This window comes from Anabrus simplex, chromosome X, assembly GCF_040414725.1.
Source record: "Anabrus simplex isolate iqAnaSimp1 chromosome X, ASM4041472v1, whole genome shotgun sequence".
NCBI lineage: Eukaryota > Metazoa > Arthropoda > Insecta > Orthoptera > Tettigoniidae > Anabrus > Anabrus simplex.
This window is the reverse complement of record NC_090279.1, coordinates 160,297,408-160,408,160: the sequence shown is the minus strand read 5'-3', so window position 1 is coordinate 160,408,160 and position 110,753 is coordinate 160,297,408. Positions and strand designations below refer to the sequence as shown.

General features: G+C 39.2%; 1 protein-coding gene across 3 annotated transcripts; it reads left to right on the top strand.

Moving 5' to 3' along the window:
* The first annotated feature begins 33,290 nt into the window (after positions 1-33,290).
* On the top strand, positions 33,291-106,733 carry LOC136886484 (ATP-dependent RNA helicase DDX55). 3 transcript variants are annotated; one of them, XM_068230996.1, is made up of 12 exons: positions 33,291-33,309; positions 36,004-36,116; positions 36,202-36,309; positions 36,494-36,769; positions 47,285-47,487; positions 50,787-50,969; positions 62,936-63,027; positions 74,075-74,280; positions 74,818-74,986; positions 86,102-86,228; positions 90,824-91,121; positions 105,243-106,733. In XM_068230996.1, the coding sequence occupies exons 2-12, from the start codon at positions 36,021-36,023 to the stop codon at positions 105,288-105,290; spliced, it is 1,806 nt and encodes a 601-aa protein (XP_068087097.1). In that variant the 5' UTR covers positions 33,291-33,309; positions 36,004-36,020; the 3' UTR covers positions 105,291-106,733. The 3 variants fall into 3 exon arrangements, with proteins under 3 accessions (XP_068087097.1, XP_067015395.2, XP_067015394.2); XM_067159294.2 differs by lacking the exon at positions 33,291-33,309 and adding an exon at positions 35,668-35,794; XM_067159293.2 differs by lacking the exon at positions 33,291-33,309 and having other exon boundaries at positions 35,710-36,116.
* Positions 106,734-110,753: the final 4,020 nt, after the last annotated feature.

Genomic DNA, 110,753 nt, shown 5'->3' with positions numbered 1-110,753 from the left:
TATTACTTATGTGACCTCTACGAATAATTATGTCAAAACGGATGACCCAATGATATCTAGACGATCAACAGATCTCATTATCGTGGAACTAAATATAGTGGTCATTTCATCCACAACATGGACGAACATGGACGGCTCTTTCAAAACCCAGCGAATTCGGACTGACGTAAACGCTTTAACGTCATTTGTAATGAGGAGTATCCACTACCAACAATCCCCACAGCCAATCAAGTGCAGGGTGGAGGTCCAATCATCGCGCATGCCGACACTGCAGTTGTCATCCGCACAACGAAGAATTGCAACGCATCTTGATCTGGTGACACCTCTGTTGAAATTTGGAAGTAGATGGGGCAATGTGGAACTGAATTTCTAGAAAGTGTCTTCAACAAATTCATTGAAGACAATGAGATGTCAACCATCTAGAACTCAGTATCAACGTTTCAGTCTGGAAAGGCAAGAGTGGTATTACTATCTGCGGCATATACAGCCCAGTTCGTCACCTCTGCCTCACCACGAAAATCTCTGAGCCGGTGAATGACGCACGCCTAGAAATATCGTTAATGTTCCATCAACTATATGTAGCTTTGCTAAAAATATCAGAAAAACAAATGCAATCGATGCTGCCTGGTTGCTGGTAGAAAGGCGCAGAGAGAAGGGAAGAATGGTCCATATGGACTTTTTGATTTAGACCAGGCATTTTGACGGGGTCCCAATGAAATCAACTGGTAATCGCTCCGTACACATATAGTCAGAGAGAAATATGTCCGATTGGTTCAGGTCCTCTACCACAACACTGCAAGCTCTGTTCACCGTGCAGCTGGCGTCATATTTGAGTGGGATTTCAAGGACCCGCCCTGTCACCACTTCTCTTCATCCTGTGCTTGGAGACAGTAACCGCGAACCTGCAAACACCTCATCAACTCACCAAATATGCTGAATGAATTGGTTACCCAGTGGAAAAAACAAGCTTGAACACATTTGGAAAACACCCGAATCTTGCCAAAACAGCATATTTGAGTGCGCCGCCCAGACAAATGGGAAAATATTGGTCGACGTCCGCCCAGACAAATGGGAAAATATTGGTCGACGACATTCCAGTACCCGAGATATCGACGTTCTGTTACCTTGGCTCCCGAGCGACAGCTGACGGTGACACGCTTTTAGACGTTCGAGCGCGAGTTTACGCCTCCTAAATGAAGAGACTTCAGATCATGGACTCCGTCATTTGTTACTACAAGATTTTTCTGTGTCGCAAATCAAATATATACTGCATAACCATTCGCCAAGTGATACATTTTGGTTGGACAAAGAGACAGTAGCAGATACTGCGCGTAACGGATATGTGCATTATTAAATGGACTCTGGGACTAGACCATGCTAAGAACTAGGAGATCAGGAACAACTTTACTGTTACCCAAATTCCCAACAACATGGCAGAGCCAAAATTGAGATGGTATGTTCATATGAACAGAAATCACGTAGAATAAGTCACGAAGTGGCACTTATGCTTAACCCAGATGGAGAATGGCGTTGAGGCCGAACTGAAACGCAGTGGATGGAGCGTCTGAGGGAGAAACGAGAGCTGCAGGTGTTCATCCTGCGTACGATGAAGAGCGAGCAAAATGGAGGCCGAAATGTAAGAAGGTGGACTCCACATGAGATAGGAGGAATTCCAAGAATGATAAAGAAGAAGAGAAATCAATTACCTTAATCGGTTTTGCACCCGCGATCTTAAGATCCAATGGCGCACACTCTGCCACTCATCTAGTGAAGTTCCGTGTTGGGAGAGCAAGCCTCAACTAACTTCGAGAAAAAGGAACGTGGAGACTGGGGAGCTTTGTCATGCATCTCCGAGCAATCGATTTGTGAGTAAATGGGACATCATCAGAATGAAAGGGGCGTAGAGAAACCGGAGATAGCGGTGAACGCCTGTCCGACTTCCGTTTTATTTAGCACATATTTTACATGCAGTGACAAGGTTTGAAGCAACGACCATCGTTCAAGGTCGACGTCTAACCGTTTTAGACAGCAACGGGCCACCCGAGTGTAATGAAAATAGTGCAATTTGAAAATCAAACACTTATAATTAAATCAGTTAAAACCTTATTTACGCGATAAATAATATGCCTATTTTGATCTTCTTCAGTACTATTAATCCAAATAGCCGGAATAGTAATATTTAAATCTATAAAACAATAATAATATTCGAAGGTTAATGAGAATTTCTTTATATGAAAACTTACGAAAATATTTCGGATTCTGTAACAGGTATTGAGCGCATTAACTTAAAGTTATAAAGGAAGCAAATCTGCAACTTGAAAACTAAATCAGAATCGTTAAAATCGTCTAATAAACACAAAATTTAATAGGGTAATATACCTGGAAACTAGAGGCAGTGGAATGTAGATATTTGTGACTGAAACTTCAAATAAAGCATAATTTATTTAATACCTCTACATTAAATAAAAAAAGGAAATAAAGTACACTAACTTAAACGCTAACACAAAAAACGACCCATGGTATAATTATGTTGTAGCCTTTCAGTACCATTCCCGGTACTAAAGTAATTCAAATTACTATGGATACAAAATAAATCAGAAGTTAGAATGAGAAAGCTAATTGGCCCACTGCACAGAGTGGGTAGATTTACAAAGGAAAGATACGTAGTCGAGTACAAGGTGAGAAACGTGAAGCAACCACCTTCACCAAAGAAAATTGCTGATCATAGGGAAACGATTTGAAATTAAAGCAGAATTATTGAGGTAAACCTTAGTGAACAATTTAATTAAATTACGTCGTCGGTTGTAACTCGAACCGACTTTACGGATGTGTTTACGATGACTAAACAGACGAATCCTGGCATAAAACATACGCCCACACAAATCGCAATGAATGGATGGAGGAGGGCGGGGTTGTAATTGACGGAGGTTTCTTGCTTGTCGCTTGGCATTCTTGTTGTATGCGGCGTTCTCTTTCAAACAGACTGACAGCGGTGTGTTTAGTGTTCCGCCACAGTGAGCGGTCCACAACCCATTCTTCCCATGACTGTATAGCTATACCAGTTGTCTTCATGATGTGTTTCAGCTGGTCGTTAAGACGCTTAAGAGGGGCTCCAGTAGGTCTACTGCTGGAGCAAAGTTCTCCATAACGAATTTGGCGGGTAAGCCTGGTATCACTCATGCGGTAAACATGGCCTAACCATCTCAGATGATGAGCGAGGATTGTTGTCTCGATGCTATTTAGCTGCGCTTTGTCGAGAACTGCCTTGTTGGTCATATAGTACTCCCACTTAATATTCAAGATGAATCTCATTTACTGTTGGTGGAAGCGCACAAGGTTTTTTATATCATGGCGACAGAGGGTCCAAATTTCACAGCCATACAGGAGCGTGGAAATTATAACAGCTTTGTACATCATGCGTTTGGTAGGTCGTTATTCATGAAGATTCTGTGCATTGACCGTCCGAATGCTGCATGAGCAGCCCCATTACTTTTATCAACGTCTTGGTCACAGGGACACCGTTTAGACACGATGCTTCCAAGTTATGAAAAGTGATCAACCTGTTCCAATGTTGTGTCAAAGATGGAGACACTGAACTCAGGAAGAGTTAATCCTGGGGCACGTTATGCAAGTACCTTCATTTTTTCGCATTAATGGCAAGACCAAAGCGATCACATGAAGTTTTAAGGCAGGTGACTGGCTGTTGTAGTTCTGCAGGTGTTAGAGCAGGAGATGCGGTGTCATCGGCATACTGCAGTTCTGTCACCAGGGTAACCAGAGTACGTCTTTGTGAGCGAAGTCTTGCCAGATTGAAAAGGCCTCATCAAAACGAAATTTAATCTCCATGCGTAAGTTGTTTGCAGATGATTCATGCAGTATGGCAGCCATGTACAGTGCAAAGTTTTTAGGACCAAGCACACAGCGTTATTTCGATCCATGAGTGATTGGGAACGAATCTGATACTGAATTACCGTGAAGAACCTGTCCAGACATTCCAATTCCACATAACGTTCAGGACATCCAGAATGTCTCAATACTTCCCACATAGCAGATTTTGGTCCTGAATCAAAGGCTTTTCCAGATCATAGAAAACTAAATACAGAAGCTGCTGTTGTTCTCTGCATTTTTCCTGGAGTTGTCTAGCACAGAATATCATATCTGTTGTGCCTCTGGAAGTTCGGAAACCACACTGAGACTCAGGAGGCAAAATCCTCTCTGAGATAACTCGGAGACGGTTTAATAGAAGTCTTGTGAGAATTTTACCTGCAATTAACAAAAGCGATATTCCACGGTAGTTCCCACATACACTACGATCGCCTTTCTTGAAGATAGTGATAATGGTAGCATTCTTTAAGTCGTAAGGTACTTCTCGAGTTTCCCAAATCAAGAGGATGAGTGTTGAAAGTCTAGTTTTCAAGTGTATACCACAATTTTGTATCAGTTCCAGGGGGGTGTTATCAGGACCAGAAGACGTTCTTCGTTTTAGTTGATTGAGTGCTTTGGTGAAGTCTCTGTATGTGGGGGGAACTGCTGTGGGACATTGCGAAGTAGGTCCTCAGCAACATTGAAGACACGATTTAGAAGTGAAGAGAAATGTTCCTTCCAATGCTCTAAAATTTCTCCATTATCAGTTAAAAAGATGGAGTTGTCAGCAGTCTTTAATGACCCCGATGAAGGTCGAATTGACCATATATCTCCAATGCCAACATAGAAGTTTTGCAGGTCACGGGCATCAGATAGTCTTTGCAGTTCTTCAGCATTTGTTGCCACCAGTTATTCTTCATTTCCCTCATTTGTGCCTGACATTTTCCTTTAAGTTCCAGGAAACGTGATTTCTTCACATTGGAAGACGGATCTTGAAGATAGGATAGGTGGTCTTCCCGTTTGGCATTGATCATATCATTTCTTCGTTATTTTCATCAAACCAGTTCTGTCTTTTTCTCCTCAAAAAACCAATTGTTTCCTCCGCTGAAACAGTGATTGCCTTCTGAAGCCTGGCCCATGCCTGATTTGTACTATCATTGTTGACTGGATGCCTAGCCAGTTTGTTTGAGATTCCATTTCTGTAATCTGTAGCAATGGATTCAATTTGAAGTTTAGAAGTATCGAATTTCTTTCTGGGCACGCTGTGGATGAATCTTTTTGCTTTGCGACAGATTGAGATTCACAACAGTGTAATAAGGAGCTTATGATCTGTCCAGTAGTCATCTATGTTTCTTGCGGTCCTTGTAACAAGGACATCTTTTTTATAACATTGGATGATGATGATGATATAATCAAGGTTGTGCCAGTGCTTTGAGCGAGGATGCATCCAAGTGGTCTTGTAGTGATCAGGCAGGCGGAACTGAGTACCTATTAGTCAAAGACTTTATTATTACTTATCTAGACTCACAGAGCGCGGTGATACTAAGCGGAATATTGAACACTTTCGCGCATCGCCAAATTGCGGGCGCTTCAGCTTCGAACGCATGGCTATTCTCCGGACCACCTTTTGAGCAGACTAAAGCGGAAGTGCGTGTATAGACCAGGGGACGGCGCGGGCGACTGGGGCAGCGCCTACGGTGTTGTCACACGGTAGGTGAGGGGGCAAGGGGGTGCTTTACTCAGAGCGAGTTTTGGCAATGGTGCAGTCAATGCGGAGCTGCCATACTTACTCACTCAGTCCTGAACACGTGGGTGCAGTTCCAATCCTAGTTTGTTTAAAACAGCAGTGAGAGAATTTTATCAGTGTGCTTCGCTTTTACAAAAACAGTGTATGTGCGTATTGTGTGCTAATTCATAATTCTTGTAGTCTCTTGTACGTTTGTAGGTTTCTTCTTACTCGTTATTGGATATTATTGTGCAATGGATCCGAACAAAAAGTCACCAGACTGTTATAAGTTGAAGAAGAAACGCAAGATTTTTACGTTCGGCGAGAGAAATATGATTCTGCCTGTTTATAAGCATTTCCGAGCGAATAGTATTGACGGCGGGATTAGTTTACCTCGTGTGCTGACCCCGGCTCTGATTCCGACTTGGATGTGCAGCCACTCGATAGTGACATATATTAATTACTGCGGCACAAGGTAAGCTGACGCTGAAACCTCCTGCATGATGATAATGATGATGATAATAATAATAATATATATAATATTTTTATAAAATATATTTGTAATAATTAATTTATTGAAATTGTGCTGGGCAAAGCGGAGGCGGGACAGGATTTCGCCTGGATCCCCAACTTCATCTGTCAGTTTCAAGTTAATTCCAGTACGAGTACATAATCCTCACTTCTCTCGCTTATTCAAAAATCGCCCGTGAGGAATCAGGCCATATATTTAGATAATAATAGTGGATAATAAATAATAAAATAAAATAATAAAATAAAAATAGTGATAATTTAATGAATGTAATGCTTACTGTTTATGTCAAAAGTATTCGTTCGCAATACTTTAATCGTGAAATTGTAGTTAGTACATTCAAACTGTGAAAGCCTCCGTGGCTCAGGTGACAGCGCGTCGGCCTCTCAACGCTGGGTTCCGTGGTTCAAATCCCGGTCAATCCGTCTGAGATTTGTGCTGGACAAAGCGGAAGCGGGACAGGTTTTCTCCGGGTACTCCGGTTTTCTCTCTCATCTTTCATTCCAGCATCACTCTCCAGTATAATTTAATTTCATTTGTCAGTAATTAATCATTGCCCCAAAGGAGTGAGACAGGCTTCGGCAGCCGGCTCAATTCCTATCCTCTCCGCAAGATGGGGCTTCATTTATTCCATCCCTGACCCGGTCATTGGCTGGAAAACAGATTGTAGGTTTACACATTTAAAATTTAATTCAGTAAATTAATTGCTTAAAGATGTAAGCCTTTAAAAATATGGGATTCTAGCACGCAGACGTTAGTGTATTAATTATTTTAAATTCATTCGAGGTTCAATCCGTGAGCTGTGCTGTATTATAGTGGTGGAGTACAACTTTGAATGGCGCGCCGGCTCGTTTGGCAACCACGGCGAGTGTGACGAGACAATGATGTCACATCCGCTTTAGTCTGCTCAAAAGGTGGTCCGGAGAATAGCATGTGGTAATGTCTACAGACCTTTGCATGTTTTCGATTTGAAACATGCCTGTTAGTGGATCCTGTTTGGTATTATATGTGACGGAGTGATAATATATTGTCAAATATTTTCAAGGAATGTGGGAGCTGAAACATTACGTTAGTTAAATTGATCTTCAATATTAGGCCTCAAATTAGGGATTACCTGTGGAATGGAAAGACATTCACGAGGGTGAATTTCTGTGCAGCCTTCATTTGTACAGACTGCTATCAGAAGGGATCTGGTATTTCTTTTCACATGTGAGTAGAAATTTGATATACCTGAGCCTAGAATCCGTAAGATAGACTATGATTGATTCAACTTGATAAAACCTTCTAATATTAGGGTAAGGTATCGCTTCAAATTATCAATTATCTGGAAAATGATTTATTAGTATCGTATGTCTTAATTAATCATATTTTTCCATTTGCTTTATAATTGTTAATACGCTATTACAGAAAAATCGGACAATATAAAGTCTAAACAAAGCTCGTTACAGTCTGCATTAGAAAACGCTAATCAAATTAACTTTTCACTATGAAAATATTTTTGTTTGCAAGTAGGCGAATCCTCCCGTCCGTTATGTCACCGTCAGATAGCTCCGCAATTGTAATCATGTATGCTGAATGGACCTCGAACCAGCACTCAGATCCAGGTACAAATCTCTGACCTGGCCGGGGATTGAACACAGAGCCTCCGGGTAAGAAGTAGACACGCTACCCCTACACCGCAGAGCCGGCACTTCATATTCAGAAAATGATAAAGCATGCATCTGATTGTTTTAGAAAAATTTCTGCAGTCATGTACTCTTTAAAAAACCTATTCAGTTAATTGAGTAAAATTTGCTGTAATGACTTATCTGAGAGGAATCATAAGCTATGTACCTTTCATAGAAAGATTTTGTTTCACAGGTTTCCTTTTTTGTTGATATTGAAGATTATTGTTTTCGGTACAGGAGTTTGTAAATGTTTAATTTATGTGTTCTCCAGTCTGCCGAGAGACAGGTAATTTTTATCTCACGATATGTAATCATACTTAAGTTGTAGACCGCTTTTTGAACATGTCTTCACATTTTCAATAAAGCTAAATAATTGTTGATAGCACATAGAATTTTTCAAATTGCCGCCACCACATTTCAAAGGTATCTAGCTAAAGAAGGCAGCACTGTGCTCTGCTGATTAAAGATGGCGGATGACGGCTGTCAAAAAGCGCGTGAGCTTGTTTCCAAACAAGAGCATGTAGAATTTTTCAAATTGCCGCCACCACATAGAGGGCAGCACGGTGCTCTCCTGATTAAAGATGGCTGCTGTCATGTGGAATTGCCTGCCACCACATTTCAAAGGTAACTAGCTAAAGAGGGCAGCACGGTGCTCTCTAGATTAAAGATGGCTGCTGTCAAAAAGCATTTTTCAAATTATCCGCCACCACATTTCAAAGGTAAGTAGCTAAAGAGAGCACCACTGTGCTCTATAGATTAAAGATGGCGGATGACAACTGTCAAAAAAGCACGTGGATTTGTTTACCGATTCAAATCTCGCGCTAGTGAGGTTAAGTTGGTAGCACTAAGGTTTAGGCCCGTTAAGATGGCAGCACTGCGGATGACAGGTGATGAATTTGCAGCTACTGCGATAAAGAGGGCAGCACAGTGCTCTGTGGTTTAAAGATGGCGGATGACAGCTGTTTAAAAAGCACGTGAATTTGTTTATCTCACGCTAGTGAGGTTAAGTTGGTAGCACTAAGGTTTAGGCCCGCCCGCCAAGATGGCAGCACTGCGGATGACAGGTGATGAATTTACATCTACTACGATAAAGAGGGCAGCACAGTGCTCTGTGGTTTAAAGATGGCGGATGACAGCTGTCAAAAAAGCACGTGGCTGTCAAAAAGCACGTGGCTTTTTTTACCACACGCTAGTTAGGTTAAGTTGGTACTACTGAGGTTTAGGCCCGTCAAGATGGCAGTACTGAGGTTAGCGATGCGTTGTTGTCTGTCAAAAAGCACGTGGCTGTCAAAAAACACGTGGCTTTGTTTACCTCGCGCTAGTTTGGTTAAGTTGGTACTACTGAGGTTTAGGCCTTTCAAGATGGCAGTACTGAGGTTAGCGATGCGTTGTTGTCTGTCAAAAAGCACGTGGCTGTCAAAAAACACGTGGCTTTGTTTACCTCGCGCTAGTTAGGTTAAGGTGGAACTACTGAGGTTTAGGCCCGTCAAGATGGCAGCAGTGAGGTTGGCGATGCGTTGTTGTCGATGACAGCTGTCAAAAAGCACGTGGCTTTGTTTACAAATTCAAATCTCGCCCCAAAATTCAAATTTCCCACCAAAAATTCAAATTTCCCGCCAGAATTCAAATTTCCCGCGGGAGGAGGCGGCCGAACTGTCTCATTTACACTACTATCACCAATGAAAGTTACACGGACATAATCTGTTTGGATATTGTTGTGGTTTTATTTATAATAACCGACGATTTGAAAACTCTATAACTATTCGCTTGTGTACCGTACTTTTTTTTGCATTTCCGAACTGATACAGTTATATATACTGGCGGATGATGTACGGCTAGAGTGAATATACCTATATCCAGTCAATTGGTTACCTGTAAATCTATTAATTCAGGGTAATTTTTATATGAAATACAATTTTCTGCAACGCTGTATGCAGAAAAAGAAACGTAATGCTATTTGCAATCTTCTTACTAAGTTGTTGACATAGTAGATGTCGCGTTTGTTGCTTCTCTGCAAGTTTATTGTATCTGAAATTGTCCTTTGGCCGATACCTTCTTTTTCCGAAGTATCGGATCCCATCCATTTTTTCTCTCTGATTACTGTTATATAGAAAACTAGCTGTTGCACCCGTGCTTTGCTACGGGATTCTCAGAAAGACTGTCTTTGTGGTTTTCTAACTGAAGTCAACATAGGTCATTATGAAAAAGTCAGTAGGAATGTAACGATTAAAAGCAATATTGTCATATATAGTACTCGATGAAATGAAAAACCGCACATTTTCTCACCTTTAACGAGCAGTACTACGGTGCCGATCTGACAGTCCAAAGTCCAGTGCTGGAATAACCAGGTCGCAAATGGCCGTGAACACTCCTGTGCCATAATTTATGTAAGTGTGCACACTGCTAATTCTAATCAGTGCCACAGAGTAGGGGTTGAATAGCTCGAATGCTATGATGAACCAGTGTGTTACGTACCAATTGTATCCAAAAATTTATGAGCCAGAGGAATGGCATGCTAAAGAAGAAAGTTATCTAATTCCCCAGCTATTTCCCGCCAATATTCAGGCAGGCTGTTCTACACGGTACGACTGGGCGAGTTGGCCGTGCAGTTAGAGGAACGCAGCTGTGAGCTTGTATCCGGGAGATAGTGGGTTTGAACCCTACTGTCGGCTGTCCTAAACAAGGATTTCCTTAGTTTCTCATTTTCACACCAGGAAAATGCAGGGGCTGTACCTTAATTAAGGCAAAGGCCACTTCCTTCCCACTCTTAGCTTTTTTCCTTTTCCATCGTCGCCATAAGACGTGCGACGTAAAACAAATTTTATAAAAATACTCGTTACGCAACAGTAATCCCATCTATCGGAGGTGAGTGGCAACAGAAGACACAAATCACATCACAACAAACAATGCTGAATGTAATATTATTGTTGATCAATTTTATGAGCTTTCTATATTGTGGGCCTTCACATTTTTTTCGACTCTGTGATATTAGGGCGTCTTATAAAAATATTTATAGCGTAAACTATAGTTTTTATTCCCCGATTTCGCATACTGATTTTCAATTAATTCTGTTTGCCCATTTTCTCGTAACTCGGCGCTGATATGGACTTAAGCAACGAAAATCCAAATTCATGAATATCTCTGTTATCATGGCCGGTACGGCAAAAATGTATAAGACACAACTGATCGAAAATTAAATACTATATGTCTTCAGTTATATAGTATTCGATGACACTATTGAAGCCTACTCGTTCGTGTGCAAAGAGCGACTGGTGACCGAACTGTCTGTTTTATATCAAAGACAGGGCCACTAATAACATAAATATTTAATATTTATTTATTTATGTATTTATTTATTTATTTAATAAATATTTAATTATCTTTAGCCGTTTTCTAGTTATGCGTGTACATACAGACAGACAGACAGACAGACAGACAGACAGACAGACAGACAGACAGACAGACAGACAGACAGACAGAAATTGCGAAAAATTAGAAAGTGAATTTCCTTGTTACTATGGACCCGACTGATACAAAAATATCATTCTTTTTCAATTCTGAGCAATGTACAGACAAAACTCTTATTTTATACATATAGATGGTTGGTTAGTTGCACTGCCTTTTAAAACAGAAATCATCACCAGCACCACATATCCTTGTGACTTTGAATTTTTACATCAAACATTTTATTCCCCTGTGATGTTTGCTGTTCTGCCTTAATGCTTCTCTGATCGGTAAAACACTGAGGGACAGAGTCCGTAATGTGGAAATCCGCAAGCAGGCTCAATTTGTAAGACTGCAGGACAGAATAACAGCGCAGCGACTGAGATGGTATGGACGTATGCGACGCATGGGAGATAACAGATTACCGGAAAAAATATATGATCTAAACTTGAAGACAAACGACCAAGAGGGCAACCAAGACTCAGGTACAAGAACATGGTGAAGACTGACATTCAACAGCGAGGACATACTTTGGAAACCATCCAAGAAGGAGGGAAGTTCAGAGACCGCAACTGGTGGAGAAGCCTCGTTCGCCGAGCCATACCTTAAGATGGAACGACGTGGTGTACGTACGTATGTATGTATGTATGTATGTATGTATGTATGTATGTATGTATGTATGTATGTATGTATGTATGTATGTATGTATGTACGTATGTGTGTATGTGCGCGCGCGCGCGTGTGTATGTATGTGCGCGCGCGTGTGTATGTATGTATGTATGTGTATGTATGTATGTATGTATGAATGTATGTATGTGCGCGCGCGCGCGCGCGCGCGTGTGTGTGTATGTATGTGCGCGCGCGCGTGTGTGTGTATGTATATATATGTGTATGTATGTATGTATGTATGTATGTATGTATGTATGTATGTATGTATGTATGTATGTATGTATGTATGTATGTATGTATGTATGTATGTATGTATGTATGTATGTATGTATGTATGTATGTATGTATGTATGTATGTATGTATGTATGTATGTATGTATGTATGTATGTATGTATGTATGTATGTATGTATGTATGTATGTATGTATGTATGTATGTATGTATGTATGTATGTATGTATGTATGTATGTATGTATGTATGTATGTATGTATGTATGTATGTATGTATGTATGTATGTATGTATGTATGTATGTATGTATGTATGTATGTATGTATGTATGTATGTATGTATGTATGTATGTATGTATGTATGTATGTATGTATGTATGTATGTATGTATGTATGTATGTATGTATGTATGTATGTATGTATGTATGTATGTATGTATGTATGTATGTATGTATGTATGTATGTATGTATGTATGTATGTATGTATGTATGTATGTATGTATGTATGTATGTATGTATGTATGTATGTATGTATGTATGTATGTATGTATGTATGTATGTATGTATGTATGTATGTATGTATGTATGTATGTATGTATGTATGTATGTATGTATGTATGTATGTATGTATGTATGTATGTATGTATGTATGTATGTATGTATGTATGTATGTATGTATGTATGTATGTATGTATGTATGTATGTATGTATGTATGTATGTATGTATGTATGTATGTATGTATGTATGTATGTATGTATGTATGTATGTATGTATGTATGTATGTATGTATGTATGTATGTATGTATGTATGAAACGCTCACACGCCTATGTCTGAAATCGTGACTCCTTACTGCTACGTACAAGCATTACTTTGCTTCCAAGGTGTGCAGCGAGGAATCCAGCTGGCCGAGTGTTGGAGTCGTATACGCTATGGTTCTTATATTCTATCGTCTTTGATTCTTGTTTGTAAGGGTGTATTACTTTATCGGCATACAATACGCTCGCATTTAAATTATAGATCCTTTTATTTTGATATTGCTTCCTCCACTCTTATTCACAATCTCAACGTAATTCAGCATGGAGCACACCGATTATGTATTGGCGCTTTACCTTCTTCGCCAAGTAATGCGTTACTTGTTGAAACATGTGACATGCCTCTCCACTATCGCCGTTTGTATTTAGCTTCTAATTTTTATTGCCCCGAATGGCGCTAGGTAGACATCCTATTCTACCCAAACTACAATTGCCGGTACTGAAGATATATCAGCAACTTTCTCAACAGCAATCACGAACTCCTGCTTTGTTAGACGCATTCAACTTGACGCGACAATATCATACTAGCATTCAACAAAGTATTTCGATTCCATACAATACAATGCCATACAATATTATACACTACAAACCTAATATTGTAGTGTCTCAGCATATTTCCTTTAATAACAGCACAATGCAACTTTCTGAAATACCTAAACTAACACTTAAAATGGCGATAAATGATTTCAATCCTACTCTCATAATATATACAAATGGATCCAAACAAAATGTAGGCACGGGGGCCGCCTATTACATTCCGCCATTACACGTTTGTGAGCAATACACACTTCCAAACTATGCCTCAATATTTACTGCTGAGGCGTTCTCTATACGACAAGCTTTGCTATACCTAAAAAATAACCACGTTTCCAAAGCGATCATTTTTACAGATTCCTTAAGTGTGCTTCAAAGTTTAATGCCACATAAGTCCTATACAAATTGGTACATCTGCAATATTCGACGCCTTTTATTTGAACTCGATGAAAATGGTGCTGATATAACTTTAACTTGGATGAAAGGTCATTCGAACAACGCAGGTAATGATCAGGCTGATAAAATGGCAAAACAAGCTGCATCCGGAACCGGAATAAATGCTTCGATAGCCCTTCCCTACACAGATTTCACGACGATTATTAAACTTGCTATTCAACAAAAATGGCAGCACAACTGGACACAATCACCGAAACTCAAAGGAAAATATTACTATCAGCTGCAACCAAGTATTACTAGTCACCCATGGTTTTCAACAACAAAATATTCACGCAGACATATTATAACAATTATCAGATTACGCTTTAATCACGCTCTGACTCCGGCTTATAAATTCTAATTAAAGTTAGCGGATACACCCATGTGTTCATGTAATAATAGTATGGCCGACATTAATCACATATTCTTTCAATGTTCCCATTTCGCCCCACATAGAAAACGTTTTTTCCACACTTTACGCTCACAAAAAATACAAGTATCCACAATAGTCGCACGCCTCGTTCACCAGCCTACATCTTCACGTGTTCTTGCCATTCAAGAATTTTTGGATAATTGTAACATTAAACTCTAAAGGCTCGCTCCCACCTAGTGGAATCGAATCGAACCGAACAGCCGAAATTTCCACTCGACCGCTCACATCTAGCGGAACAGAATCGAAAGGGATTCTACGGGAAATTTCACAGGCTTGCAATGGACGGTCTGATAGAAGGTGTGAGGAGGTAGAAAATTACGAGAGATCGGAGAAGTTTCTGGGTACATGAAATTAACAAGACAGCCAAAAGGAGAGTATTCAAACTTATTTGAATGTTGAATGCGCGATGAAGCTAAATTTCGACGGTAGGCCTACTTCAGAGTTACTGTACTGCAGTTTCAACAACTATTTCAGATAGTAGAATTTAACAGAAAAGTTCAATTTTACAAGAGGAAATGCAACATCAGATGCAATGGGAGGCCGTAATCATTTTTACTACTTTAATGCATTAGATTGCTTCCCGTGGGAGGATGAAATAATTAATCGAGGTAGCCTCAACATTCCTTTTTATTATTTTTTACAATTTGCTTTACGTCGCACCGACACAGATAGGTCTTATGGCGACGATGGGATAGGAAACGGCTAGGACCGTGGCCTTAATTAAGGTACAGACCCAGCATTTTTCTGGTGTGAAAATGGGGAAACCACGGAAAACCATCTTCAGGGCTGCCGACAGTGGGTTGCGAACTCACTATTTCCCGAATGAAAACTCACACCTACGCAACCCTGGCCGCACAGCACAAATACGACAGTTTGAAACCTAGGGAATGCCACTTACGGAATCGTTCACTGAAAATATAATACACACTGAAAAATGCATCCTATGTGAGATGTGATGTCAATTATCGTACTGATATACTGTATGTGGACTCCAACATAACATGATTTGGTGATGAAGTCAACAAAAAATATGAATTAAATTGTATATAGACTACAGAAACCTACCACAAAATTGAATATTATAATAAGTTTGGTTTTCCATAGCCTTGCTTATATCCTCACAGGCATTATTTTTTACGTTGTTGCAGTAATGCTCGTGGGTCTTGTAGTAGAGGAAATTATATTTTTCAACAAAACTAATAAGTTTCTCTGTGTCTAGTATCAATAAGTTAAATAAACGATCACAAAACAAAATTTTCCCGACCGTATTCAAGAAACAGCTGACTCTCCAGCTGAAGCTGATACACATTTGCCGCCAAATGGTCGTCTTGAAGATCTCGACTTGACCCGACCGTCTACGAAGTTGCACGAATCTCGATAATTCTGTTCGATTCCGCTCCACTAGTCGAAAAATGTTCTTGGCAGAGAATCCTGTTCCGTTCGGTTCGATTCGATTCGATTCGACTCGTGGCGATCGCTATCTCTATCTCCCATTTAAACGCACGTTAAGAATAAATTCTGTTCGGTTCGATTCGATTCCATTCCACTAGGTGGGAGCGGGCCTTAAGTTCTTTTGACTATAGTGAGTCTCATGAGCTTCTTAACTCGCATCCTCCTCTACATAACTGTAACTCAATCTCTTTGCTGTACCCTATGATGACGTCACGTTCTCGACCTGTAACCCTGGTGTTTCTACAAGTGTTCAACTACCCTATCCATCATAAGTAAAATGTGACACGATGCATCAGATGGTGTTAAGTTGTATGTATATGCAGATGACATGGTTCTCGCTGCAGAACGGCTGGAGGACGTGAAAGAGTCTTTTGATTTTCTGGCAGCATGGGCACATGAAATTGATCTCAGCATAAATGACCGGGCCGATGACCTTCGATGTTAGGCCCCTTAAAACAACAAGCAAGCAAGCATAAATGACCAAAAGACTGTCTACATGATTTTCAGAAAATGGGGAAGGCCAGCAGTGACTGACAGAGTCCGTTACCATGGTATAGAACTAACAAGGGTTAGTCACTTCAAATATCTGGGAGTCATATTCTAAACCAGAGGCGATGTTTTCACAAAACATATAAAGAAAACAGGACAATATTGGCATTTAAAGCAATGAAATCAAAGATTTGCGTAAGATGTCAGTTAAAGCAGCGATACAGCTCTTCAATATTAAAGTTGTGCATATAATCACCTATGGTCTACAATTCGTCTGGGAATACTTAAACATTAATAATCTACAACGAATAGAGAAAGTCAAAGCCGCACACTTAAAGAGAGCTCTGGGGCTTTCGAAGTATACACTATCACGACTTGTGTATGTTCTGACCGTTGCCTACGTTATAATACAAGGCCTGGAAATAGAGCCCGTGAAACGCTATGCAAGTGGTTACACTGAAGTTCAATGCCGTGCGCCTAGGATCGCTTTCTTACCCCCTGTCTACCAGATTCGCGCCTTTTAACGTGTTCATTAACTGAGTTGGTTGTGAATGTATTATGTATTGGTCTGATGTTAAGAATTCGCAGTTCCAGTCATGGTTTATTCACGAGAAATTAAAGGTAGTGGAATCGTTTCACAAGTTTCCAGTGACTGTTCAATGTTCGAAACATTATACAGAGAAAGTATTGCGCATGGGATATGAATCCAAGCTGATCGCAGTAGGCCTCTATTCCTAAGTTTTGACCCGAGTTACGTCATAAGAATCGGGCGATCCCAAAATTTGTCGCTGGACTTTTCTGTAAACAATGCTACCGTGACCGGCGATCATTTGAGAGGCATCTTCAAACTCAGAAATTTTAAATTAGGAAACCAACGAGGAAAATAATTTGGCGAAAATTAATGTAGCAAGAGCTAAAAAATTGTATTTTTCCCCGAAACAACCTCTGGTTTGAAAAGTATGGAGGTGGTTTGTCCCGAGATTATTAAATGCAGTTTAAAATAAGCCATTTGCTTCATGGAGAATTTTATTAAATTGTTCAATGCGCATGACGTCTGCAACACCCCACATGGGACATATTCCAGGAACGAGAACAAACGAGCATCTTTTAATCGGGCGAGTTGGTCGTACGGTTAGGGGCGCGCTGCTGTGAGCTTGCACCCGGAAGATAGTGGGTTCGAATCCCACTGTCGGCAGCCCTGAAGATGGTTTCCGTGGTTTCCCATTTTGACACTAGGCAAATGCTGGGGCTGTGCCTTAATGAAGGCTACGGTCGCTTCCTTCCTACTCCTGGGCCTTTCCTATCCCATGGTCGCCATAATACATATCTGTGTCGGTGCAACGTAAAGCCACTAGCAAAAAACCACCTTTTAGTACCGAAGACGAACTCCTCAGTTGGTTAATAAATGATTTCCTGCCATGTATTAAGAAACTTCAAATGCATCCAGAGAAAGTATAAAAGATTCATGAGAGAAATGTATCAAGCATAGAACTCGACTACCCAATCCACTGTGGCCTGCGTAAAATAACTCATAAGTATACATTTGCATTATGCATTGACGAGGAACCTAACGAGCTATGACAATGAGCTCTTCTTCAGCTACGGTACCTAAGACGCCAAGCGGAAAAAAATGACATTATGGTTCGTGTGGCAAAAGAAAAACAGACTGTGAAGGCTGTTTAGAACATATCTCTTCTCCAGCTATTTAAAGTCCAACATTGTGTCTCATTCGTTTTCAAATCGAGGAGTCCTCAGTTACCGAAAATCATCGTCTGGGGCACTTCTGCCGTGAACGACGGAATTTGTCACCTCCATTACGCTGTACTTGCTCCGAAGAGAGTTACTAAAAGGTGTACGTTTATTTTTTCGAAAGACATGTTCAACAGTGAAATTAAGTGTGGAAAGTGTAAAGGCGCCAAACCAACTCTTTTTCTAATATGAAAATTTCTGAGACCTCTTTTAGCAACATTGCTTTGAGCGAGTCAAGTAGAAGAGTTGGAATTCAAGAGGACAAACTGGGGCAAATATTCATTTATAGGAAGGGGAGTTAGGGATTGGAATAACTTACCAAGGGAGATGTTCAATAAATTTCCAATTTCTTTGAAATCATTTAGGAAAAGGCTAGGAAAGCAACAGATAGGGAATCTGCCACCTGGGCGATTGACCTAAATGCAGATCGGTATTGATTGATTGATTGAAGAGAGGAAGTTTTGAAACTTGATAAGAAGCCGCTTAAAAGGAAAGTTTTAAAACTTCAATGACATATCCAAGCCAATGCAGCACCGCTCGATAAATAAAGTACTGTCAATACGCGCAAAAACATTCAGTTCTTTTTATTTAGGATATAATTTACTTATTGACATATACGGTCATGCGAATACATGGGGGCAAGAACGCGATCCTAGCGGCTGAATGGTAAACTAGGAAGCAACCCGTTTCCACGAGTGCATTTCAAGGCCTTGTATTATAGCGTAAGCAACGGTTCTAACGAGCGAATCTTTCCTGATCGACGAGTTACGCTTCAAGATGTCACTACCATCCACGACAAATTACGATCGACTACTTACGGAACTGAAGCAGAAAAGAGAAGACGTTTGTTTAGATTTCTATGCAACGGATGCTATGTCAACGCGGGGATGGATTCAAGCGAACTACGAATTAAGACATATTGTAATTAGATTGGCTGTTCATCACTTTAAGCTTTGAAAAACCAAAACATTTCATGAACCTGAATTCGTATGCATGTGTAAATTGTGCGATCGTGAATGTGATGGATACCACGTCTTAACATGTCCTAATAGAGGGAAATTGTTGATTAAGTTCTGTTCAGAAGAATGAGACCTATGTGGCTTGGACATTTTAAAATTAGTGTACTTACTTACATGACCATTTGGCTGTAATAAAACTATTATTATTTATAAGTAAAACTTAGTCTGTTTCTCTTGAAGATTTGTGACAGTAAGTGTTGTGACTGGGTAATGGCTTTTCAGCAGCGCCCAAGAAAATCCTAAGGAGAAGAAGAAGGAGATGAAGAAGAAGAATTATTGTCCATTATCTTAACCGTTGCTTACGCTATAACACAAGGCCTTGAAATGTACTCCTGGAAACGGGTTGCTTCCTAGTTCACCATTCAGCCGCTAGGATCGCGGGCTTACCCCCTTGTATTTGCATGGCCGTATATGACAATAAGTAAAGTATATCCTAAATAAAAAGAACTGAATGTTTTTGCGAGTATTGACAGTACTTTATTTATAGAGCGGTGTTGCATCAACACCTCCTAGATAATAAGGCCTAACAACAGCGTAGTGACGTCACGCTACGGAGGCGATGGCAATGCAGAGAAACGCGGAACATAGTTAAACACAGACATGAATTTAATATTTTTTGGCAATGGAATAATTTATTTACTAACAAATAGCGTTTCAAATTTGAAGGATATTGAATTATACTGTCGTTATTACCGTATTTTAGATAAACAGCAGACAGTTGTAAAAAACGACAGCATTTTGCAATGTTAACTTACTTAGGCCGAATTGCTAACATCACAACAGAATGTTACAAACATATTTCAATTTAAATAGGTATTACGTGATCTTAAAAGAAAACTAGCACGTATAATATTAGCATAGGCCTAACATCTAGCTGATGTAGCATCACTGGCAGTATTTGCACATGAGCCTACAATGTTTCCTCTCTTGAAGTTCATGTATGGTTTAATGAGAATTTCACCTACCATCTATGTTACTAATTTGTAATTCTGTTCGAAACCTTTATGTATTCCAGAAAGTATGTAAGTTTCTAACCTAATATTGGACTACCATTCGGACTGGAGCCTACTCTTTTAAAAGTATTGACATATTGTGGCAACATTCAATTGCTACTGTCTCATAAATTTGTAAAAATCGCACGGCGCAACAGCCCTGAAGGGCTTGGCCTTGATCCTGCTCAGCCCGAAGGCCTGCAGATTGCGAGGTGTTATGTGTTCGGCAGGACGAATCCTCTCGGCCGTTATTCTTGGCTTTCTAGACCTGGGCCGCTATCTCACCGTCAGATAGCTCGCAAATGTAAACACGCAGGCTGAGTGGACCTCAAACCAGCCCTCAGATCTAGGTAAAAATCCCTGACTTGGCCTGGAATCGAACCGGGGCCTCCGGGTAAGAGGCAGGCATTATATCCCCTCACCACAGGGTCGGCCATAAATTTGTAAACATGAGGAGATATCAGACAGAAGGTTGAACAAATAACAAGAAAATCATGCACATACTCCTTTATGAACTAAGAAATGTTTTAAATATGGCTATTAAATTAACTGTGGGGACATCATCCTCGGTGTCCAATTCACCAACTAGGACTAGAATTAACTTATTTATTGAATCTTTCTACACATTGTTACACTCATTCCTTGTGATGCAGCTATGGTGTTTTGTAACTAAAGAATATACCGCATTTATATTAGTAATTTTGTCCACATATACATTAGAAATATTTTTACTTTAATAAAACCCGTTTAGAATAAAGGCCATGTCTTATAAGATGATTACATATGCCATGCAGTATGGTTGCCTTGATGTATCGACGTACAGAAAAATTACTTACGTTCCCTTCATCACAGTACAACAACCATCAGGTAACAACGTGTTTATTGTACTTTTCAGCTGTGTTGAAATTCTGTGTATGAGATATGTACTATCTTCAATGGCTCTGTTTATTGCTCCTTTCTATTCTACATTTTTGCCTGGTTCTTTTAACTACTCCTCTTCCAAGACCATGATTGTCAGAGACAGCAGTGGCTTATATCTTTTCCAACTGCCCATCATATTTATAGTCACATTCTGGCAGGATCAGTACCAGTTACTTCCCATAAAATATCACCGACTTTGAAATGTCTGTGGCATACCTGTAAAATAATGTATCACCGTGAGCGAAATTCGTGCATTTACAGAGTGAATCGGCCTACACCAGCAGCTCCTGTAGGTGGTATGTTTTAATGCGTATAATAATAATAATAATAATAATAATAATAATAATAATAATAATAATAATAATAATAATAATAATAATAATAATAATAATAATAATAATAATAATAATAATAATAATAATAATAATAATACCGTTGAAATAATGTATCCCATGATTGTGATCTAACATAACCTTATATCATTAAAGAGTAAATATGCCTACATATCACCAGCTGTTGCGTGTAGTTAAATACGTCAAAGGTCTATACTCATTATGATTGTGTGAGAATGTAATAATAATAGTTACTCACCATTGAGTTATTAGTAAATCTGTAGTCTTGTCTTGGAATTGCACGTAAACATATCTGCTGCATAACCTCGTCTTTCGTAAACTTAATGCATGCACTTCGTTATCACTGCCGGAATTCTCCTTAAAGTTGAGTACGCAACACATCAGTACCATTACGTACAACGGTATTAACAATTGGCACCATTAAACGAATTAAAACTCTTCTAATTTCAGTGTTACATGGCCAAACTCATTGCTGTGTTATTACTGAAAAGGTTCAAGCTTGCCTCCCGATTTTGACGTCACAGTATATTCCCAGAACAGTTGTGAGGCCTTATATATCTAGGAGGTGTTGGTTGCATTGGCTTGGATATGTCATTGAAGTTTCAAAACTTTCCTTTTGAGGAGCTTCTTATCAAGTTTCAAAACTTTCTCTCTTCTACTTCAGTGGCTCAAAGCAATGTTGTCTAACAGAGGTCTCAGACATTTTCATATTAGAAAAAGAGTTGGTTTGTCGCCTTTACACTTTCTACACTTAATTTCACTGTTGAACATGTCTTTCGAAAAAATAAACGTACACCGTTTAGTAACTCTCTTCGGGACAAGTACTGCGTAGCGGAAGTGAAAAATTCCGTCGTTCACTGCAGAAGTGCCACAGACGATGATTTTCGTTATCTGAGGGCTCCTCGATCTTGAAAACGAATAAGACAAAATGTTGGACTTTGAGTAGCTGGAGAACAGATATGTTCTAAACAGCCTTTACAGTCTGTTTTTTCTTTTGCCACACTAACCATTCCGCTTGGCGTCTTAGGTAACTAAAGAAGACCTCGATGTCATAACTCGTTAGGTTCCTCGTCAATGCATAATACAAATGTATACTTATGAGGTATTTTATGCAGGCCACAGTGGACTGGGTAGTCAAGATCTATGCCTGATACATTTCTCTCATGATTCTTTCTTACTTTCTCTGAATGCATTTTAAGTTTCTTAATATATGACAGGAAATCATTAATTAACCAACTGAGGAGTACATCTCCAGTACCAAAAGATGTTTTTTTTGCTAGCGGATTTACATCGATCGGACACAGATAGGTATTATCGCGACGATGGGATAGGAAAGGCCTAGGAGTTGGAAGGAAGCGGCCGTGGCCTTAATTAATGTACAGCCCCAGCATTTGCCTGGTGTCAAAATGGGAAACCACGGAAAACCATCTTCAGGGCTGCCGACAGTGGGATTCGAACCCACTATCTCCCGGATGCAAGCTCACAGCCACGCACCCCTAACCGTACGACCAACTCGCCCGGTTAAAAGCTGCTCGTTTGTTCTCATTCCTGAATATGTCCCATGTGAGGTGTTGCAGACGTTATGCACATTGAACAATTTAATAGAATGCACCATAAAACAGATGGTTTCTTTTAAACTGTATTTAATGTTCTCGGGACAAAACCACCTCCATACTTTTCAAACCAGAGATTGTTTCGGGGGGAAATACAATATTTTTAGCTCTTGCTACATTCATTTTCGTGAAATTTGTTGGGCAAATTATTTTCCTCGTTGGTTTCCTAATTTAAGATTTCTGAGTTTGAAGATGCCTCTCAAATGATTGCCGGTCACGGTAGCAGAGTTTAAAAAAAGTCCAGTGATAAATTTTGGGATCGCCCGATTCTTATGACGTAACTCGGATCAAAACTTAGGAACAGAGGCCCACTTCGATCAGCTTGAATTTGTATCTCATGCGTAATACTTCCTCTGTATAATGTTTCGATCATTGAATATTCACTGGAAATTGTGAAACGAAATTCCACTACCTTTAATTTCTCGTGAATAAACTATGACTGGAACTGCGAATGCTTAATATCATACAAATATTTACACAACCAACTCAGATAATGAACACGTTTAAAGGCGCGAGCCTTGTAGACAGGGGGCAAGACAGCGATCCTAGCGGCCCGGCGTTGAACTTCAGTGTAACCATATCTCCATATCTCCAGGCCATAGGGAGCGTCCGAAGCAGTTCTGAGATGGGCCAATCGATCTCCGCCAACTAATGAAAACTAAAATTCTCTTTTAGAGGGTTAATTTAGAGGCAGAGGTTGGCATTACACATTCAGTTGCGTGGTACAGCAAATTCAAAACACAACACCGTTATCGTTGCGCGCGCAGTCACGCAGTGATAGTGGTACGGTACACTACTCTACTTGTGCGAGTTAGAGGTGCGCGGTAGTGGTAACCACTTGTGTTTTCGTTCACGTGTGGTGCGGGAGTGACAAGCTATGGAGACCGACAGTGGAGGAACGTCGGCGGTAACCGGAAATTCCTTACGAGTGGAGCGTGAAATTGTAGTACCTATGGAAGAGCAACCCATAAACAATTCATCCAGTAATACGACACGACAGCAAGGTCCTCAGTCCACTGAGTCTGAAGTACAGAGGCGTAATGCCGAAGTGGTAGACCGTTCTAATTCTGAACAATCTAACAATCAATCCGAGGCGTCCCAAGTGGCTTCTACCCCGGAATATTATAATCGTTTTCATCATGGACCTTTCTTTGTATTTGTTGAATCCATAAACGAGCAAAACATCGCTAATTTACACCCTATGGCACTTGGTCGCCGATTTTATGAAACCAAACTCAATGTCAAATCGATCCAACGTAAAGGACGTAATCGACTACAAGTTACCTTTCATACGGCTTCTCAAGCAAACGCCTTTCTGAGTAATCCTATGCTTGAAACCCTCAAAATTAAAGCGTACATTCCATCATCACAAGTGTTAAGAGTAGGCATTATTCGTGGAGTTGAATAAGGTTTATCGAATGAGGACATACTACAGTACCTGGAATCCGAGGCACCAGTTAAAAGCGTGCAACGACTTAATCGCCGTGCAATTCAAGATGGGGAAACCCAATACCTGCCTACGGGTTCAGTAAAAATTGTTTTCAGATCACAAACATTACCCTCCCATGTCGCCTTATATAAGGTGTACATGGAAGTTGAACCTTATATCTTTTCACCCATTCGCTGCCGCAAATGCCAGCGATATGGCCATACAATTCGACAATGTCAAGCGAAAAACGCTCGTTGTGGGAAATGTGCGCAACAACATGAAACCCAGGCATGCACGGAGCAATTTACGCAATGTGCGTACTGTAAAAAAAACCATGTCACAGGTTCATCAATTTGTCCAGAACATAAATATCAGGTCACCATTAAAAAATTAATGAGCACTGAACACATATCTTTTCCCGAAGCTAAAGCCCGCATCGCCCTTCCCATTTATCATTCCGAGCAACAAGACCTTCAATTCCCTCCTCTATCGTCAAATCCCCCATCCCCTTCGACTCCCAACCCGCGTAAGCGTAAGTTCACCCAAGTAATCATGCAATCTCCCCCTCCTACACCCGAACCCGGTTTCGACCGTCAAGGATACATGGCCATTCTGCGAAACGAACCTTCAGTTCCAGTACAGTCGATTCCGTCAACGAGTGACATGCAACAACCTCTGCCACTAGCATATCCCTCAAGTGCACCCACATCTGCTAGGCAGCAACCCTCTACAACCCTTCAAGATATACATTATCCTCCTTCCAAGGAACACCTTCAACAAGAAATCCAGCAGTTGCTGGTAATGTTAATTCAAAGTATGGGTCATGAGCCTCAACTTCACCATGTATTATATAAGCTACGAGACTCTATCATGAACATACTAGCATGATTACTTTACTCCAATGGAATTGTCGAAGTGCCGCCTCTAAAAGACATGAGTTACAATTTTTGCTGAATGAAACACGAGCTCATTTTATCTGTTTACAAGAAACGTGGTTTCAACCACATTTCATTTTTCGATTACGAGGTTATCAAGTTTTCCGACATGATGGTAACGGCTTTGATGGAGTTGCCACATGTGTTCATACTTCCTTATCAGTTACACATTTCTCTTTACAATATATCATCCCGCACACTTATGCTGTAGGAATAGTACACCATAATACCTGTTTCATCAACATCTACTGCCCTCCCCACATTTACGTTACTCAGAATCAATGGACGCATTTTATCCAACAATTTGACACATTTCCACATCTTTTTCTTTTCGGTGATTTTAATTGCCACCACACTGAATGGGGATGAATGGTGGATACAATCAAAGGTTCCAATTTACTTACTACTTCAACTCATCAGAATTTGTTTCTTTTAAATAACGGCTCCCCGACCCGTTTAACTCCGCCTGGATCTCCACCCAGCGCAGTAGACCTTACTTTCTGCCGCACCACTATGGCCCCTGTCACCACCTGGCATACATTATCTGATACTCACACTAGTGACCATTTCCCAATTCTCATTACATATGGTATTCACCCACCACATTCCCAGTTTCAGTAACTTCAATGTTTCTAACTATCAATCATACCTCAACTATATCTTACAGCAGAAACATAAATCCCCTCTTTCCTTTTCCCTCTTACTCCCTTATTTAACCCAATATTTAAACATGTTTCATCCGTGCCGACCATTAAAAGTGACGACCCATCCACAGGAATACGAACTAAAATGGTGGGACAAATAATGTCACGATCTTATTCATAAGCGCAAACAATTATTCAAACAATATCGCCAATCGATGACGCAGCAGCATTATTTTCAATTGCGAAACCATATCGCGAAAACAAAACTCGTCTTTAATGCAAAAAAGCGAGAAGCTTGGCAATCTTTTATTTCTCAATTAACTCCACAGCTTCCAGCAACGAAATTTTGGAACGCGATCCGCATGATCACGAGAACTTTCCAATACCAAACTTCTTCTGCTTATCCGCGACAAGTTCTAGAAGATTTTTTATACACCCTTGCCCCTGTTACCGTAAATCCATTCTTTCTACCCACCTCACAGAATAATTCTTGTTCTTTTATTTCCCTTTTGAATCCAATTACATATAATGAATTACACTCTGTATTATGTACCGTCAATAGCTCATCACCAGGACCTGATGCAATTACTTATCAAATGCTCAAGGCCTTACCCCCCCCCCCATGTCCAAATTTATTTACTCAAATATTATAATAGTATTTTAGAGACATTACATGTACCAGCATCATGGAACGAGTTTTTCATTACACCCATCCTGAAACCAACAAAACTACCTACTGAACCTGACAATTTCCGAGGCATAATTCTGGGATCGTGTATACGCAAAGTTTTTTGTAAAATCCTTATGAAACGAATGGCGTGGGTATTGGAATATCACTCGCTATTACCCAAGTATCAGTTTGCCTGTCGACGGGGTAATAGTACACAAGAACCTATCATTATTTTCTTACTCGACATCTTATTAGCAAAATGGCGGAAACAATCTATCGTAGCAGTCTTTTTGGATATTAAAGGTGCCTATGATGCTGTGTTATTGCATATTCTCTGGGAGAAATTATTTAGTGCTGGATTCCCCATCCAATTCATTTCTATTTTAAATCAACTATTTACTAACCGCCGGCTAACTATTAAATCTCCCCAACACACAATTGATAGCCGTTACACATCACAAGGTTTACCACAGGGATCGATACTCAGTGGAATTTTGTTTGCCCTTTACATGAAAGAGCTCGAATCTCTTGTGCTACCACACGCCCGTATTCTAGCTTACGCGGATGATTATGTTATTTATTGTGCTGACTCCCACATTGACCTCTGTAGAGACACAACATCTCGGGTTTTAAGTTTAGGCTTTCAGTGGCTAACGTCCCATGGACTTTCCCTTTCTATACCTAAATGTGCAGCGATGATATTTACACATAAACGAACCTTTGATAAAAGCCCTATTAACTTTGACACCTATAGCATTCCCTTGGTTTCACAACACTTATATTTAGGGATATATATCGATCAAAAACTCACATGGCAAACTCATATACGACACCTTATTAGGAAATCTGATCGTTATATCACCATTTTACGAACGGTAACGAAACGTGCATGGGGTGCTATATCATGCAACCATTCGGTCCATACTTGATTATAGCGCCCATATTATTGATTTAACCTCTAAACATAGTTTATTAGCGTTGGATCGTCTCCAATTTTCAGCACTACGTATCAGTGTGGGTGCCCTTCGCACAACACCAACTAATGCTTTATTAGTAGAAACTACGGAAGAACCACTGTACATTCGCAGGATAAAACTTTCCCAAAAATTCCTACTTAAACATATTAGTAGAACGAACTCCCTTATTGTCCCTAAATTACAATTATTATATGAATATTATCAACAGCGTCCTCCTCCCAATCATCGGTATCCCGCCATATATATGGCTTATGCTGAAATCCACCATCTTACTGAGACTATATTTCGTACACCACGTGTTAATACGTATTCATACCACTATGATATTCAAACATTCCGTCCTTCTATTATCATTGCCCCTTCTGATGCATCAACCCAATCAATGTCTGCACCTTATCCCACATTATATGCTCATAAGTAATTTAAAAGTCCCATAAGTACACCAGATTACCACCTATTTACCGATGGGTCAAAATCAAATACTGGAGTCGGAGCAGCATTTTACGATCCACAACTACTCATTAGCTTTAAATATCCGTTACCTAATAATTTAACTATTTTTACAGCAGAATTATATGCCATATACCAAGCCCTCGTATATGTTCAACAGTTGCAATCCAAAAAAATAAATATATTCAGCGATTCTCAAAGTGTTTTACAAGCTCTGCATTCACTCGCCCCTCATACAAATACATATGTCTACGAAGTCAAGTCTCTTCTATTTCGACTTGAAACATCCGGTTTTGTTATAACGCTAATATGGATTAAAGGGCATAATCGGCACGTAGGCAACGATATGGCCGATATAGCAGCGAAAGACGCCAGTGCAGATACCGCGAATATATTACAAATCAAAATTCCGATTCCCGACTTCTTTCCACATATCAAAACTGCAGCTCAACACACATGGTGCACACAATGGCGATTATCTGCTCGTACGAAAGGCCAACATTACTATCAAATTCAACCGAGTATTCCCACACTGCCGTGGTTTGCAAATGGTACGTATACACGACGTCACATTACTAATATCATCCGACTACGTTTTAATCATGCCTTAACCCCAGTATATTTAACTCGATTTCACATTACGAACGACCCCACTTGTTCCTGCGGAGAATCTGAAGGCGATAGTGACCACCTGTTTTTTCATTGCCCCCAATATGCACATCACCAGACTATTTTAATGCAGAAACTACGCAAAGTTCAAGTATCTTTTCCCACACGACTTTCAGTTTTGTTGCACCAACCTTCGCCCACGATCATTACTATTTTAAACGAGTACCTTGATAACACTCACATCAAATTGTAATTATGATTTAGTTTTTCCATTGTTTTGTTCCGACATGTTTGTGAGGTGGCACTTCTAAATGTCCAGGGTGAGTAGATACTGTCTCAAGGTTTTTATTACTTTCCGATCTTGTACAGTGTAACACGTTACTCCTATTCCAGCTTACTAAGTTCTTTGTGTCCCTGCTCAGTATCGAATGTAATACCTCCATGAACCTCCTCATACCCGATATAATTTTTCTTCTTTAAGTGCATCCATCTAAGTGTGATCATGCTAAAATAGGGCATTAGTGATATAATCGTGTGCTTTTGTGATATAAGTGTAATATATTAATGATCTTGTGACTGGGAAAGAATTTTTTGAATCCCAAATAAATATCCGCAAGACAAGACAAGATCGTTGCGCGCGAAGGGACTTTGGTCGTACGGTATGTAATAGTGCTTGTTAGACGAAAATTTGTTGAGAATCTTTCGCATTGAACGAGATTTTTGATCCAGTTTTTTGAGAGTATGGTGTGAAATTATAATTATGCGCGTCCTTAGTGTGAAGAAATAGTATTATGATCATGAACGTACTTCACACTGAACTACCTAGCTGTTGCGAGTAAACGTCTGTGTGATTGTTCTTCTTACCTGCTGTTTGGAATAAATAAATTCAAAATATAAACTGTGTGCATTATGCTATGTTTTACTTTCATCCTTCTCGTATTTTCCATTCCCATACATAAAAGTCGTGGGAAGTGTTCAACGAAAGAATGAGGTTATGTTAGATCGTGATTTAGGCAAGTATGGGCGTTTTGGGGTTTTATATGAATTGCATTAACATTTTCAGTAATCAATGTTGTATTTATCACTTAATAGATATAAATTTACATTAAAATGCGAACGGTGAAACAACGATACAAACTAGAATTATAACAGTATTGCCAACATACAAATACGGTAATTGCAATTTACTTTTCAAGTGAAAGACACGAGAGAAGCTTTAGATACAACTTCCCTACCGAAATACAATCATTATCTCTATCACAATTAAAATTTTAACAAAGTAACAACTATCATCATCGTGTTTACTACGAGGTACTATCGCGGGATTTATTTCCTTATGTTCCTTACGTGGCCACTGTAGCTTCCATGACCTGTTTTCTCAGCCAACTTTATTATACAGGAGTGACGGATCTATTTCTCTTATATGATCCTTGATTATAACGTATGCAACGATCATCTTAACACGTGCATTATAATTATATAAGGAGCACTCGAATGAGTATTAAGTTTGTTGTCCCAATTTACATTGTGCTGTATTCTGTTAGAGTCTTTATTCTGTTCTTGCACTTTAGCAGATGGTAGCGGTCGCACTTTTCCTTACACAGTGTACAAACACAGTCATCTGTTGGATTGTGGAATTTTGTCTTTGCGCATATTTTGTGGTGGAAGCCATGTATTGCATATCTTGTTATGACATGTCTTTGCTCTTGAAGTTGCTTGGTCCAGTTTCGATCGATCATGGCGTCATTTCCGTAGAATTCGGGTCTATTTCTGCGCGTTTCTTGAGAAGTTTTTTCTGAAGCTCTTGCAATGGGCCGGTAGATGGCAGTGGTAGATTGAGTCGTAGATCCTCAATGAAGTAAGTTTCCCGTGCCAGTACATAAACAAGTCTGGAGGGTGCCAGTTTGCCTACTCCTAGGGCCTTCTTCAGGAACCTTGCTTTGACCCTTTCTATCCTCTCCAAGTCACCGATTGTCAGGTTATCCCATATTATTTCGATTCCGTACGAGACAATTGGGGTTATTGCGGTCTTGAATAGAGTCATCGCTGTGTTAAGGGATAGCATAGAAATATTCTTGATATTGTGGATGGCTCTGATTGCTGCTGTCGTTCTGTCTATGACGTGGCTGTTGAAGGATGCCATGCTCGTTTGGAACGTGATGCCCACGTATTTGAATTTCTTGACTATTTCTAGTGGTTTATTATTTAATGATATAGCGTCGTCCTTGGCCGCCTTGCCACCTTTTCTGAAGACCATCTGTACTGTCTTTTCCTGGTTAATTTCAAATTTGTTATCTGAAGCCCAAGCTTCTAACTTCATCACTGTCGACTGTAGTTCTGCTTTTGAGCTCGATCCCAGAGCCATGTCATCAGCGTACATTATTAGAGTGGTCTCAGGGGAGTCCGTCATTATCTGTGTGATATCTGCCGTTGCTACGTTGAATAGTAGCGGGCTTAGCGGGTCTCCTTGGGGTACCCCGTTTGTTTGAATTACTTTCCCGGATGAGGATGCTCCATCTTCAATTTTGATTAGGTTGTAGTCTAGTATGGTCTCAACGATTCTCACGAGCGTGTTGTCACCAATCATTTGTTTCAATTTTCCTATCAGAATATCTCTGTCGATAATATCAAAAGCCTTCTTATAGTCAACAAAGACGACGTAGTACTTCCCTTTTGGATGCCTCATTGCCTCTTCAATTTTTTTCTTTCAGGTATGCTGCGGCTTGTAACGTGCTTTTTCCTTTGCGGAAGCCTAGTTGGCATTCTGGTATGAATGGGTCTATTTCGTTGTTCAGGCGATTCGCTACAATAGTTGCAAATGCTTTGTATAAGTTGCTTTCTAGAGCTATACCTCTATATGAGTCGGGGTTTTCAGTTTCTCCTTTCCCTTTGTACAAAATCTTCAGCGTTGCCGTTCTCCAAACTTTCGGTATTTTGCCTAAATTTAGACATTTGTTGAATAGTTCTGTCCAAAGCTGTAGTAAATGGTCTTGAGTACTTTTTAAGTGTTCTGTATATATGTTGTCCGGTCCTGCTGACTTCCCTTTTTTTCCTTTGCTGATTACCATCTGTACTTCCCCTGTGGTTAGTCTAATTTCGTGTTCTGGATCGATAGGGTGGTTTGCGGTGTCACCTTTTGCTCTGCTGTCCCTGTTTAGAAGCGCTGAGAAGTGTTTTTCCCATGTTTCCATTGGTATTTCCCTCGCTCTACACTCTTGCTTTTTCTTGAGGGCCCGAAATGGGTCTGTTTCTGCTTCGACTGCAATCTTCTTGGCTTCTGCTTCCAGGTATTTAGCTCGCTTCTCTTTTAGAAGTTTTCTGTAATTTCTTCTTTTGATGGCATATGCTTCCAAGTAATCAGCGGTCTCCATTTTTCTGGCTGAGTATAACGCGCGTAAGGTGTCTTTTCGTGCTATGTAGCATTGCCTGTCAAACCACTTTTGCGCTCTCCTTTCTTTCACAGGCAAAGCGGTTTCCTGTATCAGATTTGTAGCAACTTCTACTGCTTCATCTAGGTGTCCTCGAGCTACAAGTGCTCTTGCTTTTTGTATATTCGGGTGGTTTTGCAGTTTCGTTCCATCAATATTTCTTGAAATTGTGATGCCTTTATCATCGGGGATTAGTGTTTTCCGTGACTCTTTGTGTTCAATTTCTGTGCAGATGGGTATATGTTTTCTGATTGGTGTTGACCCTGAGGACCATAGACCTTCCTGTTTCCTTATCATAAATTTTTCACCTGTGTAGAATAAAAGATCAATTGCACTAGAGCCATTTGGTGCAAAGTATGTTTTAAGGTCTTTTCTGTTTATCATTGTGTAACCTTCATCCCTCAGCATTTGAATAACTAACTCCGATTTTGCGTTCGGCTTGTCTATCCTGCAGTTGAGGTCATGCGCGATTATCACTTCTTCCGCAGTATTTACTTTCCCTGTTGCATTAAGTACTGATTCTACTACATCTTCTATTGAATTATCTGGTGCGATATATATTCCTATTAATGTTAGGTCAGTGGTCTTAACTATGATTGTATTTTCACTTCTCCGGATTTCATGTACTCTTCCAACAGTTGGTTTGAGGAAGCATGAGACTCCTCCAGCCGGTCGACCTCCTGTTGGCGTTGCAAATGTGTGGTATCCATAGAATTTTGGTAGGTCTGTTGGTTCTAAAAGAAAAGTTTCCGTAGCTATGATGACATCGAAATGTTCCATTGTCTTTGGGGGTATTAATGGTAAGACGTTTTTTAGTCCTTCGATGTTCCAGAGAAGAGTCTTGATTGTTTTATTATTCGAGGGACACTCCAATGTTGCGTCTTTGGCCTCGAAAAGAAAATCTTCTAACTACAATACCTTTAGGCCAGAAATCTGGTTTTTCTGTTGTTTGTAGAAACTCAAAAGGAATTCCCAATTTGCAGGCTTTCATGGGCCCAACTGTATTAAGCATCTCACAGGCTTTTATCTCTGTAATGCCATTTCTTAATAAATAGTTTTTGATGTTATCTTCTGTGGTTCCTTCTTTTATCTTTCCCACATATAACCATGCTGTTTTGGCTGCCGGTTGTAGTTCTTCGTTGCTTTGTTTCGTCCCGATGATGGTCCTACGATGCTGTTTCGATTTCTTCACCACTGTGTTCCAGGGTGTTTTTTCATCGGGTCCTGCTTCTTCGGTCAGTGTTGGTAGGGTGGATTCATTAAGATCACTCGTTTTCTCCTTGTCTCCGAAGTCAGTATACGAGCAAGTTAGAGGCAGGGGGGTGAAACTCTAATAGGGCTTTTGGTTCCAATCTGTAGCTAGCTTCAGGTAGTTTCAGTCTCTTTTTCTAGATGGCGCTGGAGGTCATTCATAACGTGTAAATAGTTATATACACGTTCTGTAGATGGCACGCTAGTAAGCATGAAATGAGCGTTGTTAATAATTAAAGGCAGTTTGTCTCGAAGTGAAGTATTTAAAGTATTTCAAGTCTAACCTCAATCAGTGGGCACTTCTCACAAATTAATTAGCCATAAAACGTCAAGCATTGTGGAGATAATATTGCTGAATTGCATCGAATTCGACTTTACCCAATCGATTAACCTTGTTCGAACTTATATCGATTTTAATCGATAGTTCCCATGATGCTACAGTATTTGTGTTGTTTGAATCAGGGGGGTGAAACTCTAATAGGGCTTTTGGTTCCAATCTGTAGCTAGCTTCAGGTAGTTTCAGTCTCTTTTTCTAGATGGCGCTGGAGGTCATTCATAACGTGTAAATAGTTATATACACGTTCTGTAGATGGCACGCTAGTAAGCATGAAATGAGCGTTGTTAATAATTAAAGGCAGTTTGTCTCGAAGTGAAGTATTTAAAGTATTTCAAGTCTAACCTCAATCAGTGGGCACTTCTCACAAATTAATTAGCCATAAAACGTCAAGCATTGTGGAGATAATATTGCTGAATTGCATCGAATTCGACTTTACCCAATCGATTAACCTTGTTCGAACTTATATCGATTTTAATCGATAGTTCCCATGATGCTACAGTATTTGTGTTGTTTGAATTCCAAGTGCTCATGTGCTTGTGATGTAAATCTTAGTTCCTTGTGCTTGTTTATTTGAAATATATCTTCGCCAGTCCTCCTGAAATCCTGTATTTCCTGTTTGAGTACACGTCAGGGGCTGAAAGCTGAATGGTTCTATTAATGTAGTTCTATATATTTCCTGTCTCAGTGCATTTAATTCTGTTATTTTTATTTTCATGTGGTACTTGGATATTGATGTGATACCCCATTGTCTTGCATATGGTGTGCTCTGTTGTCTTGCTTTCGAAGGGATTTCTTATTTGTTATAATATCAGCTTTGTGTTAATGTGTCAATCATTCATTTGAAGTTAAAGCTGCTTTGAGGTGTGTGGTTATGTTCTCAGTAACATAGTATGCCATACGAACTAGGGGTATCAGATCATTATTTACAACGTAGTAAGTACTTGGAAATAAAAATATATGAATTACAATGTATTGGGCATGGAAGTAGTAGAATTGCATTATTATCGCCGTTTGTCGGGGGGTGGGGGGCGAAGAGCAGGGAAAGGAGGGGGGAGGAGCCGTAAGCATACCCGGATGTGCGTCACTGCGCCGGATGTTAAAACTGCGCGCTATCTGTTGATAGTAATACTAAGGTATTGCACCAGAATGCACACTGTGGCGCTATCTCGGAAAAGAGACTAAAACTACTAGTGCCAAGTGGCTTGGAACCGAAATTTATCATTGAGTTTCATCTCTATTCTATTCTATCCTCTTTGGTTTGAATTCCAAGTGCTCATGTGCTTGTGATGTAAATCTTAGTTCCTTGTGCTTGTTTATTTGAAATATATCTTCGCCAGTCCTCCTGAAATCCTGTATTTCCTGTTTGAGTACACGTCAGGGGCTGAAAGCTGAATGGTTCTATTAATGTAGTTCTATATATTTCCTGTCTCAGTGCATTTAATTCTGTTATTTTTATTTTCATGTGGTACTTGGATATTGATGTGATACCCCATTGTCTTGCATATGGTGTGCTCTGTTGTCTTGCTTTCGAAGGGATTTCTTATTTGTTATAATATCAGCTTTGTGTTAATGTGTCAATCATTCATTTGAAGTTAAAGCTGCTTTGAGGTGTGTGGTTATGTTCTCAGTAACATAGTATGCCATACGAACTAGGGGTATCAGATCATTATTTACAACGTAGTAAGTACTTGGAAATAAAAATATATGAATTACAATGTATTGGGCATGGAAGTAGTAGAATTGCATTATTATCGCCGTTTGTCGGGGGGTGGGGGGCGAAGAGCAGGGAAAGGAGGGGGGAGGAGCCGTAAGCATACCCGGATGTGCGTCACTGCGCCGGATGTTAAAACTGCGCGCTATCTGTTGATAGTAATACTAAGGTATTGCACCAGAATGCACACTGTGGCGCTATCTCGGAAAAGAGACTAAAACTACTAGTGCCAAGTGGCTTGGAACCGAAATTTATCATTGAGTTTCATCTCTATTCTATTCTATCCTCTTTGGTTAGAGGTCTATAGTTCCGGACTTGTGCTGTTCCATCCACGCACACGCACGCACACGTGCATTGCGATTGCGTTCTGGCTCTTTGGCAGCACTCATTCTCTTTGTTTGGCAGTTATGTCTTTGGTTAGGTGTGTTATGTGAAGCATTATAAATCAAGAACTACTAACAGTCAAGACTTTTCTTCTTAATGAATTGTCACTAAATTTTTGAATTAGCATAATTTTCGAACAGGGCTAAAGTTTTCTTTGTTATTGATTTCGAAGTGTGTGTTTAATTGTAGTCTAATAGCCAGTTTTTAATACTTTTTGGATATTGAAATTGATTTGTACCAATACAGGCTAATTGGTGGTGAATATGGACACAAACTGGAAGAATTTAGGTGTTAAGCTTTGCTTGCCTATAAAGGAGACGATTGAAGAGCTTGGCTTTCGGAATTCAACACCTGTGCAGGTACATTATTTCCTGTAAAGTATTGTATATAATTATTTTTCATAATCACCATTGATAGTCTTTGTAACTGAATGTTGTTCTGTAGGCTGCTTGTATTCCGCTGCTGCTTAAAAACAAAGATGTTGCTGCCGAAGCGGTGACTGGTAGTGGGAAAACTTTGGCTTTTCTAATCCCACTTCTAGAGTTGTTACTGGTAAGTTTCACTCGTTAATTCAAAATTGTGTGATTTGTGAAGTTGTTCTGTAAACTTATCATCAATAACTGCATACTTACTGTAGTGCATGAACCTGAGTAAGACTGTTATTTATATTTTGAGGTAGGCCTACAGCCTGTCAGCACTTTGGTTTATTGGCAAAATATTTATTTCTTTAATCTAGAAACGTGAAGAACCTCTTAAATCTCATGAAGTTGGTGGCATCATAATTTCTCCTACTCGAGAGCTTGCTACTCAGACGAGTCAAGTACTTGCACAGTTTCTCAAGAACATTGGTAGTATCAGCCAGTTGCTTCTGGTGGGTGGCAGCAGTGTGGCATCAGATGTTAACAGATGGAACAACAACGGTGGAAATATCCTTATAGCTACACCAGGCAGACTTGAAGATCTACTGACTAGGAAGTATGACATAAACCTACCAGCTGCTGTAAAATCATTGGTAAGTAGTGAACAGACTGTCTTTTATTTTGTTGTTGGTAACACCAGTACTTGAGGTGGGGCAGAAATGAATCCAATTACCATACTTCATTGGGTAAAACTTCAGCATTGATTCACCGCATAATGTGCTGCACTCTAGTGCTATTAAAACAATGTGTGTGTTCTGACAGCTCCAGCATGGTAGTATGGGATGGGCAGTTACTGTGGCAACCAGTACACGCCTCCCGTTTAAACAAATTCCAGCTAGATGAGCTCTCTCCCTTTTCCTACCCCCTCTGTCTTAAAGTGCCATGAGGAAGCCAGTCCAAGTTTCACAACATTGTGAATTGGTATACCGTATCTTGATTTATCAGTTTCATTTTCCGTATTGACCGTTATCGTAAGTTATAGACGAGAAAGGTTCCACCTTATCAATACAAATTTATTTATACAAATATCTACAGTACCGGTTTCGACTCTTTACATGTAGTCATCCTCAGCTGTACACCGTTACCTTTACATATATCAAATTAGTTGATTTGCCTTGTCCATAATAATAGTCATAATCAGGGAACGGATTTATATGCACTAATAATGAGCTTATTTTATCAGCCCAGACGTTGACAGGCGTGATAATGACCTGCACACCAGTTAAAATATTAATTTTTCGAATATAGATTTTTAATTTATTTCTCCATTATTGAGAGGACTACTTTTTAGTCGAAATATGGACTATATTGATTTTAATGACGAAGGATATGGAACATATGTGTTAAACTCCAAAATATGGAAAAATATGGAAAATGAATACTCCATTTTTCAACTCCACACGTCATGATTCATAAAGATAATGCAAAATATAATTAATTTTAGCTTCCTAAAGAGAGATCTATTTACATATAAATCCGTTCCCTGGTCATAACGATAGAATATATCTTACTTCTAATTGAGCATACTTCAGGGTAAATTCGACTATGTACAATCTAAAATGTGTAGGTGAATCTTTTAGGCCTAAAATCATATAAATGGGCTGTTATTAAAAGTACAATTATGTAAACATGTGAAATGATGTCTTAACTGTACTGTATATTAACTTGAACTGTATATTTTAAGAAAACATTTTACATGTATCACACATATTTTAAAAAAAGTGTTTATGTAATTGTACTTAGAATAACAGCCCATTTACATGATTTTAGGCCTAAAAGATTCACCTACACATTTTAGATTGTACATAGTCGAATTTACCCTGAAGTTTGCTCAATTAGAAGTAAGATATATCCTATCATTATGACTATTATGGACAAGGCAAATCAACTAATTTGATTTATGTGAAGGTAATGGTGTACAGCTGAGGATGGCTACATGTAGAGAGTCCAAACCGGTACTGTAGATATTTGTATAAATAAATTTGTATTGATAAGGTGGAACCTTTCTCGTCTATAACTTGGTATACCGTAGCCAATGTGGCCAGACTATATAACAGTGTCTGCTTTAAGTGATATCATTATCTGTATAGTGTGTTTTTGAAATCAGCCAAATATTTATGGTGCTATTGGGTTTGTGTTAATAAGTGCTAATAATAAGTGTATCGTTACCAAGACTGACATAGTATAGTATTCATAAGATGCAATTTCAGATTTTTCTTGAAAACTGGTAATGCAATTTTTCCAGTTCTAGCATTAAGTCAGCAAAATTAGATAATGCCTTCAAAATAAATATTTGAATTGAAGTATAACAGGTGTTACCAGCACCCTTTGAAATTATGATAATATTTATTATTTTTGGTTTCTTAAAATAATAATTATACATTTCTTCTTATTCTTTGCTTCCTTCTCATTAAGGTGGATGGTTTTCGATTTTTGGAATTTTGGACAAAGAATGTGAGATTTTAGAACTTAAGAATCACAACCTGTGGTTAGAATACCTAAGGTTTTGTTTTTGCTTCGGATTTCAATAAAAAGAGGTCCCAAACTTAATGATCGCAAGTTTAAAGGCATTACATAAAATCAGCTTCATGGTAAGTATCGCACTTACACAACTAAGTATTTTTATTTTCCACCTTGTCAGTACACTAAATTGCTTAAGGCAACTTATTGGTTAAAAGTGGTACTTGTTTCGTATATTATCAACATCTTCAGCCACATAACACTGTTTAGATTACCAGTTTTAACCAATAAGTTGCCTTAAGCAATTGAGTGTATCGACAAGGTGGAAAATAAAAAATAATTGTGAATCAGTTTAAAAGTACTCGAAATGACAAGGTGAAAGATGGGATTTTACCTATCACAACTCACGTTTCGCATCTTAAATTGTGTCACGCCTATGGCAGGGTCTGAACGATTTCCCTTTTTTATGTGTACAAAAATATTTCTCCCATCCTCACCCGGATTTGAACCCAGAATGTTGAGCAAGCCAGTCAGAGTGCCATTCTCCTACTGAAATGTACCTAAAAATGAAATCAATCGTCCGGAGATACTGTGAGGGAGGGGAATTATGAGTAGGCCTATGTCTTACGATATTATTGAGCTGATAAAATTACTGCTGAGCCACCTTGAAGTAATAGCAATGATATTTGATGTTATTCTAACACTTTCATGATCCCCGTACATGGATGTTATTTTGCGCAGTGCCTAGCACAGAGCGAGAGGCTTTGATTTTAGTTGTAGTAACTCCAGCCGGATCATGTGGCAACACAGCGCTCCCGCGCCACGTGCTGTAAGCTGTCAGAACACACACGTTGTTTTAATAGGACTAAAAAACGAGGTGATGCTTCGTTTTCGTTAGTGGCTGTGTCACTTGTGTGGTCTCTGGAAGAGATTGGTCATTGTATGTCCTCACTAGTGACAAAAAGCCATTGGTTTAACACGTTAGGGGGTGCTTAACAAAGAGCTTGAAGGGAGTGAGCTGCGCCTCTGTTTTGTGACAGAGCATTGCTGTAATTAAGAATACCGAGCAAATTGGCCGTGTAGTTAGGGGCTCGCAGCTGTGAACAGCTTGCATTCCGGGGATAGTGGGTTCAAACCCCATTGTCGGAAGTTCTGAAGATAGTCTTCTGTGGTTTCCCATTTTCACACCAGGCAAATGCTGGGACTGAACCTTAATTAAGGCCATGGCCGCTTCCTTTCAACCCCTATTCATTTCCTATCCTATCGTCGCCTTAAGCCCTATGTGTATCCAGTGATTTCCCCAGAAATTTTCATCAGCCGGTCAGCAGGAATGAGTAGCCAGGTGGGGAATTCTACTTAAAAAAGTGAATATGATAAAATCTCAATTTTGATTTCACTGCTGAGTCTACAGGAACATCTACCACCAACAAGATAAACAGTGCGAGTGCAACTTTATCTATGGGATGAAATTCATGGTGTTTATTGTCACAGCGGAGCCGGTGACCTTAGGCCCCTTTAAACAGCAAGCATCATCTTCATCAATTCATTGGATACATTATAGCTGAAATTAATGTTGTGTATTTGTTAAGTCTTAGTGGTTGGCAGTATTCTACATAATGTACAGGCAGCTGTAAATGTGTAATAGCCTGGCTGAGTGACTCAGACGGTTGAGGCCCTGGCTTTTTGACCCCAACTTGGCAGGTTCAATCCTGGGTCAGTCTGGTGGTATTTGATGGTGCTCAAATACGTCATTCTCGTGTCGGTAGGTTATCGGCATGTTAATGAACTCCTGTTGGAAAAATTCCAGCACCTTGGCATCTCCAAGAACAGTAAAAGTAGCTGGTAAGACATAAGATAATAATTATTATTACACATTAAATAAATAATTATATTTATTTTACGTTCCAGTATGAAGCTAATGTTTGGGCACCTTTAAATTCCACTTGACTGAGACTGGAACAAACCTGGCTACATGCAGTCAGTTCAGCGGTCTACGTCTGAGCTACTACACCCAGCGTGTGAATGTGTGATGGTCTGTGACAGGTCAGTGGTATCAGTACTGGCTTCTCATCAACGTGGCTGCGGTTCTTATTCTAGTGAGAAGGATTTTTCAGATGAAATGCCTTGTCCTGTTGTTTACATTCAATATGATATAGGGGGTCCCGTGCTCATGATTGAGATATCAGCTGTCTCGTAAAGCTACACCTTTGTTTTGTTATTGTATTCAGGTGTGTCAACTCTCAAGTATCCTACTTCTAAGTGTGGCATTTACCCCAGGACTGCCAGTAGTTGAAATATTCTATAGCCTATGCTGTGCTATATTGCAAGCGTTGAAATTTTCAGCCTTCGCAAAATGCGCTCATTTGTGAAATTCAGTGCCACCTGTAGACTATTTTTGGGTAGAAATTCAGTATGTGCAGAATAAGTCTTACAGCATCATAAGGGATATGAAATGTTACAAATTTTATGTGGAATACCTTGTAGAAGAGAGATGTGTTCATTACATGTTATAATTCTCATATTTTGTTCCATATTGAAATGTGTTCATCGCGACAGCCAAGGACCCACCCGCCATCCCCTAGAAGTAGATTTACTTTTATAACCTAATATAATTTATCACACACCATTATTCATTGATCAAGCGTGCTGTAGCATTTCCATTGGCTGAGATACAATCAGATATGACGTCATTCTCAGCAATGAAGTGAAATGCATTCTGTCAACCAACCCGCGCGCAATAAAAACACAACTAAATGCAGTCTGTAAGGAAACAATGTATAGGGCAGACCAATAGCTAGCAGGCATTATAAATTACTTCAGCTTTTTGAATGCACTGCTCTCACCGCACGGAATGCTGAGAGGTCTTGCACCGATTCACGGCCCTAACCTGGGGGCTTACGACCCCAGATCCCCTTTGCTTGATCCCAGTCCAATGTTTTTGTCAATAACGTAACCTAACCAATCCATACCGATGGTTTTGTCACTAGCTGGATCTAACCAATCCAAACCAATGGTTTTGTCACTAGCTGGACCTAACCATTCCAGACCAATGGTTTTGTCACTAGCTGGACCTAAGCAATCCAGACCAATGGTTTTGTCACTAGCTGGACCTAAGCAATCCAGACCAATGGTTTTGTCACTAGCTGGACCTAAGCAATCCAGACCAATGGTTTTGTCACTAGCTGGACCTAAGCAATCCAGACCAATGATTTTGTCACTAGCCGGACCTAACCATTCCAGACCAATGGTTTTGTCACTAGCTGGACCTAACCAGTCCAGACTGTCACCAGCTGGATCTAACCAGTCCAGACCAATGGTTTTGTCACCAGCTGGACCTAACCAATCCAGACCAACAGCTTTGTCACTAGCTGGCTTGATAATTCACCTCAGCTTTTTGAATGGGCTTCTATAACAGTACGAAATGCTAGAGGCCTAACAGCTGCTTCATGGCCCTAACCTGGTGGCTTATGCCCCCCAGACCCACTTTGCTCGGTCACAGTCCAAACCAATCCGTACCAAGCTCAATAGCTTAAGTGCGGCCAGTATCCAGTATTCGGGAGATAGTAGTTTCGAACCTCACTGTCGGCAGCCCTGAAAATGGTTTTCGCCGCTTCCTTCCCACTCCTAGCCCTTTCCTGTCCCATTGTCGCCATAAGACCTATCTGTGTCTGTGCGACGTAAGGCAAGTAGAAAAAAAAAAACAATCCGCTAGTTCGTAAGTTGAAAACTAGCGTCGCCACACATAACAATGTACTAGTTCATAAGGTCAAGAGTTGGCAGCCCTGTGCACCGCACAATCACGACCATCGCGAGAAGTCTGCAAGAAAGAAGCAATTTACATTGCTATGGTGCCTAGATGTCTGCGCTGAAAAAGTGTTGCATAACTGATCTTTTGTAAACTAAGTCTGGTTAAAACACTATAGGAGATATTAGTTGACTATTTGGGGTCAGTCATGATATTGTAGTTTGTTAAGTTTGTACTTCCCATCTCAGCAGTCATTGCTGATTTGATGTGAGGTCACTAGTGATGTATTTACATTTACATTGATCTGCAATTGTTTAGTGCAGGCTGAGGTATTGACAAGCAGTGATGCATAATTCTTATATAAATGGAATAAATATTCCAGCTAATTCATTCTTGGTTGCCAGCATTTCATCCCAGTGTGCCAGTTTGGGTTCCTCAGTTGGTAACTAGCACAACTACCCAGACACGTGCCTAGTGAGTGCGGTTTTCCTGATACTGGGTTGGGGATGAGGTGAGAAGAAATGATGTGGCCGGATGCCTTTCCTGCTGCCAACCTAGTCAAGGAGCTAATGAAGATGAAATGAATGATGGTGAATGAAGCTGGGTAAGAAGGTGTAAGGAATCATCTGTGGCCTATGCAGAGGAACTGTCCCAGCATTTACCTAGAAGTGAAAATGGGAAACCACAGTAAACCATTCTCAGGACACCTTACGGTGGAGTTCAAACCCACTCGTCTCCCAAATGCAGAACTTGGATCCTTAACCGTAGCACGTTAACAAGTGGGAAGTTACTCCAGAGAATTAAGTACCAAAAAAGAGCAGGTACCAAGTGGACGGAAGAAAGGACGAGGATAACAGAGAGAGAGAGAAAGATGAAAAAGTGTGTTGTATATTCAGATCTAGGAGGAGTGGTTTTATTCGTAATCAAGGATGTGTGTGCAGGACAAAATGAGTCAGTTCTCTTCATTTACTTAGAAATTGTTGAAAATTCTGTTGGTCCACTTCCAGGCCTAAATTAATTAGTAACTTCTGTGTTTAAAAAGGTGGTTTTTTTCTATTTATTTATTTTTTTATTTTTTATTTTTGCTCCTTTTTGAAAGACATAAAACACCATTTTGCATGTTTTGAATTTTTGTTTGCCTTTCAGAGTCCTGGTAAATGTACATTTTATTTTTTCTCTTGTGTCTAAATATTCACAAATTATAATTGCTTACTCTCTTAAATGTATTAATTTTCTTTAAACATTCAGCCTTAAATGCTGTATAAATAGTTTTGTTAGTTAATAATTTTGCAACTGGGAGCAATGGGAAAATGATTCATTTCAAGGACTCAGCACGAAAACTTACGTATTTCATTTTTACGAAAAGTGAGTTGTAGATGGAATATCATTGGTTACCCATTGCTGCACCAGGTTGCAGAGGATAATTGTGAATGTTGTGTCTCTAGTCTCAGCAATCAAGACTTAATAATCAAGCTTTGCTGCAAAAAAAACATTTGTTATCCATTTAGGACGGTGGACAAACACAACAGTTCTACTTTTGAGGGTAAAACATCTGAGCACCAAGCTCAATAGCTGCAGTCGCTTAAGTGCGGCCAGTATCCAGTAAAAAACAGATCAGATGTAAGGCTTTTCAGGCGTTTGCTCTATTAACCAGCATTTCGTCTTAGGTCTGACACTAGGCTCATCAGAGTGTGATGTGTCAGACCCTACCCACTGACGCTGGGGTGTATGCAGGTGAACTATCTAATTAATTGGGAGATAGTGGGTTCGAGCCCCATGGCCGGCAGCCCTGAAGATGGTTTTCCGTAGTTTCCCATTTTCACGCCAGGCAAATGCCGGGGCTGTACCTTAATTAAGGCCACAGCTGCTTCCTTCCACTTCCTAGGCCTTTTCTCTCCCATCATCGCCATAAGACCTATCTGTGTCGGTGTGACGTATAGCAAATGGCAAAAAAATAAATATATACTGTATATCTGAGCAAGACCAGAAGAAAGGAATAATAATGTAGCGAATTGGAAAAAAATGTGAGGAAAAGGAATAGTGGGGAGACCATGTATTGTGAAGAATAGAGATGATACCTGGAAAAAACTGCGTCTGTGCAGGTGGGGGCAGAAATATGAAACCACCGAAAACCATTGTCAGGACAGCAGACAGTGCGGTCACTAAGTGACTGGAAGGTAGTGCATCCATAGAATACATACAGTATCACTAAGTGACAGCATGTGTGATCCAAGCCTCACTCCAGTGTTCACAAAACCCTCATAAATAAAAATGACATTTTCAACATGTTAGAATATCTAGAACCATACCATCAATTTTGTCAAACTCTGCCTTATGGATGCTTTTGTTGACATCTGTGAGTTGTTCGTTCTGTAAATTGTAAGAAATACATCCTGTGTTATCTGAGGAAAATTGATCGATGGATATGAGAATGATTTTTGTTGAGTGGATTTGGCCCTGTTTTATGGACGGATGCCCTTCCTGGCACTAATCCTATGTGAAGGGATTTAATTACTATCGCGTGTTTCTGTGGTGGTTGGTAGTGTGATGTGTTGTCTGAATATGAAGAGGAGAGTGTTGGAACAAACACACACCCAGTCCCCGAGCCAGAACAATTAATCGGACAAAATCAAAATCCCCGACCTAGCCAGGAATCGAACCAGGAACCCTCTGAACCGAAGGCCTCAATCCTGACCATTAAGCCAGGGAGTCGTACATGTTCAATTGATTAAAAATTAATTTTCTCAATTGCAAAATTGGCAATTGTAAAAAGCCTAAAGAGCTTCAATATTTTAATACAGTTGGATTGCCACGCCATTCCAGAACACTGGCAGCTAGTGTGTTGTTGTTTACTTTCAATTTTTGTTAATGTAAACAATATTCCTAACATTATTTCAGAAGGAGATGAATAGTGAGCTGCTTTTGAAATTTGCATATATGAATTTTCTGGGTACGCAATGTTGTTTCCTTCTTTAACTAACCACCCTTCTACTACGCTGGTGTAGCAGGGGGAGAGGTGATACTCCCACATGGCGTGTTCCAGGTGGCAGACAGGGGGGTCCTGACCGGCTTGCCGGTGGACTTGAGGGAAATAAAATACCTGTCATGGACGAAACACATAACCCCTGTGGATGGGGGACGCAGACGAAGAATACACCCACGGTATCCCCTGTCTGTCGTAAAAGGGGCGACCAAGGGATGATTATATTAGAACCATGAAACTCCTTGTGATTAGTATCACCATGCAGGGAACACCATGGGTCGCTTATACTTGCACGTAGTACCACTATGTTAGGTGTCAAATAGGTTTGTGATTAGTAGCAAACGAGTGCGCGACGGCTTTTACAGTACCTGTGATTAGTAACACTATATGAGTGACACCATGGGATGACGGAACCCAAGGTTCTGGCTTGCCTATGATTAGTACCCACTATATACGGGATAGTACGAGTCCCTGTGGTTAGTACACTTAGGTGATGAACACCATAGGTTTGCGTTGCCTGTCAAAGGTGCCGCAATGTGTGAAACGCAGTAGGTCTGTAATACATGTGCGAATTTCATTACCTGTGAGTAGTACCATAATGTGTGGAATATCGCGAGTCTACGCAACTCTTGATTAGTACTGCAACAAGACAAATATCATGGTTCTACTTTTCTAGTTATAAGTACCATTACGAGGGGCCGATGACTTGGATTTTGGACTCCTTTCGGCTACAGGCATCATCAATTCAGTATCGTGCTATAGAAGTAGTCCCTTGGTTAGTAATAATATTGTTTAACGCCAACTTCTGTGCATGTGAGGCACTGTGGGATGGTTCCACTGATTGTTTGAAATTTATATCCATCCATTCATTCTTCGTCCTCATGTTTTGAATTGTGGTCAGTGGAGGATTTGGGGTTTTTAATTTGTCATTTCATTTCGTACCATTAGGGGCTGATGACCTAGATGGTAGGCCCCTTTAAACAATCATCATCATTGTTTAACACTGACAAGAAAAGAAAAATATTGATGTTTATTATGCTCACGTACTTTGCTTGTTAGGCAGTAATGCAATAAATCAAATAAGAGAACAGAACCTAATATTAACTGAGTTATTAGGTATTTATTTCTCCTGTAAAGTTAGTATAAGGCGTGATCAAAAAGTTTCCATTTGAGGGCGTTGCTGCAGCGGACATGCAAAGTGGCGCGACTTCGATGCGGGTATATAAACACGGGCTTGTAGGCAAAGGGATTGGTGTGACAGTATTGTTGTGCTGCGAAGTGTGTGTTAAATGTGGCCAAACGAACTATGGCAACGTTATTAGCGAACGTGTCCAAACAAGACCAACATGCTGTTATTCTGTTCTTGGCTGCCGAAGGACAAACACCATCCATCGGAGAATGAAGCCTGTGTATGGGGCAGCATGTCTGTTGAAAACCACTGTTGTGGAAGGGCACACCAAGTTCTGTGCATATCACGTTTCAGCACAAGACTCCGTTCGATCTGGGAGCCTAGCCTCATCCATTACGGACAACAACAAGCGGGTGGTGGATGAGGGCTATAGTCCTGATCTCTCCCCGTGCGATTATCACGCCTTCACTCCCCTCGAAAAGGCCTTGAACTATTGGCGCTTCCTGTCGGACGAGGGTTTGTAGCAGGCGGTTACGGACTTCTTCACATAGCAGGACAGTGTTTTTCCACACAGAGATCTTCAACCTGATGTGTTGCTCACGGTGATTTTGCCTTATTGGCATCCTGATTCAGGACTGTATGGCTGTCGAATGGAAACTTTTTGATTGCCCCTTATACAATGGATTATACAACATTATTGTGGTAAGCCCTTCAGTTATTGAAAAATCCCTCCGATAATACAGCCTACAGTGTTGACAATCCTAGGATTAATTATTCTGATTGCGCCGCAGGAACTGCTCGTGTTGGATGAGGCCGATCGACTTCTGGACATGGGCTTTGAGAAGGCCATTACCACTATCCTGCAGTACCTTCCTCGTCAGCGCCGTACAGGATTATTCTCTGCTACTCAGACTAAGGAGGTACAACAGTTGGTTCGTGCTGGACTCAGGAACCCTGTGGTGGTGACTGTCAAGGAGAAAGGAGAACATGATGAGTAAGTGACTGACATAACCATAAGATATGCTATAGTCATCTGTTGATGCTATGCTTCCCGCAGGCTGCATGGGACGTCTGTGAATGATATGGCTACATCCGTTTCTGTCTTTGTAAAAAAAATTTCTCATTACATTCCAATTTGTATAGATAAGAAATGTGTTTTTCCACCATTCAATACACAATTTATTTTAATAGATTAAACTAGTACCGGTTTCGGCTCTTTAACGGCCATCATCAGCTAGTACATGATTTGTTTTAGCCATTAGACAATTCACAAGTTGTTATTGTATTAGGCATCCGGATGTCTAATGGGGGATGGAAATGTATACAATAGCATATAATTAAAATATCAGTAGTCAGGGTAAAAAGTTACAAATTAGAACATGAGTATGTAAAACATATTAAAAACACACAGGCCACAATATATGACATTTAAAAAGTTTCAACACATTAAAATGGTACGTATAGGTAGACGCTTGTTAAAAATTTTCAATTCATGCTACATAGATTCCATTCTTCTGTCCTCCGTGCAAACAAATAACTCAAGAGAAAATATATACATTATTTCTACAATAGAAAGCAGTCGTCAAGGAAACAATTAACTGAGTTATTTGTTTGTTTTATTCTTGTCAATCTTATGTTAATTTTAAGGACACTTCCTCTAAAGCATTACTTTGTCAATTTTTATATTTTTCATCTAAACAGTGTTATGTGGCTGAAGATGTTGATAATATACGAAACATGTACCACTTTTGACCATTAAAAATTGCCTTAAGCAATCATTGTATCGACTAGGTGGAAAATAAATAAATACTTAATTGTGAATCTATTGATGTGCGATACGGACCATGAAGCTGATTTTATGTAATAGCTAAACACAATGGATACAGCAAAGAAATGGTCAACAAAATCATTCACAAAATAAAATCACAACCTAAAACTAAATTAGCAAAAACAGCCAAACCCAAAAAAGACTATGCCCTATTTACCTTTAACAACACCCACATATATACTATAACTAATATTTTCAAGAAGCACAACATAAAAACAGCATTCAAAACCACACACAATAGTACCAACATTATACATAACACTAAAACAGTCAATAATAACAATAAATACAACCAATCAGGTGTCTACCGTATCAAATGTAACAACTGTGACATAAGTTACATAGGACGTACAGGCAGAAACTTCACCATCCGCTACAATGAACATATAAATGCAGTAAAACATAACCATTTCTCATCAATAGGCCAACATGTAGAAGAATCCAAGCATAGTTTCACAAACATCAATAACGACATGACGATACTAAATATAAACTCCAAGGGCCCCCTGCTCAACATAACCGAAGATTTCTACATTTCTTTAGACCAATACGCCAACCCCAATCATAACATTAATGATATTACTGAAAAAACCAGCATCATTTTTGACAAAGCCATTCCGACATTAAAGAATGATTACCTCAAAATAGTAAACACCCGCTCTAACAAACCAACGAATCACAAGCCTGACCCCGCCCCTACTTCTCCAACGGCCACTCCTTCTTCCCCTCCACCTACATTCCCCTCCACAGCTAATATGAGCCCCAGACGCACTCGCAGTAGAATACAACAAGCCTTCAAACACATCGGCACAAGACTTCCACAACAACTATAGTAAGTACTCTTTTCATACACACACTAGGCATTCCTTCATACACACACTACCGGCATACTTATATCACCTTATCTTTACTGACTACAAGAACAAACGTAGACGAGAGAGGTGTTACCACCAACTACTTCTAAACACAAGCTCGAGACCTGCTGTTTGCTATATTGAAACTTGCCATAGTATATCACAAGTTGGGATATATAACACAACAAAATTTCTTCATGACAAAGGCCCATATCAATAAGACGTACAACAGTTTCAGAATGTTCTCGAAGATTACCTTACGCAACTAAAATCAACATAACTTAGAAGCAAAGGAACTGCACGGAGGACAGAAGAATGGAATCTATGTAGCATGAATTGAAAATTTTTAACAAGTGTCTACCTATACGTACCATTTTAATGTGTTGAAACTTTTTAAATGTCATATATTGTGGCCTGTGTGTTTTTAATATGTTTTACATACTCATGTTCTAATTTGTAACTTTTTACCCTGACTACTGATATTTTAATTATATGCTGTTGTATACATTTCCATCCCCCATTAGACATCCGGATGCCTAATACAATAACAACTTGTGAATTGTCTAATGGCTAAAACAAATCATGTACTAGCTGATGATGGCCATTAAAGAGCCGAAACCGGTACTAGTTTAATCTATTAAAATAAATTATGTATTGAATGGTGGAAAAACACATTTCTTATCTATACTTTGAATCTGTCAATACGGAAAATGAAATTTATAAATAATAATTCCAATTTGTCTCGCTTCTTTATTTTGGTCCAGCCACCTTTTGCTGGAACATCCGACTAGCTTTTTCTTGGCACGATTCTCACGAAGTTCTGCCAGGGAATGGGTGTCTCCTGCATTCGCCTTAACTGGCCAAACCATTTCAGCCATGCATCTCTGTCTTTCCTCCATTATTAAGTTTACCTGCATGACTCTTCTGATGTAATAATTCCTCATTCCCTCCCTTCTGTCTTCTGCATAGCTGATCTTAGAAACTTCATTTTACATCCTTGTAGTTTAATAATGTTCCTTGTATTTCCTCCTCCTCATTCGAAAAATTGTTCTCAGGCTTGGAAATGCTAATTTCACTTTCAGAATCGGTCAACAAATCATCGTCAATATCGATACTTTCGCACAACCATCCGTAAATATCATCAGCTTCCATGCCACGAATGGTGGATGCCATGTTGATAACAAAATATAAACACAACAGCGACGAACTATCTCCAAGGAAAAAACTACTGTTACAACAAATTAACAGTAGATGGCAGCATGGAACAAGAAATGTCCAGGGAAATACTCCATAAAGCTCGGCACCATTTGCACTACACTCCAACATTGTACCCCAAAGGGTTAAGCTTTACAGTGTGATGTGCACCCCGTCCCTCTCCTCCTCCCCTGGTTTTTTTAAATTTTTAAGTATGATAACCCTATTCAGAGCTGCCCATTGCATTGCTTCTAATCTGGTTTTCATATTAGCAGAGAATTGTGGAACCTAGTGTAGTCGTGAAGAAGCAGGGCACTGCGTATTGGAGTTTTGCATGTTTCATAAATCTTGTTCATGTTTGATCTACCTTTATTTATTTACAGAGGATCATTGTTATTTTTTATTTCTTGATTTCAGCAATACTGAAAAATTGGCAACTTCAACACCAGCATCTCTGACCAATTACTACATCATCTGTGAGGCCGAGAGCAAATTAGCTACCATGTTGGGGTTTCTCCGTGCTGAAGGTCGGGAAAAGAAGTATATGCTGTTCTTGCCTACGTGCGCGTGTGTCGAATATTTCTCTGCCATTTTACGAGCGTGAGTATTATGTAGAATCTTCTCTCCTTATCCTTTATTATTTCCAGAAATATTATTTTTTCTTCTGATCATTTATTTATTTATTTATTTATTTATTTATTTATTTATTTATTTATTTATTTATTTATTTATTTATTTATTTATTTATTTATTTGTTTGTTTATTTATTGTGAAACCCTGATAATACCCACCCTCTTAATACATTGTGTAGGTCCAGTTCTTGTCCCGTTTATGGGGTTAAGTATGAAGTGAGAGGAATCTTCATAACGAGTTTTTATGGCTGGTTGCCCTTCCTGATGTTAACCTTATCAGGGGAGTTAACGAGATTAAATGAATGGCGTGATGTATGTTAGAGGAAGGGAGAGGGTGCAACCTAGTGCTGATCCATAGTGTACTTCTGTTGAATAGCACCAAGGGGTGTGCTCAAGGATTAACGTCCCAATCCGTCCGACGAATCGTCATCAATAGTGTCATATAGCACTCACTCCATATGAGCATTGTGGAGAGGTTTGGAATTAAATCCAGGCTTTTGGCACGAAATAGTATAGCACCACCTCCCCTACCCTGCCCGCCAACATTCTGAGAGTAAAAATGTTCTCATTCAATGGGACTTGAACCGGCTAACCATAGTGCCCAACACTTTAACGATCCTGGCCACCAGGTAGGCATCCTCTCAATACACTATTCCGCATAATGCCCGTTTTTCCTTCAGCTCCCTTCACATCTCATATAAGACTTTAAAAATTATCATGCATGTTGTACTTGAATTCTGCCTATTATGCTGTGAGCTTGCATCCGGGAGATAGTAGGTTCGAATCCCAGTATCGGCAGCCATGAAGATGGTTTTCCGTGGTTTCCCATTTTCACACCAGGCAAATGCTGGGGCTGTACCTTAATTAAGGCCACGGCCGCTTCCATCCAACTCCTAGGCCTTTCCTATCCCATCATCGCCATAAGACCTATCTGTGTCGGTGCGACGTTAAGCCGCTAGCAAAAAATATTACTATTCGTATTCAGCAATGCTTGGAATAGAAGTTAAATTTTCATCATTGCTAGGGTCATTAACTTGTAAACTATTCTCCCCTTTACTTGGTCCTATTACCTCTGCTTTTTTAATCACATACTCTTGCATCGAACAACACCGTGACCATTGTTTTGTTACCGCTTCTCTCTCACTCTAATATTCCTATTCCTTTTTGGAGAATTTTGCTCGTCTTGTTTCAGGTTTCCTTGACTTATTGAAGTGTCTGTGTGGTTGAATGTTTCACTTCAGAAATTCTTATATTATATGAAATCATAGAAAATCGTGCTGGTGTCACAACCGATAATAAAGGAGTTGAAGAAGACTAATGCAGCATAATGCCTTGCAATGATGTGAGTGATACAACAATTTATCAGTACTGATTGTCATGCTTATGAGAGTAAACTCAATTTAATTGTATGAAGATCCACAGCCTGTTTCCAACTTCAGCCGGCTCAGGAATGGAGTGAATGAAGCCCCTATCTAGTGGCGAGGATAGGAATGTTGCCGAAGCCTGTCGCACTTCTCTGGGGCAATGATTAATGACTGAAAGATGACAGGGAAACCAGACTGAATAGGGAATAACATGTCCTTCCTCCGCTTTTTCCAGCACAAATTTAATGTGGAATGACGGGGATTCGAACAACGGAACCCAGCAGTGAGAGGCCGGCACGCTGCCGCTTGAGCCACTGAGGCATTTTAATTGACCGGGCGAGTTGGCCGTGCGGTTAGGGGCGCGCAGCTGTGAGCTCGCATCCAGAAGATAGTGGGTTCGAACCCCACTGTTGGCAGCCCTGAAGATGGTTTTCCATGGTTTCCCGTTTTCACACCAGGCAAATGCTGGGGCTGTCCCTTAATTAAGGCCACGGTCGCGTCCTTTCCATTCCTAGGCCTTTCCTGTCCCATTGTCACCATACGACCTATCTGTGTCAGTGCGACGTAAAGCAAATAGGAAAGAAAAAAAATTAATTGTATAAAAAATCAGGTTTGTTTGACATTGTGGCTGAATGGTCAGCATTTGTGCCTTCAGTTCAGAGTGTTCTGGGTCTGATTCCTGGTTTTATTGGGGATTTTATTCACGTATGGTTAATTCCTTCGACTTAGGGACTGGGTATTCGTGTTTGTCCCAATACGCTCCTCTTCATATTCGTACAACACACCCCATTACCAACCACCATAGAAACATGTAATAGTGAATACATACCTCCCTCCACACAGGGTTGCTTCAGGAAGGGCATCTCGCTGTAAAACAGGGCCAAATCCACATGTGCAACACAGTTCCTTTTGAATTTGCTTGTCTATTTCACGGCTGACTCTGCGATGTAGGGGTAATGTGTCTTCCTCATACCCGGAGGCCCTGGGTTCGATTCCTGGCCAGGTCAGGGATTTTTACCTGGATCTGAGGGCTTGTTCGAGTTCCAGTCAGCCTACTTGATTACAATTGAGGAGCTTTCTGATGGTGAGATAGCAGCCCCAGTCTAGAAAGCTGAAAATACGTCATCTCGTAATCTGCAGACTTTCAGGCTGAGCAGCGGTCACTGGGTAGGCCATTAGGGTTTGGTTTGTCTGTTTCATGTTTCTTTGATATATTGAAGTGTCTGTGTAATTAAAAGGAGTGTTTAAATCACTTTAAAAGTTCTGAAATTAGATGAAATCATAGAAAATCTTGACTTACTATTGTTGTCTTCCTCATAAGATACCTCACTTGTTCTGTCAATAGACCCAATTAAAGAACGTTGATGTGATTTGATAATTAACAAGCATGAGTTACAGTACATGGTGTGGAATAAGCTGTAGAGAAAGAAGATTCATTGTTCGGGTTGTGTATGAGACAGATTACATTTAATGAGTTATCCCTCTGTAAAGATTACGCGTAATAGGGCTGTTTCGTTAAGGGACTAATTCACTGAACTAGTATTAACCACAAAGATAGAACATACTATTTATTGCACACGACGCAAAACATGATACATACACATGGCTACCGCCTTTATACATCCCGCTTTTGTCTTCAATGTCCCATCAGGCCTCACACACCACCGAGTCCAAGTAAACATTGATATCCTGCCAGTGTCCACCATTTTTGAGGCCAAGAACAAATAAACATAACCAAATTTTCGTAACATCCTCCCACCTTTTAATCACATGATTAAAACCACTAAATTCACAACCAAAACAAAACAAAGCAAAGAAAAATCTACAAACTGAGACGAGATGGGATTCGTATCTTCCTCCCACATCTTGTAGTAACTACTCGTGGAACAGTTCTGCTAGAGACAGGCACAGCAGGGCTCTTCTCCAGGACCTCTTCTTCATTCTGCCACTCAGTAATGGGAGTTGCTTCCAGTGGATAGATGTTCTGCACAGGCCGGTCCAACTCACCACCAGCAGTCTTCACCTTGACCACCCTGATGACATTGTCCTTCCCAGGATATACAGCAACCACTCTTCCTAAAGGCCAGTCCATTCTACGTGCTCCATCACTTCCAAGGATCACTACTTCCCCAACCTTTAACTCTCGATGGGGGTTCGTCTGACCTTTCACCGGTTTAAGTTGTCCTAAGTACTCTATCCTGAATCTTTTACGTAATTCTGTCCTCAGATGCTGCATATATCTGAATCTCTTTCCGTGCCTTATCTGATCAATGTGATCAATATCGGGCACTCCCACCCTAGGAATATCCTGAAGAAACATTGCTGGAGTCAATGCTAGTAAATCATCACTGTCTTCAGATAAGTAAGTCAACGGTCGGGAATTAATAACTGCTTCAGTGTCCATTAATACTGTCAACAGTCCCTCGTAATCCAAAGAGGAACGACCTAAGATTCGTCGCAACAACTTCTTTAGCATCTGAACAATACGTTCCCAAAACCCTCCCCACCATGCAGCTGTGGGAGGATTGAATTTCCAAGCGATTCTCAGACAACTAGCTTCTACACTCACTTTCGTCCAGTCAAGATCACGGAACGCATTTTCAGCTCCCACAAAATTCCTTCCATTATCACTGTAAATAACATTTGGTCTCCCTCTCCGAGCAATAAATCTTCGTAACGCTTGAAGGAACCCTGGAGTAGACAAAGTCCTGATGAGCTCAAAGTGTACAGCTCTGTAAACAGCACATGTGAATATCACTATCCATGCCTTTTCACCCCCGCGGAGATGTAATGGGCCAGCCAAATCCACCCCTACAATCTCAAAAACAGAAGCATCTCGAATTTGATCCTCAGGCAAAGGTGCGACCTCTGTGGTAATTCCTTTCACTTGGTATCTTCTACACTTGACACAGCCAGAAATCACCTTTCTTATGGTTCTCCTACCATTGACGATCCAAAACCGCTCTCGCATAGTAGAGAGCAGAACTTGTACTCCAGCATGAGACAATTCCAAATGTTTCTCCATAATCATCATGTGAACTAGCTTATGGTTTGCAGGTATCAGAATGGGAGTAAGGAATAATTCTTCATCCTTTCTTCTTATTAACCTCGTCTTGACCCGAAGTAACCCACTTTCATCTTCAAACACATTGAGAGATTTGAGGGACGACCGCTCCTTTTCTCCAAGCATCTCTTGCATCACAATCTTCCATAGCCTCCTTTCAGCCATTTGCAACTCTTCCACTTCAAGTTCCTTTGAAGTGTGTCGTCCTCTTCTTCCGGCAGTGTTGTGGATGAATCGCAAAATCCAAGCTGTCATCCTGACAACTTTCGTGTACTTTGAAAAATAATGAAGATACCATTTTTCTTCTGGTTTCGCAGAAACTAAAACAGTAGAAAGTCCTTTCCTTTTCTCTTCGTTGACCTTTTCTTCATCAGGCATGACATCGTCATTAGGCCACTCAGAACTGGGGCATCTCAGCCACTGAGGACCCTCCCACCATTTCGACATCAGGAGTTTGGTAGCGGAGCATCCCCTGGAGGGTAGGTCAGCCGGATTATTCACTCCACGCACATGATTCCAACTATCAGGGCTCGACAATTGTTTAATTTCCTTCACCCGGTTGGCCACGAAAGTTCCCCAGACTTCTTTCCTCTTGATCCAGCAGAGCGCTGTTGTCGAATCCGTCCAATAATAAGTTGAAAGGTCTCCAATTCCTAAACTTGCCTTTACGGAGGAAGCAAGACGAGCTGCAATTGAACAAGCTAAGAGTTCCAACCGAGAAATAGTAGTTTTCTTCAGAGGTGCTACACGAGATTTCGCCTGTAAGAGTGTTACATTTGAATTTTGACCATCTTGTGATCGAAGGAATACAACTGCGGCATATGCTACGCCGCTCGCATCGCAAAATGTGTGAAGGCTCCAAGATTCCTGTGTTTCACAAGGTGCTATTTGTCTAGGAATTTTAATATCAGGCAATACGTTCAGTTCTTGAAGCCAATTTTCAAACTTTTCCCTCATTTCGTCCTCCATTTCTTCATCCCAGCTCATTTTCTTCCGCCAACTTTCCTGTAACAGCAACTTGGGTACTATAGAGACAGGACAAGTAAAACCGATGGGGTCAAAGATGCTCTGGGCAGCAGCCAATACAGTCCTTCTAGTGATCTTCTCACCAATCCTCGATACGTCAATTTGTTCACAAGAAAGAACATCTCTTGCTTTATTCCATCGAAGACCTAACACTGAAGTTACCTCAGAAGCGTATGAATCTCTTTCAGAAGAATTTAGCCATGTGTGCTCCCAGTTACGAAGATCGAACCGTGCTCTGCTCAGCAATGCAGTAGATTCTTCCATAAACGTACATAATTCCTCCTCATTGTCCACAGAAGTGATGCAATTATCGACATAAAAGGAGTTTCTCAACTTTTCAGCTGTCCCTCGGTAGTCTGTACTATGTTTCAAGTGTAGATCTAACACTGCTTCCAGCAGAAATGGGCTGCAATTCAGTCCAAATACTACTCGGCAGTGACGAAATGCCTTTAATTCTCTTCTCTCTATATCCTTCCACCATAAGAAGCGTAACCAATCACGGTCCGTTTCTTGGACAGATATCTGAAGAAAAGCCTTTCTAATATCCGAAATCACCCCTATCCTATTCTTCCGAAACATCAAGAGAAGTGTGGGGATTTGTAGTAGCAAATTAGGTCCTTTCTCGAGGCACTCATTCAATGACTTGCAGGAACCATCAAAAACTGGTCTCACCTTAGTGGTAGAGTTGTCTTTAAATATTCCTCGATGTGGTAAGTAGTAACATTGATCTTTGTTTTCTTCCTCTGGAACCTCTTCAATGATGTCCTCATTTACCCACTCCTGAAACACCTTTCCGTATTCCTCAAACTTTCCTTCCTTGATCAGCCTGTTCGAAACAGAGATCAATCTCTTTTCCGCTATCTCCTTGTTGTTCCGTAGATACTGACGGCTCTCCAGCCAAGGTAACGCAACTTCATATCGGCCATCGCCATTAATTCTTACTGTATTTTGAAAGTAGTTACGTGCGGCTTCTTCCATTTCTTCTCTCGATTTGTTTTCCACTGGATCAGATATGCCTATGGTATCCAAGTTCCACAAGTCAGCTATCGAGGCAGATTGAATGAACAGTGAGGTTGTATATGGAGCTAGAGTGTCCTTCTCCCCTTCCTTCAGTCTGCCTGTCACTGTCCAGCCAAACGCAGTCCTAACGGCTACCAATCCTGATTCAAGCTTATGCATTTCATCCATCAAAATATTTCTAGCAACATCAGCTCCTAGAAGAACTTCCACGTCAGTTGGATCACTTCCCACATCTGAGAGCCATGTCCTTTTCTCTCTCATCTCCTTCATCCAGGGCCCAAACTTCAACTTTGGAATTTTACCACAAATTACCTTCTGATCGATTAACTGCAATGTTGTACTATATGAACCATCGCAGCTGCTCACCTCTACGTTGTACACATGGTGGTCTTCTTCACAGGTCTCAGCGCCTCCAAACAACTTATGAATCATCGTCTCTGTTTTCAAAGGTTTGTATCCCATTTCCTCAGCCGTCTTCTTCAGGATGTAGGATCTCTGGGATCCACTGTCTATCAATGCCCGGACCTTCTTCTGTTTCCCCTTATGTGTCAGCTTGATACACAATGTTTGAAGAAACACCTCCTTTGTGGCACTCTGAATGTTCATGGAGATATTGCTCTGGTTTTCCCCACCTTCCCGAGTTCTAGGTTCAAGTTTCTCTTCAGCCCCTTTCACATTTAGTTTATGGCACATAACAACATGAGGGTTAGTGCACAAGGGACATCGGATGTGTGCCTTGCAATTCTTGGCTCTGTGCCCTAACTTCAGACATGCAAAACAACAGTTTTCTTTGGCTAGCTTGTTACGCTTTTCTTCCAAGCTCATTTGTTGAGCAAGATGACATTCCTTACTCTCATGTGGTTTACTGCAAAACACACACTTTCGCTTCTTGCCATCGAATTTCGCAGAGAACAATGAACTCGCAGTTGGTAGCGATGTATCTTCAGAAATTTTCCCTCTTCCCTTCTCTTGTTTTTTCCTATCGGCTAAACCGAAACCTGCCTGCGCAAAGGTAATCCTTTCTTCTCCCTCCACTTCACGTTTAAGGAAATTAAGAAGAGTCTCCAGTTTATCTTTATGTGGACTGATAAAATCTTCATTCCCTGATGATTGATTTCTGAGCCATACCCTTAAAACATCTTCAGGTAAGCACGATTCTACCAGGGGGAACAACATTGACCCATATTTATCTCTGGTTACACCTGTGGATTCTAATGCTCTTAACTTGCTCTCTAGTGTATCATACAAAGCGGCTATCCCTGATTTATCTTTCTTATGGGACACATCCTGGATAACTAACCCAATAAGCTCCCTAACGTAATACTCAGTCAAAAGATCTTCACGTCCAAAGCGTTCCTTCATACACTCTATAACCTTTGGATAGTTTTCGGCAGTGGCAGGGAAGCTATTTACCAGTTCTCTGGCTCGACTGTCAGGTTTGGTGCACTGAATCAGATACTGAAATTTATCTTCAGATTCTATATCACAATCATCATGGATTCTTTTAATCATGCTCCAGAATCCGAGCCAATCCTTTATTTCCCCCCCAAACTTGGCTAGTTCCAACTTAGGTAGTTTTAAATTCTTTTTAGCTGTAGATGAAATATCCGATCTGTGATCTTTAACTATGCCTATATTTTCAGTACATAAATTCGTCATCTTTAACTTAACTTCGTCCAAATTGTCTCTATATGTTTCAATTGCCTCGTACTCACGGTTATAAACATCGTCCTCTTGTTCCAACGTTAGTTCTAATATTTTTTCATCTAGTGGGGAAAGGTCAGCACTTAACCTCTCCAGTTTCATCAGCATCTTCTGTGCCGATTCCAGCTCAACTACTTCACTAGTTAAACTTCGCATTAGTTCGTTATACACCTTTGTAAACGACGCCCAAATTGGTTTACGTTGTTTCACTAATCTTTCCATGGTCGTGTGCCGGTATTTTTCACTGACAAAAGAAATCTTACGTACCGTATTCTATCGCAACTTTTCTTACTGTACGCGTTATGATCACGTTGGGGTCACCATATTGTTTCGTTAAGGGACTAATTCACTGAACTAGTATTAACCACAAAGATAGAACATACTATTTATTGCACACGACGCAAAACATGATACATACACATGGCTACCGCCTTTATACATCCCGCTTTTGTCTTCAATGTCCCATCAGGCCTCACACACCACCGAGTCCAAGTAAACATTGATATCCTGCCAGTGTCCACCATTTTTGAGGCCAAGAACAAATAAACATAACCAAATTTTCGTAACAAGGGCTGTCATTTATAGGTCTAGAGTTGTTAAACATAAGTACTGTATAACTTCTTTGCGTACATTACATTAACCTTCTCCCGTCCATAGTGTAATACTGTGTACCGCGGAAGCAAAGCGACTCCTGTTCATAGTGTTGTAAAGCGTACTTGCTCTTCCAATCGATTTCGTAAGCCATCTATCTGCGAATATAGCTGAGTATTGCTAGCACATGCACTAACTAGAGACCATAGATGTTGGTTTCCTTTTGCTGGGCTGAGTGGCTTGGATGGTTGAGGCGCTGGCCTTCTGACTCAAACTTGGCGGGTCCGATCCTGGCTCAGTCTGATGGTATTTGAAGGTGCTCAAATACGTAAGCCTTGTGTCGTTAGACCTACTGGCACGTAAAAGAACTCCTGTGGGACGACATTCCGGCACCTCGGCGTCTCTGAAAACCGTCAAAGAGTAGTTAGTGGGACCTATAAACAATAACATTGTTATTAGTTTCCTTTTAAAACGTGGTGACAGATGTAAACAAACTTGTTCTGCAGTTAATTCACTCCAAAGTAATTTATGCGATAACGAGATTGAACATTTGATGAACGATAATTCTAACTTAAAGTGTTAGTGGAGTTAGTGAAATGGAAAGTGAAAATGAAAGTATTAATATTAAGGGAAATGACGTATGTATTCGTGATGTCCGGTTATAGGCCTAAATTTCAATGGACAGATAAACTGTCTTACTGGTACGTTGAACCTGCGGACTGTTCACTTTCATTTGGTGAAATACGTATATTTCTAGCTTCATTAGTTTTTGTACAATGTAATTCTTCAATATGTTTTATGAATGGCTGCGTCTTCAGGATGATTGCTAAAAATAATTCATTTCATTCTGGGCATAACATACACTTAAAAATGGGCGGGAGAGGGTTAATGTGGCATTCACAATATTGTGCATGCAATATTTTTAATTTATTTTATTTATTCCTCCTCAAACGTTTGAAGTTGCCAGACTGACAAAAACTATTATACAATACAAATTCAGTAATCCAAGTACAATTTAGGATAAAAGGGTACACAATAATTCTGATGGTAAAGTAAAGAAAATCATCCTTAGTGACAAAGAAAAATAATTTCAATGATTTAATTAAGAGGGTGGTGTATGGAGATGATGCCTCAAGATCGATATTGAGGCTTTCAAAGTATGTATGCCCCAGCTCACAATGGTCTCATTTGGCACACCAGAGAGTCATAAGTAGAAGACCAATAGTTTAGGACTGGAGCCTCTTGTACCCAGCATGAGCCCTGTGACCTTGATGATGTCCACGAGGTTGTACTTTCTGAGGTAATAGGGATTCTTTGTTGAATATATTCTCTTTTTCCTTTGTTGACTTCTGTGGGCTGTTGCGCATATGATTCAGATCTGATTGTCGGATTGAGAATAAATCCTGTTTTGCTTCCATGTTTCTGAAGTTAGTCATGTTGATTCATCTTGATCCACCATAAACAGCAAGCCACGGACCTCTTCCTGTACTAGATACCCTCTGCACATATTGTATAATCCCGAATACCATCCACACTTTTTTTCTCGAAAATATCACTCTAAAAATTGGGTGCGGTTCTTATTCGAGCCTTTCATTTCGCAGCGCAGTACTTCATGCGTTTCAGGGAATGTTACATTTTTTAGTGTATTTTAGTTTTAAGGGTTGCCACTGGATTCACCCATGTATTCCAACAGTGTTCTGTCTTATGTATTTCATGGGATAATGGAAATTTGTTCTATAATATAAATGTATGTAAAACTTTTCTAAAGTCTGCTGTATTTTATAAGCTCAGTAAAATTATTTCTAAGTATGGAACAACCCTGGAATCAAATATCAGAACAATTGTGGTCGCCTTGACTTGGCAACCAAGCTTCTCAGCGTGCGCTCTCCCAACCCCAAACACACTTTCACTTTTCTTTTACCGTAAGCATTCGGCAGTAGTCAGTCTACAGTTTCACGTTCTTAGAGTGCCGTGTGTAAACGTGAATTCAACAAAGCGTTTGCAGCCTTTTACTGTAAGTGAAGAACTGGAAGTTATAAAGGAAGCTGAAATTATCAGAAATGGTGCTGCCGATAGGAAATACAATATAGATGAATCTTGTATTTGAGATTGGAGAAAGAAGAAAGATTTTCTTTTAAACAGTAGTGGTGATCGTAGAGCTTTCTGCAGGCAGAGTTCACAGTTTCCTGAAATTGAAAGGATTCTGTATAAATACATAACAAAAAGGCAGGAATTGGCATAGGGCGTGTCTGCCAAAATGTGCCAATTAAAAGCATTAGAAATCGCAAAAGAACTTTCTGCGCCAAAGTTTAAAGCAAGTCGAGGGTGGATCAGAAATTTCTATAAGAGGAATGGACTGAGCATTAGAAGGCGTACCGCAATTTCACAGCATGTTCCTACTGCCTATGAAGAAAAACTGTTTTCTTCCCAACACCATATAATTCGGTTGTGAAAGAAAATTTCGTATCTGCTTTCCCAAATTGGAAATGCAGATCAGACGCCCGTCTATTTTGAAATGCCATTGGGCAGTACTGTGAGTGTTAAGGGGTCAAAAAGTGTTATCTTCAGAATGGGTGGTAATAAAAAACAGGGGTGTATAGTAATGTTATTAATGTTATGTATACTTGCTGATGGAATTAAACTTCCATCGTACATTGTCTTGAAGAGAAAGACTTCTGAAAGAAAATCTACCTGCCGGTGATATCGTCATCCTGTCTTTTTCTTTTTCTTTTTTTTTTCCCTCCTGGGGAAAGTTCTTATTTGATCAACTGCAGTTTCTTGAATTACTTTCCTGTCTCATTCCATGTTTCATCCACTTTGATTTTGGATCTGATATCCGTATTTGCATTTCTGGTGTTGAGAATGTCTGCAACTCTTCTTTGAACATTGAAATCTTTCAGGTTCTCTTTCAGTTCTTTTGGTCTGGTGTTGTGTTAGTTGAATTTTCAGTCACAGTTGTATCTCTGCTTCACTTGGATTGTTGTCAGAGTTAATGTTTCAACACATTTTATACAAATACAGAACCACTTACTTGTAAGAATAATGTTGAGTATATTCCTGTCTTGATTATTATTATTATTATTATTATTATTATTATTATTATTATTATTATTATTATTATTATTTTCTATTCGTTTACTTTCATCTTTACATAATTCTTTACAGAATTTTAACGGACAGAAAAGTGTTTGCCATTCATGGCAAAATGAAGGATGCTCGCTACAAAGTATTCGATGCATTCCGGGCTGTAGACTCAGGTAAGTAGCAACATATTCCCCCATATAATTGTGGTTTGATGAAACGCTGATGCTTTATGTTAAGAATAGGTGTAGCCTTTGCCTTTTATGCTGTATGAAATGAGTTCCTTAGAGGTTACTGACTTGCATAGAAAAATTTTCAGTATTGTATTTACTTGTGATCTTCTAATTTCATTATCATCATCATTCACTTGTGAACTAATTTCATCATTAGAGCCTGATTATTTCCCTGATGGAACAAAGGCCTCCCTCATCTTCTTCTAGGAACTGATGTCTTGGGCATTCTCATCCTCAGTGTTCCTACAGTTTGCCTTACTATATCTGATCACCTAGGCAACAAGTGTCCTCTTCTCAGATACCACTCTGTTACTACCTTCGTCCACTTCTTGGACCGTATCTCCTTTTGTTCATCCTTTAGTCCAGTTTTAAGCCTTATAACAGTGTTACGGAGACAATCTTTCAGAGAAATACATAGTAGATTTCTTTCCATCCTTTACAGACAGACTAGAAGCTGGTTGCTCAGTTTTATAGTTGCGGACAATAACTCTGTACCTTGTGTGAAAACACAGGTGTCCATTACTTTCCTCTTGATGTTAAATGGATGGATCATTCTTGAGAATGAATCTAAGGGACCATCAATATTTCCTCGAGTTGATCGCTGTTCTTCTCTGGGTCTTTCTTATCAAGCCTGATCCAAAGTTTGATTTGATGAATTATATGTCAATGTTCTATAGTGGGTCTCTACCTTAAAAGACACTACGCATTAAATGGGGAACACGATGTGACAAACTGGGCGAATTGGCTGTGTGATTAGGAGCGCGCAGCTGTGAGCTTGCATCCGGGAGATAATGGGTTCAAACCCTACTGTCGGCAGCCTTGAATATGGATTTCTGTGGTTCCCCATTTTCAGATCAGGTAAATGCTGGGGCTGTACCTTAATTAAGGTCACGACTGCTTCCTTCCCACTCCTAGGCCTTTTCTATCCCACCATTGCCATACATAATTGTTGCATATAATTATACTTTGTGCCTTACAGATCAAATGATGGTACAAATATTTAGGTTTAGAGCACAATTAATATGCACACATTATAATAATAACTGATCAGCTCCTCAAAACTGAAAGAAGAATCATAAGAACTTGCATAAATTAAAAAATACCAGGTCAAATGAGTCTGGAGCATCCTTCCCTATGAAACTGACCCAACCACCAGCAGTCAAAAAGAAAAGAATCTCATATTTCTTTCACATCTTGCAACTGCCAGGAAATAAGTTTTTACGACTATTAGTGATGAGAAATCTTGGAAAGAAGACAGGAGGACAATGGATCCACGAATTCAGCAGGATCTCAAAGCAGTTGGACTCGAGTTAGAAGATGTAGAGAACAGAAGTAAAGACTACTAAATTTTCAGCAGAAATTACACATCGAAAGGGTATAGCGATTTCTGACTGACTGAGAAAATTACGATTGGAACGAATGAAAAAGTACTGGGCAGATCACAAGAACCAAACAGTACAACGTTCAAAGAGAAAGTGACGGAACAACTCGAGTACTCCAATGTGGCCAATACATTTAATAATAATAATAATAATTCCTATAATATAATGTATAGCAAGAAATGAAGTATTGATTTGACGTGCTTTATAAAAGTGCTGTTTGATTTAAAAAATAAAAATAACTACAAGTTAAAATAGAAGATTTAAAAAAAAAACCAGGCCAAATCAAGAAACTCTCAGGTAAACAAACTAGACTACAGATCAAGATCAATAGACAACAATGGGATGTGTGATTTCAGGCGAACAAAGAAAGTTGAGATCCGAGAGTCCGAGAGAATGAAGAAGTATAGGGCTGACAGAAAACTGAAAAACACCTTTTTCAAAAAAGCAAATTGATTGAAGTGGTCCAGTGAAGGTCATAAATCGTAAATACAGTAATAGTAATTCCTGAGGTGTTTATTCTTCCCATAAATTCCTCTACATCCCTGGGTGGTCCAAGTTGAACAGTATTTGAGCCAGTTGGCGATGCATTAACATGTAGTACTGGACTGAAGTGCGATAACTTATTAATGCCATCTGATCCTGAGCTCTGGTTTGTTTTAAAAACTATTTCAGACATTTATAAACATTTGTTCTCGGTTGGTCACCAAAGTGAAGTCAATAACAAAATTGGTTACTCGCTGCCTAACTTTTCTCTGTTAACCCTCCAAGCAGTTTCAAGTAGTATCTAATTTAAAAGATTGTAGCTTCTTTTTTATGTAAAATTTATTGTGCAGGGATAAGATTATTTTCCATCAACATCAGGCAATCCAAAACAAAATGCTTTGTCTTGATCATTGGTATTTTATCCATCGTGTGATAAGTCATTTATCTGCAAAAATAGAGATTCATTCCAAAATAATGTAATTGTGAAAAATAGGCCTTGTATTAATTATTGATGACTTTACATTTTATATTATCAGCAAGTGGAACATTCTCTATAAGACCATGCAATTGTTTTATTAGGTTTATCACTTTAGATTATTGGAAAATAGGCAACATCATGGCGTAGAGATGGACAAAGTTAAATGCAGGCTATGTGAGTGAGAGGCAAATACTACTACATCTAACTCCATACTCTCTCTTTTGTGGCAGAGATGTTCTGTAGAGTAACAATTTTTATTGATCAAACTCAGAAAGGCCGTGCGACTTGGCCGTGCTTTTAGAGGCGCGCAGTTGTGAGCTTACCTTCAGTAGTTATTGGGTTCGAACCCCACTGTCTGCAGCCCTGAAGTAGGTTTCCCATTTTCACACTAGGCAAATGCCTTAAAGCCACGTCGCTTCCTTCCCACTCCTAGCCGTTTCCTGTCCCATTGTCGCCATAAGACCTATCTTTGTCGATGCGACGTAAAGCAAATTGGAAAAAAATAAAACTTACAAAGCTGGATGAAAACATTGTGTGGCTATTGTTTGTACTTTTCACTGCTTCATGTCACTTTCTGACTCCAACTTGGCAGTTTTGATCCTGGGTCAGTCTGGTGGTTTTTGAAGGTGCTCAGATACGTCAGCCTCGTATCGGTAGATTCACTGGCACATAAAAGAACTCCTGCAGGAAAAAATTCCAGTACATTGGCGTCTTCAAAAAACCAAAAAAGTAGTTACTGGTACCTAAAGCCAATAACGTTATTATTATTACTTCCATGTCATTTAATTCTAACTTATGAAAAAGATACCTTGTGCCCTCTCAGACTTCACTCCCATATACAAAGTTAGTTTGAAAACAGTGATGTAAAGGAATTTTTTCATATGAAAGGTCACTTCTTTCTTATAGAATACCATTGATTGCAGCTGCGAGCTCAATGCATTAGCTGTCCCACACCTTGATTCATTTTCACTATGTATACTACCATCCTGGAATAATGCACATCCTACTTACTCAAACTTGGTGTTCGATCCTCATAGGTTTCTTCCTTCCTGACCTCTTTATTCTTTGAAATGCTAATTTTCATATCTCCATTGCAGGCTTTCAGCTCAATCTGTCATTCATTGGCTTAGAGAGAAATATAAAAGGGAGTTCAATATATAACACAACTTTTTTTTTTTTTTTTTTAAAGCATGTTGTATTTATTGAGGATTTAAATACACCATGTTATTCTCCAATCCTTTTGCTACAATATCCTATTTTTCAACATAATCTCCGTTCAGTGCTACGGCTTTGCGCCACCGTAATGTAAGGGCCTGTTTGCCTGCATGGTACCACTCGACTGATCGATGTCAGAGCCAACGTCGAGCTGCATCGATGACTTCCCCATCATCTACATAGTGCTTCCCACGGAGTGCATTCTTCATTGAGCCAAACAGATGGACGTCAGAAGGCACGAAATCCGGTCTGTAGGGTAGATGAGGAAGAACAGTCCACTGAAGTTTTGTGAGCTCCTGTCGGGTGCGCAGACTTGTGCGAGGTCTTGCGTTGTCGTGGAGAAGGCTCACTGTGCTTTTGTCCACTACCAGGTCTCCGTAGACATTCTGCAAATACCTATGAATATCTGTGATGCCCTGGTTTTCTGCCAAAAGAAACTCATTTCTGTTTGGTATGCACCTCCGTTACAGATGTCATTTTGAAGGCTAGTTATAGGGCTGCCACCTATTGGAAAAATAATGAAACTCTACAAGACAAAGCGGAAAAATTGAAAGATGTCCCAAACAAAATTCCAATTTTTTAAAACGGAAATTGGCCGAGAAATAAAATGCGTTGCATTATATATTGGACACCTTTCGTATGACTTAAGCTACCAACTTCCTGAATGTATGAGCTGCCAACAATGGACAAAGTGTACAAGAGCCACATGAAAAATGTAGCTACAAAGTTGGGAACTGACACGCGTTACTGCTTACTACATTTCCACCTCATGTTCCCTACCACTCCCTCTGCCATTTTATACCTTTCAATAAATTGTCTATATATACTATGAACAGAGAATATCCAGCAAACACCTGCTCCTATTAGGGATCAAACCGATCAGTCTTGCCGGGCTGAGTGGCTCAAATGGTTGAGGTGCTGGTCTTTTGAGCCCAACTTGGCAGATTCAATCCTGGCTCAGTCCGGTTGAATTTGAAGGTGCTCAAATGAAAACCGTGAAGGTAGTTAGTGGGATGTAAAGCCAATAATATTAATATTTCTGATCAGTCTCCTTATCAGTTCATACAGAACAATACTTATGGCAATAAACCCTTTTTTTCTTTCCTGTCTTATTGCTGTTTTACTAGCATCTAGTATGGAGGTTGAGGGTTATATGTTGGATTTGCTGTCCTCTACTTTATTGAAATTGTTAGGAATTTTATTCATGGTAATTGACCTGGTGAATGGACCCCTACAGAGTTCTCTCCAAGTAACCACTCTGAAGAAGAATGGCAGAGAGTGGTTCATCAACTTTGATGGCTGAATTATAATAATCGCAACACCTCAGTCGTCAGGCAAAACAAATGAGGAATTAAAAAGAAAAAAATCATGTCGTGGAATGAAGGTGGTGTCTGGTAATAGATAACGAGTGTTTTAGCACCCAAATCTGCTATATCATAAGTTAAGAACTTTATGTTTTGTGCATATTGACATGCAATCAGGAGAATATGTATGAGGTTATCCACCTTTCAATACACTGTAAAGAGACCGGTTTCAACCCAGCCTTATAATTCTAAACATTGGTAAATTACACAGTGTATGTACAATCATTAAAATCCCTTACCGTATACATAGTTTGTGATTTTTAGCATTTGCGATAAATGCGAAATATGCCGAAACTTTGTCAGTGTATGTGCCTTCATCTTATATGACCCGTACGGGTGGTTTTTAGCGATTTCGAATTCGCGATAAAATGCGAAATTATACAATTTATGCAAAATAGATGTGAAACTCTGTTTTATACGAAATAAACATATATTTTTAAAAACTATGCATTTTTCTTAAAAATAAGATATAAATGTTGTTATTTATTTCAGGAGAAATAATTATTACAGCGCCCATTGCGATCGTAAAGCGGTAACATGCTTTGACGGACACTTCCGTCTTGGTGCACGGAACATCTATAAGTTCATTATCGCAGTTAGCTGGTCGGAGAGATTTATTCTCTTTGTTTTGCAGCCTAACCGATTGATGTCAGATGATACCTGAAGCTATTTTCTCTGTGTAAATAGTAACTCTGAGCTGAAATACGGAAAATAAAAAGCACCTCATTTCGCCGCTCGTTGTAAACAATCATGGCGGCATGGATGAGTTTATTCGTAACTGGCTTGAAAATAGTGATGTTGAAAGTGGAAAAGATTCTCTGGAGAGTGAAAATACTTCTTCTTCAAATGACAGTGATGAAAGTGATTCCGATTTCAGTTCCGAGATGATAGTGCCAATTGAAACTACGTGACAGAACCAGAATGCAACAAGAGCGAGTGAGAAGTCTAGTTTTCCTTTTTTTTTTACGTCGCACCGACACAGATAGGTCTTACGGCGATGATGGGACAGGAAAGGCCTAGGAATGGGAAGGAAGCGCCCATGGCCTTAATTACAATACAGTCCCAGCACTTGCCTGGTGTGAAAATGGGAAACCACGGAAAATCATCTTCAGGGCTGCCGACAGTGGGGTTCGAACCCACTATCTCCTGGATGCGAGCTCACAGCTGCGCGCTCCTAACCGCAAGGCCAACTCGCCCGTTGAGAAGTCTAGTAAAATGATACTTGGAATTATGATCTTGTTGACAATAAGACTTTCTGTAATGTGTAAAGCAGTTTTTGAAATTCACTCTATAGTGAGGAGGGGGTTGGGTAATAATCCGAAAGAAATGGACTTAGGGAATGAATTTCTAACCCCACAGTTCTGGGATCACGTTACTAAGGAAACCAATACCTATGCCCCTACATTTCTTGCTAATTGATCTGCTTCCCTTGAAACCAGTAATACGAACAAAAACATTGGTTTCCTGTTACTATAGACGAGCTAAAAGCTCACTTTGCTTTGTGTATTCTTATGTAGCCTATGTGATTAATCAAATTTATGTTAAAGTGAAGAAAAATTATAGTATGTAAGGGAATATTTCCTTTCACAAGTAATGGCAGGCCAAACGGTTAAATCATTCAATGTGTGGAATTTCTTTCACTGGCTAAAGAGCACTGCAAAGACCAGTCAGTCAAACAGCAAATACACTTTCAAGCACCACGTTCATTCTCTTTATGTGTTGACCCTTGATCTTAGTCAGTTATTCTTGACATTGGTGTTGAGTAGTAGTTCGGTTTAAAAGTACGGTAGCGATTTATTTTATTGTCTGTTAGCCATGGGTAGAAGCGAAGTGACGATCAAACAGCATGCCGAAAGTCACAAATCGGGACATTTTTATGTACGGATACAGATGGCCTATATTGATGTGCTGACTCTGCAATCAAAAACTTGAAGAAGAAAAAAAATGTTTTGCAAGCTTTCCTTTGCCTTGGCTGCACTTCTGTGCATTTGGGCCTCTACGGACAGTGTCGATGTAGAGTTTTCTTTTAGCAAGTACAACATAATTGTAACTGATAGGCGGTCTCAAATGAAGGACACCTTTTAAATAATTGGCAGGTTGTACTTAAATCATCATTGAAATTCCTCTTCCTTGTAGGTGTGTTGTACTGTGATAAATAAATACGTTCAGAATAGTATTTTTCACTTTGAAATTGTGTTTGTAAATTTGAAAATAAGCATATTCCTGTGTGTTCGTTAATACTTCTTGCAGTCTTGTGTTGATATTTGTCTTATTTTCCATAGTGAATTCAAAACTGCCTGTCGAGCAATGTGTGATTAAACAGTATGATTTTTCTCCCAAAAAAAAAAAAAAAAAAAAAAGACCCAAATACCGAATTGGAACTATGAACATTCTATCATTAACTGGAAAGTTAGAAGAACTCCTAGACATGATGGATAGAAGAAAAATATCAATATTGGGATTAAGTGAGACCAAATGGAAAGGGATTGGAAGTAAGGTTATAAATTATACTGGAGTGGACAGGAGAAGGTAGCGAAAAATGGTGTTGGATTCTTAATTAACGAAAGGACTGATGCTACAGCTGAAGTTATCTGCAAAAGTGATAGAATCATTAAAATGTCCATGAAACTGGAGAACACTAAGTACACCATCATACAAGTGTATGCCCCACAGACAGGCTGCAGGGAGGAAGACAAAGAGAAATTTCGGCAAGACCTGGAAGATACAGTTAATGAGGAAAATATTATTATTGGAGATCTAAATGCGCAAGTTGGGGTAGACAGACTTGGGTACGAGAACATCATTGGTCCACATGGATTTGGACAAAGGAACCCAGAAGGAGAACAACTATTAGATCTGTGCAGAAGAAATGATCTTATAATCAAAAATACATTCTTCAAAAAAATAGACAGTCACAGAATAACAAGGTACAGTTGGGATGGCCAGTATAGAACATTGATTGACTACGTAATCACAAATAAAGATGGTGGCAGGTACATCACAGATGTAAAGGTCATCCCTAGTGAAAGCATGGGCAGTGACCACAGATTGTTGGTAGTAGACTTCAAACATAAGACAAATGAAACGCAGAAACTTATTACGAAAAAACCAAGGATTAAAACTTGGAAGTTGCAAGAAGTCCAAATAAAGGAAGAATACAAACTAAGGATTCAACAGAGTTTGCCGAAGTGTGAAGTAACCAGCGTTAATGAAGAATGGAAGGCCTTCAAAGACACCTTTGTGGGAGAAGCCAAAAACCTATGTGGAGTTACAAGTTCTATCAAAAGAAAAAAGGAGACACCATGGTGGAATGATAGAGTGAAAACAGCGGTGAAAGAAAGAAACCAAATAAAGAAGGCACTGGACAAGGAGGAACAAAAACAGGGACACGAACGAAATGTACAAGAAATACAAAGACTTCAAGGAGTATACAGGAACAAGAAACTTGCTGTAAAGAACATTGTAAGGGAAGAAAAAGAGAAGAAATGGAATGAGTTTGCAGACAAACTGGAAGAGGACAGTAGAGGAAATATGAAATTGCTATACAGAGTAGTGAAAAACAAGCGAAGGGATCAAGAGACCATAAAAGCAATAGAACGTGATGATGGAACTCTGGCACAAGAAGAGGGAGAAATTAAACAAGAACTCAAGATCTATTTCGAAAAGCTGCTGAATGGAGATACAGAAAACGTAACAACGGATAGAGAGCCAAGTCGAGGAACCACAACTGAACCACCAATTACATGGCTTGAGGTTGAAAATGCGCTCAAGAGCATGAAGAAAGGAAAGGCAGTGGGCGTAGATGAACTAAGTGCAGATATGCTGAAAGCAGCGGGAGTTCCAGGAATCCAATGGCTCTATAGACTGCTCAACAAGATATGGGAGGAAAATACTATTCCTGAGGACTGGAAGATGGGCATCATTGTACCTCTGTTCAAGAAAGGAAGCCGACGAAAATGTACTAATTACCGTGGTATCACACTACTGTCTCATGTCCTGAAAATATTGGAAAAAATAATAGAGACCAGAATCAGAGATATTGTTGAACCAATTTTGGAAGAAGAGCAGTATGGTTTCAGACCAGGAAGGTCAACTACAGACCTTATATTTGCAATTAGGATGCTAATGGAAAAATACTGGGAGAAGAACAAGCCTTTATTCCTAATATTTTTGGACATTGAGAAAGCATACGATAGTGTACCAAGGGAAAGAATTTGGCAATGCATGAAAGAACTTCAAGTGCGAGATAGCCTCATAGACAAAGTGAAAATGTTGTATAGTGGGAACAGAAGCTGTATTCAAGTAGGATGTGGTTTGTCGGACTGGTTTGAAACAAAGAGAGGAGTGCAGCAGGGCAGCTCATTGTCACCACTTCTATTTATTATTGTAATGGATGTAGTAATGAAGTCTATTAAAAGGGAAGAACATGGAGATATCAAAGCCTTCACATTTGCAGATGATGTTGCGATCTGGAGTGACTCAGAAGATGAATTGGGAGAGAGAATACAAAGCTGGAATGAGGAGTTTAAGAAATATGGTTTAAACATCAGCAAGACCAAGACGGTGGTGATGAAAGTGTATGGGGAAGGAGCAGAACCAATAGTCATGTTAAATGAAGCTCAACTGGACAGCGTTCCAGTTTTCAAATACTTGGGTAGCGTTATATCAAATGACAACCTAGCAAAACATGAGGTGAACAATCGAATCAATAAGGCAACACAATTCTACCACCAGGTGAGACACCTGCTGTGGGATGAGCAAATACCCATGAAAACAAAAATGACATTGTACAAGTCCTATTATACACCAATTCTTACATACAGTCTCGAAACCACAACACTGACCAATAGAGATAATTCCAAACTTCAGGCAGCTGAAATGAAATTCCTACGCACTATGATCCAGAAAACCAGGAAAGACAAGATTAGGAATGAGAAAATTAGAGAAGAAGTAGGAATAGACAATTCTCTCCTAAATAAGATTCAGATATCAAGACTGAAGTGGTTTGGTCACATGAAGAGGATGCCAGTAAACAGAACTGCAAGGAAGGAATTTGACAGAAAGGTAGAAGGAAGACGACCCGTGGGAAGGCCACGAAGGAAATGGATAGATTTAGTTAAGAGCGATGTAATGCTGAGAGGTCATGATTGGGACAAGTTGGTGGAGGAGGAATGGTACAAGGACAGGATGAGATGGAGGAGGCTCATATACAACACCCGGGAAACTGGAGATGGTTTAGGATGATGATGATGATGCCTATTTTTAACCAATTTGCTACAAAATGCTAAATTTGATTACTTTAGATGCTACAAAACGCTAAATTTGAAAATCAAAACGCTAAATCACTGATTTTTAAATGCTATAAACCACGAACTCTACGTATACATTATTACAAGATAAAAAACACATTAAAATATATAACAACAAAATAGAAGATGCTTAAAACGCCAGATGTGAAATTCAAATAAAAGTTTTGGTGTTATATATTTAAATGTGTGTTTTATGTCTTGTGATAATGTATGCAGTAAGAGATATTAATGATTGTACATACATTGTGTAACTTGCCAATGTCTAGAATTATAAGGCTGAGGATGACCCCCAGTTGGGTTGAAACCAGTCCCTTAAATAGTGAAATGATCTAAAATCTGTCATTTTACTAATATTGTATTGAAAGGTGGATAATCTCATATCTATTTTCCTGAGTCCGCTATAGTCTGGATGATGGATTCAGGGGTTTTAATCTTCCTCAGGAAGTCCAGAATTTCTTTAGGCATAGTGCTTGTCATCAAACCAACCACTTCCCATTTTTGAATTTGTTAGAAGATTATGCAGTCTTGTTTAACACTGTGTAACTACTTTGAACAACGAACTCGTTCTCATCCTCAAGGAACAAGGGTAAAATTAAAAATTAGGAGATAGTGGATTCGAACCTCACTGTCGGCCGCCCTGAAGATGGTTATCCATGGATTCCCATTTTCACACACATTACTGTAGTTCCACTGTTCATCTTTATGGTAACTCTTTTAAATTTTGTTGAATGTGATTATATAATTGGGTATTTGTTGTAGGCATATTATTGTGCACTGATGTGATGGCTCGTGGCGTAGACATCCCAGAAGTACACTGGGTCATACAGTATGATCCACCTTCCAGTGCATCTTCTTTTGTCCATCGATGTGGGCGCACAGCAAGAATTGGCCACCAGGGTTCTGCCTTCGTGATGCTGCTTCCTTCTGAGGAGGCATACGTAGACTTCATCTACCGCAATCAAAAGGTAATGAGATTGTTAGAATGAGTTGAATACTAAAGAATAGGTTGTTAATGCCACATAATATTTAAAGTAGCAATGGGGATAATTGTATTAATAATAATAATCAACCCGCTGGCCTCTCACGGCATGGTTCCGTGGTTCAAATCCCGGTCACTCCATGTGAGATTTGTGTTGGACAAAGGAGAGGCGGGACAGGTTTTTCTCTGGGTACTCCGGTTTTCCCTGTCATATTTCATTCCAGCAACACTTGCCAATTTCATTTCATCTGCCAGTTATTAATCATTGCCCCAGAGGAGTGCGACAGGCTTCAGCTAACCCTGAAGTGTAACAGGACTAGTGGTTACAACCTAATTCTGAATAGTGTGTGCAAGAGTTTTTTATGCCAACTTTTGGGAGGAAAGAATTTGTCATTCGCGCGCGCGCGTGTGTTTTTTTTTGTTTGCTACTGATAGTTTCCTTATGTAGGTATTCACGTAAATTAGTGTATTGCATGAATTCCAATGATAGGAGTTTTCTGTTGTACGTCATAATCCATTTCAGGTTCTCCTTGAAGAGATGTCTCCTGTGGATCCGTTCCCAGACACTGTTGCCAAAGTGCGACGCCTGCAGGTTGAGGATCGTGCCATCATGGAGAAAGGTGCTAGAGCATTTGTCTCCTACATCCAAGCTTATGCCAAACATGAGTGCAGTATTATCCTGAGATTGAAAGGTGAGCCGTACCTTTATTTCAAGTTGAGATAGAACTTTTACACAGTCTAATTCTAAAAAGTCTAATTAATCCTTATTGGCCAATTAGTCTTAATAAAGTTAGACATTTAAATCTCAGTCAGTACTTTGTAATTTTTACTTCACTTCAATGTGCGACCTTCATGTTTCCATTAAGGCCTTCCTCAGTGCAATTCTATAGATCAGTCATACATCCAAGTAATTCGTAATCAATATACAGTAAAACCTCGTTAATTCGAAGTCGTTGGGACGCAAAAATCGGACTTCGAATTAACCGCCAATTCGCAATTCAGAAGTACCAACCCTTGCCGCGTTACGAAATATTCTAAGCCCGTTACTGCATGCAGTTAACCTTGATTCACAGTTTATACCTTTCAAATGCCATGAAAAAAGAACTATTTCCAAAATGTATCCAAAAAGGTGCATTTACAGTATTCAAATAATGCACTTGCATATCTCACTGGCAAATATAACCTCACGCAACAAAAGAAAGAAAAAAAAGCACGATTCAAAGACGAGGAGAAATCTATGCTGGTTCCCATGTGCAAGTGCCTTATTCATTGGAATACTATACTGTATGCATTTTAGATGCCTTGTATTTACACAGAAAGTACCCGATGCCCTTAAAATCAAACTTTCCTATGACTGTATCCTTGAACGATTTCCCGCCATGGCACTTTTCTCGTACTTCAGAAATGTAAACACTTGCCGCGTCACAAAGTATTCTAAGACCCATTAATACATGCAATCACCTCGATTCACAGTTTAAACCTTTCCCATGCCATAGAAAAACTATGTCCGAAATGTATCCAACAAGGTGCATTTACAATGTTCAAATAATGCACTTGGATAAATCACTGACGAACATAACCTCACGCAACGAAAGAAAAAAAAATCACAATTCAAAGACGAGGAAAAATTATGCTGGTTCCCCTGTGCAGATGCATTATTTTTTGGATATCTGTACTGTTTGCATTTTTAGATGCTTTGTACTGGGATGCAAAGTGCCCGACGCCCTTAAAACGTAGCTTATCGAACTTTTCTATGACGAGGGGATGAAGTTTCTCGCTTCCATTGCAATTGCAACGCACTACAACGACTCCCATCCCCGACCCTTGTACGATTCCCGGCTGGCACTTTCTCCTTTAAAACCATAAGACCGTTTGGGCTCGCATTAAAATAAAGCAATGCAGTTTCATCGGCAATGACAGTATTGTTCGGTGCCTACGAATTTATTATACGAGCCACGCCTTTTCGTCAACTGTCGGCATCGCCAGTGTTCGCGCATTCTGTTTTCCCGCACACTGCCTGTTGCGTGATATTACGGCGTTCCTGAAAAGGTTGAATACAAAAGAATTCCGATTTCATTCAACTTGGCAATCATGAAGCGCACTGTAGACCCACCGAACTGAGTGTAAGTGCGGAAAGCTACCCCTCCACGTTCCGGAACACGCGTTCTATTATGACGCGGATAAATTTCGAGTTGAAATTACTCTGTAACATACTATTGTTTTAAAATGTAAAGGCAGTTTCGAATTAAAAGTCTGAATTTCGGTAATGGGGCCGACATTGTACTTCGAATTACGAATTATCCGTATTTCGAATTAAACAATTTAAATAACATGCAAAACTGTATCTCATGTTTCCGGGAACGAGAGCTGCTTCGAATTACGTGGAATTTTGAATTAACCGATTTCGAATTATCGAGGTTCTACTGTAGTTTATAAAACTGTATAAGTATCTATGTTCTCTTTCTTTTACAACCTGTATTTATCTTTGTCTTATGTTTGTTGCCTTTTTCTGTACTTATCCGTCTTTCTTTCATAAGTACCGCACTTTCACAAAATATTGCTGATAATTTTGTTCACATAATGGGTAATAAAGAAATGTGCAGTTCATATTTTTAATGTAAAAATTCAGGGTTTTACTAACATGAGTTTTTCCTTCCCATACTTGCCTAATGTTCAATTGGACTTCTGCAAGAAGCAGGCAGGTAATTACAGCCTCAACTGGTTAGGGCGTTTTTGTGGGGACCAAAAAAAAAAGTTATAACGAGGGAATGTGCTAAAAAATTAATAACAGTTATGCTGTTAAATTTAGGGTTAGGTTTGAACGTAACGTAAAAATAATTGTGATAAAAACAATCCGTCGCCACAAGACCTATCTGTGTTGGTGCAACGTAAAGCCACTAGCAAAAAAAAAAAAAAAAAAAAAAACCCAATTGTTTACAATTCTAATTAATGAAATAAATAAAAAAATAATACATTTTAAGAACACCAACATAGTAAAACATCAAGGAAAAATTATTTCAGAGATGTAAACTATACACGTTGCTTACAATTATGTTTAACCCTCTTGGAGCCAAGAGCCGATCTAGTCGGCCGCTCCCCATCAGCTGGAAGAGGCCAGAGCTCCGCCTCCACTCTACTACTGTAAAGTGCCAGGCCGTTTTCAGTGGAAATACATGTATTTTAAAATTCGCGTATATCTACCGGTGTATAGCAAATACCGGCATGAAATTTTCTACGTATCGACTACGTAGAATAAGAAACTGGTTTGGAGATATATAAAGAGTCAAAGACCTTTTATTGTTGATTTGTAGTTGTCGATAACGTTTATTTTTAGGAAGAGAAAAATATTTTCGCACTTTCTCTCTCAATCTCTACTTTAAAAAAATAATTTACGATACAAAAGAATATACGTAATTATGTATAATGTATTTCTAAATACAATTCTATAAAATAACTAATTTGAACGAGAAAAATAAGAACATAAAAAATAAAAATTCAAACATACGTCACTAGTAAAAACAAGACAATTTTACTCACCGATAAAATTTGCGTGAATGTATCGATCTTTGGCAAATACCGACAACAAATTTTCTATGTGCGGACAAGACAGTATTAAAATAATTCTGAATTATTAAATAAGTAAAAAAATAATAGTTGATAATATAGTTTTTGTTTTCAGAAAAAATAGTTTCTCGTTTTCGGTTGTAGTATATATTAGAAAACTAATTTTACAATACAACAGAATTTACGAAATTAAGAAATATATGGCACTAAATCCCTGATTTGCTTTAACCTACTAAGCGACCGCTGCTCAGTTCGGTACCTGCAGTTTACGAGGTGAATCATGGTCAGTGAGACAGATCCTCTCAGTAATTATTCTTGGTTTTCCAGACCGGGGTCCTCTCACCCTCAGATATCTCCTCAATTGCAATCACTTAGGGTCACTTAGATTGAGTGAACCTCGAACCAACCTTCAGGACCAGGCGAAAATTCTTGACCTGGGCGGGAATCGAACCCATGACCTCCGGGTGAAAGGCAGGCACGCTGCACTTAGCCCGCGGAGACCGGCATTTAGGTAATGATAGAGGGCTATATGTGACTATAAGGTTTAGCAGAGAGTAAGTGAAAAGTAAATTGAAATGTGATATGGGCGGAAAATCAGACGGTAGGGCATGTTTAGGTCCAAGAACTTCCTTGAAGGAGACATGAGGTTGAGGAATGTTGTCGGGTTCATTGGGACAAATTTCCACAAAATGTTCTCCAGAGACATCATCATCATCATCATCATATTAGTTATCACTAGTTTCATCTACCAGCATATTCAGAGTAGTTTTAGTGCTGTTAGACACAGTTAAACGTCTCTTCTTTAGCTGCGGTGATCCCGCGGACGTGTCTGGTATAATTTCATCGCTACTCTCTGAACTAAATTCCCTATCGCTATCCGTTAAATCATCAGCGTTAACTTCGCACTGTTCTAAATACTGCATTAATCTATTGTCAGCAATAGCTGCTGAAAAATTATCACGTGAATAACATGCCATTTTCCTGTCACACATCCACTCACTGCAAGGAGCAATCTCTTACTGACCGGTTAGCGGTATTTGTAAACACAGGAAACGACTCTTGTGAAAGGTATAACACCCTCTTAGAACTGCCAAAGCAAGGCCAGGCACACAATAACGTGTAGCCCCTTTACTACAGGTTGTAACAAAAGTATGCACTCCACTATAGGTTGCCTCAAAATTACGTATATCACAGAATTTTAAGCCGGCCGATGTAATCGGCTCTGGCTACTTCCGACTGGATTGTTAACGGCCGACCAAATCGGCTCTGGCAATTTAAAGGAGGGAGCTCGCACTACCGCCTGGCACCAAGAGAGTTAAAGTTATCGTAGGAATGTCCTACATCTGGGCGATTTGCACACGTTTCATGTGTGGTTTAGCATCCACTTTCTCAATAAACTTTAATTTTTCATAATTTGTAAACTGTCTAGTTTTCTTCTCCATAACTGAATGTCCTGCAAACCATTATGCATAAGTACAGCAGGCCTATTTTACGAACGTTGTTACACAATTCACTTATGAACGTAAAATTAAGCATCAACACATCACACGAGCTACTGTTGTGTGATTCAAACACACACCCACAGCTAAGACTGGCTTAAGACTGACGCTTCCTACAGTTGTAGGCCGACACGCTAGGGCCATGAAATTAAGTTCTCTACCAAATCCTTACCCAGGCTAGTGGTCGCTGGTGGATCGTGTGGCCAGCGCGGCCGCGAACGCTGATTTAAATTATGATGGTGGAAGTTACGAACGTATTAAAGAGTGACGTAAATGTGCTATCCAGGTTTCTTTAGCGTGTATTTAATAGGACATGGACTGGGACTTTGAAATAATTATGTAGTAACCAGGGAAATGCACTAGAGAGGGATGTCTTAACCAGTTTTGACCCTAATTGGGCCCTAAAGGGTTAATGAAGGTAGACACTTCCCGTTATCTAGGGTGCAGTCCATGTAACAAAGGCAGCCTGAATAAAGAAGCGTGTATGAGAATCACTACAGAAAGGTTGCGGGTGTCTTTTGTGACAAACAAATGTCAACCCATATGAAGTCCAATGATAAGACTAGTTGCACTTAACAGCACCTAGTGCTGGACCCCCTCAAAAAGAGCTGAAGTTCTCTCTGTAGCTTGGAAATGAATATCTTTCACATGACAGTGAGAATTTCCCTCTACGATCATGTCTGTAACACAATCATCAAACAGAGGGTTGCAGTTAACACCATTTCACAAAAAGATGCTTGAAAGCAACTTTATTAGTATGGACGTGTCCTGAGAATAGCAGATGACGCTGTCAATAGGAACCTGACGTTCTATAACCTCCTCGTGCCCACGGTCCAAGCAAAATAGTTTTGAAAGAAATTTTAGAATTTTGGGATGCTAGAAATATCAGTTTTACAAAAAAACACGATATTGAATTTGAAACTATTCACTGCCGCAATACTGTATATAACCTATAGGTTACAGTGGGTTTTAATGTTGGTCATGGAAAAGTATGGGATATTTTCTTTGTACAATGTTGGGTACTTTAAAATGCACTAAAGATAAACATCAGTTCACTATATTAAAATACCTCAAAATAAATGGAGAAAAATAAACTTTCATACAAATTTAGGTTGAATGAGTCAACACACTAAAAGTACACAAGTCAAATACAACAAATCATAATTCATGGAAAACTTTGTAGCAGTTCCGATTTGCATTCATATACAGAAACACCTTACAAGTGGAACACATGACCCTACATTTAGGACTGTCACACCCTGGCAGACGACAGCGGGAAGGTTTCACATTTTCCGGGATTTCTGGCAGATGATCAGCATTCTTTTTGCGGAGGCTGTCGTGAGGTAGAGAAGTTGTTGCCTCCAAATGTGGTTCTGTTTGTTTCATCTTTCTCTTCCATGTCAACTTGTGACTGGGAGTTCATTAGTGAGTGAGCCACCTCTACTCGAAAGGCCAAAAAATCAAGCTTCTCCCTCTTGGGTGTTTTTTCTGCAGCTTCAGCTTGTTTATGTTCTATCCACGAAGCAGCCAGAACAAAATCAATCAGGTGGAATATCAATCGTATGGTCCATTTTTTGGTACGAGCAAGAATTCGATACATTGCTATAACTCGATCTAAAAAATCCACTCCTCCCATATTTTCATTGTATGAGAGGATAATCTGAGGACAATCTACAAAAATATATTCTTTTGTTTTCCTGCACCAGCGACGACACTGACTCGCTGGCTGAGCCCCTACTTCACTGGAAGCTAAAATGACAGGCTTGTTGTCGTACTATTTAACAGTGGCTACTTGACCGTCATCTCTCACTAACATATCATGAGTTCCTCTTCGTGCCCTTCTCATTTCAGAATCAGTCTGAAGCTCATCAGTCGGTATCCTGTTTTTTTTTTTTTTTTTTTTTTGCAAAGTTCCTGTGCCTTGTACTTCACACTCAGAATGGAGAATATCCAACGGATGAACTGAAGTGAAAAATCTGTCCATGTACTGCCAAGCCAGGTGGTAGAGATCTACATAATCGAATTACCACTTTTGCACCAATATCCAGATTTTGAAATGCAGCATCATTCAGAATACTATCTCCCCTTCCTTCATACAAACAAAAGTCAACTGGTAGCCCATCTAGAGCAGAACAGACAAAATGTTTCAGGCCACATGGATTTGGCCTTCCTCTGACAAACTGACGCATAACTACCTGCCCCCAGAATGGTACTATTTGTTCATCAATGGAATGTTTATCACTTCGTGGGTTATCTAAGCAAGCCTGCTGAATGTTTCTGATCAGTGGTTTCAACTTCCAATACTTGTCGCTCAATTTTTCATTTGAATCCACTTCTGTGTCATCTACAAGTTTCAGGTTGCGCCTTATCTTGAAATATCTTGCTCTTGATATTTTGTCCGCAATCTGTGGGACCCGGGTCTTCCTAGCCCAATACGTTCGTATACAGGGATATTTCAAGTAAGACATAATAATGGTGGCAGCAAAAATGTTCCTCACCTCTTCTACTGTGGCATCCAAACAAATTCCTTTGTCTCGTAGGTATCTGCGGTTTGTAAACTCCGTCAGTGTGGCAAATATGTTGCTTCCAACGTATCTGTAGAATCTTGAGAGAGGGGGGAGTATTATTGGCTCTTGTACAGGTTCTGGTGGAGGTGCTGGGGGAAATGGTTCAAATACATCAGACCTTTTCCAGATACCCTCGTACTGGACACTTTCTTGATCATTTTCTCCTTGCCATCTTCTTCATCCTCCTGAACACGTGTCCCATCGGGGGGTACAGGAAGTAAAGTGACGAAAGTTTTTCATCCTTATCGTCAGAAAGGTCTGACATATCGGACACGTCCCCATTGACAATTCCCAGAATCGCATTGGAATCCAGGCCTAAAAAAAGAAACAAACATTGTATACAATATTACTTCAAGTGTGACCCACTGTAACCTATAGGTTACATCAATACAAGATAAGCCACTGTTCGTTACACTTTACCGATTCCTATAAAATTACTCATGAATTGCGTATTATTGAACTTGTAGAATCATTACTCTTTTTAGAATACTAGAACTATTATTATTACTGTAAAAGTGTACTTACTTTCACCGTGATGCAATTTACGCCAATAACTAGTGGACTCCATTTTGTAAACATTCATTGTGACCAACTGTGGCGAATAAGTGTCTGAAAGTCAGCGTAGCCGATGCTGCACTCTCTGAGATGGTATTGGAATCATTAGTAGTGGCCTGCACTGCTTGGCGACCAAGATAAGAAATTGGGAACCTATGTAACCTATAGGTTACGCGGGGCCCGAGGAGGTTAACACATGCCCAGAAGATGCATCCTATGGAAGAAAGTGTGTTCATTAATCTATACAGTGGACCCTGTACCAATGGTGTATCGTTTAGAATAATAATATTGGTATATCATATAGAACTATTGTGAAACTCTGTTAAAAAGGTTTTCAAGGGACTGCAAAAAAAAAAAAAAAAAAAATAAACTACTACTTCTTAAGCAGGAAACTTCTTAAAAGGGGTAATGGAATTTCCTTGTTTGTGAACAATACCGAAATAGGCCAATATATAATTGCTGCTAAATGAAAGCCGCAATATAAAAATTTGATTATCATGACATGTATTTTTAGAGATAAAGTAAAATAAGTGAACATACTGTATTATAAATATTTGATAAGAGAAGGGAACCTTGCACAAGAGGTAAGAAGAAATACTAAGAACATTAAAACTGTAAATGGTAACTGTACATTATGTAAATTCTGTACTACATTAGACATTAAATATATTTTCAAACACAAAAGTCTAGGCTCCTACTTTGAAAAGAAATTGTCCAGGGTTGACTGTTTTTACTGCTTTCTTGAAGTATAAACCTCTCCATTTCCCACATTGCCTTTCATGTGTTCTCAGGCACACTGGCTGAACGTTCCAAAAACCACCTCAGTTTTTCAAGGCAGATGCTTTCCTCACTGCAAGATAGTCTTAGGGGATTGTATTCCTCAACCTATTCTTATTCTTCTTCTCCTCCTCCTTCAAGCTCCTCATCCCCTGCCTGAATTTCCTTGACGATCTGATCGCTGGTTTGCTCCTCGCAAGTTATTACCATATCATCAATGGCAGTGAAGTTGTTTGTAGATGGGTTTACCTGCTTCCATGCGTAGCAGCATATGGCGCACAACTGATTTTTGGTACCTCTGCTTCAATACCTTAATGATTCCTTGGTCCATGGGCTGTAGTACCGATGTAGTATTCGGTGGAAAAAATTCTACCTTGGTGTTCCTTAAATGGGGCCACTCCTTGGGATGAGCAGGGTAGTGGTTCATAAACACCACAAACTTCCTGTTCTGGCTCCCCATCTTGGCATCTAATGCCTGCATATACTTGTCATCCAAGCTGTCTTGTTGCTGGTGTACTTGCACGGTAATGTCCTGATATTTTTTAAAACCACGTGGCTTCCTAGACTTCCCTATCATCAGTTGAGATAGTTTTTCAGTTCCTTCCATATTAGCACCAGCCAATACCGTAACTCACACCTTACTTAATTTTACCCCGTGGCAAGAATCCCCCTTCAAAACTAGAGATTTATCCGGGATAAGCTGGCAAAAAAGTGCGAATTCATCAATATTAAAAACATTGCGAGGTTTGCTTATCTTAGCAGGCAGAACCATTTCCTTCCACGCTTCCCTTTCTTTCGCACTTACACTCTCTGCTTCGCCATACATTGTTTTGTAAACGATGCCAGCTGTATTTTTAAAGCGGTCCAGCCACCCATTGGACGCGGTAAAACATACCTTTAATTTGCACGCAATTTCTTCGGCTTTCTTCCTCACAATAGTCCCGCTGAAAGGTATTATTAAACTTCGCTGCTCTTTAAACCATATTAGCAGAGCTTATTCTACTTCATCATACTTTCCAGATTTAACTTTCTTGCAATTTGCTGAAGTATTTCCTGCAGAAGCAAAGATTTCTTCTTTCTTCGCTATAATGCCGTTCAAAGTAGACGGCAGCATCCCCAGCTCCTTTGCCAAAGCAACACGGGAAAGTGTAGACGACTCCACTTTCCTTATTATCTCCACTTTGTCTTTTATTGTTAGTGCCTTTTGATTGATCTCTTTCCTCTGAGTTCCGCTCATTTTCACTTAAAACGTTAGTGCGTTGATAGTACAAGTACAACTAACTTCACTGACTCCTATTCACACTAATTACGACGCTACACTATGCTTGGCAATCCGTAGCTTAGGTTTACAAGACGCAAAGACAAGACGTGTACTACAGTTCGTCAGCATGTGCTTTCTATCTTCCTCCCCCCCTCCCCCCCGACACCTGCTTCATGGTTAACGTCAGCAACACGTGGTATTGCAACGCCTCTGTGTGCCTTCCACCAACCCCCGGTTGGTTATCAACATTCATTCAACTTTGTAGACGATTGGGATCTTTCGGCCGGCTGTTTGGCGGCGTGTGTATTAGCTGGCAAGTCGGCTGTTTCCTGCATAGAGTCGGGAAGATGGTTTTGTTCACCTCACTAATAATGGACACGGTAAATCTTATCAGTTTAGTTCAAAAATGTAATTTCCTCTACGACAAGACCCATAAGTATTATTGCAACAACAACGTAAGAGAGAATGCCTGGAAGGAAATAAGCAAGGGTATGAAAAATCAAACAGGTTAGAATATTCAATTTCGTGGTAGATTAAGCCTATACGGTATTTAGTTTATTTTGCACTTATTATTGACCTTATTTCAGAATCATATTATGTTGGGGTCCATAGACAGTATGGTATGTTAGTACGATAATTGGCATTGGTTGGAATGTACAATCTTTAAGTGTTCATTATAATTTTATAAGTGGCATTCCATAGGTTTGTCGTACGTGTATTCCTAACAAACAGTAATGTTGTGGACAAATACATTTTATGGTTTTTAATTAATGTTGAGGCCACGTCGATTAATGACTTCACCCTGTCGTGGCACGCAACGTACTGCATTAAAGTTTTATCAAACCATCCATTGTGTGCTTTGTTTCCTGCATAGAATCCTGCTTGATTCTATTCTGCTAGATGGAACAGTGCATTGGAAATTTCGACTGATGGGTTCGATTAGACTCCACAAGGTGAGAGTGAGCATCTGATGTTTGTGTTGTCATAGCGTGACATCGTATGGCCTTGGCAAGCCCAGGCAGGTTCCATGACACCAGAGACACACCGCAAGCGCGAAAACTATATAACACAGGGTGCAACTTGCGCGGAGACTGGAGGGTTCTAACCATGGGCTGCTTTGAGCGGATGTTTTCTATCTCAAGGGACTCTAAAATCTAAGTTGTTTAACCGGGAAATATATTTACAACAGAACATTTTAAACAGGAAGAATATACGTATATCTCCATGCAACTGATCAAGGGACCAGGAATATCGCATTACTTAGGCTGGAAAACTTCTTATGCGGGAACTTCTTAACCGAGTTTCACTGTATGATTTTTAATAAGCTCGGAGCCCATCTGTGTGAAGATGGCAGTGTACGAAGATTGTGAAGATTCTCGTTGTTCTTTCATGTTTTCTCTTGGGTCCTCCTTTTCTTGCTCCCTCTTCCCACATTTTCATTGCGCTTATCATATTGTGTGTTTCCTTTCATGTTTCTGTTTTCTCTACATGACTTTATTCTTCGCAGTTATTAGCTTGGGAACCGCAAATTTATGCAGGTTATTAACAGTACTCTTGTGCTGATTTGACAACTATTCATTCCAGATTTGAACTTGGGCAAGTTGGCTACAGGATATGGTTTAATAAGGCTGCCGAAGATGCCCGAACTTAAAGGGAACAACCTTGCAGATTTTGAAGAAGAAAACATTGATTTTAATACTATTGCATACAAGTAAGTGTTATTTACCAATTCTACTAATGTGTTGTTCACACTTAAAATACTTTATTATAAGAGATTCAAGAAATTAGATTAAATTATTTATTTAGAATATTGATTCATTTAATAAGAGATGTCGATCATATTTTTTTGTTTGACTTAAATGAGTGTACAATCCATTATTACAAATCAGGTTATGAATATGTCCCACTCAGAAATATCTTGCTTTGAAGATCAACATTTTATGTCTACATGCTAGAATTCATCCTACCCTTCCACGACTAAGGCCTGTATTCACCAACAACATGATCTCGGATAACGGGTATTATCTCTGTTTAAAACTTTACTGGAGAAAGGTTGGCCGGCAAAACAGAAAATCTAAGATAATAGACTTTCAAGATGGCAGCTCGTAGATGCCTGTAGTATTTAACTCAAAGAGAAAATCACAGCTACGTGGAATATAACGAAGATTATTCAATGAAACATCCTAGGTGGATAAAAAGAACGCGCTACATACTTTGTTTGAATGTTCACAGCTTGGGCGAAGAGTTATGCTGCCACTCGTGTGTTTGTTGTTTGGTCTCAAGTGTGAAGTGGAACGCTCACGTTTCATCACCTGTGACGATGGAGTCCAAAAATTTGTCCTTTTCGTCTGCATAGCAATGAAGAACAAACAACAACCACTCAAGTAGTGGCATCCCTCTTCGCACAAGCCCAAAAATTCAAACAAACACTGACGACGAGGTGAAGGATGAGGTTCAATGCTTCCTCAAAGGCATGGTGGCGAGCTGGTATGACACGGGCATACAAAAACTGTCATAGCGCCTACAAAAATGCATAAATCGAAATGACTATTATGTAGAAAAAATGGAATTGTTCCATCTTTAAAATTATGTAAACATTATAGAAATAAATGGTTCTTTGTATTTTAAAAAAACTCATGGTGCAACAGCCCCGAAGGTTCATGGCCTACCAAGGGATCGTTGCTCAGTCCGAAGGCGTGCATATTACGAGGTGTCATGTGGTCGGCACGACTAATCCTCTTGGCCATTATTCTTGGCTTCCTAGACCATTTTAAAAAGATACGAGACCTTGTTCTTGGGATTACCCTCATAGTTTCAACACAGACCTCCTTGAGTGACTGTTCCACCTGCAGTTGGTGTCGTAATTCCTCATTTGTTATCTTGTCGCTCCTCGTTTCCTGTTCCATTGATCTTCAGAACTTCATTTCCACTGCTTGAAATTTGCTGATATCCCTTGTGGTTGCTGTGCACGTTAGTTCTAGTCCTGTTCAGTGTTTTCCATGCTGATCATGGTTGTGAGGTATGAGCTAGAGTCCCCCTCCAGCAGCTTACTGTGGACTACCACTGCCAGTATTGATTTCTAAGGATGCTTGGGGTAGCCATATTTGCCTTGTCACTACTGTTGTAGCTCTTTCATGATTTGATCTGATATTGCATCATTTGGTGATGCTGGAAAGGGTGTCGATTGTCCATCTCTCGGGTGAGTTACGCAGTTTCAGCTCCTACTTGCTGTTAGATGGTAGTGGAGCTGTACCACCATGACATCTATTTTGTGTGGCAGCCAGAAACCACATTTCACGTCTCTTTCAGTGTGAATTCCACTGTCTTAGAATAAACAGATTTGACTCACGCAGACAATGTACTCAGCTGTGGAGAAAGAAAGTGCCACACGTCCACATTTTTCTTCTAAGCTAATGTTCATTTTGATTGCTTCACAGTAGGTTAGTTACATGCACTGTACTGACGTGTTGGCCGTAGCACCAGACCTGTAGCTTGGATCTCCGCCAATTGAACAAGGTCTGAGTCTCGAGCTCAATCACAAGAGCATTGGATGCAAAATTTGAAGGTGGTGAGTTTGGTTCCCTCCAGCTACCATTGTAGCTTTGTACTTAACATTTTTCTGGCATATGTATGTCCGTCCATCAGCGATTCCGCTGGTGGGATCCTCAACAGCTCTGCCATCAGCTGTCATAGATGGCCTAGGCATCACTGAAGAGGCGTACTAAGTAAATGAGGAGTGAGGTAGTTTCCCGTTGCTTTCCTCACCGAGCCAGAGTTGCTATTACATATCAGTCTGCCAAGCCCACTGAAATGCATACACTAATCGACCCTATGAGCAACATTTTCACACCATTCATAGCAGGGACTGGCTGCATAAGGATTGGCATTATTAGCATCGCTCATACCTCAGTCACTTTCATATTGTCAAAGCCAAGAATAAGACAGAGACAGATCTATGAAAGTAACAAAATTGCTCTAGCCTATACCAGAAGACATAGTGCACTGTAAACACTAGGTCCTGCCAGCAAAGGCATTTTCTGGCATTTACTCACCAGGAATAATAGGCTGGAAGTATGTTTCAAGTACAAGAACACCTGTAAACGGAATCACAAGGGAGCAGGACATTTTCCTGCTAAAGTCATTTTTTCATTTAACCTTTTCACTGCCGTGTTTTGATGATCAGGCACATCGTCTGGGCCAGATTTTTTAAAAAATTTATTGTATTTTTTTTTTTTTTTTTTTTTTAAGGAAGAAGCACTTTCTTTTACAGATAATTTTTTACTGATACTTTTAACGGAATGCACATCATTCCCTTATACCCGCAGCCCAGTATGGTGTCGGGGATGAAGTGAAATTATATTTTACAGCATGTTTTTACGGCCGGATGCCCTTGCTGATGCCAACCTCCGTTGAGAAGGTAATGAATATGAAATGAATAATGGTGAATGAAACTGGGTAAGAAAGTGGAAGGAATCGGCTGTGGCCTGTGAATAGGAACTGTCCCGGCATTTGCTTGGGAGTGCAAAAGGGAAACCACAAACAAAAAAGAACTATTCTCAGGACACCTGACTGTGGGGTTCAAACCCACTTGCTTGCCAAATGCAGAGCTTGACTCCATAGCCGTAGCATTTTAACACACATGGTTACTCCGTTAAGTGATATTATTACTGAAATATAAAATTGCTATTATCAAAATCATTGATATTTGGGGAAAAAAGAATTTAGAACGTACCTGAGAAAGGGTTGACATTTCCGCATGAGATTCATCATTACTAATTTGTCTCGCACTTTCTTGTAGTTCATTATTGCCCTCCATATATACTCCATCTTCATTATCAAAATATAGCTCTCCAGAATCTCTATTTATGAAGAAGTATTCAATTTCTTCGTCAACAAGACTTGAATGTATACTTCAAGACGCCATAATGGCTACACATTAGAGAGAAAGATGTTCCACTCAAATGAAGCTGAAATAACATCAGATCGCTTTCAAAACAAGCAAAATAGAGTGGAATATCTGCCGTACAGAACTCCTTTGAGCATTTCCACGGAGTTTCAAAGCATGAAACTATAACCCATTCATATATGAGATCAGTGAAGTACACACTGCACCAAAATGTATGTATATATATATGGGTTTGGCGGATGTGGCATGGCGTTCAGTAACGTATATATACGGGTTTGGCGTTGAATGGGTTAATGAAGGTGTACTGCAAGATAGTGTTCATTCTCCATTTATTTGTACTAGACACTTGAAAACAGGTCAGGCATTATCAGAATACATAAAATTGATAAGTTTTCTACCTGTACAGTACAATACATTCTTCAGTAGTCAAATAGTCAATTGTAGTGGTCGTATTCTTTGATTGCCTGACTTTCCACTAAAACTTTAGCCTCAGAAATGACATCCAACATATCCGAATAATTCTGCTGTCGGGTGAATTCCTGTAGCTCCTTTAAACTTTTAACGACATCTTGAGAAGTCTTCAACCTGCACTCAATTATTTCTCCTCTTTTTCCCATAGTGAGGACTACTGAACCACTTGTGGTGAATTCCAGAGATTATAGCTATTTGCATAGTACCGTACGGAAAGAGGATTGTCCAGTCTGTTGAAGGAAATGACGGGCTGAGTGGCTCAGACGGTTGAGGCACTGGCCTTCTGAGCCCAATTTGGCAGGTTCGATCCTGGCTCAGTCCGGTTGTATTGAAGGTGCTCAAATACGTCAGCCTCATGTCGGTACATTTACTGGCACATAAAAGAACTCCTGCGGGACTAAATTCCGGCACCTCGGCGTCTCCAAAAACCGCAAAAGTAGTTAGTGGTACGTAAAGCAAATAATATTAATTAATTAATTAATTGAAGGAAATGCCCAGCAGTTAATCCCCAAAACAAAGAGACTGGGCAAGGACTGCACTGTGTCATTTACAGTACCTGTCCTTGCATCACAGATCATTGAGAATGTATAGGATGGTTAAAATATTGCTAAGCAATCAACTTGGATTATTGGAAATTTTCCATTTAAGTGCTTATTTTGACTACTGCTTCCTTACTTGACAGTTTGCGCTTCATCCAGTGTTATTTTTATTACATTTTCCATCCTTATCAAGGGACTGACATAATTTTCTGTTAAAAGACTAGTCCTCGCTTAATAGAGGGTCTGTTTCAAAGAGGTTTTTACTATACTGTGTGGTCATGAAAGCTATATATTAAATTCCATGTAATATATATTCCAATTCTGTTTCATTGTCAACAAATTATGCTCTAGGAAACAATGTGTTATTGATACTTGTCTTGTTGTCTTCAGAGATAAACAACGGGAAGCAGCCCGACAGGAGAAGCTCAAGGTCTACCTCTCGACTGGAGTGTGGCCCGGGTCCAAAGCGGCTGTACGGAAGAGGCCAAAGCAGACGGAGGCTTGGTCATTGACCAAACAGCGTAAAGCTGAGACTAAGGAGAAGCGCTCGACAAGGCGGAACAAACGGAAACAGAAACAGGAGGAAGGGAAAGTGAAGACGAAGAAGAAGAGGAAAACAATAAGTCAGGAGGAGCTGGACGAGCTGGCTCGGGACATTGCTATTATAAAGAAGTTCAAACGCAAGAAGGTGAGTGCCAGTCATCTTCATGTGAGCTCCCCAAATAGATTTTACTTTCCACATCCCAGGTCTTCAACTTCCAGTGAACTGCTGTCATGTCTAGTCATGTATAGAATTAAAGGAACATGAATAGGATAAACACAACAACAGATCAGTGTGGGAAGAGGAAGAAGCAGAAAAGGAGACAAGGACAAACATCTTCATACACTACAGTTTTCTTTTCTTTTCCTGCTTCTCTTCCTTTCTTTGTTCTATGTTCTTAGTCTTTTATCACCTGTATTCATCTTTATCTTTGTGCTTCTTACCTTTTCCTATCTTTCTGTTAATTCTACACCTCCCACATCAAGACCTGAGATCTGTCAAGATGGGCTCTCAATGAGAGTTCAAGCTGGCAGGTAGAAACTAGCTGATCAAAGGCTGAGACGAAATTGGTGTAGAAGTGCAGTAATTGTGAGGAAAGAGTCCATATATTTGAAAACCTGCAGTTATCCTATTGCAGTATTTACTCTCGTAATTTTCCTGCTTTGTTTAAAGCAATTTATAACTTCACATAATTAAGGAAGGGAAAATTATGTTACTTTAATTTTGAACCTAAAATACCGATGGAATGCCACGCTATTTTGATATGTTACTTTGGCAGTCACTGGCATGGAGATGGCCTCGTTAGAAAAGGATTGTTCCTTTTCATGAATCTACCCAGCCACCCTCTGCTTGTTTTAAACTGTGAGATTCCTATATTCCTTTTCTGTGCATTCTCCAGCGCCTTTAACATTTGCATTTCATGCAGAACTGAATAGCCATGTTTCTTGATCAAGTTACATATTTTAACCGTTCTTTTTCAATTTCTGGATACTGGCCTGATTTTTGCCCATGAAATGATAAGGCTGTCTTCTTGGCACACTTCAACTACTCTTTTTGTTTACACCAGTATTATACATACGATGTGTCTACACAAACATCATGTGCTGTGGCATGATTGTCTTTTATTTTGTTCTCCGCATCTAGAGCGTGTGTTAAATAATTCAGTTATCCATACGTTAAATGTTGCCGCTTTTGTAACGTGCTGGCTGCACCACATATTTTCAGTGTAGTTGACTTTGTTGTAGGCCCTCTGTGTAGCCTGTTTTCTTGGAAAGTCATGACAGAATTAAGTGCTAATTAAATTGATTTTCTACCAGTTCAATACTTTATTTGCCCTACATTTACATAGGACTAGCACATTATATTACTTTAGGATATGTTTCGTCTTATACATGACATCTTGACCTAATAATTCGTTTAACATCGTCATTACAATAGATACTATAAAAAACACCCTTTAAAAAGTCATTTAAAAACATTTAAGTCACTGGTGTTTGCTTATGGTACGCAATGTCTCCTCCTCCCCCTCCTCCTCCTATAAAGTTTGTGTAGTTGTCCCAACTGTTATAAAATGGTGTATTATGATCTACATTTAAGTTTAAAAATCACTTAATGTATCTACTACTGTTACTTGTTTCATATTCTTAACCACCTCAGACCCACAGGAAATAGAAAACACAATTAAATGTAATTATTGGATATTTATTTGCATTATGTGTAAGAAACAACAACAATAGATGTATATGAAAGTCGGAAATATACAGTATTTGACTGAAAAATGGCATGTCCCCTGTACGGGACCTTGGGCATTAAGCTGTGAATTCCAAATGTTAATCGACAGTCACCTTTTTCGTCTGAAAGATTGTTATAGTGTTACACTTCTTTACCTAACAGTCACTCTGGCTTTTCAGTGCATTTCATGATACAGCTTTAACCAGTTTCGTCCTGTAACCCAAACACAAATGCACTTTGCAGGTAGTACACATTATTCTTGATTTGTTGCTCTGGCAAGTTGGCAGGTGGCTCCGGTTATTTTCTTCCTCACTGGTATCATCCAAAACAATTTGCGACTCATTTTTACAGTACAATAGCAACCTGTGGCTCGGTGAGGAAAGCAATGGGTAACTATCTCGCTTCTCATTTCCCTAGTATGCTTTTTCAGTGTCGCGTAGGCTATCTATGACAGCTGTTGGCAGAGCTGTGGAGGATCCAACCAGCCTTCGGGCTGAATACCCAGCTTTCATAACAGAAGGCTGTCAGTAACATACTTCTTGAAGTCCAGAAATCCATATTTATTGTTGTGCATGTACATTTGTTTAGTTCTTAGATGTTTTACATTAAGGCTGAAGACGGCCAGCCCCGGCCGAAACTAGTCCCTAATTAATTAATGTAATTTAGAACATTACATATTATAGTATTGAAAGGTGGACCATTACTACATTAATTTAATAATTATATTGTACTTGCAATTCAGTACAGATCAGAACCATGAAGTTTATAACCTATGATTAAGTCATAACGTCTAAATTTTAAAAAGTCATTGTATAAGAACCCTGTCTCGTGGACAGTCGAGATTTTCTTCTGATGACGCAAAGCCCTGTCTATAAGTATGGGCAGTGAAAGCATCAATGGCTACAGATTTATTGCCAAACCACTTTAAAATTGCCACTTGTCCATCGCTCCGTACCATTTGATCTTTTGTTATTCTACCTTCCTGTTTCCTTTCCTTATCTGTCTGAGTTCCTTCAAGAATTTTGTTGTTCTAAATTCTTCCCATTGATTGCACATGCAGTTTTCTTTCTGAATGGAGAAGGTCTAGGAGGGAAACTGATGTAAAATAGTGATCCATGTAGACTGAAGCCTTCTCATGTACAAGTTCATAAAACTTTAATGGAAGATATTTCAAGACATAATCAAAATATCTGGCTGATACTCTAGAGCATTAGGAAAATGTTCAAAATCCCCAGCATGCTTCCAAAGACCGTGCTGCGTTTCGTTAGCATAAGAGACGTCGTGCACTTTGAGCTTCACCATCCTCATTTTCTTCGCCTTCTTGATGTTCTTCTTCACTAGAAGTTGAGTCCGACTCTGGAAGTGGTTGCAGTGTAAGTTCTGTTTCCCCTGTCCCCTGTCCAAGATATCAGTGATACATCATCTCCATTGATAGTTTCAGTGGTCTTTTTTTGACAAACCTAATGAACAATGAAACGCATAAAATATTATTGGTTTATCTCACACACATCCCACACCACACACACTCTCTTTTCATTCATTCATTTATTTAGCTTCCATAGACTGTACAATTACATATTTTGAAATATGCCAACAGTATAGGAGTTGTCAAGTGATTTCCTAATACCAACAATAATATATGCACAACAATGAACATTTTGAAAAAGAACAGAAACACCACATACCTCATTGTTAGGACAGCACACCTTAATTTTTTTTAATAATATTAATAACCAATATTTACAAGACAAAATAAAAATATATTGGTGTGGTGTTAATAATGTGAACATAGTCAATGTGACATTAACATATTTTTAAGGCTATATACTAGATTACAAGTTAATAAGTAGTAGCATCATTACCAGCACTTCATCATGTATTCTTCTGTACTGTAGAAGCAGCTACTCAACAGGAGATTTTTTAAAGCTGTGGTAAATGAACTGGCGGGACTAATATCTTTAATCGTATTTGGAAGCTTATTATACAATCTGATTCCAACGGAGTCTACATGTCTCAAGGCAATGGTTTTACTCTTGTGTTCGATAAAAATATTATTTCTTGTTCGCGTCTGGTAATTGTGATTGTCAAAATTCTTTCTGAAGTGATCAATATTTTTTTTCACATGTAGAATGCATTGCATGATGTACATACTTGGTACTGGGAGTATCCTTAGTCTCTTAAATAATGGTCTGCAATGATCTAACCTGTTACGTCTCAATATAATTCTGATAGCTCGTTTCTGTATTCGAAAAATAACATCAAGATTTGATTTGTAACAGCCCCAGAGACCAATAGCATAAGTGATGACTGAATGGAAATATCTAAAATATGCCATTCTAACATATTCTTCACTACAACTATTAGACAAAATCCTTAAGGCAAAACAAACAGAACTCAGAGACTTCCCTATTTTTTTAATATGACAATCCCATCTTAATTTTTCATCTATATGGACACCTAAAAATTTTGTGGTCAACGTATTTTCAATTGCATTTGCACTTAATAAAAGGTTGTGTTTTTTTGCAGTTTTGTCATGGTAGTTAGATGCCTTGAATTCCATGTATTGGGTCTTTTTAAAGTTCAATGTTAATTTGTTTTTCCTGAACCATGATTCTAACCTAGACAGGACTGTATTTGCTGTAGTTTCTATAGACGTAGGGTCAGGATTATTAATAATTATGTTTGTATCATCAGCATACAGAACTGCTGTTTCTACTTGATTATTGTGAGGAAGATCATTCACATAGATCAAGAAAAGAACGGGCCCCAAAATACTACCCTGCGGAATACCTAAGTCTATGCTTTTTACCTGAGAGTGATATGTCTCATTATGCCCTTTACTGTTACAATGTGTAATTTCAACAAACTGGGATCGTTTATTCAGGTATGATCTAAACCAGTCATTAACAATTCCTCTAACTCCAATCTGATATAATTTGTGCAACAATATTTCATGATCAACAGTATCAAATGCCTTTGAAAGGTCAAGAAATAGTCCTATCACAGTTTCATCATTGTCAAGAGCATTTACGACCAACTGTGTAAAATGTGATAAAGCAAACAAAGTACTTCTGCCAGCTCTGAACCCATGTTGTGCATTATTTAACAAGTTATATTTGATTAAAAATTTAGTAAGCCGATCTTTCATAGCACATTCAAATATTTTTGAAATAACAGTAAGTATTGATATTGGTCTGTAGTTATGTAAATCGTGTAAGTTTCCACTTTTAAAGACTGGGATAACTTTAGCTATTTTTAGGAGATTAGGAAACTGACCACTAGAAAATGATTCATTGATGAGATAAGTTAAAGGCTGTACCAGATAGGGAGCACATTTTTTAATGAGTTTTGTGGGAACTTCATCTACACCTGTGGAAGTTTTGTTCTTCAAAGATTGTATGATTTTAAAAACTTCCAGTTCTGTTACTGGAGTTAACTGCATAGAGTTTTGCACAAAGGTTGGGAGTTCTGGTAATACATCTGATTTATTTGCATTTTCAAGTTTGTATGGTAGGGATAGAAAGAAATCATTTATATAATTAGCCAAATGATGAGGGTCATTCATTTGTATTCCCTTATCATTTTTTATGGCATCTCTCTCTCTCATAAATCTGTCCAACCAGACATAGAACAAAGAAACAATGTTCACTACATTAGCAAAGCCCAGGACCCTATGTCCCATGTAGGGGATATCTAAAATCTTAACATGTACTGGATCCATAGTGAGGTTTAGTATCAATTATGTTACTGCCAACATATATTCCGCGAACACTGATAGGGTGATTTTCATTGCCATAAATAAATATTCGATAGTGTGAAATACAAAAAGTGTTATATTTACCTCTGCTTGAACACATGCTTGGGTAGCAGATATTTCTTCTGAAATGGAAGTGTTACCACCCAACAATGGTTAATGTTTGTCGCTAAAATACTGTTCTCTTACAGAACTGTATTCTTTAGAAGGGCAACAATGCAAGAACACAACAGTGGAGATAGAAAGAATCCCAATGATATTTCGAAATTAAATAGGGGGCATTGTGTAAATATAGATCATAACACACCATTTTACAACAGTTGTGACAACTACGAGGGTTGGGGCAAAAGTCATGGCAACTATTTTTTTTCTTGAAGATACCAGTCCGGTTGGAAAATGTGACATATACAGACGAAAGGACAAGGTGTTAACTACATGTGTGGACAATGAATAGCACTGAAATATTGTAACACACTAATTTATCACGGTAGTATACAGGGCAATATGGCCTTCCTGGTGCAAAAGAATGACAACACAGTACACACAAAGTTGACATGACAAACCTGGGCCTAAAGACCCTCAACGTAGTCTCCTACTACTGACACCACATGCTGCCAACGATGTGGGAGGCGCTGAATACCATCTGCCTCAGCATTTGCCGCACCATGTGTGAATCAGGTCACCTGTTGGCGCACAGCGTTAGCAATGTCTTCTCGTGTTGCAAACCGCCTACCACATAGTGGTTCCTTAATCTTTCGAATGAGATCAAAGTCACAGGGCAAAATGTCGGGAGAGTACGGTGGGTGCTCCAATTCTTCCCATCCCCAACGTCGCAGTAGCTGCCCTACACACTCTGCTTTATGTGGTTTTGCATTGTCGTGCAGGATTATTGCACTGTCCACAAGATCCGGATGTTTCTCCCGAACGCCATGTCGTACCTGTCGCACCAGGATGTCCCTGTAGAATCACTGTTCTGCCATGTGGAACAATGTACCCCTGACGTCATACGCGACAATCGCCATCAATTTGACTGGGGAAGGATTCTGACGGACCTTCTGTCTCCTTGGTGACCCAGCCTGATGTTTCAGTTCTGGTTCATATGCCCTGGCCCAAAATTCATTGATTGTGATAATTCGTGACAAGAATTGATTGGTGTCCTGTTGCCAGCGTGCAAGGTGGTCGGAGCATATTGCATAGCGCACCCACCTTTGAACTTCCCTCAGTGAATGCGGTACCCACCGCGATGCGATTTTGCGCAGTTGTAGCTCATTGCGCAATATCCTGTGGACGGTGTGTTTCTCGATGCCACTTGCTCTCTCTAACTCCAGGAGCTGCTCGATGACGGCACATGCCTCGTCAGTCCGCACACTGACAGGTCGTCACGAACGTTGCTCATCACTGGTTGAGATGGCCTTACTGAAACTTTCCTACCCACTGTGCTACTGTACGGTATGATAGGGCATTATTCCCAGGGGCTTCCACTAATTCACTGTTACATTCCATTGCATTTCTCCCCCGGAGAACGGCTATTTTGATGTAAGCGCACTGCTCAACGCGGGTTACTTACATCTCGCACGACACTCACTAACCGACTGATTTCACAGCCCTCGCTGCGCAACTACCAGCTATCACAGAGCCATCTGTTGTTCTGCATACACACTGTGCCTGCAGAACTTCCACACGACACATATACGTTTGTGATCTGTTCACATATCTACAAGAAAAAAAAATAGTTGCCATGACTTTTGCCCCAATCCTCGTATAAGAAATTTTTTTAAAGAGGAAGAAGAGGAGACGTTGCAAACCATAAGCAAACACCAGTGATTTAAATGACATTTTTTAAGAGAGTTATTTATAGGATCTATTGTCTGTGTCAATGTTAAACGAATTATAAGCTGAAGATGTATATATATAAAAGACAAAACATGTCCTAAAGTAATGTGTGTTAGTCTTATGTAAATGTAGGGCAAATTAAGTACTGAACAGGTGGAAACTCTCTCTCAATTTAATTTGATTGGAAGTCAATACGGATTCAACTATGAAGTTTATGAACATAATTAAGTAAATCAGTTGTTTTGTTATACGATGCCATGATCAGAAACGACACATAAATTGGTGGATACATCCAATAATTGATAATCGACCTGGTTGCTCTTCCACTACGTTACTTAACGAACAGCTGTGATCCATTCTTTCCTTGATTTGCTGCTTGTTCACTAATATTGTAACTATCAGGATGAAATTACTATAGATGTGTGACTTATATGATGATTTACAGTCTTCATTTATTGAAAACTGTGAGTAAATTTTCTAAAATTTAATGCTTTGGATACCTATTTTAATTTTTTTAGTTAAATTAACAAAGGATATAAAGCAAGGAAGTGCGCTCTCGTTTAAACGGTGATGGATGTTATAATAGAGAAGATATCAAGGACCATTGGGGAGAGAAGAATGAAAGCAGTGTTTGCAGATGATGGGAAATGTGGGGAAGAAAGCAAATGTGAAGAGCAGGAACAGCTAAATGTATGGGAGGAAGTTGCATCGTCTTAGGGAATGAAGTTCTCAGCCAAAAGAGTGAAGCGCTGGTAACAACACAAAACAAGAACCGAAAGTTCAACAATATTATATTAGGAGGGGAGCAGTTGAAAAGAGCTGACCAAGCTCGGTAGCTGCAGTCACTTAAGTGCATCCAGTATCCAGTATTCGGGAGATAGTGGGTTCTAACCCCACTGTCGGCAACCCTGAAGATAGTTTTCCATGGTTTAAGAGTGTGGGAAAATTGATATGGAATAGTGATGTACCACAGAGATGTAAAGGAATTATCTACAAGACTTATTTTGTATCGTTTTTGACGTATGGATCAGAAATGTGGGTGTTGAAGGAGAGGGATAAAAGCAGAATGCAAGCAGTGGAAATGAAGTTTCATAGGTGTCGAGTAGGTTTAACGAGAATGGACAGAGTAAGGAATGAGAGTGTTTGGGAAACGCTAAATGAGGTACCCCTACAGGAAAAGATGGAAAAATCAAGGTTCAATAAATCAGTCATTACTGATCTGCATTTAGGGCAGTTGCCCAGGTGGCAGATTCCCTATCTGTTGTTTTCCTAACCTTTTCTTAAATGATTGCAAAGAAATTGGAAATTTATTGAACGTCTCCCTCGGTAAGTTATTCCAATCCCTAACTCCCCTTCTTATAAACGAATATTTGTCCTAATTTGTCCTCTTGAATTCCAACTTTATCTTCGTATTGTGATCTTTCCTACTTTTAAAGACACCACTCAAACTTATTCGTCTACTGATGTCAATCCACGCCATCTCTCCGCTGACAGCTCGGAGCGTACCACTTATTGCATAAGACTATTTTCCTAACTTTGCACTAAATAGCGTTAGTAAAAACTGGGAACTAACATGATATTTAGCCAAATCTTACAGATGTTTAGAACATAACTATGACGTGGACATCAGTAAATTGTGATTAATGTCTAGTCCATCACAGCTATATTTAAATTTGTTGATTCTTTTTAATTATTGTTAACTAGTGGTAATATTTTATTGGTGTAAAATAATTTTAATGATCAAAGTGTTTATATGAAAGTTCAATGTAAAGACTTAACCTTGAGATATTTGTTCAAATGAGGCTGAAGATGCTCGATATAACGAGCGAAACCTGTCCCTGTTAGTGTTGTATTGTAATAAAATGTCCTTCTAGAGACAAACATTTTTATGTATTGAATTAGGTGGAAAATAAAACAAGAATTGTAACAATTAGTATGAAGTTCAGTATGGGTAAAAAACATTTAAAAAAATAGTCTTATGCAATGTGATAGCCAACCAGCAAAAAGGAATATAAATAAATATGTAAATCTCAAGATCAAAGTCGGTAAGATTACCAAAGACTTATGGTTTCTGAAAAAAATGTCTGAAAAGTGGTCTAATACCTAAATTTCTGAAATCATCGCAAAGAAGTAACATATCAGGTCCAAAGTCATATGGCATCCAAAAAAAATCAATAAGATATGGCTAAAGAACAAAATAAAAGATTTATACAGAATGAAATCCTTATTAAACTTGCAACTATATAAATTACACTTAAATGTAGCTCATTTAACAACCCCATTGGAATGGAATTCCATCCAGCATACCAATGAGAAACTCGTCAACATCTTGGAGAAAGAGAAAAACGCTAGTAAAGAAGTTAGATCAACTAAACGAAATAAATAATGGGTCTAATAAACATGAAATCAAAAAAGAACTGATCTCACCACTATTAAACACCCCCAACACAATTACCTTATCAAACATTAAATTTTGTGATCAAGAAATAAGCATATTGAACAAAGGAGTGAAGTTTAATTGGTCCAACCCATACAAAACAGAAGATCTAACAACTACCAATAGCAGAAACACAATTTAATATAGGGAAACTGCCATAGAAACACAAAATGATGTTAAATTTGAAATAAATAAGAAACTCCCAAATTTAGTAAATGAAATGATAACTGACTCTAACCAGGCCCTATCAAAGCAAATAAAGGAGTTAAAATCCAAAATAAAAGTTAATAACCTGATTGTAACTAAGGCAGATAACAGCAAAACAATAGTTCTTGTAAATAAAAATTACTGCATTAAAAAAACTGAAGAGATTTTCTCAGATAAGTCCTATACTGTGGTGAACAAAGATCTGATCCCCAGAATCCAAAGAAGTTAAAAATCTATCCTTAAAAAATTCTAATTTTTTATTTAAAGAACAAGAACAACAGAAACTGATAAACATAAACCTGAAAACACCGAAGGCAAGTTTTGCCCAAAATACATGAAAATAACATACCCATCCGACCAATCATAAATAGCAGGAATAGCCCTTCTTATGACACATCAAAATTTATACTACAATTTCTATAAATAAAAAAAAATACAAATTTAATAATACCTCTTCAGTCAAAAATTCAATAGAATTCCATGAAAGATTTAAAAAGTTCAACCTGCAGCCCCATCACAAAATAATCCCGTTTGATATTACTAACATGTGTTCAAACATACCTATTAACGAAACAGTCAAAATAATTAAATCTGTTTTATCCGTATAGCAATTTAAGTAAGCTAGAAATAGAAGAATGTATTCAATTACTCAAATTTGTATTGAACAACAACTACTTCTCTTTCAATAATAAAATTTATCACCAATTAAGTTTGGCTAGGGGGGACCCCAGCTCAGGGATACTGGCCGATATGTATATGGATAACTTGGAAGAATCTAAAATTAAACCAAATACAGAAGGACTTTGCCTTTGGCTGAGGTACACGTGGATGACACGTTTGTAATAATAGGCCACCGAAAAAATAATAGTATAAAAATTCTAGAATTATTTTATAGGGTAGACAGTTGTATAAAATTCACCAAGGAAGACGAAAGCAGTGGTTCATTAAATTTTCTAGATGTGACCGTAACACGTACAGATTTAGGATTTGATTTTCAGATACATAGAAAACCGACACACAACCCAATTACAATAAAAAATGATTCCCTTCATCTGAAATCCGATAAACAGGCGTCCTTTTTCAGCCTGGTCTATAGAGCCTTCAAAATACCTTTATTGCCTGTTAACTTAAGGAAAGAACTAAGATAAAAGAACTAGCACTAACTAATGGTTTCAAAACAGAGACGATAAATTGAATCATTAACAAGGTGAAACATAAGTTGGCCACTAATCTTACTTCACAAAAAAATTTAAATAATCAAAATATGCAACTATCACGTACACCAATCCCGCGATTCACCAAATTACAAATTCCTTGAAAAAACGAGGGTCACAGGTAGCCTTCAAGGCACATAATAATAAAAACATTTTCTTCAACCATAATACAGTTAATTTAAATAACTACAAATATCAGGGATCTGGAATATATAGGTTGAAATGCACACAGTGTAATTTCTCACATGTTGACCAAACTGGGCGCAGCTTTATTACAGTATACAGTAGAACCTCGATAATTCGAAATCGGTTAATTCAAAATCCCACGTAATTCAAAGAAGCTCTCGTTCCCGGAAACATGAGATATGGTTTTGCGTGTTATTTAAATTGTTTAATTCGAAATACGGATAATTCGTAATTCGAAGTACAAGATCGGCCCCATTACCGAAATTCAGACTTTTAATTCGAAACTGCCTTTACATTTTAAAACAATAGTATGTTACAGAGTAATTTCAACTCGAAATTTATAGAGTCATAGGAAAGTTTGATTTTAAGGGCATCGGGTACTTTCTGTGTAAATACAAGGCTTCTAAAATGCATACAGTATAGTACTCCAATGAATAAAGCACTTGCACATGGGAGCCAGCATAGATTTCTCCTCGTCTTTGAATCGTGCTTTTTTCTTCTTTCTTTCGTTGCGTGAGGTTATATTTGCCAGTGAGATACGCAAGTGCATTATTTGAATACTGTAAATGCACCTTTTTGGATACATTTGGGAAATAGGTTTTTTTTCATGGTATTTGAAAGGTATAAATTGTGAATCAAGGTTAACTGCATGCAGTAACGGGCCTTAAAATATTTCGTAACGCGACAAGGGTTGGTACTTCTGAATTGCGAATTGGCGGTTAATTCAAAATCACGTAATTCGAAGTCCGATTTTTTAGTCCCAACGATTTCGAATCAACGAGGTTTTACTGTACATGGAACACTATAACGCATTAAAACATAACAAATATTCCGCAATGGCCAATCACATGGAAGAGACTGGCCATCAGTTTAGTACAATAGACAGGGATCTCAAAATAATAAAAAGGATTCATAAAGGGAAGTGAAAGACCAAGTATGAGAACATTTATATTCATTTGGATCAGTATTTCAATAAAGAAAAAAACCCTAAACGATGCAATTGAAATAAAAAGCCCGTTAATAGAGCAATTGCCAAAATTGCTACAAGATCTCAAATCAGAAAAGAGTAAATTATTCAAAATATTCAATTATAAACCTTCCAACATGTTAACAAACGTAAATTCCACCTCAAGCACACAGCGACCCCCACCACCACCACCACCACCACCACCACCACAAGCCAAGTCAGTATCCAACATCCCGCCTACAGTTCCTTCCCCTACGCCCACTACTCGCCATCCACATGTTACACTAGCGCTTAATGCTCCACCCATAGTTCCTTCCCCTATGCCTCCTACTCGCCCTCCACCACACCTACCGCATGCATATAACACAAACAGCACAGCTAGGCACTAAAGTGTGAATAAAGGGGTAAGTGAAATTCCAACCACAACAATTTCTCATAACAACTACAGACAACACACTCATAGTATTCTTTTGTTACAGACTCACTCATCCACAAATGTTGCAGTAAAATAATACATCAGCAACTAAGCATCATTTATTGGTGTCCCTTTTAACCACGCTTCAATAACAAACAGATCGTTAAAATAGGCTGACTCAAACCAGGTGAAGAATGGGGTGGAGTACTAGTATGATGATTCCAACAGACCACAAACCTTCAATACACAATCTTTTAATAATGTAGTGGTTTCTCAACTAAATTGAAAGTACAACGAAGGAGAACAACATTGCAAGTTTAATCCTCTAACATCATTAATTTCAAATAGGACATTTAAACTTACAAAAATAACTTTGCACTAAATAGTGTTAGTAAAAACTGGGAACCAACGAGATTTTTAGCCAAATCTTACAGACGTTTAGAACATTACTGTGACTTGGACGTCAGTAAATTGTGTTCAATGTCTAGTCCGTCACAGCTATATTTTAATTTGTTAATTCTTCTTAATTATTGTTAACTAGTAATATTTTATTGGTGTAAAATAATTTTAATGATCAAAGTGTTGATATGAAAGTTCAATGTAAAGACTTACCATTGAGATATTTGTTCAAATGAGGCTGAAGGTGCTCAATATAACGAGCGAAACCTGTCCCTGTTAGTGTTGTATTGTAATAAAATGTCCTTCTAGAGACAAACGTTTTTATGTATTGAATTAGGTGGTAAATAAAACAAGAATTGTAACAATTACATACCACTTAGTCAAGCAGCTCGTCTCCTTTCTTCCAAGTCTTCCCACCCTAAACTTTGCCACATTTTTGTAACACTACTCTTTTGTTGGAAATCACCCCGAACAAATCAAGCTGCTTTTCTTTGGATTTTTTCCAGTTCTTGAATCAAGTAATCCTGCTGAGGGTCCCATACACTGGAACCATACTGTAGTTGGGGTCTTACAAGAGACTTATATGCCCTCTCCTTTACATTCTTTCTACAACCCCTAAATACCCTCAAAACCACGTGCAGAGATCTGTACCCTTTATTTACAGTCATATTTACATGATTACCCTAATGAAGATCTTTGCAGTAGTCGTAGTAGTTTACAGTAGTATGGACATTTTAAGAGAATGGGAGGATACCAAGAAAGATATTAGAAATAGAGTTGAAGGGAAGACCTAGAAGAAGATTGAGGGACAGATGGCTGAAAAGTGTAAAGAAGAGCATCGAAGCAAGAGGAAGGGCGGGGGGAGGGGGGCTGGATGACGTGACAGAAGATGGAGAGGCTTATGTTCCGAGCAGACCCAGCCTGTGGTTGGAAACTGATCCAAGTGGTCGTGGTGTTGGTGGTGATTACTCCTTAAAAAGTTTTGTACTGGGATTCCTCATCTTGAGTGACAACATTCTAAAATCCATTTCTTGTTTCAACATTTAATATTAGGATAACATATCTATGATTTGACAATATCACCCGTTGTACAAGTTTTATTTATGATTTTGCTTATTGTTTCAGATATCACAAGAAGAATTTGATAAAGAATTTGGTGGTGAAGAATTCTAACCATCTACCCTTCGCAAAGTGCTGGAGTATCAGCGTGCTGTTGTACAACATGTGTTGTCATGCACAATGGTGATGGCCATTGCAGAGTAGCTATGGGTAAAGGGGAGACCAGAGTTGGAGTTTATGACATCCTGGGTACCAGCGTAGTTCGCAGAACAATTTGATCTGTTGCGTGGCCTAGGCATGGTAATCTGTAAAGGTGATCTTCCAGGAAATATTGCCAACACTGCAACTGGTCACATATGTATGAGATGTGGGATTATAAGGAAGCTAAATCAACAGGAGAAGGAAGCAGAAAAAAATGTTTCGAGCAGTCTAAATGCCATTGTGCTTGTGTTAATGCTGGGGATTGATTACTACCAAGGGCAGTTACCATCAACATGATCATCATTGTCAATTCTACTAATAGCTGAGAGTCGTGACCTTGTTTCTTTGCATCCCTGATCAAACATCACCATCTAGAGTGCTCTTCATCTCTTGTTAATATAAGGTGGAGTGTGGGCTGGTGATTTTCTTTAATTGATCGACCCGTCTACTTGCTGTTCGTTCTCGAGCTCTTTATATATATTTTTTTATTTTTTTCCCCTCCAAATTTTGCCCTTCCCTCTTCAGAATGTGCCTATGAAACCAGGTGTAGCTTTCACTCTCACAGGAAATGGCTGTTACAGATACGGAGTTCTTCTATGAGAGAAGCATTTATTCTTGTCTACTTGTATTTTCCTCGGCCAAGTTCACATCTTGAAAGCATCAATTGGACTTTTGTCTTTTGCCTTCACGGCCAGATCTCACAGCTGTATAAAACATGAACACCAGAGATTCAACTAGACGTATCTTTGTAGTTCCCATATCTTAGTTTAACTATGGCCACTTTATCTAGTGCAATAATTCTTGTGATCTCTTTTTTTGCAGTTCCCCATGTCATTGAATACTGAACTTGGGTATACAAAATCTTGTAAGTTGTTCATTTATGTCTATTCTGGTGAAGTAGTTCATTTTAACTTGTTTACATATTGATATTCTTACTATAAATCAAAATTTCAGTTACCTTCATTTGAACTTTTATACATTTTTATATTTATATATTATTTAAAAAAGGGAAATTATGGAAATAAGGACGGTATCGTTGGCGCCGCGCAGCAGGTAGAAGGGCGGGCTGAAGGTCAGACGAGCACATGGCAATGTGGAGCTGAGACAGTTGCCACACAGGATTTGCCGAGTAAAGTTGACGTTATTTCGTTAATAGCCTATTTTAAGTTGCAAGTGTTATAAGTTTATAATGTGTGTACGTGTTAATGGTTATTGTTTACACTGTGCATGTGGTTATTGTTCAAGTGCTATTGTGTTTCAAAATTTTACAAGTGTTATTGCTAAGCGTTAAAGCCTCAAACTGCGTACTTCTTAAAACAAAAGATTTTCATGTGCGACATTTGTATTGATAAATTCCTGGAGAGAAGTTAGAAGGCGGTACATGGGAAAATTCCCGGGTGCGAACATTCCAGGTAGAGAAACTGTAAGGAAACTTGTGAACAAATTTAGAAGCACAGGTCTTCTATAGAAAATGAAGAGTAAAAATGCGTGTGCTTACTGAGAAGAAATTATGCAAGGTAGAGGAAAAATCAAAACATACTCCTACAAAATAGCTCAAAAACTTTAGCAAGAAACACAAATTTCTATTGCCTCCACGTGGCGAGCTACGAAAATGTTAAAATTGAAACCATACAGGATCATTGTTCCAAGAGTTGCGTCCACGTGATAATGAGAGCAGGTAAATTTTTGTAACTGGGTTTTAAAGGGAGTTGATGATGGGGTACTTACTCTTATTAATATTCTCTGATGAAGCATGGTTCCATATAAGTGGACATGTTTCAAATCAGAATAACAGGTGTTGGTCTTCAGAAAAACCTGAAAATTTCATATATGAAACACCCCTACATGGTGTGAAAATAGGAGTGTATGCGGCAGTAACTGCAGACAGGATAATAGGGCCTATATTTTTTGAAACTACAATCACTGAACAGAGATATAGGGATGACATTCTCGTTCCATTTTTTGAACAGTTGACGGACAATGAATGCCAGTCTGGATATTTCCAGCGCATACGACTAACTTAATTGAGGAAATTTTCGACAAGGGGATAATCAGTAACCTAATCTATAATCTTCATTTCCGTATTGACGAATTACACAATTAAAAATAGGAAAGAATTTCCACCAATCAATACTTGTTTATTGCTTATATTAAGCTACAGGACCGGTTTCGACCCCACATACAAGGTCATCTTCAGCTGAACCATGAATACATATTTATATGATGAAGCTTTGATTAAATTGCATTGTCACATAAATGCGGTAAAACACAATCATTTTTCCTCAATAGGACAACATGTCGCAGACTATAAACACAGTTTTACAAACATCAATAACGATATGCAAATCCTAAACATAAACCCCAAAGGCTCAAGAAAATGTGCCAAAAGTGATCTTTGCTCCAATACGGCTGATGATGACCCCTAGATGGGTCGAAACTAGTACCGTGTAATTTATAATTTTGTGAATATATTTTAGTATTGAAAAGGTGGAAACGTTTACGTTATTATTATTACTTATATATTAACATAAATGAAATCACAGAAAAAACTAACATCATCTTCAATACAGTTATCCCCGCCCTAAAAAACTCTTACCTTAAGTTAATTGACAAACAGAACGTGACACATAACAGAAAAACATCAAACAACACCTCCAGCTCCACCCCTACCCCCACGACAACAACTCTCCCTACCCCTTCTTCCCTTCCCCTCACAGCAGCTAGTATGAGCCCAAGAAGAACACGAAGTAGTACATTACAAGCTCGCACGTCAAACGCAACTCGGCTACACCAACAATAGTAAGTACATATTCAAATTTATACACATAACCTTTAGACATTCCTCCAACATAATATCTCTCATAGCTCAATCTTATCTTCCACAGATAAACATAACACCATTGCACAACTACAAATGGGAAAGGAGCCATTACTTTGAACCCAATTTTACGGACGCCACAGGACAACAAGACATAAGGCAACATACATAGCAGAGCTGAACATATTTTAGCCAAATTTTATCCATACATCTGGCAACTTTTTTAAAATTGGAAAGTGTTTTATCCCACAAGAAGACTAAATCTTTTACTCATGCAATTTTACAACCATATCTTTTAAACTCCAAGAACGGCAGCTGAGTGTACAACTGAAAATTGGACTTGAATACGAGAGTTGATGAATTGACCAACAAGCAAGATACGATTGTTCATGTGCACGAAATGTTTTTTATATATTGTATTTTATCCTGTACATATATATATAAGTTAGTTTAAGTGAAGATATGTTTTATACACTAATTTTGGGACCTCAACATAATATTTTAGACATACAGTTGCAATATTGTACATACTGACATATGCCAATTCACGTTAAGACATGCCCCATTTGTATGTGACTAAATGCACATCATCATATGACATTCCCTTGACAATGCAATTTAATCAAAGCTTCATCATATAAATATGTATTCATGGTTCAGCTGAAGATGACCTTATATGTGGGGTCGAAACCGGTCCTGTAGCTTAATATAAGCAATAAACAAGTATTGATTGGTGGAAATTCTTTCCTATTTTTAATTGGATAATCAGTAAACCATTGTGGCCCGCAAGATTCCCAAATCTTAACGGTTTGCGTTTTTATTTATGGGGAAAATTGAAAAATAAGATTTATGCAACAAACCCTCACACTCTAGATGAACTCAAACAAAATATCATGAGAGAAATTGAGGCTAGCTCGGTAGATGAACGAATGCGTGTGAATGAAAATTTCCTTAGACGATGCCAGAAATGTGTAGATGCAGCTGGAGGACATTTTCAACATCATCTATGACAAGGTGAGTAGTTATTTTACTTTGATTATGTGTTATGTGTGCTTGTTATTTACTTGCAATTTGTACAGACGTGCTCTCGGCCCCAAGCTCGGTGAGTTGCCATGTGTTCATCTGACCTTCAGCTCGCCCTTCTACCCGGCCTGTATATACCAAAATATGAAGGCATTGTTAATTTTTTATGATAAAATTTGATTTTCATGATATTTATTAAATACAGCCAATATTTTTCATTCTTTGCAAAAGTAGATTATTCTCTTCTCTAAACGTGTTTGTCTAACAACATGATGTATTCGACTTTTAAATTCGAAGCACATGCAGTGGTTAATTTTGGTCACTATCGTCTGCCATCAAATTTTCGATCGGACCATCCCTAGTGGTGCAAAATGACATTTTAAATTGTAATAAGAAGTCAATTGTGTCTGTTGGAACAAATGTAGTTTCACTCTGTTCATCGTCACGTTATTTTGTAAAACTTCTGTTGATCTGAGTTCTACATGAGATGTTTTGTTAAGAAGGAAGCCATACTTTCCAGTGTTGACTCAGTTAAATGTAACTTAAAAGTTTTTCAGTCTTTCAAACACACAGGTTCAGTATAAATATTAAACAAGGAAAAATAGTGTGTATTTTTATTCCTTGTATAATTGTGGGGTTTTTCCAGTTATATTAGTGTAATATTTATATTAAACTTGTGTGTTTGACAGACTGAAAAGCTTTTAAGTTACATTCTACGTGTGATGTTTAAGTAATATTGTTTTTTATGATTGAATAATTTATATTTGTTGTTTTAAATACGTATTTTGTAATAAAAAGAAATATAACTATGTTGGTCTTGTTATCTTCATTGACATATCTCCATGCCATGAACAGCTTGGAATGGGTCTGGGTTTCTGTTCTGTGTCAGAAAGTTAAAAACAAGTTTGTTCCTATACTCTGCATGGCTTTACTTCTAAATTGACGTTTCACAAAACAAATGAGCATCGCCTTACCTCTGTTGCCAGCGCACTACAGCAGCAAGAACAGCTGATGCAATACGACCGCGGTAAACAGCCCTTGTAAAATACAGTACCGTACTCAGAAAAGCTAATGAATCTGGGTGAAAACAAATTCACAAAACAACACTTTCTAGCAACATCTGACAGTAAAAAGAGAAAATATTAAGAATAAAAAAGAATGAGGAATTAACACGTCTTTCACCGCTAATGGCTGGCACGGGAAGGAGGTTATGGCCTACAAAGGGAACACTCCACTGATCTCAGTCACTTTCTTGCCACTTGTCTTTTCCGAATTAAACTGGGACATGCTAAATACGCACAAAGTATACTAACCAATACACGGACGTAAATAAAACTACAGCTATATTCTTATACACTGAACTTCTAAACCTGTATTGTACTAACTTATGCTATGCTAAACTGTAAATTCCACTATACTGTACTATACTAGAAAGATAAAGACTAATGTGAAAAAGACAAATTACTAAAGAAAAATGCAAAAGATCGCGAACCGTACCGAATACCATACACGCTGAGCGAGATACGTTAACCGCA

Bases quoted from the DNA above. Each gene is read 5' to 3' on its own strand.
- LOC136886484 (XM_068230996.1), top strand. From the start codon at position 36,021: ATGGACACAAACTGGAAGAATTTAGGTGTTAAGCTTTGCTTGCCTATA. The intron at 50,970-62,935 runs GTGAGTATTATG...AATTCTTTACAG, and splicing joins TTCTCTGCCATTTTACGAGC to AATTTTAACGGACAGAAAAG. The intron at 91,122-105,242 runs GTGAGTGCCAGT...TTATTGTTTCAG, and splicing joins AGAAGTTCAAACGCAAGAAG to ATATCACAAGAAGAATTTGA.